Here is a 144179-nt window from a genome sequence, read left to right as displayed (position 1 = left end):
GGCCTTAATATACTAAGGCCATCTGAGCATGTGTGGTGGCCATTTTGTTTTCAGCAGCCATTAAAAAATAATTAATTTTAAAAAATGGCTTTCCCCGGGGCACATGCCCTGCCTGCCCCACCCTAGATATGCCCCTGCTAATTGGAATTGTTTGTTTTTCCTGGCTGTCTGCACTAAACAGCCTACCAGTTCTCCATCTCTCTCTCTCTCTAGGTAGGGTGTTGTGACATCTAAGGGATACAGAGTACTCAAGAATTGAATCAAAGGTGCAGTTTTAACTTGAAAGGAGGGGGGGCAGTTCAAACAATAGCATTTGTAGTGTTTTAAGAACAATAACCATAAGAGCAAGGAGAAAAATGAAATGGGATAAGCACACGCTGTGATTATCTTCTATTCTATGCTGGCCCAAATAGAATCTCACCAGCGGCTCTTAGTCAGCCTGTCTCTCTGCTCGGCACTGCTTTGTCTGATCTTGCTGTTGTCTTTTCCTCTGGTTGTTCTGAGTGATCCAATTCTTCTGTGCGATGTTCAGCTCTCTTCTTTAGGCCCATTCACATGTGATGTTCAGCACTGGTACGATGAGTGTACAGTATACACAAGTACAGATCTGTACACAGGCACTGTCATTCACATGTTACATTGAATGCAGGTACAAAATTACACTTCCTTTCTGTACCAAGGGCCTGTATCCAGGTTCACTATATCCAGGAACTCAGTCACATCTGTACCACACATCTGTATACTCATACAGCATAACATCTGAATTGGGCTTTTGTGAATCAACTGCTCTTACTGCTTCCTAGCTGTAGCTGTTCCAGTTCTCCTTTTTTATCCCTGAAACTTTGCCCACCTCCTCTGGATTAGCCAATCATGGCAAATACAAACCAGATGGAACATAATGACCTCCAGACAGAAAAAACAAACCTGAGATGGATAAAAGGCCAAGTTTGCTTAAACTTTTGTATAAGGAACTCTAACACAAGATGTGGGTCAGGCCGCCATTTTAAAAATATCACAATGAAGAACAAGCACACGTACAACAAAATGGAGGTTTGGGCCACATCCTCCTCCACAGAAATAAAAAAAAGGATATTGTGGGGGTTGTGTCAAAGGCTTTGTAGAAGAAATCAAGACACACAACAATGGCTGCAGCATCTCCATGCTCTACTAAACTAGGAACTCCGTTGAAAAAGGAGGGGAGATTACTCTGGCATGACTTGTTCTTGACACGTTCATGCTGACTCCTATTAATAATCACCAGATTCTTTCTTTCTGCAGTGCTCACAGTCTTCTGATAATATTTGCCCATTTAAACATTCAGCAAAACCAGGCAGTTACGTTTTAGAAGACTGTGTCACTTCAAGCTGCAGGTGTGTGATTTGTGTGATCCTCCCCACGAAAGGTCACCACACAGAGAAAGATCACAATTTAGGAAAATGATTACATTGAACCAAGGGTGCATATCACCCCAGCCAATTGAGGAGTTTCCCCCACAATTTACTGTCCTCTCACCGCCAGACTTAACAACCCATATCTACTCACAAAATGAATGCATTGCTCATCAAGCTTTCCCTCTGTCTGCACACCTGTGTTGGATCCTTCTCCCCAACATGCTAGGTTTCCACACCCAGAAAGTTCCCTTAAAATTATTATTTTAAAATCCCATCTTCAACCTGCAGCCTGGATGCAGAGCTTTGCCACTGAATTGTGTGAGTGTATGAACCAGCCTCTCCTCTGGAGGATTTGGAGGGCAGGGCTGGCTCCCAGAGTGCTGCTAGGGCAGAATGAGCAATCCTGCTTCTCATGGATTTGTGGATCCTGCCTCTTTGCAAAGCTTATCTTTGTGGCTCTAGAGATCCTGCTCAGGCCTACTTGAGAACATCTTGCAAGAGGTCTGTCATGAGGTTCCTTTGCACCCAAACCCCCAAATAAATGACACGACACAGGAAATGGATTAAAACTAGGGCGATAACTTTATTAACCTAGTTTCAACAGAGCTGCATTGTAGCCAAGCCACAGTGGAGCTGCCACCCCTAGGGTGCAGCACCGTATCCCCTCCTCTGACCTGCCATCATGGTGCTGGTGACCAAGGGGCTACTCTATTTAAAGGCACCGCTCCTAACATGGGCCAGATCAAAAACCCCTACCAGTGCAACAGTGTAGAGTAGGCAAAAAAAACCAGCCACCTCCAGGCCAATCTGGGTGGATGGGGAAAATTCCTACTCTGCCCCAAAAGGCGGCCAGCTAATCCCACACTGTTACCCAGTGGGGTGAGCGGATGCCAAGGTGTTCCTGCAGAAAGCCAGCAGAGGTTGGGGACTGCTTTCATTAGCATGTCCTCATCCCTCTGGATGGCCCTATGGACCGAGGATAAGGGATGTGCTCACATCATTTTGGCACCTCATTAGAGAGGTACCGAAATGATTCGCCTGGTTCAGATGTGCCGATTCAGGAACATCCCTACCAAGGATGCGGTCACAGCATGGTCCACTGTGTTCCCCAGGCTTGTTTCTTATACACTGTTGGGAATGGATGCAAAAAACCAGCACCCCACACTGCATGCAGTGCTAGGAGAAGATGTGGTCTTGCACCCAGGCTCCGAATCAAGAGATGGGGCAGAGAGAAGAGTTGCAAACTCAGGCCACAACTATAGAAACTAGTTTGAAAGGAGTTCTGTAAACTAAGGTATGGCTTCCACTCCTGGGGTGAAGCATTGCGGTGCAACCATGCCTCCCTGTTAAGGGGGTGGTTTTTGCCTCAGAGGTGAAGGCAAAAACCCTCTGAATGGAGAAGTATCCTCCCTTCCACACAGAAGGATCCTTTGGTCTTCTCCCAACACCTTGAATAGACTTGAGGCTTTGGGGAACCTAGCCAGAAAGGGAATGGGAATCTGGTGCGGGCTTGATCTCCTCAACCTCTTCCAGCCCACAATTCCTTTCACCCATGAGGGGAGATTTGTCAGTGTTGATGTGTACTGACCTGGCTGAGGTCGCCCTCTGCACTTCCCTTGATAACAATGCCAAGTGGGATTCTGGGAAGTGCTCCTTTGCTGGTAGGATGGAGAGAGAAGGCAAAGATAACAAGTGTGAGCTTCAGACTGGCGGATCTGCTATGACTTAAATGTCATTTTTTCAATGACCCTCAGTTTCAACTACCTTGATTTCATGTTGATGTCTTTATCCAGTCCCCTGCCAAAGAGCTTCTGCCCAAAATGTGTTGGGTTTTCTTCATAAACACATGGGGTTCTGCACGAGCGGACTATATTAATTATTGCAAGGATGGCCAACCTTAGGCTCTCTAGCTGTCATTGGACTACAATTCCCATCACCCCCGCTGCTGTTGTAGGGACTACAGTTCCAATAACCTCCTACCACAATACGTGGTGGCTGGAGATGATTGGACTACTGCTTCTATCATCCCCGGCTCCCATTTCTTATGATGGGGTGATGGGAACTGTAGTCCCTCCACCAGCAGCTATGGATGATGAGAATTGTAGTCCAACAACAGCTGGAGAGTCTCAGGTGGGCCATCACTAGCTCCTTGGATCCTCTGTGGCTTTTCTCCTGGCTTTGGCTGTCTGCTGTGCTTACTGGGGGCTGCTGAGTAAGGGCATGGAGGCTGTGTGTCCCCCTTCCCCCCGCAAACTAACGCTCTTGTTAGGAAGGGAAACTTATAGCTTAACCAGAAGAGAGCGAAAGTGCCATTTTCTCTGAAGAGAAGGGAACTTGCTTAGCCCCTTCTCCCTGCGGCTGTAGCTGCTTCTCTTCCATGGTTGGCCAGAAGAGGTGCCAGTCAAGCTATCCTGTCTGATTGTTTCGGTACTCCCCTAAGCATTGCCCACCCCCTCACCCCAGGAGAAACAACTACCAGGCTGATTGCCACAGCCTTTATTTGATTGATTGATTGATTGATTGACTTTTACATTTTTCCTCTGGGAGGTGGGCAATGCTTGGGTAGACAGGATAGCTTGATGTTTGGGGTAGGGGGGATGCCCACCTGCCCTCCCGCCAGCTGTCTGCTCCGGAGTGTCTGCTCCGCCCAAGTGCTGCCTGGAGCTCCTGGTCAGACTCCCCCAAATAATCAGAAGATGACTTCCAATCTTCCCTGGCCAATCGGGGAAGACAGGAGGCTGCAGTAGGAGGAAGGAGGGGTTGAAGCAAGCTCCCTTCTTCTCAGAGAAAATGGCTGTCTGTGGTTCTTCTGAGGAAGCTGTACAGATTGCTTCTTAGCAAGTGTCTGCATGGGCTTGGTTGCTCCCCTCAAGCCCCTTCTGACTGTTCCTGCCCAGTGAGGTTCTCTTTTTCATGTACCCTCCCCCCCCACCCACAAGACACTTGCCCCCCTTCTTTCCTTCCCCTCCCTCACCACCCCTTTCCCCTTCTTTTGCCTGGCCAGTAGTATTTCTGTTTAGAGATTTAGCCATGTGCTTCCTATAAGAAAACACTCAGGCTCAAGCTTGTTCAGCTGCCAGGAGTTAGTTGCGCAGGTCAGCCTGGGCGCTTTCCAGATTAACCCTTATCACAGTGCCACTACGTAGGGATGTGCACGGTCCGGAGAAGTCCGGACCGGCACCGAAGGGGGGCCTTGTTTTTAGGGCGGGGAGGGCTTGCTTAGCCCTCCCGCCTCCTTGCCCCCGCCAGCGCCCGTATTTAACATTATAGGGGCGCTGGAAACCAGCTGCCCCCCCCCCGCCGCCGCCACCGCCGCCGCCGCGAAATCACTCTTAAAAACATCCAGCCCTCCCTCCCTCCCAGCTAGCTGCCCGCCCGCCCGCCCCCCCACCCACCCACCCAGTCGCTCACCCGGTCGGTAGATACTAAGCGAGAGGAGCTCCGGCACAGAGCTCCTCTCGCTAGGAAGGCCTCCGGGAGAATGGTGGCTTGCGCGCGCGCGCATGCGCGCGCCGCAAACCACGCCGTTCTCCGGAGGCCCGGTCTACCCGCCGGGAAAGGGCCGGGTAGACCGGGCCTCCGATCGCTGGGTAGACCGGGCCTCCGGCGATCGGAGGCCCGGTCTACCCAGCGATCGGAGGCCCGGTCTACCCGGCCCTTTCCCGGCGGGTAGACCGGGCCTCCGGAGAACGGCGTGGTTTGCGGCGCGCGCATGCGCGCGCGCGCAAGCCACCATTCTCCCGGAGGCCTTCCTAGCGAGAGGAGCTCTGTGCCGGAGCTCCTCTCGCTTAGTATCTACCGACCGGGTGAGCGACTGGGTGGGTGGGTGGGGGGGCGGGCGGGCAGCTAGCTGGGAGGGAGGGAGGGCTGGATGTTTTTAAGAGTGATTTCGCGGCGGCGGCGGTGGTGGCGGCGGGGGGGGCGGCTGGTTTCCAGCGCCCCTATAATGTTAAATACGGGCGCTGGCGGGGGCAAGGAGGCGGGAGGGCTAAGCAAGCCCTCCCCGCCCTTAAAGATATACCCCCCACCTGGACCCGAACCAGCCCAGTCCGAACCGGTCCGGCAGTTCGGCCATTCTTTGGAATGGCCGCCGGACCGGTTCGGGCACACCACTACCACTACGGATCTGCAAAGTGTGCTTCTGTATTGCCTGTGCATTGACATCACAGTCCCTGTGCTATCAGCAAGGTGTCATTCACATTTCCAATGCCTTCTTTCGGATTTTATTGCTTTATTACAGTCCTGCAACATGGTAAAAAGATTGCAGTATTTTTCCATTATAGGGAGTTTGGGGCAAACTAGAAAAGACTGCTGCCCCTGCTGGTGGACTTGAGCAACACCCTTTCATTACGTTGTCAATTCGATCCCAAGCTGAAGCATTTTACAGAGGTTGTAACTGTAATCTGGAAAGCGCCCAGCAGTGGAAAGGTGCTTGCACTGGCCCTGAATGGGGTGCTTTATCTTCCCAGAAACTGGGGGAAGTCCCACTTTGGAATTAATAACTGGGATCTACTGAAATGAATTACAAGAATGCGCCACACCCTGCAAGGGGTCCGATGGGCTGCACACCACCCGAGAGTGTCCTAACAAAGTGCAGTTTGAATATAAAAGATAGAAACATTTTAAATATATATGAAATGAAAGGCTTACCATCAACTTAAGACCCCCCCACCTTATATATAAATGGAAGCAGTGGAGGGCAGCACACCAGTCTCCCATGGAGTCCAGTAGGGCTGCCCCACCTCCACTGGCACTCTCCCCTCCCAAGCTCCCCATCCATCCTGGCTTGGTCCAGCTCTTGTCTTCTCCAGCCCTCCACAGAATTAGAGCTGGGATGCAGCCAATCCCTTCTGCATAGCCCCTTTGTTCCCTAGACACACCCACATCCAAGACTTCTTAGGATCCATCCCCAAATCAGGTTCCCCATGAATTTGCACCCAAATTGGGGGAAACGGGGAAAGGAACCGAGCAATTCAAAAACAAAAGTACAAAACCAGTAACTGATACTGACTTTAACCATGGTTCAGGCTTGAGGCAAGTCCTTGGGTAAAACAGTGTTGATCTCAACAGCATTTTCCACTCTTGGGATGCTCCATCTAGAGCTGCCCCATCCTCCTGGCATTCTGCATTTCCCTTGCATTCACTGGCTGTAGTTACTTCTACAGGAGTTCAGGGGGTACGGGACTGTCCCGGGGCCGGCTGCAGAAGGGGGGTGTGGGACAGGCCCGGTTCCGGCTGCAGAATGGGGGTGCGGGACTGTCCCGGGGCCGGCTGCAGAAGTGGGAGCGGGACCGTCCCGGGGATAGCTGCAGAAGGAGGTCAGGACTGAAGTTGGTCCGGCTGCAGAAGGGGGTGGGTGGGACTGTCCTGGTTCTGGCTGCAGAAGTGGGGAGGTCTTCCTGAAATGCCAGCCTGTCATCATTATCTCCTGAAATACCAAAGTTAATATATAGACTGTTCTTATTTCTGAACTAGTGCTATTCAATGGTGTCAAATTTCATTTTGAAGTGGATAATGGGATTTTCCTCAGGGCAGGGAAGTAGTATATGGGCAGCCTGGTCCTTCTGGCATATATGTAGGAAAATGACAAAACAGAGAAAGCTTTTGATTACATCTAGGTACTATCCATTATTACAATCTAAGCAGTTTCTCAAATAAAACCAAAACCAAATACCAAAATAAAACAGCAACCAATTAGGGACAGACTTACACAATTTAACATATCAGCTGAAATGATGAAGGAGAAAAGGTCTACAGTACTTAGACACTGGGGAAACTGTCCCTCTTTCTAGGACTCTCACTCACCACTTTCAGCATTACATCTGTGGACCTGCTACTTAAATGACTTATTTTCTTAATGACTTTTAGTTTTAACTAGGGATGTGCAGAATGCCCAGGAAAAGGTTCGCTGTGAAACAGGGCATTTCAAGCAGTTCATTCTCACCAGAGAACACCCGACAAAAAGGGGTCTTCGAGATCAACCCAGAACCAACCAGTTTTGCGGCAAGTGGGTTTGCTGTTTCGAGCAGCGATTGTGGGTGCCATTTTGGAGGGCTGTTTTAGTGTTTTCCCCTTTCTTGTTGGTTTTCTGGCATTGCCTTCCAATTGGCTTGTGATCTCCTTGTTCCTTGGTTGGCTTGTCATCATACAAAATCAAGTGTCGTGTCGTCAGGGGCCACTGTGCTCCCACTGGCTGGGGGGAGGGAGGAGGAGCCAAAAGGAGGGAGTTTCAAAGTGTATTTAAGGGGCTGCTCGACAGAGAGAGCCACACTCTTAGAGGATATCAGAGGAGGAAGACTGCAGCAGAGCAGAGAGTGGTGGCAGAGAGACTGTGCCAGTGTCTGGCTTGCTCTCTTTTTATTTTCCTTACCAACTGCTTATTTTACTATTATTTTAAAAATTGTACCAGCAGCCCTAGTGGTAGTGGGTTTAACTGGGTGCTGCTGTGGGTTTAAATTCTGTTTCCTTGTGGCTCCCCACCCCCTTCTGACATGTAACAGCCCTCAGTGCCTTTGATAACAAGGACGCTGAGAGTTCTCCCCACCTTCCCCTTTGGCAGCCCCTTGCTGTCTGCTGCTGTGTGCCTGGGCAATTTTTGTTTTTGTAAGCTGTGGTTGCCCAACCTGCCTGGCTCTCTCTTTTCCCCAAGTGTCTCCAGGATTTATTTATGTTATTTTGCAAGCCTTTTCTTTTCGTCTTTGGGTGGATGGGTGCCCAACTGCCCACCCCTCTAGCTGTTAAGTGCCAGTTTCTGCTCGGCCCAAGTGCTGCCTGGAGCTCCTGGACAAGAAGAAGACGCCGAGTCATGTAGCCCCCCAACAACCAGAAGACAGAATATCTTATCTGGCACCTTTTCTGACCTATCAGGGAAGACAGGAGCCTACAGCAGGAGGAAGGAGAGGTTCTTCTCAGAGAAAATGGCTGTTTGTGGTTCTTCTAAGGAAGCTGTAAAGATCCCTCCTAAGCAAGTATCTGCGTTGGCTTGGTTGCTCCCAAGCCCTCACTGACTGTTCCTGCCCAGTGGGCTTTTCTTCTCTTGTCATCCACCCCACAACCCAGCTATGTCTTTTCCCTTCTGTTACCCAGTTAGGGTCTCTTTTTCTTGTACCGGCTCCCCTCCCCGGATACACCTCTTCTCTTCTTGACTACTACACCTTCTTTCAAAGTCCGCTCTTTCCTTGTCGGATCCTGCTTTTTCTTTACGCATCTTGACCTTACACCAGATTGATCAAAGGAAACACCTCTTGTCCCCCAAATCTTTCATGGTCCTGTTTTGGTGCCTCTTTTTCTATAGATAGAAGGAAAAAACAGATACATCCAGTTGTGTAAGCAGTTAACTCACAGTTCCCGGGAATGGGTGATGTGCAGCCTGGCACACAAGCAGGGAGGAGGGACTGTGTGACTTTGTAACTCTTTCCAGTCACACTCGTGATCCACAAATATTACAAATGTTGATAGGCTATTTTCAACCAAAAAGGATTCTCAATGTGATTTACATTGCCAAAGGAATGAGAAGAGAGTTCCCTCTCCCAAAGGAAACTGGGACACAATCTCTGCAGCAGCACAGCAGAGAGACCAGCAATAGCCCCAGAAGGATGCTATGTTGGGGTTGGGTTGATTAGGGGACAGTTGCTCCCCATCCTGCTTATTAGAAGAGAGTCACCACTTTACAAAGTGGTGCTTTGCTCAGTGGGCAGGGGTGAAGTCCAAACTGTGTGCCACAAGAAGGACTCACAGTAGCCACTCAATGGGGCAGCGGGAAAATGACTTGACTAGCAAGCCAGAGGTTGCCGGATCGAATCTCCGCTGGTATATTCCCCAGACTATGAGAAACACCTAGATAGGGCAGCAGTGATATAGGAAGATGCTGAAAGGCATCATCTCACACTAGACGGAGGATGGCAATGATAAACACCTCCTGTATTCTACCAAAGACAACCACAAAGACACCAACTCGACGGCACACTTTACACCCCCACACATGATACCATCAACAGCCAAGGTGTTGAATCGGGACAGTTGCTTTCCCCCCAACCTGCCCCACCACTAAATATGAAAACTACCCACAAAGGTACCTCTTTGAACAGTCAGCAGGGCTGATTTTGACATAAGGGAGACCCTGGAAGGGAGACTGTGCTGGACTGAATAGAGACAATTGCTCTCCGTGTGCCCAATAGAAGAGTCTTAACATTAAAAGGCAACTCTAGGCCCAGTTAACCGGGGTCCTGCTATCAGCAGATAAAGCACATTTTATAGAAACCCCCTTAGTCTCCTGCAAAGGGAATAGAGGGAGGGCAGGGCTCCCTTGAAACTCACCACTTGATGAAGTGGGCCACAGCACAGAAGAGAAGCCCCTTCCATCATGATGAGCACGACTCCCCTGGCAGGATGCTGAAAGTGCCCAGGAGTTGCCTGTTGGGGTCCTGGAAGCCTTTAACTGCATCTGGAGAATAAACGTTCTGCTAACCCTGTCAGAGGAAAGCAGAGAAGAGAGGAAGCAGCTACTCTCCCAGATCCCAGAAACTGCTTCAGAAAGAGCAGAAACTGACTCCCAAGAAACCTCTGAGCAGTTGACAGTTAAGAGGACAGTTAGGTGATGTCATAAAGAGGGTGATGTCAGAAAGAGAAAAAATGGTTTGAAAAAGACCAGTGAGGCTTGCTTAGAAAGCAGGTAGTTTCCCCAAAGCATTGAGAACCACAAGTATATAATACAAATTTTAAAATATTGTATTTATTTATCATATCTTTATACCATCTGGGGCAGTTCATAAGTTAGCCCACTTGCACCCCAAACATATATGCATCTGCCATCTTGAATTGGGGTGGTTGATATCACAAATTACGCTGGCGAGGTGTCCCCCTATGGGTCCCTACACAGGGGCGTAACTACCATTAGGCAAGGGGAGGCGGCTGCCTGGGGGCCCCCACGCCTCAAGAGGCCTCCCAGAGGCAAGTCACATGACGTGTGTGTGTGTGAGCGAGGGGCCCATTTTAAAATTTTGTCTCTGGGCCCACTCCAGCCTTGTTATGCCCCTGTGGCCAAAGCTTCACACAGGCCAAATAAACACTAGTCAGGGGCTGCACTTAGGGTTGATGAGGGCTGCCAGTCTTACAATGAAGAACACTTTTCTAGGATCTTGTCAGATATGGACATCAAGCCAACAGGTGTATAGTTTGTCTCCTCCTTCCCCCAGTTTTTGAAGATAGATAGGAATAATGTTTGTTCAGCTCCAGTCTTCTGGCACCTCACATGTTCTAAGAACATAACAACAATCTTGCTAGATATGACTCAAGGTCTATTTAGTCCAGAATCCTGTTTCTCACAATAGCTCATCAGATGCCTCTGGGAAGCCCACAGGCAAGAGATGAAGGCATGCCCTCCCTCCTGCTGTTGATCCCCTAAAACTGGTATTCACAGGCATTCTGCATGTGAGCTTGGAGGTAGTCTATAGACTTTTGAATGTTTTTTGCACTCATGTCCACTGCCATCTGAAGGCTCTCTCTGCATTTTCCTCTCCCCTGAAAACCTGTCCCTAGTCATAGCATTGCCTCCAGTGTCTAAACTGCCTTATCATAATCATTCCTTCCCTGCCCAAACAGAATTTTCAGTATCCCAATTGGAATTTCCCTTTTCTGTTCCAACGCTTCAGGCCAATAGGAGACAGGCACAGAGGAAGTAGAACCAATCAGAGTGCCATTAGTGCAACTTGTTCCTGTATGCAACTAGGCAGAAGCCAGCTTGCAGCACCTATAATAATCAAATTTATAATCACTAAGCTTCCATTTGCTAGCAATAACAAACACAAACAAAAACAAAAGAATATTGAGTTGCAGAAGCACAACAGTAGGGTTTGGGGCCAGAATGTTGCCATTTCAGACTGGGATGGGGTTCAATGTTTTAATATTTCTTCTCACACAACCCCAATACAAATACTACCCAATAATAATACCATACAAATAGTACAAAAGAATTGGTTTTACTTCTGCGCTTAAAGAACCAAAACATTTATATCCCGCTCTTATTCCAAGGATCCCAGAGCGGTGAGTGGTTGTGTGTGAACAGAAGAACTGGATAGAAATTTTCTGAATGAGTGAATGCTGGAGAAATTACTGCCAAAAAGTAAATTTAAAATCAAGAAGCAGGAGTCTTAAGAATTTAGCACCTAGATAGCAGACTGAATGAATGCACAGGTCACCTGGTTACAGGACTACCCACTATGGTAGGTTGCATTTATAATTATCTTATTTCTTAATTTATATTTCTAGATGCAAATTAACATACATAAATTTTATGTGCCCTCTTTTGTCTTTTTTGGTGCAGAATGTCCTTTATGTCTTCTCTTTTTTGGTGATCTGTGTCCTCTTTTCCTGTGATCTGAAACTGCTCATCCTAGCTGGTCCTGATCATATGTGTTTACTCACAAGTAAGCCCCAGTGCAATTAATGGACATACTCCCAGTAACTTTTCTCACTTTTAAAAATTTTATTGGTTTTTACAATATCTTAACAATCCGATTACATCTAATTAAGTAAATATTGACTTCCCGCTCACCAATCTGTGCGATTCATTAACTATACAAATCAACCTTTGCTATAATAATTCAAAGCATATATCCTACACATTACAAACTCAATTTTACTCTACCCAACCTGCTATTATTACTAAATTTCAAACCCTGCTGAAAAGTCGATATTAGAAAAGTAGTTCTTTAAGTACAGTAAGAATGGTTTCCAATCTTCTTTAAAACATTCCAAGTTTTCATCCCTTATCAGTACTGTAAGTTTTGCCATCTCAGCATATTCCAAAATTTTTATCAGCCAATCTTCTTTTGAGGGCATTTCATTGTTCTTCCATTTCTGCGCATATACTATTCTGGCCGCTGTGGTTGCGTACATAAAAAATGTTAAGTTTCTTCTGGAAAACACTCCTTGCGTTATTCCCAGCAGGAAGGATTCTGGTTTCTTAGGAAATGTCATTTTAAAAATTTTCTTCAACTCATTATATATCATATCCCAAAAGGCCTTTGCCTTCCCGCAAGACCACCACATATGAAAAAAAGTTCCTTCACAGTGTCCACATTTCCAACATTTGTTTGGAACATTTTTATACATTAATGCTAATTTTTTGGGTGTTAAATACCACCTATACATCATCTTATAATAATTTTCTTTTAAAGTATAACATGCAGTGAACTTTAAATCCATTTTCCATAATTTTCCCCAAGATGTGATATCTATATTATGACCCACATCTTGAGCCCATTTTATCATAATCGTTTTAACCACTTCATCTCTTGTCTCCTCCAGAAGGAGCAGCTTATACATCTTAGAAACTAATTTTTCATCATTTTCACACAGCTCCTTCTCAAATCTCGACATTTGATCCTCAAATCCAACTTTAAGATCCTTCTTATAGATTTCATTTAACTGATGATACTGAAACCAGTTACTAACCAAATTTTGTACTTCTATTAGGTTTGTTAACTTACAGCCCTTTTCTTGGAAACATAACAAATCCCTATAGGTACCCCATTCAGGTTGCATATTTATCTCTTTACATGCTAAAGCTTCAATCAGGGATAGCCATAATGGAGTTTTAAATTCCAACCATTTTTTATATTTTACCCACACTCTCATTAGACTCCTTCTTACATAGTGATTAAGAAAATCTTTATGCACTTTACTTTTATCATACCACAGATATGAATGCCATCCAAACCTTCTATCAAATCCTTCCAGATCAAGTATTCTGGGATTTCTTAATGTTATCCATTCTTTTAACCACGTCAAACGAACAGCATCAAAATACAACCTTAAATCGGGCAGGGTAAGACCACCTCTTTCTTTAGCATCTGTTAAATTTTTAAATTTAATTCTTGGTCTTTTCCCTTGCCAAACAAATTTGGTTATGTCCTTTTGCCATTGCTTGAAACAAGTTAAGGTGTTAATTATAGGAATAGTCTGAAAAAGAAAGAGCATTTTAGGTAAAACATTTAACTTCACAAGTGAAATTCTTCCCATTAAAGATAAGTTCATTCTAGTCCATCTTTGCAAGTCAGTTTTTACTATATTCCATATTTTGATATAATTATTTGAAAACAACAAAGAGTTTTTGTTTGTCAACCAGACGCCCAAGTATTTAATTTTCTTCTCTACTTTCAGTTCACTTATTTCAAAAAATCTATCGTTAGATTTCTGGTCCATATTTTTTGTCAACACCTTCATTTTGATCTTATTCATATAAAACCCGGCCAGTTGGCCAAGTTGTTGTATTTTTTCCAAGAGTCTTCCGATCTTCTCTAATGGATTTTCTAGAAAAAACACTACATCATCCGCAAAGGCTCTAAGTTTACACTCCTGTTTCCCAACTTTCGGGCCTTGTATTTGATCATCTTCTCTAATATTTCTACAAAGCACTTCCAGTACTAATATAAAAAGTAATGGGGAAAGTGGACAGCCTTGTCTAGTTCCTTTTTGTATTTTACAATTATCTAATAGTTCCCTATTTATAATAATTTTAGCATATTGCTCCGAATATATTGTCTTAATAGCCCTAATAAAATTATTTCCAGCTCCCATTACCTCCAGTAGCCTCCACATAAACTGCCAGGAGACATTATCAAATGCTTTCTCTGCATCCAGAAAGATCATAGCTATCTGTTTATCATTATGTTTTTCGTAATACACCAATACATTCAAGACTGTTCTCACATTATCTCTTAATTGCCGTTTTGGCAAAAAGCCTGCTTGATCTTCATGAATAAAAAGTCTTAATACAACCTTCATTCTCCTTGCCAAAATGGCAGCAAAAAGTTTATAATCATTATTTAAGAGTGAGATTGGCCTGTAGTTCTTAACTTGCGTTAAATCTTGATCCGGTTTTGGAATTACTGCAATATTAGCATACTTCCAAGACTCCAGCATAATTACTCTTTGCAAAATATCATTCATCGTCATTGTAAAGGACGTAATTTGATCTTTAAAAGATTTGTAGTACGAAGCTGGTAACCCATCGGGCCCTGGCGCCTTATTAGCTTTGCTTTGATTTATTACTTCTGTTATTTCCTTTATTGATATCGGTGCATTCATAATTTCTATATGATCCTTAGAAAGTTTTGGAATATTTTGTGTCTTGAGAAATTTGTCGATTTTTATATCTTCTGCTTTGTTTCCTTTATATAATTCAGAATAGTATCTAAAGAATTCCCTTTATTTTTCTCAGGTTTTGCTAGGGGGCTTTGCTTCCTTCTTGCCAGGGTGAGAGAAAGCAGGCGGTGGAGGGGGGGGGACTACATAAAAGGACAAGGAGCGAGAATGATTGTTTAACTGTAGAAGTGCCAGAGTGCTTGTAAGGTAAAGGTAAAGTGTGCCGTCAAGTTGATTTTGACTCCTGGTGCCCACAAAGCCCTGTGGTTTTCTTTGGTAGAATACAGGAGGGGTTTACCATTGCCTCCTCCCGCACATTATGAGATGATGCCTTTCAGCATCTTCCGATAACGCTGCTGCCTGATATAGTACCAGTGCTTGTAGACGCTCCTTATCAGGTAGCTAGGAAGTAACTCTGTAGAACTTGCTAGGACTTCCCCCTCTCAACTTTGGCTTCAGAACCTTAATTGATGTTATCGTGTTGTTGTGGAGACTTCAAGGCTATAGAAATACTTGAGAAAATATTGGCTTGATCCCCACCTCCCCACGCCCAAACAACAAAGGATTATACTTTAGTATATATCTGAATTCTAAAACATATTTAGAGAGACATTTTTAAAAATTCATGACAAAAAAGTAGCAAAAAATGGAGCAAGCAGTTTTTTTCTAGAGTTTGGTGGTCAGTTTTTGAACTGCTGTTTCTCATCAATTTTACATCAGATCTGAGGTGTGGTGTCATTTTTTGATATCTATCTAGTCAAGCAGAATGAACAGGTTTTGATTTTATGGCCAATAGAATTTCAGGGCTTATAATGGTAGAGTATTGAAACAACTCTTCATCCTAACTATACTGTGACGGTATAATTATCTTTTCTATATCAGCCCTGTTAAAGTGATGCTTGCTTTTCAGTTTGGCTTTTAAATAGCTTTAACTGTTTCAAATGGTTACTTCAATCGGTATTTTAATGGTTTATATTGTAGACTGCCTAGAGCAGTGTTCTTCATTACAAGAACACTGGGAGTCAGTGGCAGCTCCCAACGACCCCAAGTGTGGCACCCTGATTAATTGTTTGCTAGGTTTGTGCAATGTTTCAGCCAGAGCTGAATATTCTGTGCCCTTGGCACCATGCAGAAGCAACTGTTCCCGCCATGAAGTGGTGCACTTTCCCCAATCCTGGTAGGGCCTTCTCAACAACCAGTGTTATCTTGGAAAGCATGCACAGAGAGCTAGGAAATATAGACCTTTCCAGTGCTTTCTCCATAGAGGTCTACAGAGAAAGCTCTGGGATGGACTACACTTCCTAGCACTCCATGAAGTCCTTCCAAGATGGCAATGCCAGTGGACCTCAAAAGGGTACCATTTCACTTAAAGCACCCACCCCCAGAAATGAACCATACTATCAGCATAGTGGGAAATGGTTCTGACATTGAAAGCTTTTTGCCAAAGTTGCCTTGAAAAACACTGAAAATCATTGGCCTAAAGCAGGGGTGGGGAACCTTGGCCCTCCAGCTGTTTCTGAACTACAACTCTCACCATCCCCAATGGCTGGGGATGATGGGAGTTGTAGTTCAAAAGCAGCTGGAGGGCCAAGGTTCCCCACCCATGGCCTAAAGGAATAAAATAATTAGGTGGTATAAACACGCTGCTGATGATATATGCAATTTCCTCCTGTCAAATAATGATGGGGTAACCCTACAGTAATACAGGCGTTCTCAGAGTTGGATCCCAAGATGTTGTTGATCAACAACTCCCATCATCCACAGCCACAATGGGCTTTGACCTGAAACTGAGTGGTCACTGGGTCAATAAGTAAACATAAGATGGAGTTATGGTCCAGTCACCAGCTGAATTCATGGCTGTAACAACTACTTAGCTGCTGTGGAGTCGGGGTGGGGAGAGGGAGAAGAGAGAATTTGTGATGAAAAACTAGAGAGAGAAGGAAGACATTTGAAGATATTGTTTTCCTTATGGTGGACGAAGGTCATCAGCTTAGTATGGGTTTATCAGTCATCACATGGCTCAAGACAGGATAAGGGTAAATTTTTTATGCAGGCTAGCTTCCTGTTAAGCAGTAGGTGGCACCAGAAACCCAGTTCCTGCCCTGTCTGGCTCGAAATACAATGATTTTGAAGAGCTCCTACTCAACTTCTTAAAAATCAGGCTAGTTTGTTCTCTTTTCCCCTGCTTTATTTCTTCTCATGTGCCAGGGTGGGAAGGGAGTTGCTTCATTTTGTTTAAAATATAAAGCATTGATGTTTGTTAAAACTGCCTAATTACTTTCAAGTTTTGCCTTGGTTAGCTTTTTTATGCTCCCCCCCCACACCCAGTTAGCTTTCTCACACTCCCTTCCCCCCATTTCAAGCCTATGGAGATGTCTTAGTTGGGAGAGATGTTAGTGGGTTCCCTCTTGGATGGTCCCCACTCAGACCCAAAGGAGGAAAAAGCATGTTTTTTTAAAAAAAGCCCTTTTAGGAGCTGAATGATGCCTCTCTCCCCTCAAGCTGATTGAACCCCTGCTGAGCCCTAAGCAACATAGAAGGGCTGCAAAGAAAAGCAAACACTTAGGAAAGGAACGCTGTTTTAAAAAACAAACAAAAGGAACCTTCACCACTACTTGATGAATATTATGTGCAATGGCACAAGAATTAGCAACACAAGAGGTAACATATATAGTCTTATCTGCAAGAAGGTAAGTTACATACAAATACATTGGTCTTCCCTGCAAGTTCTCTAAAAGGGGTAACATCAATTTGTTACGTGGAATGCTATAAAATTTACAATATAGTAGAATGGGGGCAAATTTTCAACTTCACCTGATCCACAAGAACACTTACCAGAGGCGTAACTAGGGAAAATGGCGCTCGGGGCAAGCACTGAAATGGCGCCCCCCCGCGCCCCCAACATACTACATTATACTTAGGTTTTTCCTCACAAGCGCCCGCCGCCGCCGGCAAGCCAGGCCACTGACTGGCCGCTAGGCACCAGCAAAGCAATGGGGGGGGCGCGGGCGGCGCGGAAGGGACCGCTCGTGGGGGAGGGGGTGCCGATGTGCTCCCTTGACTGCTGCAGCGCTGCTGCACTGAGCAGGAAACATTTGTATTAACAAAAAATTAAAAAAAAATTTTGTCATGGCGGCGCCCCCCACGTGACCAGAAAAGATGGCGCCCGGGGCACGTGCCCCCCCTGCCCCCCCTATAGTTATGCCTCTGACACTTACATAGGTGATAGGGTATCACCCACTCTTAGAAATCTGGCTTGAACAACTTCCATGAGGGTAAAGTTCAAATACAGGCCCAGTTGGGCTCCAAAGAGCAACTGGACCATTGACTTGGCTTTAAACAGTTTAATAGCTGCTGGGAAAAATTGTCCCCCTTTGGAGCAATAGAACCTTGAGAGTAGAGTAGCACTTTGCTGCGCTGTTCGTGTTATATATTCTAAGTGTGCTTTCCTCCTCCCGGGAGTGTGAAACACCTCCCCTAAGTACTTGAAACACTTAACCAGTTAGATCGTTAATTTTCCATCTGTGAGATTTGGGTCTTTTGGCAAAGACCATTACTTTAGGGGTTTTTTAAATAGTTAATTAGCAGGTGGTCTTCTAAACAGAACTGGGAAAGTGCTTTTAGTGCTCTCCTAAGGCCAATGGCTAACAGATAGAATCACTGCATCGTCCGCATAAAGGATAGAAACCTGCCTACTTGCCATCTTGGGGGGTCTACCCTATTCAGATATGTAACGAGTGAGTTAATATAGAAGTTCAATAACAAGGGGGGCAAAACACATCCTTACTTAACACCAGTGCCTGTAGGAATTACCGTGTTTCCCTGAAAATAAGACAGTGTCTTATATTAATTTTAACCCCCCAAAATGCACTAGGGCAATTAGCGGTACATCAGAAATTACTGCTAGGTCTTACTTTCGGGGTAGGTCTTACTTTCGGGGAAACAGGGTATGTTAGATAAATCACCATTGGGATTATATCTTACACAAAGAGATGCATTGCTGTATAATAGGCGTGAGCACAAAACTGGTCGGCCTGGTTCAGTTCAAGTCCGGGCTGGACCCGAACTGGGCCAGTTCAGTTTTGCACCCCCTCAACCCCCCACCCTCACCCCTTGGTTCAGTTTTTGTGTGTGAGTGTTCCCAGTTGTTTAAAAGAATTTTTTAAAATTAACTTACCACATCCGAGGGCACTGCTGCGAAGATGCAAACTTTTTTAAATCTAAATGTAACCATGACAACTGACAGACTGTACCAATTGCATTGAATGTAAATTCTGTATTATAATGCTGAAATTTGGTCAAGTACTGCAATAAAGATATTCAATTCAGTTCTACCAATCACTGGTATTGTTGTCTTTTTTCATGCCAGGATACTCCCTGCTACAAACACAAATCTGGAGTCATCCGCTGAGGAATTTTGAGAGCAGCAAAAGGAATTTAGATAAGACAACTGCTATTTCTTCTTTGGAGGTGTGTTCTCTGCTTCCCTAGCTGTGAAATGAGAGGGCGTGGGGGGGAGCATTCTTGGACTGTCCAGATATTTCAGGGAGCAAGGGCTAGGCTAACCTTCTGCACACTTAGTGTGCCTTCTAAACACTTAGCATGAAATTGGCAGCTGGGACATTTTGATCTAGGCCAGTGTGAGATCAGTTTTATATGTTAAAGTGCCTTGAGATCAAGCTGTCTTCTAAGTGGGACTGAAGTTTTAGAAATCCTGCTCTAGGCATACAACTGACATGAGGATGTGGGTAGCAGCAAGTCTACAGCAGCTTTAGAAAAGACTTGAAGGAAGATCTTTAAGTCTTAGCCTCAAAGGCAGGATGCCTCTGAGTACCAGTTGCAGGGGAGTAACAGCAGGAGAGAGGGCATGGCCTCAACTCCTGCCTGTGGCTTCCAGCGGCATCTGATGGGCCACTGTGTGAAACAGGATGCTGGACTAGATGGGCCTTGGGCCTGATCCAGCAGGGCTGTTCTTTTGTTAAGATGAGACACAGTTGAAATAAGTAAGGAACTGAATGAGAGAGAGCTTGAAAATGTAACCAGATACAGAAAAACACAGCTGGCAGCTATGGGCATCCCCAACCACATTAGTTCCTTAGCAATGGTATTCTGTAGCATCCAGGTAGGAATGCTGAACTCTCACCTGGGAGCCCTAGCTGGGTTTACATACTGGGTAGCTAACATACTTGGCAGCTTTAGAGAAGTCACTCTGGATGGGGCTATGGCTCAGTGGAAGAGCATCAGCTTTGTATGCAGAAGGTCCCAGGATAAATCCATGTCATCTCCAGGGAGGGCTGGGAAGATGTCCGAAACACATTTCAATCAATATGGTTTTTGTAATCAATCCATGATGTGCTGGTTATGTGGACAAGACTGCAAGGCCCCAGACCTCCCCCCCAAGCCTTAATCTGGCCCTGGGGACACCCCAGGCAAAGTGGGTGCCCCACACCTCCTTCACGTGCATAAGCAGGCATGCAATGGATTGAATGGGCATTCCCCATCCCCATCCTTCACCCGCTTGCTCTCCATCCCACCATGGTAAAAAGAAGGAGTGGCATATTCTGTCCTTATCCACCACGGTGAGAAGTGACGGGGAGCACCAGTTTGCTCACTGCCTGCTCTTCTTGCTGCAACAGGTAGCCTGCTTATAATGGGCAAGGACAGATTATGTGACAGGAAACACATTTTGTTCAGTGTGTATCAGATATTTTAATGCTAGTTCTGTAAGACTGATCTTGTTTGTGCTTGGGTAAGTCTGTGTTTGTAGCTCTTTTTACCTGAAAAGGAAGTTCTAAAATTAAACTCCCAGGATATTAAGATCTTCAAATTCACAAGCAAGTATTGTTCCTGCTGAAGTATGAAAAAACAGAAGTGGCATTTCTGCAAGAAATAGGCAAAGACAGAGAGCACCTGAGCAAAAAATTATAACCAGGGGGTTCTATCAGGGGGTTACACTCCCCCGAAAGATCAGGTACGCAGCTTGGGAGTGCTCCTGGACCCAAAGCTCTCCCTGGTTTCTCAGTTTGAGGCAGTGGCCAGGAGCACTTTTTATCAGCTTCAGCTGATACGTCAGCTATATCCATTTCTGGAGGTAAATGACCTTAAAACAGTACTAGCAGACCCAGAGCATAACATCTGCGCCGCTAGTTTGTCTCTGCCCAGCAGGACTCTGCTGCTTTCTCTCCCCGCCGCTCCCCCCACTTCCGCCCCGGTCCATTCCCCATAGTTCCAGAACTCCCCGTCCTCCTCCCACCACTGGCAGCTTCCCTCCCCGCTAGCACTTTCTCTCCCCGCCGGGCTCCCTCCCACCCTCCTCTGGCAGGGCATGCCGCCGGGCTCCCTCATGCGGCTGGCTCCCGCCGCCACCATTATTTTCCCCTGCCGCCTCCCCCCTCCTCCCGCCTCATTGCCGCTGCCTCCCACCTCCTCCTTCCGGCTGGTGGACTCCCCCTCTGGGCCCGCAATTGGTCGCTGCTTCAGCGGGGGCATGGTCATTGCATTACCACATCCCCCTGTTCCATCTACAGGAATTAATTATATAGATGCTGGTAATTTCCAGGCTCAGCTACCGTAATGCACTCAACGTAGGGATGCCTTTGTACGTAGTCCGGAAACTACAATTGGTACAGAATGCGGCAGCCAGACTGGTCTCCAGGACAACACAAAGGTACCACATAACACCGATTTTAAACTAACTGCACTGGCTGTCGATAAGTTTCCGGGGGAAATACAAAGTGTTGGTTATCACCTATAAAGCCCTTAACAGCTTGGGCCCAGGGTTGTCATGAACCCTGCCACCTGTTAAGATCTTGAGAGGTCCGGTTACGGTTGCTGCCAGCCCATCTAGTGGCGATCCAGGACCATGCTTTTTCTGTGGCTGCACCAGGGCTTTGGAATATGTTCCCCACTGAAATAAGAGCATCATCTTCTCTGTTTGTTTTCAGGAAGACCCTCAAGACTCACCTATTTTTGCAGACTTTTATTATAAATTATTTTAATAATTTGTTTTAATTTTTATACTATTGTCCTCATTGTGTTTTGTGGATTTTAATCTGAAACTTTTATATTGTTTTAAATTTTGTACACTGCCTAGATGTATATATCATTATAAAAACATGATAGACAAATAGATATATAAATAAATAAATAGATAACTGCAAGTACATTTCTCAAACGTTAGAGATATGGCTATTTTCCACAAATATCTCAGTGTTATTATGCACCTGGAGTTAGAAAAAGAAGACTAGTACAAAGGCTTCCTTTGCTGACAACAAATTCACATTAGTAGTTTCAGTTTGAAGACAGCGCGAGCGAGAGAGGCACGGTGGGGTTGAGAGAGGGCAAGAAAGGCACGGTGGGGGGAGAGAGGGCAAGAGAGGCACGGTGGGGGGAGAGAGGGCAAGAGAGGCGCGCGGGGGGAGAGACGGCAAGAGAGGCACGGTGGGGGGAGAGAGGGCAAGAGAGGCGCGGCGGGGAGAGAGACAGAGCGAGTGAGAGAGGCGGTGTGGGGGGGACAGAGCGAGTGAGAGAGCTGTGGGAGGACCAGCCAAACAAATTATCCCAACTAACCCCAAAAACGAAGTGAACTACCGCACAGATGCTCTGTGTGGGTTCAGCTAGTTGTTAAAAATGTTGTTAAAAGCATAATAAAACAGACGTTTCCCCTCAGACGTCAGCCTCAGTGTTCCTATTTCTTCTGTGGATTACCTGCTTATATAGTTCACAGTTTTAACTACACTCTGGCAGTAATTACAATCAACATATGAGGTTAAGGGGGGGGGGGGGAGAAAAGTGATAAAGAGAGCCAAGTTCACACAGCTGTGTGTCTGTGTTCCTACACCACATACTCATTAGTAGCCTCTATATTGGTTACTAATAAACTACTAGTAAGTAGTTTCTCTTTTAACAATGTTTTTTTAAGGTTATATCATCTGTTTTTATACAATAAATTTTAAGGTCTTAAAGAAACTTATTTTTCTATGTAAACCACTTTGAGAACTTTGGTTGAAGAGCAGTATATAAATATCCATAGTAGTAGGTGTTGGCCTTTGATAAAGGTGGATATTGTATCCAGGAGGCGGTCCAAAATTGTACAAAACCATTCTTGAATAGAAGGAACCCTGGGGCATTTCCAATCCCTGACTATGACTTGTTTTGCAGCTAATAAAAACATCGATATTAAATCCATTTTAACTGAGGCGTTCTTCAGGGTAAATCTCCAGCAGAATGGATCCATCCATTGGATCAAAGCCAATATCAAACTCCATTAACTTGCTTGATGTAAATTTTTTATTTTCTCTCTGTCCACTCTCTCTACTCCAGGCATAATTTTATACACCTCTATCATGTTTCCCCATAGTTACTTCTTTTACTAACTAAAAAGCTCCAGATGCTGTAGCCTTCCCTCATAACGAAGGTGCTCCAGGCTCCTGATTAGGGATGTGAGGGTTTGGTCCGGAGGTTTGGAATCGAAACAAACCCCACCCCGGTTCTATGTGGACTGGAACTGAGCCTCCAGAAAAGTCCGTGGACCATTTGGATTTATTTTTTAAAATTTAAATTAAAAAAACCCACTCCTGTAGCCCCTTCGGGGGGCTTCCTGTAGGCCACGGGGGTGTGTGTCCATGAAGGTTCCCCCTCCCCCTGCTGGCCTCTGAAATCACTGCCACGGCTGGGTAAAATGACTCTTTTCGGCCCGTTTGGGCCTCCGTAACTGTGTGCAGTGGCCATTTTGGCTGCCGCTGCACATGCATAAATGGCCTCTGTGAGGCCTGGCGGCTGGCCACCACACATGCACAAATGACCTCTGTGAGGCCGTGGGCCAGGGGAACCTTTGTGGACACACACACACACACCCGTGGCCTACAGAAACCCCCCTGTAAAAAAAAAAAAAATCACAAATACTCCTCCCTGGACCAGGGGGATGGTGGTTTGATGGGGGCCGGACCGAACTTGGCCGGTCTGGTTCGAGTAGAGTCCAGACTCGAACCAAACCTGGCCAGCCAGTTCCGTGCACACCCCTACCCACGATCATCTTGGTTGCCCTCTCTGCAGCCTTTCCAGTTCTATAATGTTCTTAAGATGTGGTGACCAGAACTGCACAGAGTACAATGTGGCCACACCATAGATTCCATTCCCATTCCTAATGATCCCTAACATGGAATTTGCCATTTTCATAGCTGCTGCACAAGTTGACACTTTCAACGAGCTGTCTACCATGATCCCAGGATCTTCTTCTAGTCAGTCATTGAGGCTGTTTATATGACACGGGTTGCCTCGGTTACCCCAGGCAGCTTGTGTCTGGAGCACCGGGAGCAAAGGCTCCTGACTGTTCCAGAAGAAGGTAGACTGACTTTTTGACCTGGTGGTTTATACCAAGGTAAAATGAACCTGTGGTTTGTTTAACCCCAGCAGGCAATTGTGTGAACGACCACTGTTGGGTCAAAACACTTCCGCCCAGCCCACCTGAACTGGGCCAATTGGAGACTGGGGCAAGGCCGGCGGGTGGAGAGGGAATTGTTGGAGGACCTCCCACTGCAGCTGCACCCCCAGAGGCAGTGAGTAAATGTTATTGTTAGAACTCCTGGACTGGCCAGGGTGGGGTGGGTTCAGCTCAAAGGCAAGCCCTCAAGCCGGTCAAGTTCAATGTTGGACCGGCTTGAATTTGAGTCTGTTTACACATCCCTAATGCTGTGTGTTTCCTTTATTATAAAGGGGGACTGCTTGAGTGCCACCCGGCACACCTCCCCATTAAACCCCTTAAAAGATTTTAAAACTCCTATTCACAAAGCTCTGGGGAGCAAATCTCCCTGTTCTGAGCCTTGCCTTCTCAAGAGCTGCTTCAAAACTGAGTAACCTCCAGGAATGTGGCTCTGCTCACAAGCTGTGTGAATCACCTGCACCTAATCCACACCTATTGCCTCTAGACACAACTGAAACTGAATCTGCCCTGTCAAAAACAAGCCCCTAGCCAGCCAAAAATCAAACCCTAGGAAAGACTAGCCCTAAAAAACTCACCTAGTCCTTTCCCCATTGCTTTCTTGTTGATTTATTTATTTACTTGGTTGCTTGCTTCTTTAAGAAAACAAGTTTGCTGCCTCCCCTGGTCTGAGCCTTTTCTTCCCAAGAGCTGCTTCCAAACCCCATATGTTCTGCTACAACCCTGGTTGACCACTTTTGTGTTTTATTCCCCAAATCAATGTTTCATTATCTGCACCAAATTCCTTGCTCCTGCCTTTGTTTTGGCATGCACTTTACAATGTCTGATACTGTATCAGACCAATGTCTGAGACCATCATGTGTCTCTTTCAGGTTAACAAGGACATAACTTTTCTGATGATAGTTTTGCTAAAAAAATTGCCATTGAAGGACTAGCTCCTTCAGGTAAAGTTATTGGCAAACTCTGAAACAGAAATAATGGCCGCACTATTATGGTGGGCCATTATTAGAAATAATGATCCACCATAGGTCTTCTGCATAGAGGGCCTATGCAGCAATAAGGCCTTCTCCTACAACTGAGTATGCATGGAGGGAGAAGCATTTTTTAATTCTCTCCCCTCACTGCAAATACCTTTCTGCTTGCAGGAATAGGTCTCTGAGGGTTGCGCAGAATGTGGGCCAATATCTTTAGTATTATCACCTTAACTGCCAATATTCTCTGAATCCAGGTGAACACCTTAAGCCATTTTATCCATGATAAAGAGCTAAATGGAAGGATATCAGGATGTAGAACTGGACAATTCCAAGGATAAGAAAGTTAGGCACGTTACAACTTTTTTAATTACAGTAGGCATAAGCAAATTTTCAAGTGCACACACGAGAACATCCTAGGGTCTGAAATGTGCAAAATAGGCCTGTAATGTAATCAGAATTTTGGGACATCACTTTCTATACTTGGTGCAATTAGCCCAGTGCACAATCCTGGACAATCTTGGAAAATTAACCAATGAATGAAGTTGAACCTCCATGGAAGCAGGCAGCTGAAAAGAACCAATTCAGGTCAGCAAGGACATAATTTGCCCGATACTGAATTTGTTCTCATTGAGCAAAATCACTGATTTTGAACCCCTGCTAACTGGGCAAAGAGGCACCTTTTACCATGGTGATTCTCTTTATTTAGCAGGGGGAGAGTAACTGGCCCTATCCACCGCCAGCATAGTACTTCCAGTGACAGTTGCTGGTGTTTATCTTATATTTCTTTTTAGAATGTGAGTCCTTTGGGGACAGGGTTCCATCTTATTTGTTTGTTATTTTTCTGTGTAAATCACCCTGAGCCAATTTTGGAAGGGTGGTATAGAAATCAAATTAATAATAATAATAATAATAATTATTATTATTATTATTTTCCACATGGACCTGGATGTTGTAAAGGAAAGGTCTTGGTCAGAGAACGATCTGTGATGAACACACAGTTACTAGCACCAAGTACAAATACAGACAAGCACAATTACTTTATTTTCACCTTTAAAAAGGCATCTCATGGAATTCTTCCAACAATACTGATGGTTAGATGTGTGGCTCAGTCACTGTTATTTTAGCTAGTTTCATTTCGCAAAAGGGGCAGTTTGGCTGCGGCCTTCACTGAAGCAAGGCAGGGTCCCATTTTAAGCACCACTAACATTTCCCAAATACACCCCAGAGGGAAATTCTGAGATCTGGCCAAAGGTTGTGCTTCAGTGCTGATCCCTTTGTAAAACACAGATGTTACAGCTGCCCTTAGCCATCCAGGTATAATGTTTAGAAAGCCTTTTGTAGAACTGGAACTTCTTGCAAACCAGGCAGGACATTTTTCCATCAGCGGGATATATCAAATTATATCTCCAGTTTCAAGAGAATTTCCCAGCTTGAGGTGGTGGGCCGAGGAATCCTCCTGCTTGTTTGGTGGCAGCTCGGGAAGGAGCTAGGCCCAGCAGCTTCTGAATATTCTGAAAAGGCAAGAAGACAGGAACAGAGCTGCAGTTGAAGTAAGGACAATTTACTTGAGGTAAAACTGAAAGTGACACCAGATGAGTCTGAAGTATTTATTTATCTTATTTAAAATATTTATACCCCACCCCTCCAGTACACTATTGCTCGTGGTGTCTCATAACAATAAAATAGATACAAGATAAAATAAAGGTGATAAAATTAACCAGAATTAAGTTAACAAGTTAAGTCAGGCTAAAACCTGCCTTTTTCAAGCTTGGAACAGTAGCTGCCATTTTTTGGTTCACAACTACTAAATCAGACTACTAAAAAGCAGGGCAATCTAACAGTGAGGAAATCTCCTGTCAGTCTATATTTCCATTTTTGTTTGCTTGTTTAGCACAGCACTAAAAAAATGGGCTTGTGCTGGTATTTTCAAAAATGGGATAGAGACAACAATGCTACTCCCTTCTATGTTCTTTTGCAAGGGAAGTTGCTTGCTTACGATTAACTTGGTTATGGGAGAGGGAATGGGAACAACCAGCTTGAAGAATAATTTAAAACATGCAGGTTGCAGCATGTATGGGCATACAGAAAGAGAGAGGGAGAGAGAAGCAAGAAGGAAGCACATGCATATATTTGCACCAACCCAGATGCTGGACAACTTTCCTTTGCAACACTTCACACCCTCAACAGGAAGAGCTCCAAGACAGGACTGACGTGCCAAGGGGAGATGGAAACAGCACAGAGGAAGTTACTTATTGTAGAGAAATATTTTAGGCAACACTGGCCTCAGGTCAGAAGTGAGTAATGTGCCTGCCAAGGCTCAAAGCATTTCCTCAACATCAAAATATCCAAGGCCAAATCAACCAAGAGTTGAACTGCTCATTTCTTGGAGAGATCACCAAGGCCCTGGCCTTGAACATCCCTTCTCATGAAGTGTGAAGTAGTCAGATGCCTGCTGCCCTCTCCCAGTAGGGATGTGCACAAAACGGATTTTGCATTTTGTTTCGAGCTCGAAATAAAACACAGATGGCCAACACGTTTAGTCAAAACAGTAGTTGACCTGGCTGTTTCAACGGAACAAACCTTGAAACTTTTCAAGTGTTTTGGCCATAAGGAACAATGGGGGGAACGAGACACATTGTTCCCCATGGGTAGCTCCTAGGGACACCAAAGTGGTTTGGGGGGTAGGGGTGCTACCCAGGGGTGCACCTAGGCAATTTTGGCGCCTGGTCTGCCCCGGCGCAAGGCCCTGCCAAAACCTACTTTTGGGGGGCCTCCTGCCATGCCGAACCTCCATTTGTTTTGTTTTGTTTTAGCCAGCGCTCAGCCGAGGGGTGGCTCAGGGGGTGAGCCCTTCTCCCCCTTTCCGGCAGTGGTGGCCGGAGTGATGCTGGGCCTGTCCGTTTGGCCCATAGCCTCTTTCTAACCGCGAGGTGTGCCTGCACAGTTGAGAGATCATCACAGGCTTGCGACAATCTCTCGAAACTGCACAGGCACGCCTCACAGTTAGAAAGACATGCTGGGCTAAACGGAGAGACTCAGTGTCACTCAGGACACCGCTGCTGCCGCGGGGCAGGGGGAGAAGGACTGCTGGGCTCATACCCTGGCAGCGCGGCGGCTGAAAACAACAACAACAACAGAGGTTTGGCGGGGTGGCTGCCAGAGCCCCCACCCCAGCTATTTAGAGGCCCTCCCAGACCTTGGAGGCCATGGACCGGGGTCTCAGAGTCCGGGGGTTAGAGCACCTCTGGTGCTACCTTCCACCCAATCCACAAAAGAAATGGGCAAACGAGTGATTTTTTTAAAAAAATTGTAGCCTTTCCCCAAACTCCACCTAGGATACTCCTAGTTCCTTTAAATATATTTTGAAACTCCCTCCTCCCCAGACAATGGGGGCACAGTTGCCAATGACAACACTTGATTTGTATGGTAACAAGCTAACCAAGAAGGAAGGAGACTGCAATTAGAAATGAGCGCTAGAAAACCAGTCAGCGAGGGAAAAACAGGCCTCCAAAATAACACTAGAAACATCTGAAATCGAAACGGTATTGTTTTGTTCCGACGTCTAAACAGGCCCTTTAAAAGGCATCTGTTTTGAGCTTGAGGAACGTGAAATGTTTTGCACACCCCTATCTCCCAATCAACATAAACTTCAACAAAAGCAGTTCTGTCATATTGTCCCTCCTATATGTTCCCACTAACTTTCTACCCGAGTCTGTTCAAAGTATACATCACAAGGCAGTTTACTTTCCTGTATGCAGCCTCCCAGTTGAATTGTTTCCCATCTTCAGATAAGCTAACACTACCTTGCTTATGACTAAGTGTGTGGGGGGAGGGGAGGGGAGACACTAAGTTACAATCATTTGGAAACTCTTGACATGGAGCACCTTGTCTCCAAAATGGTTATTTACAAACATGATAGAAATTGGTGACAAATGGTTGGCAGAATGACTGAATCAAGATAGTACCATGAGGAAAGATAGTAGCAAAAATCTGAATATCATACAGGTATACTGGAGAGAAAAGAGTGAGAGATAGGGATGGATATTTACATCTAACATCTTCAGCCATCTTCTCTTTATATATAATTTTCTTAAGTGAACCCGTCGCTAATCCCATGTATGGCAACTCTCGTGAGAGTTTGCGAGCCGCTGCGGGGGGGGGGGGGAGTTAGCGACGGGCAGGGGAGAAAACAGTGATGACAGCCGGTGGCGGGCTGGAGGAGCCGACAAGAAAAAGCACGGCCAGCCAGCAGGAGGAAGCAGTGGACCGCCTGGCTGGAGGAAATGCGGCCGGTCGGCGGCAGGAAGCAGCGGGCCCACCAACCGACCGGTGAGAGGAAGTGCAGCCGGGTGGGTGAGAAGATGCGGCTGCCTGCGGGAGTGGACAGGTGGTGCCAGGCCGGTGGGCTGAGGTGGCCGGTGGGAGGGTGGGTGGCCGGGTAGCTGGCTGGCCAGCCAGCCATGGAAAATAAGCAGGGGCAGGGAAGAGAAAATGGCTGTGGTAACTAGAGATGCAGATGCTCTGTGCCCAGCCCAGCTAGTATGCTTCTATTACACCAAACTATATGAAACAACAAACAGTTGTTTCAAGCTATCATAACACTTGTGACAACCTCCATTCTGACCTGGATAATCCCAGCCCTTTTAGCATTTCTTTATATGCACATTTCCTATCCTATGCAGTTCTGCATGTTATCTTATCCCAGTTTAGAACCTCTGAAATAGCATTGCTAGTCACACACACACACACACACAATTTTAGGCATGAAGAAATCATTGATCTCTCTCTCCTAATATTTCCAAGGGCTGATTGTTTTTTAGATGACCACTGTAGGATGCTTGGAGAGTCTGCCAATGTAGAACACCAACATTTTTTTTCCTACCAGCTTTTAGCAGGTGGACCATAAAAGTTTAGTTAGCAAAGACAACTCTGAGTAGGAGCTACATGGATGCACAATTCCTTCTCTTTTGACTTTGTGTTATTCATGTGCAGAGACATTCTGCTAAATACCCCACTACCCATTGCAACTTGAACTGAGCTGCTAATAAAACACCATGGAGTTTGCAAACATTCACTAGAAAAACACACAGGAGGGACAAAAGATGACTAGTCTTGGCAAGAGAGATCTCACAGACGACTGGCTCTTAGTACCTTGCAGAAGCTGTGTACAACTTATGGCTTTACAAAAGCAGAAGCAAGCAGAGATAAAGCAACCCTTCATAATGCAACACTCACCTGCCGAATAGACATAGTGCAGAGAATGTAGAGGAAGATGAAGGAACAATCTGTATAATCCTCACCCAACAGATTACGATGGGACAAACCCTGGATGTAGGAAAGGGGCACAAAGGGGAGCTTTGCAACTACCCGGCCATCAAATCTGGGAAAGGCAAATGGAAACATTTGGTTATTTGTACAGCTCAAGCCAGCTACTCAGCCCACACCAGCCAGAGCCTTTTGCTTCATATGACTGAGAAGGCATTCAACTCAAGGCAAAGCATGAAGCAGAGAGAATCTATTTTACCCCTGAGGTATATTCTGGGTCCCATAAGAGCCCCCTCCTTGCTGTTGAACTGACCAGGTTGACCTTAAAGATACTGATGCTGAATAAAAAGTAAATGAAGACATCAGGGAGAGGAAATGTCCATAAGCTGGTACTCAAAAGCAAAGTTATAAGAAAATAATGAGATTGTGAACATGGTTATACAAGCAGAAAATTGCTCAGGTTGCAGCAAAACCAGCAACAAGTACTGAGCAGCATTCAGGACAAATAATAACTAGTCTGGGTGTTGCTCATTATGATCCCTACATGATAAAATTCACACCCTTCTCCTCTGGCATCAGAAATTCATGTTTAATATTCAGTTCATTCCTGTGTACAGAGAACAACTATACTGGCTCCATTTCAGGGTATTATTCAAAGTGTTAGTGTTAAACTTTAAAACGCTAAATGAATAAGGGCCCCAGTGCTTATTGGGCATCCCCTTGCCACACACACATCAAACCTGTCCCATGTTAAGATTTTCCTCTCTTCAGGTTCCACAGCCATCAGAGACAAGGTAAGTGCTGACTGGAGATGAGGAGGTCTTTTCAATTATTGTACCTTGTTCTCCCCAGGAATGTTCCTCTGGCAGAGTTTGATATCTTTTCCATGTCAAAGAAAATCCTTTTCATTTCCCCAAGCCTTTTAAAGTTGAGGTGTCACTATGTGTCCATACAACTGTACCCAATTTGGTTCATATTGGTCCAGGCACTGGGAAGTTGCTGTGGGGGGGTGGGGTGGGGGACACACACACACAGAATGCAGGGTGATCACATAAGCCTGGAAAGTAGGCTAAAAGTTATGGTGAACCTGACTCGGAACAGAGCACAAATTTCTAATGCTTTGACTTCCTGCTGCTGATCCAGGTCTGTGCTAACCAGAGTTTCCAAATGCATCTCCTGAATTCCAGGGCTGTGTGAACTACATCACATCTCATCTCGCTCCATTTTAGCAGGTGTTTCTGGTACTCAATTCTTAAATGAGTACTCCTTCCTATAGACACACAAATACAAAGAACTGCATTCCCAACAAGTACCAACATTGCTGACAGCAAAGGCACTTGGCAGAATGGCCAGGAACAGATGTTTGTCTCCCTTTGATGGCCCCCTAGTTTTGCAGTATTCTACGTAGTTACTGACTTCTCTTTTGGATGCAATGAAAAGGAAAAGTGCTTTCAGGAAATACTAGGGAGCATGTGCTCCATCACTCTAACACTGTTAGGGACAGAAGCTTAAAGCAGGAATGTTGATAGCCAAGAGAATCTGTGGAGCATCTGTGTTAATTTCACTTTCTTGACACCAGTAAATATCTAATCATCAAAATGAAAGTGACTGGGTGACTCAGAGAACTGTTGTAGTAAAGCAAAGATTCTCTTGGATAGACCCAGAATTAGACTGAAGCAGTGTATGAGTAGGAGTTCTAACAACGCAGCCTGTTTCTGTTGCAACTGAGACTAACAAGTCAGTTTCTGATCATAACACAAGGGCAGCCATTTACTACAAAAAGCCAAGGCTGTATCCCTTTCTCAGGACTGGCTGGAGATAATCTACACTCAACTGAGTTGTGTATGTCATGAAGCTCATGGCAAACAGTTTGCTACTCTGCTCACCTGAAGCAGTAAGAGCTACAAAGGCAGGTGCTAAGCCCCTTCTCACAGGCACCACAATCCCAGAAAAGATGTGGTCTGAGTTCTTCCCAAGCATTTCCTTAAACTCAAGACCTAAATAATGGAAAGCCCCTACTGGGGTATCCCAAGCCAAGAGCTGCAATCCACATGCAGAGCAGACATAATTAAGCCTATGTAACCTAATGGAAGATCACAGTGGCTACTCCTGCATTTTTTCTCGTAACGGATGTAGCCGCAATGGCCCCTACATTACTCTGCTCACCTGAAACTGACCACTTGCGCAAGTCATTATCTGCACAGCTGCAGAAATATCTACACCAGCACTACTTGCTTTATACAGCTTCCACATGGTTCTCATTGTGAACTGTCAAAAACATTATGAAAGATAGTTCTTAAAAGAAAAGCTGAGTGAAGGCCACTTACATGGAATTGAACATACCCATCAGAGCAGTGAAACAAAAACCAATTGCAAACATGGACTTCATGCGAACCTGCAATCAAAAAGACAATGGGGACCCTTATTAGTAGCGGACAAGTAGAGGGGCCTCAAGACCATTCATGGGAAAAGAAAGAGCAAGACAGTGAGGAAGAAGCCTCCGTTCTTAGCACATTCCCTTTCAGTCCCTAAATCTATTAGGTTATATAGATCACACCTTCTGGAGCTGATGGATCTTGCTATAGAGCAAATTTGAGCTTAAAAATGACATTCATGGAATCTTCAGGCAGAATTTGCTACTGGCTCCAGAAGGCTGGGCCAGGAACATACTAGCTCCCAACTTCCATGTGCTAATTCCCTTCCAAAGGCAATTGGGAGGGCTTTATTTAGATTGGGAAGCCAAAGACAGTACCAACACTTGGCAAACACTGTCTATCTGGAGCCTTGGCTGCAATAAGAACAGCGGCCCCAATACCTCAAGCAAATTGCAGACATTTCAGCTGAGCAGGAAATGTTCAAAGGATGGCTGACAGCTCACTTCCCTTCTTAGTCTATTTGTGATGCTGATGAAATCTGCAAATAATGATCTTGCAATACTGGTTTGTATTGAGAATTGGGGACCTGTACCCTAAATCTTACTCCATTTGTAATTAACAATTAAACCTATTTCAAGCAGATGTCTTACTTCTCCATCCATGCGGTTAGCATTCATTAAGCTAGGCTGGACAGCCACTGTTGGCACATGCTCAGAACTTCATTATCTTAGCTACAGTACATATTAGATCAAGGAGAAATTGTCGTTCCTTTGATAGACACATCTTAGTCCAAATCCCAATTATTGGGATGTGTGCATTGCCAGTTAACAAAATTAGGTTCCATCTGCACATGGGGAAAATTGATGGTGTGGGGGGGAGGAGAATAAAGGATACACATTTCTAGAACAGGTGCATACAGCAGCTGCCCAGTATCTGATCTGCAAGACTGCTAAAACTTCTTCCTCCCATTCATTTTCCAGCAACCACTCAGGGACCAGAGTGTTAGGATAAAACTGAACCAATTAAGACTATAAAGATGTTATTACCTACAGAACTGTTTGAAATAGTAACCTTATATGAATGAGGGAAGGCTCCTCCCTCCACCCACTACTAAGGTAGGTAAAGTGAACAACTTGAGGATACATTTAAGAAATTGATACTAGATGTACATACATAATGCTTAAGACATTTATAAAACAATAGCTGGTTTTATCTGACATTTTATCCAATAGATATATATCTTTGTAATGTAAATATTGTTAAAATATGTTGTAGAATCTCATAAAGGCAAAGCACACAGCCAGAAGCTGCAAATTCTCCCTCTTAGTAGCCTTTTTTCACTAATATCTGCAACAAAGCAGTCATCTGAGATGATAGGCCTGTATATTACAGAGCACATATCACAAAGTGATGGCAAAGGTTGCAATAGAGCTAAGCTGAAAATGCAGGCATGGCAAGGACCTTTGTGTGATGGGTGGGAGAGGGAGACAAAGCACTGGCTGTAATACTGCTCAAGAGAATGCCAAGCATGTGGAGCTGACTGAAAGGAGACACTCAGCTGGCATTAACAATGGAAATATGAAATGCAGTGTGCCCACAATCCTGGGCAACTATTACTAGTGGTTTATAGAGATATGAGGCAGTAGATAGATCGGGCACTCTTTCATTGCAATTCTACAGGCCAGATAAGAGTACTGCTGTGTCCCATAGAGATGCTGGAATACAAACATTTCCAGTTAGTCGTGAGGAGTACAAGTTCAGTATAAGCAGGCTACTTAAAATGACTCTGATTCAGGAGCTATCTTAGTGCTGTGCCTCCTCACCATTGACAGATCCCTGTTGTTGTTCTTCAGTTTCTCCTCTTGCCTCTCTGAAAAAACAGTGAAGAATAGATTACTACTACTACGATGAATATTTCTATACCACTCTTCAACCAAAGTTCACAGAGCAGTTTACAAAGAAAAATACATAAATGGTCCCCTGTCCCCAAAGGGCTCACAATCTAAAAGAAACATAAGGCAGATACCAGCAACAGTTGTTGCCTGTGAGGAACGAGATATTGATGACAGACAGTCTGGCAGGAAAAGCAGCCTTTAAAAAGCATTGCCTTGGGGTAACAGCAAGGCATTTTGGAAAGGTGAGGCATTCAGTCCAATACAACCATGCCAAGATCACCAGGAAACATAGCCAAGCTCTCTTCTCTTAAAACACTCAGTATAGGTAGTGCTCAGTTCCTTCTGCTGCAAAGCAGCTCAAAACTGATTCTGAATAAATCATGCTAATAGTGCACTTTACATAAACATACTTAATTATGATTGCAATATTATTTCAATGTAACCACAAGTGTTAGAAACTTATTTCTGTAAAAATGAAAGAAAAGCTTTCAGACAGCTAAACTGATTTCACACAGTATGCTTTTAGAGCACAAACTTAAACTCACAACAGATTGGGGAGAAGACCCGCCCCCTTATGAAATTGTTCAGTTTATGGGACAGAGCCCCAGAGGGGTTTTTTTTGTTTTGTTTTTTAAGAGAGTGCTGGGTAGTACCATACCAAGTGAATAAATGAGAAAGTATTTTTTGGTTAGCCTACAACTCTAGTAAGTTTCTAGCCTTTGACAATGAGTAGTTTTCACCAAAAACAAAACATGGGATGCCAGCATGGTGTAGTGGTTAGAGTGCTGGACTAGAACTGGGGAGACCCGAGTTCAAATCCCCATCCAGCCATGAAACTAGCTGGGTGACTCTGGGCCAGTCACTTCTCTCTCAGCCTAACCTACTTTACAGGGTTGTTGTGAGGAGAAACATAAGCATGTAGTACACTGCTTTGGGCTCCTTGGAGGAAGAGAGAGATATAAAATAAAAAATAAATGAATCCTCTACCTTTTGGCTAAACAACTTCACTTGACACAACATATTTGTTGTGTCTCAGCTTTTTAAAACTTGTTTTTAAATTCTTCTGATTATTTGTTTTATGATGTTTTTAATTGTTAATTATTTTTTATGCTTTATAATTTTTGTTTTAATTATTAATTGATTTTAATGGTGTTTTAATGTAAACCGCCCTGAGCCTTTTGGAAGGGCGGTATAAAAGTTTTAATAATAAGTAAATAATAAATAATAAATAAATAATATTGTGTGAAATGACAAACAGCTGAAAATGAAAAAGTTATTCCATAATAATACTTATTATGTTTGTTGGCATCATAAATCCAAAAACTTTCAAAACTGTTTTCAACCATTTTTATTCGTTCTAAATGGTTTAAATTGTTTTGACCGTATGTATGTATGTAGTGAAACACCATGAGATTTTATAAGTTGGTGGTATAACTATTTAGGGTTTGGAGCTCCACACAAATCTCTCCAGCCTGGGTGGCAAATGCGGTTCATAGAAGTGTTAAGTGATGCACACTGGGGCAAAAATTCCTAACTTCACATATACATGGATGGGATTTGAGCTCTTGGTGACTGACCAAGAGAGGAATCTTGGGGTCATGGTGGACAGTTCACTGAAAGTGTTGACTAAGTGCAAGGCAGCTGTGAAAGAGGCAAATGCCAAGCTAGGGATTCATTAGCAAGGGGACTGAAAATAAAACTGCTAATGTTAAATCCCATTATACAAACCTATGGTGTGGCTTTGTAGCTACAGTCTGGTGCATGATGTTTTTTGACTTTTTTGGTGGATTCATGATATCAACATACAAACATAAGTATTATCATGGATTAACTTTCGCTTTCATTTTCATCTGTTTGTCATTTCACACAGAATACGCTGCATTAGTAAAGTTGATTGGCCACCACATGTCCATTGGTCACTATTGCTAAGCATTTTTAGCTATTTATTTTACACAATAAGCTGGATGCAGGTGGGTTGAAATCTACTCATTATTAAAGGCCATCATGGCCTTTACTTGGTTCATAGGCTATCCAAAAAACACACTGCCTTACTTACTCACTACGATGGTACCAAACAATGCTTCTGACTCACAGACTATGTCTGAACGTGAAAGATGGCAAGCAGGTTCCCCACCCCACCCACAAAGCTACACACACCAGTCCTCAGCATTACCTATTTTCTTTTTCTGCTGTCGACCAGCTGATTCAGTGATTGTTTCTTTCTTTTTTTCCACTGCAAAGATCAGAGAACACAGTTGAGTTTCCCACGCACACAGAATCAATCCAGGTTGCAGCTCATGGAATTACCGGTTAACACACTTATGGCACCTCAACCTTTAGATAAACAACGCTGTAACTGTGTTCGCTGGGCAGGAGGAGGCAAGTGACAGCAGTGAGGTAGGACTTTCTCCCTGCTTTTCGTTGTGTGAGTGCCACTTGGGCTCATAACGTCTGAAGAGTGAACCTCGAGAGTATTTTGAGGTTGCCTCACTTAAGAACACATTGCTGTTCTTAAAAGTAGCACAGCAGGTTCCAGCCCAGCCCCGAAAGTGACTTCTGTCAGCAAAGTCCTAACTTTACAAAAATATAATTTAGTAATACCCCTAGATTTCTTATAACTTGTGGGATATAAACATGTACGTTTTCAGTCTGTTTTATCCTCCCAGACTCCATCAGTAGGAGCCCCTGGTGGCACAGTGGTAAAACTGCCGCCCTGTAACCAGAAGGTTACAAGTTCGATCCTGACCAGGGGCTCAAGGTTGACTCAGCCTTCCATCCTTCTGAGGTCGGTAAAATGAGTACCCGGAATGTTGGGGGCAATATGCTAAATCATTGAAAACCGCTTAGAGAGCTTCCAGCTATAGAGCGGTATATAAATGTAAGTGCTATTGCTACTGTCCAACAGGATTCTTATTACAAGCCACATAGGAGCAAGGGGAGCCTGCAAGTATAACATTTTCTATCTAATGTGGTTACAAGTTCGATCCTGACCAGGGGCTCAAGGTTGACTCAGCCTTCCATCCTTCTGAGGTCGGTAAAATGAGTACCCGGAATGTTGGGGGCAATATGCTAAATCATTGAAAACCGCTTAGAGAGCTCCGGCTATAAAGCGGTATATAAATGTTATTGCTATTGCTAGTTAATAAATCCTGCAGAATCTCAGGGCATATACTCCAGGTGCCAGTTAATCATTTCAGTGGCCCATCATATACTGAATACAGACATCTGAACGCTATGGGGAATCCACCTGCTCCAATGTAATTTCCAATACAGGACTGGATTTAGGTATTCCTTGTTTTATTTCAGTGATTTTCACTATTTTTTGAGCAGGGTTCACTTTGGCATAAACACTTCAATGTTAGAGCCATTTCCCACTGTGCTTGATCTCGGCACAGTGGGAAATGGCTCTAACATTGAAGTGCTTGATCTCAGCACAGTGATGAGAAGGGCCACTTTAAGATAAATAAGAGTCCTGTTAAGATCCAGCACCATCTTGGAAGGTGTGTATGGAGTGCTAGGCAGCGATGTGCGAATCATTTTGAGGTTGAATCGATTTGACTTGACTCTGGTCAATTTGAGTGATTCAACCTCAAAATGAATCTGCCCAGTCACCCCTGGCCAAATTTGAACTCGAATCGAATCTCCCCAGAATTGAGTCTAATCTATTCAAGTTTATTCATTGCCCTGATTCCCAGCTTCTTTCTTCTTCTTTTTTTAAAGCTAAACTCTAGCCCTTGTAAAAGTGGAGTTATGGAGCAAAATGTGTGGTCACTATTCTTGAACTGAATAGACTCTTTGGTATGTAATGACTTTTCCTCATAAAATGAAAGCTAGGGATCTGGGCTAGGGCTGCTTTGATATTATTCAAAGACTATTCCCTAAGGCAAAAGACTATTCCCACAATTCCCTATGGCAGAAAATCACTAAAAACTAGCATATTCATTAAAAAAATCAACTGAGTGCCCCACCACCTTGAAATTTGGGTGGTAGGTGGCACCCATGGGGACCTACGCACTACACCACTTTGGTGCCCCCTGGAACTTTAAAAGTGGGTCAAATTGATTCAAATCCAAATCAAATCTGATCAGATTTGAGTTTAGATCAAATCTGTCTGATTTGATCTGAACTCAACTCAAATCAAATCACAAAAAACTATTTGTGCACATCGTTACCTAGTGCTGGTAACTGTTCTTCTCAAGGCTACCCCCTCCCCCCGGAAAGCAATAGGCAATGCTATGCTTCCCAAGTGTTACCCTTAAAGGAGTCCCACTGGCAGTGGGCAAAGTGCAGCACTGGGCAGTGGGAATGGTTGCCTCCACATGGTGCTGGGGAGGTTTGCATTTAGCCTAATTATAAACAATTAGAAATCCACACTTAGGGTCAATGGCTTCCAGGCCTTGCAATGAAGAACATATCTTTCTTTCTCTACAGGCTCCCCTTCCTCTTTTATCTCCCCTATACTGGTGTTATAATTCAATGGCCTATCTTCTATTGTAGCAGTCTCATGCCACTTATCCAAAACAATTAAATTGGAATCTGAGAATGTTAAATCTAAACTTATGTTATTTAGAGCAGCTGCCACCTCCTCAAACAGTATCCCCCTCCCACAGCCTGTTCCTCCCTGTCCAATAAAACTGCTGCCCTTTAGTCCAGTAAATTGAGAAATTGGCCATCTTTAATATGCACCTGTCTAGGGTAAACTGTGCTATAAATTTGTTCTTGATTTTGTACCTTTGTAATTCACAATGGTAATATGTCTCACTATGCTTGGGTTTTTCTTTTTCTTTTAAGAGCTATTGCCAATATGCATGCAATTAGGTTCTGTTAAAAGGCCAATAATCCAATATGGATTTCTGAATCAAAGAGGTGGAAGATTCATTTTTCTTATCCACCTTTCTGGGACCTTGTTATTACCATATTTATGAGGGGGAAAGCACCATTTCTTCTTATAGTACCCAACCATTTCATAAACTGAGAAAAATAACTCTTATTATGTTAAATAATAAATTCTTCTTATAAATTCCATAAAACTATAATAAAACAAACATTTTAAGAATTATCAATTTTATAGCCCTCTATTGCTGAAGAGAATAAAGACACCCTGCAGAGACTGCAAAGCCCAGGAAGATGTCTACATGGATTACTTATCTGTGCATGCTAGTGCATGGGCATGGCCACAGTGGTGTCATCAAGACTACCTCCAACAAGCATAGCTATAGTAGGTGTGTACTTGCATATGTATATGTATATATCCCTTAATATGCAATACGCCAGCAAACATTTTTTAAAATTTGCCATTTGCAACAGTGTTCCCATGCATGCATACTGTAATATCTGAAGATATTAGAACACATTTTAAATTTTGTAGTACAGCCATTTAAACTTGTAGACTGAGGGGTTTTTTTTGGAAGGGAGTGGGAAAGATAATTATCTGTTTATAGGGAGTAAATGCCAGTATTTACTGTTAAAAATACACCCCTCTTGCCATCCTGTAAGTATTCTTAGTTAATGTGGATCCATCTCACCCTGCTCCAAATAAAAAATATAACCTGCTTCCATGGAGGGGGTTCCACTAGAATACAATCCCCGAAGCTACTGGGATCTATTGTTTGAGTGAAGTTCACATGGAAAAAAATTACAAAAATCTGGCTGAGATACAGAACCCAGAATCTGAGTGTCTATGGGACAAAACTAGCCTTCTTGTCAATTTGCAATCAGGGTCAACACTTACGTTTTTTACTCTGCTTCTCCACTTCTGCTTTCAGTCGTTTGTACTTATCAGTTCTATAAACCAGCACCCATGTTATGCCTGAAACAAAAAGCACATGTAAGCAGGAGACAGAATAATGCTACATACCTTAAACCGAGCGAGAAACTTGGCAGCCTAACTTGACCAAAGTGTTCTAGAATTCACTCATTTGCTCTGGAAGGGTGGCAGTTTATGGAGCCCTCACCATGCAACTACTTGGAATGAATTGCACCCCTTCTACACCAGATGTCATATGCTCAATGTCAATATGTCCCAGCTATTGCATGCAAAACAGGTCATCTTCAAGTGATATTTGAGCTCTTTACTCACATATCACTTAAAATCCTCTCTTCCAGATTGTATGTTCCTATTCAACCAAGTTTCCTATCCTGTTCACATACTATCGTATTTTTAAAATAATGAGATCATAATAATCTGATTTCTTAAGTATCCGTACTCTATCTAAGAGGAAATTATTTTATTTATTTATTTATTTTATTGTTAAATTTATATGCCGCCTTTCATTAAAGCAATCCCAAGGCGGTTTACAGCAAAAAACACAAGATGGTAAAAAAGACAAATAAAATATTAAGTGGGGGGAAATATGAAACAAATCTGATTAAAAATTTTAAAACAAAAGCATAAAAGCAATAAAAACTATAAAGAGCAGCAGCAGAGAATCAAATAAATGCCTGGGCAAAAAGCCAAGATTTTACACTTTTTCTAAAAGCTGTGATGGAGAAATGAGGATGAGAGAAGTGTGGCCCCATCATGGAGATATCGAAGATTAGCCAAAGACTGCCTGTGCATCAATTGTTCACCATAGTGTGTGTGGGGATATTTACTTCCTTCTCAGTGCTTTAAAACAGATTTAGGAAGCAGCCCCTGCAATTTGGCATTTAGCTTTGTGTCAACATCACTCCTCCTCTCAAAAGTGAACTGTGGTGCCTACATGCAGCCTTTAATTCTCTGCACCTGCCTTGCAGTTTGGTAAAAAGATTCCATTATGCCAGAAAACTCACAAGCAGGGCACCAAGGCAGAAGCCTTCCTCTACTGTTTGTTCCCTTCCCCAGAAGCTGGCATTCAATAGTATACTGCCACTCAACAGAGTTTCCATTTAGTTATGACTTACAACCACTACTGGGATCAAATGGAGCAACTCTTCCCTGCCCTCAGAGGATTTTTGACTTCCTTCAAGTAGATTCTTCAGGGATTTCAAAGCATTCTGTGGGCCTCTGCAGTTGTGATGCTCCTTTTTAGAGCCACTGATAGCAAAGAAGATCCCCCTTTAATGTTCACAGTTGCACAGAAGAGCACACCACCCAACATTTCACAGGTAAATATAGGGATACACATGTATAGGGACACAATTCTCATACCAAGGATCATGGCCCAAGCCTCTCAACCACAAATGCACATTAGCAAAGACTGTTTTCCAACCACCATATGCTGTGCACTGCAAATTGCCTTCATGTTGTACACATGCAGAGATGCATTAGAAACACAATGCACTAACTCACTCGGAGATTTTGTTTCTAGATACTGGGATCTGAGTTCTGAAGAATGACAACCCAAGCCACACATTTGGGGGGCGAAATTGAACGAGGCAAGTTATGAAAATGGGGACAGCGATTTATTAAGATACAGAATCCGTTAATTAGGGGAAGTTGACTCTATGGAAGGAGGACTTTTGGCAGATGCTGCTTTCCAACTATGAGATATGCAGCTCATGACAGGGCGCCCTGGCTTTTATTGTGCATTAAGTCATCTCACTTCCCTTTTTTATGTGCAAGAAACGATCAGGCTCGAACACTGCAGGGTAACTGCTCCCCACCCTACCGGAACCCCGAAGTGATCTCTTTTTTGCGCCCGTCAGAATCCCCCGCCTCACATGTATTTATATTTACACAGGCAACTTTAACAAAAAGCACATTGCCTTAGACTGAGAATGAATGAGCTCAAGAACGGAGGCGGGAGCTCATGACGATACCCGCCAACCAGTTCCGATAACAATAGGTGGACGCGCAGTAACACCCCCCCCCCCTCTCTCTCTCGCCACGCAGCCTGCCTTCAGCAGGGCAAGCCCCTCGCTCTGGGAGAGTCCGCTGCTTATCCCCCGCTCTACACTCACCCTCGGCTAACAGCGCGGTGCACACAGATATGAAAACAATGAGGACGGTGTCAGCAAACATAGTACTCATCTCGAAGGCTCGAGGGACGCAGGTTTTTATCCGGAAACTAGGCCTATCCGGAAATGAGAGAGCGCCAATCACCAGAGAGAGAGAGACACACACAACAGTACCCAGCTTCCGGGTTAACGCTGAATTAGGGGCTTCGGGGCTGGCAATAGTCTGTATGCAAATCAATAGCGCCCAAGGCGAAATTCTACCACGCTACTCCGCTTCGGGGGGGGGGGGGGATTTGATTGGGACGGGCTCTAACAAGGCAGCTCAACAAAACTGAGTTTTGTTGTAACCGAAGTGTGTTTTATGTGGTTGGGGTTTTTTTTGCTGGAAACCTAAACCAGCCGCTGGCAAAAAGTGATGGAGAGAGGATAACTGCAGCATTTTAAAATCCTCTTTTCAACCACTGAGTCTCAATTTATAACAACAACAACAACAACTTGAAGAACACCTCAACACCATAGGGGGCACAGAAATCACCATCAGCCAGTTACAAAAAGCAACATTACTGGGGACAGCCTATATTCTGTGACGATATTATAATAATAACAGCAACAACATTGATAATAAAATTCAGCCATCCCAGGTCCTTGGAAAGGACTCGATGTCTGGTTAAAACAAACCAGTCAATAACACCTGTCTGATTGTGTGAACAACAACAACAACAACGTCAATAATAAATAAATAAATAAATAAATAAATAAATAAATAAATAAGCTATTTACACACAGTCTACCACATGCTATTGACTGGATTTGGTACTTTAATTATTGGGCCTTTCCAAGGGTCTAGGATAACTAAAGAAGAATTAAAGATATCGTTGTAGTATTCATGTTGTCCAGAATAGTGTGGCCTTCTGTATTTGATGTGTTGTAATTTTATTGATGTCCAAGTGTCGAGATGGTGTTCAAGTTCTTTTGGTACTACACCAAGGGCACCAACAACTGTCGGCACCACTATTGTTTTCTTTTTCCAGAGCCGCTCAATTTCAATCTGAAGGTCCTTGTATTTGTTAGAGGTTGTTGATTTTTACCCACAATAGGTAAAACAGCAGAGCACTAAGGAATGAGCACACACTCCAGTTACAGAGTAGGTAGCAGAGGATGGTTGGGATATTGCAGCTATTTAGAGAAAACACACGGAAATCTTGTATGACTAAACACTAAATATTTATTGGTTAAATACACTTAGATAGGAAAGACCTATATCGAATCTAAAGGACTACATAACGGATAGGTAAGGAGAGAGAGATGTTTCCATCTGCTCTCTAGGAGGAAAGGGAGGATTGTGACTCAGCACAGGAAGTGCTGCAGCATCAGTTCAGGGGTCATAGAGTAGGGACAGATAGGGAGACCCTTACTCACTGTCTCTACTCCCAATGCCCCTAGTGGTCATTAGGGCAGTTGGTGCAAAAGGTCGATGCACTGGAAGTTCATCCCCAACAGTATTTACTTTTCTCCCAATTGTTTTTCGTTGACTTTTCAACAGTCCTGGCTGATTCACTTCCTGTTGCATTTCTTCTTGGCTTTCATTGATGTATTCCGCCAATGCTCATTTTTCTTCTTCAACAGACTGTCTGACTTGCAACATTCTACTTCCACCTTCATTTCTTGGCAAGTACAGCCTATCAACATCACTTCTTGGGTGCAGGGCATGATTGATGGTCATTATTTTCCTGGTTTTCTGATCCAATTTTTTCTGATCCAATTTTTGCATCCAATTTTTTTGTGTGTTCTATCAAGAATACCTGCTGTATAGCAGATTAAAAGAATTGCCCATGTGTTGATTGCTTTGATAGTGTTACCACCATTGAGTTTGGATTTCAGTGTATTGTTGTTGTTGTTATTGTTGTATTATTTATTATAATATTTATTACGGAAACGTAGTGTGGGGGAGGGGGCTGTGGAGTTGATTGCAGCAAAGGTGATGATGAAGGGGAGTATTCTGATTTTTTGCTATTGCTCCCACTGTCCCTTTCCCCGAGACTTCAATACCTGCAAGCAAGCAAGCAGAAACCATCACAGAGACTAAATAATGGAACCAGTCTATGTTACAGACTGAGTTGTTTTAAAGCACTGCCTCAGCCTAAGTCCCACATCTTTGTGCAATATTGAACAGAATATTATATTGTAGGGCTATCAGGTCACATTGACAGCCACAGTTCCCCATCCTCAAAGCTGCTCTATGAGTATAATAGTATAAAAATGATAGATTGTAATTGACTTGGAGAGATCAATTTTGAAAAATGCGTAAACAGTTGTTTATAAACAACCAAATCTTTCACATGAAAATCAGAGACAATTAACTCCTGTTTTTGCTACCATGTTTTGTTTGGGGGAGGAATATACTGATTTGATTGATTAAGTGCTGTCAAGTCGGTGTTGACTCTTAGTGACAACATAGATAGATTCTTTTCAGGATGATCTGTCTTCAGTTTGGCTTTTAAGGTCTCTCAGTGGTGCATTCATTGTTGTCGCAATCAAGTCCATCCACCTTACTGCTGGTTGTCCTCTTCTTCTCTTTCCTTCAACTTTCCCCAGCATTATGGACTTCTCAAGGGAGCTGGGTTTTCACATAATGTTCTGAAGCATGATAGTTTGAGCCTGGTCATTTGTGCCTCGAGTGAAAATTCTGGATTGATTTGTTCTATGATCCATTTGTTTGTTTTCCTGGCTGTCCATGGTATCCTCAAAAGACTTCTCCAGCACCAAAGTTCAAAAGTGTCAATACTTTTCTATCTTGCTTCTTCAAAGTCCAGCTCCCGCTTCCATAGAGTATCACGGGAAAAACCATTGTCTGAATTATTCTAATCTTTGTAGGTGTAGACATGTCACGGCATCTAAATATCCTTTCCAAGGCCTTCATTGCAACCCTACCAAGTGCTAGTCTGTGGTGTATTTCTTGACTGCTGGATCCTTTACTGTTTATGGTCGATCCTAAAAAGGAGGAAGCTATCCACCACTTCAATGTCTTCATTATCAATTTTGAGGTTTGTTGCTGTACCTGTTGTCATTAGTTTAGTCTTCTTTACATTTAGCTGAAGTCCCATTTTTTCACTGTGCTGCTTGCCTTTCATTGCTAGAGCTTGCGGATCATCCGCATTCTCAGATATCAGAGTGGTGTCATCAGCGCAGCACAAGTTATTGATGTTTCTTCCTCCAGCTTTAAAATCATGCTCATCTTCTTCCAATCCAGCTTCCCTCAGTATATCTTCAACATATAAATTGAATAAATAAGGAGAAAGTATACAGCCTTGTCTTACTCCTTTGCCAATCTGGAACCAGGCAGTTTCACCATGTTCCTTCTGGACTGTGGCTTCCTGTCTTGTGTATAAGTTTCTCATGAGAATCCCCACAACCTTGTTTGTGTATGATGGTTGAGGAAAGACTCCGGAAGATGGGCTTCTGCCCAGCACAATTGTTAGAACAGGGCGAGTCAACAGCAAGATCCCTAGTTAAACAAAGGCTTAGGGACATAAATTTCTAGGAGGCAAGGGCCTCTATAAATAGGCCGCTACAATTCCTAAGCACCAAGAAAGACTGGGTCACAGCCTCTTATTTCTATACAATCTATTCACCAAAGCTGTGCTGGGCGTTTACAAGAGCTCACTTGAATGCTCTACCCTCAGCGATGCTAGCAGGGAAATTTGAGAAAAAACCCTATGAGGAGAGACTATGCCTTTGCGGAGCTGCTCCCGAAACATTGTCGCATTCACTGTTACATTGTCCACTTTATACTGATGAAAGAGATTTATTTTTATCTCAGTATCTGAAAGATCTCCAAAGCCACTCAGTGGAGACAATTCTTATATGCTTATTAGAAGACAGGGACCCAACAATATCCCTGGCGGTTGCTAAATTCTGTTACACATTGACCAAACTAAGAGAAGCTAGAGCACAGCAATCGGTTACTGTCAAAGGTTCCTGATTTTATGTATTTGATGACATTTTAGACTTTGTTTCCATTTTTGTTTTCTCTTTTTACTGTGTATATTCTGTGTATATTGATGTTTGATCTAAGATCGTAAATAAACAACAACAACATGTTTCTCATGAGAACCATGAGATGTTCTGGGATGCCCATTTTCCAAAGGATATTCCACAATTTGACATGGGTGACACAATCGAAGGCTGTTCTGTAGTCAATAAAGCACATATTGACTTCTTTTTGGCATTCTTTGGCTTTCTCAATTATCTAGCGTGTATCAGCAATGATGTCTCTTGTTCCTCGGCCTTTTCTGAAACCAGCTTGAACATCCAGCATTTCCCTTTCCACGTAGGGCTCTAATCTGCGTTGGATGATCCTGAGCATTATTTTGCTAGCATGTGAAATTAAGAATATTGTGTGATGGTTTGCGCAATCTGTAAAGTCTCCTTTCTTTGGTATGGGTATGTAGACTGACCTCTTCCAATCTGTTGGCCATTGTGTTGTTCTCCAAATTTGCTGGCATAGTTTGGTTAGAGCCTTGAATGATTCTTCTGTTGCCTGCCATATTTCTGTAGCTATTCCATCAGTTCCTGTAGCCTTCCAACTTGGTAATGACCAGAGTGCTGATCTAACTTCATCGTCCCATACTAGAGGTTATTGCAAGTAGGGAATATCTTCTAGGGTCTCTTGGATGTTGACGTCCCTGCTGTACAAATTTTCAGTATACTCCTTCCATCTCTGTTTGATCTTCTGTGAATCAGTTACTATCTGTCCTTTGGCATCCCTTAACATACCAATTTGAGGTTGGAACCTCCTTCTGTGTTCAGAGATCTTTTGGAAAACTTTCCTTGTTTTTCTGTGTCTATTTCCATTCTCAAGGTCTTTACAGATGTCTTTGTAATACTGTTCCTTGTCTCTTCTAACAGCTTTCTGAAATTCCCCATTAAGTTCCTTCCTGAGGTATTTATCTTTCTTGACTTTGGCTTCTTTCCTTCTTGGCAATTTCCACCGTCTGTTCTGACATCCATTTTGCTTTCTTCTGTTTCTTGGTCTTTGGCAGTCTCTTTTTACATTTGTCCTTAACAACTTCTTTTATTTCATTCAACAGTTCCTCTGGCTCCCTATAAATGAGGTTCAGAACTTCCAAGCAGTTCCTGATGTTTTCCTTGAAAATGGTGGGTACATTCTCAAGATCATATCATGGAAGCTGGATAGCTTTGTTTTTTTGCTTTAGCTTGACTTGGAACTTGCATATGAGCAGTTCATTATCTCCTGGCCAGCTCCTTGCACCAATAATGTAATCAATTTGATATCTGTGTACTCCATCTGGTGAAGTCCATGTGTATAGGCACCACTTTGGTTGTATGAAGAATGTGTTAGCAATGAAGAGATCATTGGCTTGACAAAAACTAAGAAGTCGTTCTCCTGCTTCATTTCTGTTTCCTAGGCCATACAGTCCGACTGTGTTTTCCTCTTTACCATTTCCAACTTTGGCATTCCAGTCTCCAACCACCAGCATCTCATCTTGCTTGCATGTTCTGTCAATTTCAGACTGAATTTAAGCATAAAACTCATCAACTTCCTCTTCTTCTGCATCAGTCATTGTGGCATAGACTTGAAGAACTGTCATGTTAAAAGGTTGTCCATGAAATCTAATTGATATTAGTCGGTCACTGACCGCATTGTGCCCAAGTACGTCCTGACTATGAAAGCAACACTGTTCCTTCTTTGTTTCTCATGTCCTGAGTAGTAAACAGTATGCTTTTCTGACTGAAAGTGTCCTATTCCAGTCCACTTTAATTCACTGATGCCCAAGATGTCAATCTGTAGTTTATTCATTTCATCTTTCACTGTATCGAGCTTTCACATATTCATGCTTCTTATGTTCCACATTTCCATTGTAATTCTGTCTTTGTAGCTCTGGATTTTCTTTTCCTGCATGGCAGCATCAGCCACTAGACGTTCATATGGCTTTAATTTAACTGCATCATAAACACCATTGGTACTCTGAGAGATCCTCAGCTCTTCCTCAGTAGCATGTTGAGTGCCATCCGACCTGAGGGGCCCATCGACAATCATTCTATTTTGTCTATCCATGTGGTTTTCTTGGTAAAATACAGGAGTGGTTTACCATTGCCTCTTCCCATGCAGTATGAAATTATGCCTTTGTCGTTGTCACTGAAGTGATCATCTGCCTCCAGCACCTTCCTATATTACTGGCTGCCCAATATAGGTGCCTTCTTGCTTTAGCTGGGCATCTGGGAAGACCTTTGCACTTTGGGTGACCCTACTGGGAGTATACCTCCCAGTGTACTTTGCTCATCCCTCCCAGGAATAACCCCCCCCCGCTGCCACGATAAGGTAGCATAGCAGGACTTGTTGGGGACACTGATTACAGGTACAGTAAATCCTGGAAGTCTTATGGATAGCTTCCACTCTGAGAGAGATGACAACAAACAAACAAAACCAGCATCAAATCAGGGAGCTCAGTTGTAGAGCATGGGGACCCTGGTTTAAGTTCTTGCTCCACTATGGTGCTGGTTGGATGACCTTGGGTCAGTCATTATCTCTCAGCCTAGCTTATCTTACTGGATTGTTGTTAAGAAAACATATATAGGGGGTGAACCTTGTACAGCTGCTCTGAGCTCCTTGGAGGAAGATGATGATAGAAACAAAACCATTTTTCTATCTCTCTGTCCTCAGACAGACAGAACATAATGTTTAGCCAATTGACAGCTGCATTTGCAAGTATGTGAGTGGTTGAGAGGTGCTGATTAGACTTTCTTACCAAATCACTGGCCTGTCTGGTCCTACCTTTGATGCTTACCTTTGAGGCCACTTTTGGGCCCCATTTTAGAATTTTCCCCACAGGTGCTCTTTCTCTTACATGTCTTGCTGTCTGCTTTTCTGCTTCACTTTCTCTTACTCCCCCCATTTCCATTTTCATAAAATTGTAGAGTTGGAGGAGGTTTGTGTAGGCCATCTAGTCCACTCCCTTCTCAAGACAGGAAAACCAGAACTAGATGGTTGTCCAGTGAGGGAGGGCCCATCACCCCCTAAGCAATTGGTTCCATTGTCAAATTGATCTTACTGTTAAGAAGTTTCTTCTAATGTTCTTATAATATTCCCTCCTGTCAGGGGTGCCTCTATCATGAGGCAATGGCCTCAGGTGGCAAGTGCAGGCCCTCACCTTGCACCAGCATCACCCCACCTGTCTGCTGCTGGCTCCTACTGCTGTGCCTCTTTCTCCTCAATGCTGCTGTCTCTCTTCCCAGCTCCTTTGCTTTGCCACCCAAGTCCCCACCTCATTGGCCTCACTCCACTGGTCTATGCTGGAGCCTACTGACACACAACCCCTTTCCTTGCCTGCTTCCTCCCAGAGGTGCACCTAAATAATTTTGGAACCTGGACCTTAAAGGCCTTTGAAGGGCCCCCCTCCCTGCTGCAAGCATCATCCCCCTACACACACACACACACACACACACACACACACACACACACACACACACACAGACGTCTGCAGTATTTTTAACACATGGGTTCTTGAGCACATGGACAGCAACTGAACCTACAAGAATGTAAGAAAATGAAACAGATATATTTACGCAAAAATGCATTAGCAGAAACATTTCAACACACAACTTAACATATCCCCATCCAGTGTTCCCTCTAATTTTTTTTCATCTGTGTGCGGAATGAGTTTTGTTCTGGGTGGCAGTATCAAGGTATCAAGTGTGTGCACATGTGCATTCAGATGGGGCCTTCCTTGAGCGGGATCTAAAATTAACTGAATGGACATCAAAACACTTGTGAGCTTGCGCATGTGCGCACGCCTTAGAGGGAACACTGTTCCCATCCCACATATTTCTTTCCCCACTCCCCCCTGTCTCTAAAGCAGAGGTCTTGCTTGGCCACCCAGCGCAGATCACAGACATGCTCGGCCACCCAGCACAGCATGGGCTGGTGATGCGGCACAGCGACCACACCACCTGGGACAGACTAAAGAGGATTTGGGGGACCCCAGGGGGTGTGGAGGCCCTGAAACTTGGCCTGGGAGTCCAGGGGTAAGAGTATATCTGCCTCCTCCCTCCAAAGCACACTGCTGGCACAACCCTTTCCTTTTGCTTGCAGACCACACTCTGCCTGCTTGTTTTATCTGGTTTTGCCAGATATCTGGTTTTGCCCTCTGTTTGAGTTCAGGAACGGGCTCGCTCACTCATGTGCTCCTTTCCCCCGGCACTGCACTTGTTCACTGCCTTCATCTCCTCCATTTCCTGTTCTAGGAAAAGAGCTCTAAGGAAAATACTCTTCTGTGGGAAGATTAAATGGAGGAGACAAAGCAAACAACTGCAGTACTGGAAACAGCAAGTGATGGGTGGGCAGATGGGTCAGTGAGCCTATTCCTGCTGCTGGTGGAGGTGCCAACAGGGAGACCGGAGAGTGAAGCTGAATGCTGCAGGCAGGCAGAGCATGGCCTGGGAGGTGGGCATCAGCAAGGGGGAAATGAGGGGTGGTGCCAGGGGGCAAGGCCAGCACAGTACGCTCTGGGAAAGAGAAGCAGCCCAGGGAAAGAGAGAAGAGGGGTACTGTCCATTAACAACAGCCCTGGGGGCCAGAGTCAGGCTAGCACTTTGTGTCTTGCCTCAAGTAGTGAAAGGCATGGAGCCACCCCTGCCTTCTATAATTTAAGCCAATTAGATCTGGTTCTACCCTCCATCTCCTCTGAATATTTATATAACACTTTTCAAAAAACGTTCTCAAACTGGTTTGCATAGAAAAACTACAACTAAAGATGGCTCACTGTCCCCAAAGGGCTCACAGTCTAAAAAGAGACACCAGCAATAACCACTGGAGGGATGCTGAGCTGGGGCTGGATAGGAGCAGTTTATCTCCCCCTGCTAAATATAGGAGAATCATCACTTTAAAAGGTGCCTATTTTCTCAGTTAGCAGGGGTTAACTGCCCCTCCAAGGCAGCAGAGAATGCCTTCTTCTGTGTGACCATCCTTCAGGTAATTGAAGAGCAGTATAATGATCTTCACTCAGTCCTCTTTTTTTCAGGCTAAACATACCCAGGATTTCAACCTTTCCTCACAGAGCTTGTTTCCAGACACCTGACCATCTTTAACTGCCCTCCTCTGAAACCATTCTAATTTGTCTACATCCTTCTTAAAGTGAGGCATTCAGAACTGGTCACAGAACTGGTCACAACTAGTGCAGAAAAAATTTGAATATAAAGTGCAGAATAAAGTGATTTGGAAACTATGCTCTGTGAATGCAGTCTAAAAATTGCATTAACGTTTTTGTAGCTGTATCACATTGCTGACTCATGTTTAGTTAGCGATAGACTGCAATGCAAATACCTTTTTCCCATGTGTTACTGCCAGACTACATATCCATCAACCTCTACCTATGCATTTGATTGTTTTTAAGTCCAGAATTTCACATTTGTTTCAGTTGCATTTCATTTTGATAGTTCCAGCCCAGATTTCTATTCTATTAATGTCATTTTGCATTTTATTCCTCTCTTCTGAGATGTTAGCTGTCTCTCCCAGTTTTTAGTCATCTGCACATTCAGTGAATATTTGCTCCATATCTTCCTCTAAAGTAATGGATAAATATGTTGAAGAGTACCAGACTTCTTATACTGCCACACTGATGTCAGTACAGTAAATATGAGAAGTTGTTTGAACATTCTACCATCATGAGCCTTGAACCTACCATTCAATAGGGGTGTGCATGACTCGATTTTTTTCATTTTGATTTGTACCCCAATCATAACACCCCTGATTTGTTTTGGGTCCAAATCTGACCCCCCTTAATCACCCCTGATTCAATTTGGACCCAAATTTTCCAAATCCAAATTGATTTGGATTTTTTTTTTAGAGGTCCCAGGGCCAAAAGAGTTGGGTGGTGGTGGTAGTGCCCAATGGATGGAAGCTACCACCCAAATTTCAAAGAAATTGGGCAAAGGGATGATTTTTTTTAATGAATTTTTGAGTTCATGCCTCATTAAGATTTTTCCCATAGGGAATAATGGGGATTCCAGCAAATGTATAGCTTCACGTTGGGGGCACCGGGGTGGCCCAGAGTGGGGTGTGGTGAGTGGTAGTGCCCAATGGGAGCAAGGAAGCTACCACCCATACTTCAAAGGAACTTGGCACAGGGCTGAGCCAGCATGGTGTAGTGGTTAGAGTGCTGGACTAGGACTGGGGAGACCCAAGTTCAAATTCCCATTCAGCCATGAAACTAGCTGGGTGACTCTGGGCCAGTCACTTCTCTCAGCCTAACCTACTTCACAGGGTTGTTGTGAGGAGAAACCTAAGTATGTAGTACACTGCTCTGGGCTCCTTGGAGGAAGAGCGGGATATAAAATGTAAAAAAAAAAAAAAAGATTTTTGAAGTTTACGTGTCTTTAAGATTTTTTCCCCATAGGGAATAATGGGGATTTCAGCAAAACTCCCGGGGGGGGTGGCACCAGGGTGGCTTAGGGTGGATTGTGGTGGGTGGTAGTGTCCAATGGGTGCAAGGAAGCTACCACCCAGATTTCAGAGTGATTGGGCAAAGGGCTGATTTTTAAAGAATGTTTGAAGTTTGTGCGTCTTTGGGGCAGATTCGGGGCAGAAAGGGGGTTTCGGTGGCAGAAGACTGTGTTGGGTGGTAGTGCCCCAGTGGCCTGCCACTACCCAAATTTGAAAGGAATTGGGCAAAGGGGTGATTTTTAAAGAATTAATGAAGTTTGCGCGTCTTTAAGCTCCCCCCCATAGGGAATAATGGGGGCTTCAGCAGGCCCATAACTCCGCTCGGTGAGGTACCGGGGTGGCCCACAGCAAGTGGTGGTGTAGTGCAAATAGGGTGCCAAACATGCCCATACCCACAAGGGTACTGGGTTTTGTCGTTTCTGAGGTGTTTTGAGTGTAGATCCTCTGGTAGCAAATGAGAGTGGATTCATTTTCAATGAGAAACCATGAATCCATGATTAGTGTTTGCCTATCACCCCGGAGCAGTTCCATTAACAGCGGGGTGAGCTTGCAAGGGAATACAAGGTAGTGGTGGACTGTCTTTGAACATGGAGGTTCTGCAACAGAAACATACTGCTTCTTATTAGCTAGAATTCTGCCTTTGAACATTCTGTACTGGAGGTATACTACCTCTGAGTATGGAGACTCCACTTACCCAGCAAGAGTAAGGGCTGTTGTTACATTTCTCTTTCCCACACTGCTCTTTTTATTTGTTAAAAACCTGGAAATTCAGCAATCCAAAAAAATTCAGCAATCCAAACAGCTTTAGTTTAAGATGAGAGTTAAGATGCTTTCGATTTTCACATGTGCTCTGAAAAGCATGAAAATTGCAAGTTAAGGTGCTCATCTTAACTTATCCTGGCTTTAGAAATGAGTTTCCCTTGGTATTTCAGGTCAAGATTGGACTGATGAGCAGGGGTGTATCTACCATTAGGCAAGGGGAGGCGGCTGCCTGGGGGCCCTTACGCCTCGAGGGGCCCCCAAGAGGCAAGTCACATGTGAAGTGAATGTGTATGTATCAGCAAGGGGCCCATTTTAAAATTTTGTCTCTGGGCCCACTCCAGCCTCGTTACGCCCCTGCTGATGAGGGCTGCATTCAAGCATAAATTCAATAGGTGCGCCTTCCTCAGTCACTGGCTAGAGATGCCCCAGACAATTTCTGCCTCATGCGTCTCTGCAAGGCAATGTAATATGTATAGTCTTTACAGCTTATATGGCATACAATATATAAAACAAGATATTTGTTTATATATTGTTTTAATCAATTTTTTTGGATTAAATATTTCATTATTTCATTTTTATATACACCACTGTGGGCATTTATATTGAAAGGTGGTATAAGCATGTCATGAGTAAATAAAAATATATCTGTTGGAGATCATATGCCATTACAAAGATGGCCAGCAATTCTGCTCTCGTTGAAGTCAACTGCAAAACTCCCACAAATTTTAAGGGAGCAGGAAAGCAGCTGCGGTATTACACAAATATTGAACTTTAATATTAATATAGTAGACATTAAAATTAAAGGCGAATCTCCCCAGGCGACTGGGGGGGGGGGACGAACAGAGAATTCCAGTACTTTCCATACTTTCTCGATAGGGGATCAATCAATCCAGCGAGAGTGGGCGTCAGTCCAAAAAAGGCTCCAGGCTGTGTGGGTGACCAACACCGGCTGCTGTAGCACTACTGGAATGACGCGGCTCCTAACCCCTAGTGCAAGGCGGCCTGGGCAGAGGCGGAAATTGGAGGCGGCACCTGGAAAGGAACCACGTTGTACGCGCCACAGTGTGGCTGGGACGTGAAGCCGGCGGTCAGTAAGGCACCTGAATCAATCAGGCAGGCGGGCAGCAGCAATAGCAGCAACACATAAATCTTGGGCCGACAGCTACTAGGAGTGGTCGTGGAAACAGCAGCATGGCTGGTGACAGTGAGCAGAGGCTCCAGGGAGATGGGCAGTCTGGAGGCGGAGGCAACGAGCCTTTTCTCATCGGGGTTAGCGGGGGAACGGCGAGCGGAAAGGTGAGCGCCTGCGTTTCCAAGCTGTGGGAGTGTAGCCAACGTGGCAATGTTATGGGCTTTTTTTAGTGGGTGTCGCACGCTCGCGCGCCCAGCTTGCCTGAGAAGCCCACCCCCCGCCTTTCAGGAGAACGGGCGCTTTGTGCATGCTTGGAGATGGCTCGTAATTTTCCCTTGGCTCCGCCTGACAGTGAAAAACTGGTGGGCTGAGCTTCCCATTCCCCTTCAGTATCTGAGTCTAGCCTTGGGATCTGCTTTTCAATAGCCGACTCCGTGAACAGCACCTTTGTTGCCCGCACTTTCCAGGATGTGTGCAGAGTTTTCCCTCTCCTCCCAGTCCCATGCACGTGGTGGGAGCTCAGTCAGATGAGGAGGGCTGAGGCTTCTTGGCTTGAAGAGCCGGAGGAGCGAGACTGCGAAAGAGGCTGGAGTCCTGGCTGTCGGGTCCCTAGTCTCGGTGTAAGGTGCGCGTCCTTGAGAGAGCGCAGCATCTGCGGCGAGCCCTTCAGGAAGAATGGGGTTGCAAGACCGTGCGCCACATGGCAGCCACATGGCAGCAGCACTTTTGTGTCTTTCGCCATCTGGCCGGCCGGCCTCTGTTACTGCCCTGCGGGAGCGGCACCGGGTGTACTACGGGCAGGAGAGCAGAAGGTTCTCTGGGTTCTATTGTGTATGAGCCGAGATGAGGGGCCGAGAAGGCATTTGTGTGTTCTGTCTCTCTCCTTCCTGCGGCCATGTGCTCACTCGTCTGTCTACTCGGGGATTCCCGGGGCTGACTGCAGGGCTTGGTTTTCTTGCCTTTCGTACTGTTACTCTGGAACCTTTTTTCGGTGTCCAGGGTCAGCACTGTGATATAAGAAGTAATCGGAAATAAATTCCTGACACGTGCAAAGTTTCTCTCTCTTGCGACTGAGTAACCGCCGCCTATCCTAAATATTCGTAAGGAAAGTTCAATGCTTTTATGGCTGAAAGTTTTGACTCAAGAGTAAACTTAAACCAAGACTCAAGAGTAAACTTAACAGTTATGGGATAAGAGGATAAATAACTGGTTAAAAATAGGGAAGTGGAGAATAGAAAAAAGTGGATTCCTCTAAGGATCAGGACTGGGACTGATATTTTTCAACTGAATGAATGATGTGGCATTCAGGCTGGACAGTGAGGTGGCCATGTTTGCGGATGATGCTAAATTATTCAGTATGTTGAAAACCAAAGCAGATTGTGAAGAACTCCAAAAGGATATGGCAAATGAGGTTGAATGTAAGTGTAAAGTGATGCACATTAGGACAGAAAGAATTCACATATACACACATATGGTTTGAATTGGTGGTGACTATCTAGGAAAAAGATAGTTGTTGTGGGGTGCTGGTGGCTGTTTCAGTGAAAATATCAACTCAATATATAGCAGCTGTGAATATGGTAAATTCCACAGTAGGGATTGGGAAAGGGGTTGAAAATAAAACTAGGAGTATTGTGATGCCCTTATAAAAATCTGTGATATGGCTGCACTTGAATAATACAGTTCTTGTTGCCTCATCCCGAAAAAGTCATCATAGAATTGGAAAAGGTGCAGAAAACTACAATGATGATTATTGGGGGCCTTGAGAACCTTCCCTGAAAGGATAACCTAACACTTTAGGGCTTTTTAGTTGAGAAAAGAGGGGATTAATAGGGCACATGATCAAGGCTTATAAAACTATGCATGGTGTAGGCAACGTAGATAGGAATAAAACTTATTTCTCATATTGCTAGAATCACTCACTGAAACTGATTCTCAGGAAATAGGTGCTGCTTCATACAACACACCATTAATTAATGGCATTTCCTGCTACAGGATAGGGTGATGGTCATTCGCTTAGATGGCCTTAACAGAAGGTTGGACAAATTCAAGGAGGATAGATCTCAGTGACTATAGTCATTATGGCTATGTACAACTTCCTTGTTTCAAGGATAGTCTACCTCTGAATGCCTGTAGCTGGGGTGTCGGAATGCAACAGCACAGGAGGGCTGTTGCCCTCATCTCCTGCTTGTGGGCATCCCAGAGGCATCTGGTTGGCCACTGGGGAAAACTGATTGCTTTGAGGGGCTAAAGCAGGGCCGCACAACTCAAATGCCCTGGTGGGCCGGAACCATCCACAACTTGGTGTGCAGGAGCTGAGGTCAATTTTTAGCACATTATTACATTAAAATTAAAGATATTCTTAGTTACTTGTGGATCTATTCCCCCCTGTCAATGGACCTATAGTTTCAACCAAGAATAGTGGCCAGAGAATAGGTCCTGTTCCTGCTCAATCAGTGGGGGCCCTAGAGTACATGCCAAGTCCTCTCCTCTCCCTAAATTATTGTTGCTTTCAAACTGCAATGCTAGGCATGCTTACATGGGAGTAAATCTCACTGGCCACACCATGGAGCATATTTCTGAGAAAGCATGCACAGGATGGCGCTATAAGGCAGTTTCCAGCTCCAGTGTTGCTGCAGGATACCCAGGGGCCAGCAAAATAGTCACTGTGGGCTGATTCAGTCCCCTGGGCCTTATGTTGTGCAGGCCTGGGCGAAACTATCATAGATCTTTTGCTAAGCACACATAAGTAATTTCCAGACAACCTGGGAAATTTGACAGCAGTGTTTCAATTTTTCTGTGTTTGGATTTTTCTAATGTACTGTGCATTTTCTAGAAAAGTTTGGATTGGAATTTTTCCCCTATGCAAAGTCTCCCCCCTCTTTTTAAATAAAACTTGCATTTTTGTTATGTGTGTGTGTGTGTGTACACACACACACACACACACACACACACACACACACACACACTAATTTTCCCGATGCTCTAAACAGATTGTGATTTGAACATTATTTGACCTATTTATACAACAAAAAACCCCTCTCCACCCTATTAATTTTCTACACTGAATCTCAGAGGTTTTTCAAGAAGCCTTGAAAAGGCTTTAAACCTAAAATACTTTAGTTAAACTAAAGTATTTGGAAGGGAGGAACCACAGAAACAGGAGACTGTATGAGGAGCAGGCATCCTATAATTAGTTAAGATATTGGTTCTTTTGCTTGCTTGCTTTTCCCCCACGGGGGAAGAATGGAAGTGGTGATGACTTCTGCTTCTTCTTTCATCCTCACAGTTGTCTCTTGCTTCCAGGTGGCAGATGCACTTACTGTATGTATGTGGGAGCAGATTTCTGTACAGCCCCTCCCCCTGCAATTGAATTACTTTCAGAGCCACTTTGAATAAACTCTCATTTGCAGAATGTGAGTTCTTCTCTTCATTCTGACATAGCATTGTTGACTTCTTAGTTGCCTCTTTTCTGCCACTTGTGTGTGTGGGTGGGGTGGGGATTGAGCTGCTGCTCTATTTTATTATCAAAGAGCAAATGGTAGGGGTGGATGGACAGTATTTCTGAAGGGAAGAGATGACTTTATCAGTCTCCCTGTTGGGATCTGCTTCTTTAATGATGATGATTAGTGTTCATCTATTGCAAAGATCTTCATTATTTTGAAGTGGGAGCCACTATGGCCACTCACATACACATGCACACTAAACACCTTCAGTGTGAGAGCCAGTACTGTGTGTCCTGACCTCTGCACAGTTCTGAGCTTTAAGAGAGACAGAGCCGTCTCTTAGGAGCTTTATGGGGAAAATGCTGGGAAGGACTACACTTCCCAGCACTCTGTGCAGGCCTTCAAAGATGGTGCAAGGAAGCCCTTTGGCACTGGGCAAAGTGTAGCACTGCATGGTGAGAATGATTGTCTCCGCATTGTGCCAAGGAAACTGTGCAGAGTATTCAGCTCTGGCCAAAGCTTTGCACGGTTCCTATAAATAATTAGGGGACTGTACTTAGGATTGATGGGGGCCATCACTGGCTCCTGGGCCTTACACTGAAGAACACTGAACTAGCACATCATCATAGGACATGGGGACATAGGGACATAGGAAGCTGCCATATATTGAGTCAGACCATTGGTCAGGTCTGTCTAGCTCAGTATGGTCTACCCAGACTGGCAGTGGTTTCTCCAAGGTTGCAGGCAGGAATCCCTCTCAGCCCTATCTTGGAGAAGACAGGGAGGGAACTTGGAACTTTCTGCTCTTCCCAGAACAGCTCCATCCCCTGAGGGGAATCTCTTGCAGTGCTCACACATCAAGTCTCCCATTCATATGCAACCAGGGCAGAACCTGCTTAGCTAAGGGGACAAGTCATGCTTGCTACCACAAGACCAGCTCTCCATTACATGCTGTCTTAGACATTCATAAAGAAAGAGCCCTGTCGGGTCAGTATTATTGTTTCCACATTGCAAATGAGGGCCTGTGACAGAGGAGACAGTGACTCTGCCTAAGAACATCTAATGAGTTTGTGATTGAGGTGAGACTTCACAACTCATGCTTTTAGCCATTGTATTATGCAAGAGTATGAACTAGAAACATTTGTGCTTAATTCCATGTGGAACCTTGAAATCTGTTTTGCCCAAAAGTTTTTATATTTTAAAAATTTCACTTTTAAAATACTGCCATGAAGGCAGGAGACTAAAATTCCTAAGCTCCAGCCCTGGTGAAGCTTTTGGACTGTGATGTGCTGCTGTACATGCTCTGTGTGGCTTGCTCCTGTATCTGTTAATGTTTGCATATAACATGCTTGCTTACAGTCTGCTGACACATGTTGCTGTGTATGGTTGCATATGGTGCGATAGAATAATATAATTTTAGAGTTGGGAGTTTGCAGGTCTTCTAGTCCAGTGTTTCTCAACCTTTTTGGAGTCAAGGACCGCTAAATTCTTCGTGCAGAGTTTCAAGGACCGCTACATTCTTCATGCGCAGTTTCCCGGACCGGCAGTTAGTAAAGGGGTTTCAAATCTATCTATCTATCTATCTATCTATCTATCTATCTATCTATCTATCAGACTTCTATACTGCCCAAAACTTGCATCTCTGGGCAGTTTACAATTAAAATAATATAAGCATTAAAATAATTAAATTTGGAATCTTTTGCAAACATGGAATATTAGGGGTTCTCAACCTTGGGTCCCTCAGTTAAACTCCCATAACCCCCAACCACAATGGCATTTGGCCATTATGGCTGGGGATTACGGGAGTAGAAGTCCACCAACGTCTGGATACCCAAGGTTGAGAACCCCTGAATCTAAAAGCCTGGGTGAACAAATTTGTCACCAGTATGTCTTCAGTATGTGTGGGGTGGGGGTGGAGGTGCTTGTGATTACTCAATGGAGAGGGGATGTTGGGCCATTAGAAAAATTCAAAAGCTACATGGGGGCAATGAAAACAACACACAAGCAAGCTTTTGAATCCCCCAAAATGCTTCATCAGGCTGGATGTCAAGCAAAGCAAAAAGGAGGTGAGGAGAGGAGAGCAAGGAGGGCAAGGAGGGCAAGCTCAGTAGAGCCGGAAATCTACAGTTTAACCCTCTCATGATGGAGGTGGAGTTTTAGCAGGAGTTGTGTAGTCGCAGGGCAGGATCCAGACAACGTTAGTCACGCCCACCCACTGAAATTAATTTAATCATCTCTCATTTGTGTCAATGCTGCTTGGTCATGATCACCTGACTTGATCTGGATCCTGCTCTTAGATGTGCACTTTGTGAGGTGGACCTAATGAAACCCGTGCAGCTCCTCCAAAACTCGTTAAATTCGTTACATGGCAGGTGCTGGGAATTGGGTTTTTTTTAATGGTGAAAGAAAATGTGAAAAAGAGCGGTGGAGACCTGGCATTAAAAGAAAGGGGGTGATTCTGAGATGGCGGAGGGTGTGGGGCGTTGTAGTGGTAGATGCCTCATTTTCCTCGCTGGGGAGACGAGGCACTGTTCAGGGTGGGTGAGGCAATGGTGCACCGGACTGCACTCGGAAGGTCGCCTGGGTCCAAGAGCTGCCGCCACTGTGCTTGCGCACCAGAGTGTAGCAAGTGTTCCCCATCCTCTCTCACAATGTGCACTTCTGTGCTCCCCTCCCAACTCCCCTGCGGGAGCCAATCACACCAGCCTGCCTTTGGGGCCACGCAGCTCACGTGGTCCCACATGCTGCCCGCGCATACCTGTGAGGTGAGCCAGGGCGGCCCTCCTCCCTCCCTCCTCTGCTTAGCCCTCACCGCGGCATGATCCCGGCCAGAGATTGTCCCCCGCACCCGGCGAGGTCATAAAGGGGACCGCCGTCCTCCACCGGCGGTGCAGACCAGGGGGTTACAGGGGGCAGAGGGACCACAACACCCCACCGATGCAAGAGGGAAACAGCGTTCCCTCTCAAGGCGCCTCGACCACAATAGGCAGCTGGGTTTCAATCAATCAACCTTTGGCTGCAAACAATGAGCATGCAAGAACCAGCAGCCCTTCAAGTGGCAGCCCTTCAGGTGGCATACCTTTTCATGCCCCCACACCGCATACAGTTTGAAGCTGTAAAGATAGGGAATAAAATAGCTGTAGGAAGATCACAGCAGCACGTGGAGGCAAGGGACAAGAAGGTGATACTCTTCCTCTTCCATACCATGTGCAAAATTGAGGAAGTGAGTGCCTTGATTGCAGTTGTTGGGGTGGGGTTGACTCCCAGTCAGGGACCGGCGCTCAACCCTTCGGGGACCGGCAGCGGTCCCCGGACCGGTGGTTGAGAAACTCTGTTCTAGTCCAATCTCCTGCTCAGTACATGAAGCTGCATCCCTGACAGATGACTGTTTGAAGATTTCTTCAGAAGGAGAGCCCATCACTACACAACTGCAACCGTTCTTGCAGTCAGGAAATTCTTCTCATGTCTAGCCTGGATCTGCTTCCTTATCATTCCAACACTGGTTCTAGTTCTGCCTTCGGTAGCAACAGTGAACAAATTTGCTCCATCTGTGTGACCTTTCAGACAGTTGAAGATGGCAATCCTGTCTCTTTGTCAGCCTAAACATACCCAGGTCCTTCAGTAATTTCTCGTAGGATCTGCTTTCCAGAACCCTCACCATCTTTGTTGCCCCGCTCTGATCCTGTTCCAGTTTTTGAGACACTGAGGCTGTTCTCACGGGCAGCCAAGCCTGGTCTTGGCTGCTCATAAGAACCACCAGCAGCCATGTGGCTGCCAGCAGTGCCTCAGCAGCAAACCCCCAAAGAGGCCCACCCATTAACTGAAGTTAAGGGTGTGGGGAAAGCTGGTGACTGACAGACTGTCTGCGGGAAGGTAAGTTTGAGCAACCTTCCTCGCCACCACCCGGGAGACCTTTCACGTAATCTTGAGGAAGGGCTCACTGGAACATTAAAATTATGACTTTCCAGGTAAAGTCTGAAAAAGACTTCAGATGCCTGATCATCTGTGCTTTTACACATTTGCTAGGAATATGATTTTGTAATACACAAGTTTTGGGCGGTATAGAAATATTTTTCGATATATATTTTACGACAGCTTCCTTGCTTCAGAATCTTGGATTTTGATATTTATCAAAGCAGTTCAGGCCATAAGCCTTCTGACCTATTCAATAACCAAATCTGATCTGGGTTTATGTGAACTCTTGTGTGGACATAGGTGTCTTTTCCCCCTGCCTTCCCCTCTCTTAAAGCTTTCCCAGTAATATTATGACTGTCTGAAATGTTATGTCTGAGCAGTAGACGCTTCTGGATTTAGAAGCATTCCAGTAGCCACAGTTTTCTTTCTTTCTTTTTTTCTTCTGAGAGACAGCTGGCAGCCCCATGGTGAAAAACATTCACTTCTAGAACAGCAGCTATTTGTGGGAATGCCCTGGAAAATGGGGAATAATCCTTTATTAACTGAAAGACAATGTGTTTTGTTTTGCTTAATTCTTGGATAGTCTCCTCCACCCTCATGCTACCATTCTTAATTTAAAAATCAGAAGAGCCTTGTAGTGGATTAAAGCTTTTGTCTCAGAGCAAGCTCACGTGAGGGGGAAAAATGCTGAATCATCGCTGCTGAGCTGCATGACTAGGCTTCTCCTAAAACTTTTCTGTAATTTTTGGTAGGTTCAAAAGGCTGCTGCCGCCGCCAACCCACTTTTTGACAGAGCTTAACCCCTCCCCTCTGGGCTTGGGTTGGTATCCCTGGGAGATGCTTTCTTTTGCTATTGGAAAAGTACAAAAATTTTCCACGTGGAAGCCTACATGTGGTGAGAAAACTGATAGCTGTTGACTGCCTGAGGTGTGCATGTCCTTAAGTATGCTTTCCGTCAATTTACCTGGCACCGAAGTTAAGCTGATCAGCCTGTAATTTCCCAGATCCCTTCTTGAAAATTGGAGTCACATTGGCTACTTTCCAGTACTCTGGTATGGAGCCTGATTGTAGGGACAAGTTATATATTTTTTTGCTAGGAGATTGGCAATTTCACATTTGAGTTCCTTCAGAACTCTTGGGTGCATGCCCTCTGGCCCTGGCAATTTGTTCATTTTTAGCTTTTTCAAGACAGTTTAGAACATTTTTTATTGTCACCTCAAATTCACCCAGTTCCTCAGCTGCTAAACCGGAAAAACTCAATTCTGGAGACGGTATATGGTCAGTATCCTCCGCCGTGAAGACAGATGCAGAGAACTCATTCAGCTTCTCTGCAATCTCCTTATCCTCGATAATCCCTTTCATACCCTCATAATCTAAGGATCCAACTGCCTCACTGGCAGGTTTTCTACTTCTGATATATTTAAAGAAGTTTTTGATAAGTCAGTCTGCTGGAGGGAGAAACCCAGCTGTAATCACTAAGAAGAAAAAGAAGAGCCAGGCTGGATTGAGCCCCAGACCTGTGCTGTAATCAGAACCACCCAGAAAACCAGAAGCTCACAAGAGGACTCTGAGTAGGGACCAGTATAGAGTCAAGTAGTAGATGTGTTTTTCCAGTTTTCATTTTCCCTGACCTGCTCTGTTAATAGCTGTTTTGAAATTTTTTTTTGCTGCAAAAGTAATGTTTTAATTGAACCAATTTTTCTAAAAGTAATTTTTTTAAAAAATTAGAAGCTTGTTGATTGTCTCCACCCCACGCCTATAAGCCTTTCCACACTACTGAGAGTTTTTTGGAAGGGCTGTTGTAGTGGACCCAGCCATACCAAAAGTCCACTTGGTGGCAGCAGTAAAAAGGTTAGGAGGAATAGAGGGCTGTTCTGCCACATGTGATGGGATCTGTCACCTGTGGTAGTGTGGTGGGATAGCTCTTCCTCCACAGTAGGCAACTAGAGTGCAAGTGGAGAAGGTCTTGGCTCAAATCTGACAGATCACAGCACAGAGCACAATTGAAGACCTATGCTCTGGTAAAATGTATGGCAAAGAAGTGATTCTTTGCTACTCATATTACTTCCACAGGTTCACATCCAGCAGAATTGTCGAGGGTGGTATACTTATACAGGCCCCTTCCACTCCAGCTTTGGAACCATCAGTTAGCTGCTGTGAAGCTTTTAATGAGTGTTTTGTGGACAAAATCTCTTGTATTTGAGCTGACCTGGATTCCATTGTTGGTGCAGAGTCTTTAGCAGGGGTATCCAGTAACGCCTCTTGTGTGGTTATATTGGATCAGTTTCAGTTTGTGGCTGCTGAGGACGTGAACAAGCTGCTTGGAACTGTGCGTCCTACCACCTGTTCTCTTGACCCTTGGCTGACATGGCTTATATTATTGAGCAGGGAGATTGTTGGAGAAGGCCAGGCTGAGATCATAAATGCTTCTCTGAGAGAAGGTAGGATGCCTCCTTGTTTAAAGGATGCAATTATTAGACATTCTATTAAAGAAGCCTACACTGTTTCCCTCAGAGTTAGGCAATTATAGGCCTGTCTCCAATCTCCCATGGTTGGCCAAAGTGATTGAGAAGGTGGTGGCCTCTCAACTCCAGGCAGTCTAGGGTGAAACAGATTATCTTCTAGATCTTCTGGTGTTCGGGCAGGTTATGGGGTGGAGACTGCTTTGGTCAGCCTGATGGATGATCTCCAAAGGGCGTGGGCTCTGGGTGTGTGACTCTGTTGGTCCTTTCTGATCTCTCGGTGGCTTGTTTCAATACCATTGACCATGGTATCTTTCTGGATTGCCTGTGGGGACTGGGTGTAGGGGGCACTGCTTTGCAGTGGTTCCACTCGTACACCTCAGACAGATTTCAGAAGGTATTACTTGGAGATTGCTGCTCTACGAAGCAAGAGCTTTTGTATGGTGTCAGGGCTCCACTCTGTCTCAAATGCTTTTAAACATCTACATGAAACTGCTAGAGAGATCCTCCTAGGTTAGGCACTGGGATACATTTTGGGGCAAGCAAGGCCTGTACAAAAGGGATGGGCTGCACTTGCACCAAGATGGAACCAGATTGCTGGTGCTTAAAAGCAAAAAGGTTGCAGAGCAGCTTTTAAAATGACACCTGGGGAATAGCTGACAGGAGCTGGACAGTATCCAGTTGGGCAAATGCCATCCTTTAAAGTGTGAGGGTGCAAAGGATTCAGAGAAGACGGAAGGGGACAGAGCAGAACCACATAAAGAGCAGACAGAAGGCTGTGCCAGCTGGTCAAAGAGTCAAAAGAAAGATAGCAGATACTAGGGAAGAGATTCAGTGTATAGGTGCTTATATGCCAATTCCAGACGCCTCCGAGCCAAGATGGGTGAGGTGGAGTGCTTGGTTGATAACACAGGAATAGATATACCGTAGGGGGCATAACTGAAACATGGTGGAACAGTGAGAAGCAGTGGGACACTGTTATCCCTGGATATAAACTCTATGGAAAGGACAGGGAGGGGTGCCTTGGAGGTGGAGAGGCAGGTTAAAGAAGGGATTGAAACTACTAAGGTTTAGGAGGACTGGAGTCCTCCACAGGAACCCTGTGGGTGACAATACAAGGCCCAAAAGGAAACGTGCACTGGGGATGTGCTATCGCTTTCCGTATCAAAACGCTGAGAGTGACTTGGAGTTGCAGCAGGAAATCAGGGAGACATCAAGGAGAGGCAGGGCTGTAATAATGGGTGACTTCAATCACCCACACGTAGATTGGGGAACTTCACAGTCAGGTAATGGCAATGAGGTCAAATATCTAGATAAGCTGAATGACTGTGCCCTAGAACAGTTGGTTTTGGAACCAACCAGAGAGAAGATGACCTTGGACTTAATCCTGAGTGGCACCCAGGACCTGGTGCATGATGTCAGTGCCATTGACCCTTTAGGGAACAGTGACCATAGTGCGATCAAATTCAGTGTACATGTGGGGAGAGAATCACCAAACAAGTCTAACACAGGCACTTTGAATTTTGAACACTTTGAAACTAACTTGCCAACAATACTCTGTTTGTTTATTTTTAAATCCCTCTGAGTTGGTTTGATAACTGAAATTTGAAAATTTAGTTTAAGCTTACATTGATGTGATATATCATTGGTTCGGTCCAGTCACAGCTTTCATTCTCATGCACCAGTTGTCCTAATGAGACAGACCAAGCAAAAAGTGCTGTACATGCGCTTTTATTTTTGCATTTAGGGTGGGCAAGTAAAAGAGTCCCCATAGAGGGAGCAAGACTCTCCAAAATGTGATAGTGGTGAAGTTGCTTTTGCAGAAAGGCATATGCTGCTTTTCATTCCGAAGATGGGTGCTTAAGAGTCAAAGGCACATATAACACAGTTTGTGAACTGATGCTAGTTACAACACTCGGGTACCATGTTAGTGGTACTGCTCCTGGGGAATTGGCAAACACTCCTGACTTCTTTTGGGGCTTGTGTGGGGAATTAGCAAGCATGAATGGAGCAGCCTACTTCAGAATCAATTTGTGCAAAGCTTTGATCTAGGAAAGAACTGACAGATTGTGAAGTTCAAAAATAGAATCAGGTTTATTTTAGGGTTTAGGGGTCCAGGAAATATGATTAATAGGCAACACAATATTTAACTAGCAAAACTAACAAGACTAACAAATCACTAGGACTAAGTTACCCCTCACAAAGAGGCAATTTGGCTTGAGATTGAAATTCAAGTCCATTCAAGGCTGACCAGAGAAACAGACTTGGAGAACAGCTTTGGGTTTTAGAGGGAGAGCAAAAGAGGTGGGGAGCAGGGGGGTTTGGAGCAGAGATTACTCTTGGAGAACAGCTTTGGGTTTTAGAGTAATCTCTGCTCCAACCCCCCCTGCTCCCCTCCTCTTTTGCTCTCCCTATAAAACCCAAAGCTGTTCTCCAAGTCTGTATCTCTGTTCAGCCTTGAATGGACTTGAATTTCAATCTCAAGCCAATCTCTAAGTCCATCCAGTCAGGCATATAGACCCTTGTAACTTGACCGATGTTGAGGGACCTCTCTCCTCTGAGACAGGCAGGAAGCTAAAAGGCTAGAGTGGGGACCCAAGTGCCAAATGATGGTCTTGGAGCCAGGCAAAATCCAAAGTGGGTCTGATCTTTGGAGACCAGTATCTGGCAACCAAGTGTGCTGCGCAGATCAGGCTTGGGGAAAGGGCCGATCTGGAGGCGACAAGCGGAATGGGAGCAAATGTCCAGGCAAGGCAAGATGGAGTGGTCAGTGCCCAAATGTACAAACATGCAACTGGTGAATCCAAGGAAAAGACACAGTGATAGTGTTTTGACTGGAAATAGCCAGCATCTTGCTCTGCGGCGGCATGCTGACCACACCTTTCTGTTGACAGAGAGATAAACAAAGGAGTTCATCCTTGTCCTGTTCACCTTAGCTAGATGTGCCTTTCATCCCAATAGGTAAATAGGATAGGGTTGAGAACCTTGTGTGGGGTGGAATGAAATGGGTGCATCAGAGCTTATATCATGTTTTCAGAAGACCTTGGGGGTGTCTAGGAATGTTTTAGCAAGCTTGCTTTCTGTGACTGAGCCAGCATGTTGTTAGAGAAGAAGATGAAGCATTACACCTTTTGCTGTATTAGGCACCATAAACCTATTAAGAAACACTGTGCAGCCTGCAAGTTTATAGCTATGCTAGCCAAAGGCCCATCAAAATGACAGATGGCATGGCAGGACAGTGCTTGATGTATCCCTTCCCTCTGATATTTCTATATCTCTTTTCAACAAAAAAGTTCTCAATGCATTTTATATAGAAAAAGGAATAAGATTATTCTCCCTCGAAGTAGGAGGTCACGGCTTGCACAGGGTTATCTTCCACTCCTTTGCTCCCAATAGACAGGAAGTCTCAGGTCTTTCAGGTGTCACAGGTCTGTCCCCTTCTCCCAGCATGCTCAGGTGTGTTCCCCCAGTTCCTTCCTGGCTACGCTTCTGATCAGACATACACCTGGGCTCCTGCCCCACTCTGTCTAGATACATCCATCTTTGGTGAGCCTTTTTTCTCCTTTCTTGTCCCTGGGGATGGACCTTTCTCAGGCTGGGGACACCCTAGCTGGTTCCTTGTCCAAGAGCACGGGGGTGGAGGAGAAGTAAGGTGGCAAAGAAAAAGACTGCTAAGCAGCACTGCCATCATTCACCTGACCCACATGGCACAGGGAAAAGAAAGAAGCCCCCTCAACAAAAAGGGGACAAGGGAAAGCAAGACACATCAACCCCTGCTCCGAGGCAAAGCGAAAGGATTCTCATCCAGGCTGTCTGCAGCGATTCTCTGCAGCAGCCTGGGAGTCCCAGCAAAGCTTCGTTCCTCCTGCCCCCCCGATTCCGCCCACTCTGGAGATGGGGGCACATGTGGCCAGCGGATCACCTGGGGAAGGCGGGGACCTAGTAACTCCAGATCCCCCAACCTTGCCCCTCTCAAGGGAGGCAGTTGCCCGGCTGCGCGGGCTCTTGGCTGGCGGAGACACCGCTGCCCCTGCGGGCTTGGCTCCTGCTGCGGTGGCGGCTGCAGCAACGACCAGAGAGAAGACTCTGGTGCAGCCCTTTGCGCCACAGCAGCTCGTTCCTCCCCGACCCTCGGGGGTGCGCCAATCAGTTGGGTGGCGGGGAGCAGCCACTTAGAAGCGCGCCCGGAGCACAGCGTGCTGTTTTCCGCCCCGGCCCTCAGCTCTGCGCCGGGGACCAGCGATAGGGCAGTGCGTGCCTGGCCTAACACGGAGGTGGATGTAATTCACCCTACTCTGACCAGTGGCCCTGCGGGCACCTCAGTTCAGAAAGCCGTGGGTCCTGTAAACCCGCCGCCTCTCCCCACAAGCGCAATGCTGCCAAGACCGCAGGCGGCTAACCCCCCCCCCCCCGCGGGCAATGAGCATGGCACCAATGGGGATGGCACCAATGGGGATGGCTCCAGGTGCCACTGGGGGGGCTGGCAACCTCCCCCCTAAGCAATGTGACCAGAGGGTTGGGCGAAGCCGCTGCGCCTCTCACCCACGCAAACCTCTCACTGGAGCATGCCAGGCTGGGCGAAGCCGCTGCGCCTCTCACCCATGCCTCTACTGTCCTAGCACCTGACAGAATGGGCGAAGCCTCGGGGCCCCTCGCCCTCTCCCTGGGAGGCCTGGCGCACAATAGAACCCGCAAGGAGACAAGGCAAGAGTTGGCATGGCGCCTTCTCAATGACCGTTTGGACACACTGCCTTGCTCGGCGGCCGAGGAGCGGGCGGCCAGGCTGTGCCCACAAAGGGAGACGCTAGAGACCATAGATGGCAATCCACGCGCTGTACACGGAATGGAGGCCACTGGGAGAATGCAGCAGCATGTAGACAGCACCCCGGATTGACACCAGGTGAGTGGCATGCGCGGGGACCCTGAGTTTCAGCAAGATATGTCCCTCTGGGTGCGGGACATGATGGCCAGAGAACTGAGCGTGAGCGCCAGGGGCCTCTCACGCTCTGTCAAAGAGATGGTGGCCCTGGAAATGAGAAAGTTCACAGGGACCACTCAAAGCATGTCACCTCAGCCTTCAACTAGACGCTCACGCACCAGGTCCTCCTCCTCACCCTCCGATAGCAGCCCTGACGGGGCAGCCCCCCCAGAGCCCAGTCCAGGAGGAGGCGTCACCAATCATCAGTTGATGCAGGCATAGATGCCCAGGGTACCAGCCTCCCCAGTACCAGTAGTGGGAGAGGAGTGGTGATCCCCACATCAGTTCATGGTAGGTCCATTGGAAGCGCCATGGTAAGGGTTGCTCCAAATCTGGGACCCAACCCCAGTGAGCATAGTGGGGATGCCTTATCTGATGAGGAAGGGGAGCTCTCCGAAGAAGAGGTCCCTCAGAGGCCCAGCTCCATTCTGAGGCTTTTCTCCTAGGAGGCTTATGAGGTTCTCCTTTCAAAGGCCATGAGGGTCATTAACGCAGCGTCCTCCTCGCCTGAAACACAGGAGGCTGCCAGGCAACTATCACAGGAAGTTTTCCCCTCCACTAGTCAGCATCAGCCGATGGTCCCGTTCCCGCCCATTTTCCGTAACACTATGATGGCTGAATGGGAAAACCCTGCCTCCACTAAACATTCAGGCTCCTTCCCTAAGAGATTCTATATACTACCCGAGGAGACGATGGCAGAGATCTCGGTACCAAAGGTGGACACACCGGTGGTGGCCCTGGTCTCTTGGGCCATTATGAACAAGGAGGGGGATGAACAACTTAAAGGACCAGAAGACAGGAAAGCAGATGCTCTCCTGCACAAGGCTCATGAGGCGTCAGCCTCCGCCATTCGGGCCTCTGCCTCAACATCCATAATGGCCCGGGCCTCGGTATTGTGGATCAAGGACCTCCTCACCAAAATCAAACCCGGCACATAGGCTAGGTCTGAATAAGCTGGCAAAGGCCGCCGCCTTCATGGTGGAAGCAAGTCTGGATTCCATTCAGTCGTCTTCCAGAGCTATGGCAGCCAATGTGGTCCTGCACACGTCACTTTGGCTGAAAAATTGGCGAGTGGACGACAAGTCCAAATCCAGTTTGGCTTCCACCCCCTTCAAAGGGGGCATCCTCTTTGGGGAAGTTCTGGACGAGGTATTAGTGGAGACACAGGATAAGAAAAAGGTAATGTCTGCAGTGCACAGGGATGGCCGTAGCCGCTTCCGCAATAACAGACAGCCTTTTTGTTCCTCTAAGCAGGCCTTTCGTTTTTTAGACCAATGTCCCAACAGATCCCAGGGACGACCTCAGTGGGGAACCAACAACCGCGGGAACCAGAAGAACAAATCAGGGTTCTGACAATACACGGCTCCCCAGTCCGGAGGGCGACAGAACCGAAAACAAAATTGACTATCTGCTGATAGGGGCCAGGCTGCAGCACTTCACTTCCAGGTGGGCGAGGGCGACACAGGACAAAAGGGTTCTAGACACTCTCAGGTTAGTCTATTGCCTGAAGTTCACTACACTACCAAGTCGTCATCTCTCCAAAGTCAAGGGACCAAAACAAGCAACGTCTGATGGAGCAGGCTATCCTCCACCTGCTCCATATCCAGGCAATAGAGCCAGTGCCATCGACCGAATTATGTCATGGCGTCAACTCCGTTTTGTTCTTGGTGCTCAAGAGAGATGGTTCATGGCGCGCGGTCTTAAATCTCAGACGGTTGAACCGCTTCATTCAGAAGCAGCGCTTCCGCATGGAGTCCCTCCATTCCATCAGGGAGACGGTCTGGGAGTGTCTCATTTGTGCATTTGTAATAACGTGGTGCCTGCAATAAGCTCTTCAAGAATGTTGACTATTGAGCTTCAAGTTTTTCAGGGTTTGTATACATACCAACTTGTGGTGTTGGAGTTGCGTATGGGACTTGGCTAAGCATAATTTAACTGTAGCGGGAACAAATTGAGCATCCTCGGATCAATAAAACAGCCCATATAGACTTCTGGACATTTTGAAGAATATAATTTAAATGTGCTGTTCTACTGCCAGATGCTTCCACAACAGCACCAAGATATTTAAAGCAGGTAAGCTGCTCCAATTTATGATCATTCAAGTCATTTTCTTATTTTAGGTATTTATCGTAATTTATTTCTGGTGCCTGCTGATCACAATACAACGAAAGGGCCAACAAGACTTGCCTTAATCCAATCGATGTCTGGGAAAGCAGAATGGCATCATTCACATAACCAGAATCAGTAAATGCTTATCAGCCAACTTTGGTGGATTGTATCTTAAATCCTTCAGGTGGGAAATGAGTTAATATGAAAGTTAAATAATATCAGCGCCAAGTTACAACCTTGTCTGACTCCTCTCTTAACTGAAATATTATCTAGAGAATTACACCATAACTTCAAAGAAGAATCTTCATATATTTTATAGATTAATAGAAAAAGATGACTGTCAGTTGTGGAGTCCAGCAGCTTGTGCCATAATTTCCCCCTGGAGACTGAGTCAGAAGCACTCTTAAAGTCCACAAAAGCAACATACAATCTCCCACCAGTCCAATTTGTTCACACCAGTCCAAATTATCTCTAATCATCTCAACTATTACTGAATCTTTTCCAGGAACGTTGCTTGCTTTAAACAGCTGCACCAGGGGAACTACTTCAGATGTTGTTACTAGTGGCCATTTTGGAATAGTGTGCTGTCTAATGCCTCAAAGTGAGGTTTTGGAGTGTGAGCAACCAACCCACAGCACATGCTTGGATATTACATATGCCCTTCCTTTCTTCTTACCCTCTGGTTATGTGCCATTGAAAAAGAATATTGAAGGTGCTTGGCTTATGTTCTATGTTTGTTTGTTCCCACCAGGGTGCCTGTCCTGATAACTGCCTAGAAAAGAACCCATTGATCGCATGATGATGAGGAAGGGATGTTGCCACAACCTGAGTAATGCCACTTTTGTCATGCTTTTTAGAAGATAAGGTCTCACGATCTTAGAAGACAGGTCTCACGATCTGTGAGATCTGGTTTGGGGCGGTGAGTGGGAAGAGCGGGCTAAGCCCGCTCTCCCTGCTCATGAGCAGGGAGGGAGCCCTGGGCGGCCAGATCGGCCGCCCGCACAATTGCCAGCTCTGAGATGGAGCCGCCGGGGGCTGGGGAGTTCGGGGGCCACACAGCCCCCGGAAGCCCCAGTATGCCTTGCGTGAGCGTGCAGGGCATACTGAAGAGACCCTCAGAGCTGGGAGGCGGCTTTTCGCCTCCCCTCTGGAGGTCTACTTGTGAGTAGGCACGGCACGAAGCCGTGCCGCGGCTACTCATGATTCTAAAAACCAGATTTGCGGAGTACTTGCTCCGCAAACCTGGTTTTGGGGCAGGGGTTCTTGAGTGGGTTACCTGCTCCAGAACCACCGGGCTCGCAGTCAAGCCCGGTGGTTCTGACGACTGGCAAAAATCGGGCTAGCAGAGGCTAGCCTGATTTTTGATGATCGTCAGAATAGCCCCCCAAATTTGCAATTTTTCTCATAAGGAACCCTTGTATGACTTTTTAGCCTACTTTCCAGTAGGCTTATGAGATCACCCGGCATTCTGTGTGTGTGTCCGTGTGTCATCCCCCCGCCATATCAACTTAGCAATTCCTGGACCAATATGAATCATATCGGGTACAGTTGTAGAGACACATAGGGACACGGGTGTAGTTTGTGATGATGTCATCCACACCGATTCAAGATGGTTGATGTGTAAACTTCGGAGGCGCAAGTGGGCTAACTTGTGAACTGCTTAACTGATTTGAACCAAAATTGCTGCAGCTGTAGGGAAACAAAGGGCACCTCAAATGATGTAGTTTGTGATGTCCACCATCTTGAATTGGGGTGGATGACACTTTTGAGGCATAAGTGGGCTAACCTGTGAACCACCTAACCAATATGAACCAAATTTGCTACAACATAGAGATGCCCTAATGGTGTGGTGTGTGGTGATGTCATTCACTCCAATTCAAAATTGCAGCCATGAGAACATCTGAGGTTCAAGATGGTTAATTTGTGGACTGCCTAACCCATTTGAACCAAATTGGGTACTGTTGCAGTGAGTGGCACACAGGGACACCTCAGTGGTGTAGTTTGTGACGATGTCATCCACCCTGATTCAAGATGGCTGTAACGAGCTCACTCTCCTGAAGAAGCTTTCCAGAGATTTGACACAATAGCCAGTTATAACTGCAGCTCAAGTTCCAGCTTTACTTATAAATGGTAAGTTTTAATGGTCTCACCAGAAACGAGGAGTGAAAGCACCATAGTCCCAGTACATATCCGATAACCCAGGCTTTCCAGTAAAACTCCAGAAGTCCAAATTCTAGAGTCACGAACTAACCCACAAAAGCTCAAGGCAGATTAGACGTGTTGTTTCCAGCAGTTTGTTCAAGGCACAGGCTGCCAAATTTATAGGCAGCAGCCATGTTCACTTAATCAACACTCCACCCTGCCAGCTGCCATAAATTCAATCCAGCTTCTGCTGTCATCTTGTCAGTCTACTACTTCTTCATAATTCCCTCACCTGCTGTTGACGTCTTTCCTGCCTGCATCCTCTAGGAGATAGTGGCTCAGATCCTCAGATCCATTCAGTCTTTGGCTCAGATCCTGATTCTTCAAAGATCATCTGGCCCCGCTGGCCCCTCCTGCAACAAACACTTGCCCTGGTCAGTTACCTCCCAATTCAAATCACAGAGTTGATCCTGCTCAGGCACCTCCCCACTTCCTGGTAAGTTCCCTGCCCCCCACTCATCACTGTCCTCAAGTGGAGGCATGACAATGGCAGACATGTAAACCTTTGAGATGCAAGTGCACTAACTTGCGGACAGTCTAACCATTTTGAACCAAGTTTGCTGCAGCTGAATGGACACACAGGGATGCCCCAGTGGCGTATTTTGTGATGTCACCCACCCCGATCCAAGTTGGCAGATGCATAAACTTTTGAGGCTTAACTTGAGGACTGTCTGATTTGAAGCAAATTTGGAACAGCTGTAGTGAGTGACACACAGGGATACCTCAGTGGTGCAGTTTGTAATGATGACATCCACCCTGATCCAAGATGGCGGACACATGAACATTTGAGGTGCAAGAGATCTAACTTGTGGATCTCGATTTGCACCAAACTTAGTCCAGATGTAGAGAAAGTGAAAGGAAAGTAGGCTGATTAGTTCTTACTAGAACAACTTGGTTTTTGTGTGTGTGTGTGTGTGATATGAATATGAAGGCAAAGCCTCATAGCAAATGAATTGACCCTCTTGAGTACCTGGGCAGTAGTAGTATGGATGGGAGGCTTGGGTGTCTATTCTTGTTGGCTCCTGGTAGGCCAAGGCATAGATTTCTTTGACCCTAGAGAAGTTACTTGATAAACAGTGACATACATGTGTTGGGAAAACCATTCTTACAATCCTTAATCCAAAGAGCCTTGCTTCCCTACCCAGAAGACAATGTTAATTACATAACTGTTAATTCTAAACTGTTAGCATATTTATAATATTTATACCCTTGTTTAAAACAACAAATTAAGACTGACATTGGCTGGTCCAGATGGCATCCATGTTAAAGAAAAAGTCACCAGTATTTGTGAGGCAGTGGCCTCACAAATTTCTGTTTTGGGAAGTTAAGGACAAAACATGTTTATTGCCTTAATTGCGTGGTGGACATAGCTGGCCTAAGAACAGTGGAGTAAATGAGTTCCCTTTTGTTTAAATCTCCTTCATATTCTGAATCCTACTCTGCAGCAAAAGATTGCAAGTCAAGAAGAGCAAAGGGCTTGGGAAGTGTGTGTTTGGGGAAAGGGACACAAGGCAGCCTGTTTATCTGCTGAGAGAAGTCCCTTCTCACAGCTGGAATGTCAATACTGAGAGGTAGCAATCTCAGGCTGATAAAGGCAGAGAGACAATGTGGAATGAGAGATGAAAATATACCAGTACATAAAACAAGGCAAAGCAAAAGAGTGGGAAGGAAGTGGCTTCCAAGAGTGAAAGCATGTTAGTTGTATTCTGACAGTCAAGAATTATAGGGCTCTAATAGCACCCATATGGTAAAGGAGAAGCAGACAGATAATATACTGACATTATAGCCAGAAATCAGGAGGCAATAGGTGCTATGGCTTGCAGTTAGAAAACAGCTTGATGGATTTTGAAACTTGGCAGTGTAGGATAGGTGGGTTTGAACCATGCTGATATTGAGGTAGAAAGGATAAGGATAGGAAATGGATTGTTGGAGTGTAAAGTTTGAGTGACTCCAGCAGTTTGAAGATCTTTGTCATTTTTCTCATAGGCTTTGCTGGGGTTGGACTTTATTAAGTGATTTCTTCATTTGTTCTGTGTCTTTTGGTAAACAGTTTTTTGTGTGTTGGATCAAAGGGAATGTCTGGTATGTGCTTTGCCATAGTAGTAATGTAAACTGTCCTTAGTTTTTGTTAAAAATGTGATTAATCTGCCACTTTCAGCCTGCACTTGTGATAAGGTTGGTCATGACACATGCTCAGTAGGAAACTGTGTTGCCCAGAAGCAGCTTCAGCTGGGTGGGAAATGGTGACTCCATTGCAGCTGCCTGGGACACTGTTAGTCTTGAAAATGCGCCATAAGCAGGTTTAGTACTGGAGTCTGAGTTAGGGATGTGTGGGTGTGGTTGGAGGAAGCATTGGTTCTCAACAACGCTACATTTGATAGATATATCCACTCTTTCAGTAGACTCCCAAATTTCAAGGACTATCATGGGGGGAGGTGCTATGCTATTTACCAAATATTTTCTCATACTTTCCCCATCTTGAGTCTCAACTAAAATTACTGTTTTGGGTACCCCTTTCAGCAAAACTTCTCTTGACTGTGTCAAGTTTGGACTTCTCTGCCTGCCTGTCATAGAGATACCTGTATATTTTACCCCACAGGACAATTTCAGAGGAGTAATATTAATCAGGAGAATTAAGAGCAGGGTAGGCTCCCCCCCTGCCCACATTTTCCACGGTGACAGATCTCATCCTAGACAATAGGTTAATATCCACTTCATGCTCAGAGAGAGGACAGGGTTAAAACTTTAAACCAGATAGCATGTAATAGCTAGGTGGCACCCATTCCCCAGTTCCGGTCCTGTCTGCTTCGAGAGACATTGCATTTCCAGAGCTCCTTCTCCTTCAGCGTATTTTCATTAAATAATGGGCTAGAAAATTCTTTTCTTTCTTCCTCCCTGCTATTCTGTATCAGGGTAGGCAAGGAGTCACTGTTTGAATTTTTACAAACATTCCAAACCTTTTCTGAGTTTCCAATTCAGCCATTGGAGGTTTTTCTGTTTAGTTTTTGTGTTTATTCCTTTGGGGGTCAGCTCTTTCCCACACCCTTCTCCTAATGGAGGTTGCTCACACAGGGGACATGTTGGGGGGGAATCCCTCTCAGAAGGTCTCCATTGAGGAGGCAGGGGCAGACAGAAAGCAAAACTGATCCCCTCGGGATCAAAATGCCAACTCTCTGTGTCTCCCCAACAAGCAGGTGATCCCTCCCGTCCTCCTCCCAATCAGGCTTTTTCTGATCAGCTACCTAAATGACATGGAAAGGCTAAGGGGAAAACCAAACACATTACAGCTTTCGGATATCGATACACGTGGCCATCGTTATCCACCAACTTGTGGATTGCAGTTTCATGTAACTGCAGTTGGGTCTTTATCCATGGCTAGAAAAATAGCTGAAATTCGCCTATCCATGGTTTTGAGTGGCCGGAAATGATCTGGAAGTGAATTCCAATGTCACTTCCTGCCACCATTTTACAGCAAAGAGCAATTTTGTGGCTCACATATAGTGAATACTTGTATAAAATTTGTCTGGTTTGGGGGTCATTGCTGGCAGAGGCGTATCTAGGGAAAATAGCGCCTAGGGCAAACACTGAAATTGTGCCCCCTGTCCAAGCATCTGACACCCATCTTTCAGATAACTTTACCATAATATCAGCTGAAAAATACAAGAAGCTCGTTAATCTTTTAATATTTCAAAAACTATTTAGCAGTGGACTTAGCCAGACCAAAAAATGCTGGAAAACTACAAATTTCAGTATGTGGGGGCTCATGAAATACCCAAATACTATGTGGAGATGTACTTGGAAAACTAAACAGAAGTGCCTGTCTAATTCTCTACTATGCATTGTAGCATCACCATTACATAAGTTTTAAAAATCAATGGAGAATTTGACTTTTCCCAGATACTCTGTAAATAATTAAAGGATATGCAGAGTAAACAGTGTCACTGCTTGGAATATATTCTAGTCTTTCAGAAAGACAGTTAAAATGAGAGAAAGAAAGCAAGAAACTCCCAGTGGGCCTTAATATTAAGGGTTTCACACTGATTCAAAGACAAACTCACCATTAATAGCCATATTAGCAAGACATCACATTTAAGTCACTTATCACAAGAAGCAAAGTAAGAGCAAATGAATACAATCCTAGGTCATAAGCATCAGCTCAGTATTCACAAGTCCTGATTCTCTGTACATAGTGCCAATCTGAATATGTGTACAGTGTCTTATATTATATATTTTTTATTATTATTTTTACCCGTAGCCCCTTTGGGGGGCTTCCTAAAGGCTGGGTTTTTTTGCAAAGATTCCCCCTCACCCCGCTGGCCTCTAGGGCCTCGCAGGGACCATTTGAGCATGTGCAGTGGCCATTTTTAAAAATAATCTTTTTTTTTAAAGGCTACTGAAAACAAAATGGCCACCACGCATGCTCAAATGGCCTCTGCAAAGCCTGGCATGACCTAGAGCCTCACAGAGGCCATTTGAGCATGCACGGTGGCCATTTTGTTTTTGGCAGCCATTTTTTTTAAAAAAATAATAATTTTACAAAATGGCTCCCCCCTTCAAGTGGTGCCCGGGGCACGTGCCCTGCCTGCCCTACCCCTAGATACGCCCCTGATTGCTGGAGACCTGGAGAATAAGGTGCTGTGTTTTTCTCTTGTTGTTTCTGCCCCACCTTGATTTTTTTGGCCTGTTGCTGGGAACCTTACCCTAGATTCCCATAGAGGTAAGGTTTCATTATTTGCGGTTTCCATATTCATGCCTGTAGGCAAGAACGGAACCCCCATGAATAACAAGGACCACCTGGTGCTTCACAAAGGTGATCAAAGATGAAGATGCTTGATTACCCAAGAAACTCTGCTGGTGAGTTAACAAATGTGATTGCCATCCTAAGGGGTACAAAGTTGCTACTAAAAGAACAAATGAGGTTGCCAGATTTTTTCCTGTCAGAGTTCCAGTGCCTTTAACAGCAATGGAAAAAGCAATGGGCTACATTTCTGCCTCCCAGACAAGCTGTTAAAGACATTGGAGTCTTGCCAGGCAATGTGGGGGTGGGGAGTGGCAGTCCAGAACAAAAGCTTGGTGTGCTCTTTTCTATCTCTATGGGCTTCAGAAGGAGGGAGAAAAAGCAGAGTGAGGAGGGAAGGAAAATAGAGATGGAGTGCATGAGCAAAACCAGAAAGGATTATAGCCAAGGGTTTGTGATAGCTAGGAGTTTGTGCTGAGGCCTCAGTACTGTCCTTTAATTTAAGTAGTCAGAGGGGAAAATATAACTAACAATACTGTTCAGTATTGTGGAGAAAGCACTCTGCACATGATCGGGGGTGCTTGTCTCTTTTCTGTTTAACATCTTCCAGGACTGAACATAAACAGGTGCCAGGTCTTATGGAGTCTTTGGGAGAAAATTTCATAGAGCTCAGTGGGATTTACATAGATTTCCATCTTGCCTCAATAATATAATCTACTCCATCCTGAGTGCTCTGAATGTTGGGATATGCCTTCCTTTTGTTACTGAATGAAGACAAGCCTTGCTTTTTGTCTTTGAAGGGACAGAACAATTAAGTGATAGCCTTAAAACCATCTTTCACCATAGGTGACCAGCTCAAACAAGAGACCTTCCTTTACACATATAAGTTCAGACCCTTTGAGGAGGAGCCTCCAGTCCGAAGGGAAAACCTCAAACCTGCATTAGCCTAAGACCAGCAGCATTACAAAAGAGAAATGCTGGCTCTTTCAGTTGGGTTCCAGAGCTCTCTATAGAAGAATGGGAAAGCTTTCCACCCTTTAATCACTATAAAATAGTAGGGATGTGCATGGAACCGTTCCATGCACTCCTGGGAGGGTGAGTGGCGGCGGGAGTCACTTTAAGGGACAGAGAAGGTGCTTTCTACCTGCCCCACCACTCCCCTTCCATTGGTGCTCTCCTAAACAGTGTGGGCACGGGGCTGCAGTGTTCTTGCTTGCAGCTCCATTCAGCATCGTCACACCCATGGCCCATGCACATGGCACACATGTGTCCCTTAAAGTGACCACTCTGAACCAGCTCAGACGTTGGACCTTCGAACCGGCTTGGCATTCCAGAAAAGGGGTGCTGAACTGGTTCCATGCACATCGCTATAAAATAGGGGTCAAGACTCCTCAGCCACTTTGTCACCAGGCCAGTCATGCATTGTACCATGTCTCAGGCACCATGTCCTCAGCTCCTACTGGTGTTGTAAGGGAGACACTGTAAAGATTAATGCTCTCTCAGCCAAGGACCTGCCTACTGCTAGACTACGGTAAAACTCAGTGCTAGTTAATTAGGGGTGGTTTTTTTGTAGTTTCTTTTGAATTCTAATTTCACCTATTTTCCCAGTTCCTTATTCTGTGTGCAACCTTTGTTTCTTAAAAAATTTCATATAATTAGAAGTGGCTTTAGTCTGGTTTTCGAAAGTTCTGGAGGTTTAATTGCAAAACTCTTCCCCATGTTCAACTGATGGCTTGTTTTTAGTCTAATATACTGGGTTTTTTTAGAGCCAGGCTGTGTGGATTCTGGCTGTACAGTGTCTGTAAGTCTCAGCTAGACAGTTCTGGATTGTTGAAGCTGTGTCTGAGCCTGGTCAGTGGCTTTAGTTCAGTTTTCAAGTGGTGGCAACCTACCTTGCAGGAGTGGCATTCTCCTAAATTGTGAGGGAGATGATTAATTCTACACACATATAAATCTGTATTCCACATGGTTGCAAACCCCCCAGATATAAACAATCACACATTGAAAAGTATTGTATGAACCTGCCCAGAATATTTATGGTGGTAGTCCCTGGTATAGGCAATAAGTGTGCAATTTGAATTGGACTGGTCTACTGATCTATTTTTGCACTTACTAAATAAACTTTATATAGCTGTCCCATAACAAGTGTTCTCTGGCGGCTCATAGACATAAGTTATATATGAATTCTTAACCTTATAAATGGTGTTTTGTTTCTTTTTCCTCCATTGAGTTTCTCAATTTTGAGTTTTCCTGATCAGAGTTGTAGGCATAGCCTTTTCACAATGTAACTAAATTCCATAAACAAAAAAACCCCAACCCCTTTTGGTTTAATATTGTTGTGATAAGGGCCCTCCATGTTAACTTGAGCTCCAAAATGCTGGAGAACTGCAGAAGTTAAGGGTCATACCCTTAACAGATGTATTGTTGAGGCTGTGATGTGCTTTCATCTCAAGTTACCAATAGTCTAGTAATTTAGGGGTAAATAGTGGGGGGAAATCCAGAAGTTCTGAAAATTAGTACAAATGCCAAGGACATCTTGCCATGTTATAAGTAACCTACAAAAAGTCTCAAACACTTTGTGTTGAGCTCTGGCCACCGTCTTGGGGAAATGGCGACCAAAACTAGTTTCCTCCCCATGCATCTCTCAAACAGACATCTGTTCAAAATACTCATCACCTTAACTTAATTGGAATGTTGTAGGCCACTGACAGTACTGGACTTATTTATTTGAAGAAGTGTTTGAAGATACAGATGATCTGGTCAATATAATTCTTCTGATGATTTTGAAATGCTACATCTAAGCAGAAAAAATGGGCCATTGGGAACCTACATATTCATTGTGCGCAAGAAATGCTTCCATGTTTTCACACCAATGGACACTTCCCGTACGCAAAAGCATGTTAACGGTGTTTGCAAGACATGTTAAATCTTGAAACTATAATTGTCAGCAACAAGACTATCAGAAGGAGACAGGTTTTGGGGAGGAATTTGGTCTGACATGGTGAGGAAACAAATATTGATATGTTCCATGAAGAAAATATCTTACTTATGGAAGATAATGACAGAAAACATATGTGACAGCTTAGAGCCAACATGGTATAGTGGTTAGAGTGTTGGACTAGGACTGGGGAGACCCGAGTTCAAATCCCCATTCAGCCATGATACTAGCTGGGTGACTCTGGGCCAGTCACGTCTCTCTCAGCCTAACCTACTTCACAGGGTTGTTGTGAGGAGAAACTCAAGTATGTAGTACACCGCTCTGGGCTCCTTGGAGGAAAAAGTGGGATATAAATGTGATGATGATGATGTAGCATAAACCTTTGGTATTACAAAACAGCATGATATGAGGGAACTGCAATAGTCAAAGATGATGCAGATATTCAGAAACTTGTTAGTGGTTTTGGGCTTATCCTCCTTCCCAGTTTTGAACAAGATTGTGTCTATAGTAACAGGAGTGGCGGTTGGAAATTTCAGGCTAAAGTGATACCTCAGCTGCTATATGGGATTCAGGTTAGACCGCCAAAAGACTTACAAGCTTTAGAAAAAGTACAATCGGGCTTTCTGAGATCACTATTGGGGGTACCAAAATGCGTCCCAAACTCCTTAATACGGCTGGAAACTGGGCTATGGAAATTGGAGACCAGGGCCTGGCTGCTCATTATCCTGTATTGGATTAAGACTTATCTTTACCTTGCAGGACTTATACCTCATCTCCTTGCCGCTACCCCACAACCCCGTTGGTGTATGACAGTTGAGGAAAGACTCCGGAAGATGGGCTTCTGCCCAGCACAATTGTTAGAACAGGGAGAGTCAACGGCAAGATCCCTAGTTAAACAAAGGCTTAGGGACATAAATTTCCAGGAGGCAAGGGCCTCTATAAATAGGCCGCTACAATTCCTAAGCACCAAGAAAGATTGGGTCACAGCCTCTTATTTCTATACAATCTATTCACCAAAGCTGCGCTGGGCGTTTACAAGAACTCACTTGAATGCTTTACCCTCGGCGATGCTAGTAGGGAAATTTGAGAAAAAACCCTATGAGGAGAGACTATGCCTTTGCGGAGCTGCTCCCGAAACATTGTCGCATTCACTGTTACATTGTCCACTTTATACTGATGAAAGAGATTTATTTTTATCTCAGTATCTGAAAGATCTCCAAAGCCACTCAGTGGAGACAATTCTTATATGCTTATTAGAAGACAGGGACCCAACAATATCCCTGGCGGTTGCTAAATTTTGTTATACATTGACCAAACTAAGAGAAGCTAGAGCACAGCAATCGGTTACTGTCAAAGGTTCCTGATTTTATATATTTGATGACATTTTAGACTTTGTTTCCATTATTGTTTTCTCTTTTTATTGTGTATATTCTGTGTATATTGATGTTTGATCTAAGATCGTAAATAAACAACTAAACTAAACTATAGACTCATGATGCATTTGAAAAAGGTAAAGCGACCATGAGTCAAATTATCAGCCAAAACTTTGCAAATTTTCAGCTGAAACATTGTAACAGTGTACTTCCACTATTAGAATCAATACTTCCACTATTAGAATCAGTATAATAATCTGTGGCACAGTTGTCCAGTTGATCCATTACTGCTTTTTCAAAGAATATGTGCTGCAGGAACGACTAAACCATTTCCAGTATGAAATTAGTCCTTTCCCACTTTCTCTTTTCAATGAAGCTGCCATGCATAAAATGAAGTGATATTAATTTGACTATAATAGCGATCAATTATCATGATGCATTCTATGATGCAGGAGTGTGCTTCCTTCTGGCCTTGTATGTGCACCAGGAAAGGAAACGTCTGTTAACATTCATTGATACAACTGCTTTACAGTGGTTTACCACAAGAAATAAGCTTCAGCTTGCGGCATTGCTGTGTCCTGCCAGCATGTATTCTGAATGTACCAAGTAGTAGTATGTTTATTGTAGTCACAGATCAGATTAACAAATGATAACAATTAATAGCATTAATAAGAAAATTAAAGAATTTCGAAAGTTTACAAATTGAATGTACCAACAAGTCCAGCAGTGGTGGGGCAAGTTTGAAACCATCAGCCACCAGGTTGCTTCCGTTCCAAAACTCAAACCACCTGCTGAAAATACTCTCCTGCATATTTGTTGCATGTAGTTGTTCAAAAGAATGTGGGCCAGGATGTGGCTGTAGAAAGTTAGGTTGAAATGTTCCACATCTTGTGGCCAACACCATGGAGAGTAATGCCTTAATGCAAACCCACCAGATTTGTCTGAATATATTGACCTGAATGACATGTCTCCACTTCTTCAAATAAAGAAGCCCAGCATTGCCAGTGGCCTCCAACGTTCCAATTAAGATAAATGTAATGAGCATATTGAACAGATAGGTGTCCTTGAGCAAAGTTACTACTAGCGCAAGCCAAATTGTGAAGAAAATAAGATTCTTCTAAATTACAAGTTGTGGATTCGATCTAACGGGGATACCATTTTTTGTTTTTTAAAGCCATTACTCTACCTCTTGGGTGGTGTGGAAATGATTACATGGGAAGTACATTTTCACTGTTTGCATACACCCTCTCCCTGTGTTCCTGAACTTGTTTGACAAAAAAGAAGGGCATAAAGCCTCCGCCTCTTATGACTGACCATAAATTATGGAGTTGCCATAATTTACCATTTCACAAAACTTTCATTTGCAGCAAAACTCTTGGTTCAGTTCTACATATTTATAGAGATTTTGACTACAATTTTCACATTAAATAGTTCCCCATCAGAGCAAGGGTTTGAGATATTTATGAAAAATTATTTATGGCTGCCATTTTTTCCAAGGTGGCAGCTGGAGCTCAACTCAACATGTTCAGACTTTTAGTATGTTACTTACAACACTGTCCTTGCATCTGTACCATTTTCCAAATCATTTGGAATTTTCCTGTTTTCTTAAAAATGAACCTGTAGTGAGTAGCCTATAATGTGCTATCAGAATTTCTTGTCCTTGCTGGATGGCATTTAGGATGTCTTCCTTCCAGTAGCTTCTTCCATACAGAAATGGGGTTGTGACCATAGCCTGGTGGATTATTCACTCAAATCGGCACTATTGTGGCTTCTAGCACCCAATATGAGGTTATCCAATATGGTAGTGGATCATCCCAGAAGCAAGGCAGACTGGCCCTGGGGTACTGTGGTGTGACAAAGAAAATAATGGGTTGCTGACCTGAGAGGGCAGCAAAATGCATAAAATCCATCTGGGAAAGAGGCAGCTGGTCAGAGACAGGCTGGATCCATGAAGCCAGGGCCCCTGGAAGAAGATGAGGGGATTGCCACTAGGCCCCCAACCTTGGAGTTGAGACTGTCCTTCTCTCCCCTAGATGGGAACAGAAACAGTAACAATAAACCGAAAAGGAGGGAAACTGGAATGATGTAATTGTCTGTTAATGAAAGGGAAATGTGCCTGGAACATTTGGGGCTGAGGATTTGTTTTTTAAAAGTGTGCCATGTTTGATTCCTCTCTCATGGATGTTTCCCTGTCAGACCAGCTGTTCACAGAGCCTTGTTCATTAAATATCCAGAGGAGCTCTTTAAAAAAAAAAAAAAAAAGTCAGGTGAAGTGGAATGTATACAGCTGGAGGGACACCTTTTTGCCCTGCAGTTCTTCAAATTCAAATTTCTTTTCTGCCAGTGACAGGATCTCAACTCATTCTCTTTTTGCATATTCTGCAGTCCTCTGTCTGTGCCAAAATTGTCCAGTTGCTGGGACAGAATGAGGTGGACCATCGCCAGAAACAGGTTGTCATTCTGAGTCAGGACAGCTTCTACCGTGTACTCACCATGGAGCAGAAAGCCAAAGCCCTCAAGGGCCAGTTCAACTTTGACCACCCAGGTGACTTGCCATGGGAGGCTGGGAAGGGCATGGAGAGGCAAAACCACCCCTGAGTAGTGGTAGAAACCTATTCTTTAGTCTCTGCCCTTGACTTTCCAAAGGCAATCTTGGGAGACTGGAAAATCATTGTAATGCAGTAACCTGCCCTGTTCAAGATGGAAGCTTTGGGAACTGCTTAGAGCTCAAGCAGCTACCTTATCTGCTAGATTACGGGTGCCATCAAAGATGCTGAAATGGGAGACATGGGTCTAATCCATTTCTAACAAAACTTGAATAAAAACATGCAATATTGGGAAAACTAAAACACCAATACAAAAGGGAAACCCCATTTATAATCAAATTTCCACCTCCCCAAGGGCCTTCCTTTAAAGAATCATGTTTCCATTAACAGGAGAAAACTAAGCAATAAAGAAGCCAGGCAGGCCCCACTAGGGCATTCCACAGCAGAAGTGTTGCAACCAAGAAGGCCCCATCTCTCCACCCCCTCCCCCACACCAATCCTCCAGTTGAGTGGGAAGCTCCTCCATCTAAACCTCATTAAACTGAGTAGGAGCTGTGTAAGAACACAGTAGCATGGGCTGATCCAAGTGACTGCATAGTTTGAGGCTCATACTAGGAAGGATCAGTAAGAAGGTCTGCCCCATAGTGAGAGCTATGCCCACTTAACACTTTGTCTCTTATTTTTTCTACAGATGCTTTTGACAATGAGTTGATTCTTAAAACACTCAGGGAAATCACAGAGGGGAAAACAGTTCAGATACCAGTTTATGACTTTGTTTCCCATTCTCGGTAAGTCTGCTTCTCCCCATCCTTGCTCTGTTCTTGGAATGTAATGCTGTCTGTCTGTGATGGCTTCTCCTTAGTGGAAACCACCAGTGAGCCCTTGCCACAGGATACCTGTGGTAACATAAACAATGCATCTCCACTCACTTGCTGTTGGAATAACCTCCCTCCCCCCCTTTTTTTTGGAGGAGTTGGGAAGATATGGAATTGTACTGCAAAGCCTGGAATAAACCAATATGGAATTGGTTAGCTTGAGCAAAATAGTAGGCTTGTTCTAATGACCAGAAGCTGGGTAGGAGGAGTGTCCCACCAGGCTCTAAACCCTGTGCGTGCTTCTGAGAAATGGTCATGTGTTGGTAAACACTGAGGTAGGAGGAGGGTGAAGTGATTGTGTGCAAGTCACAATCTAGGTAGCACAGCAGCAGCCAACCCATATCGAGGGTGGAGGAAAGCATGTCTCACCCTGTCCTAGGCAGATCATGGCTAGCATACAACTGCTTTCCCCCCTTCTCCTACATCAGTTTTTGCTGACACACAAGCTCTGGTCAGACAATATGAGGGCTCATGCTTAAGAGGGTAAAAGCAGCGAGAAGGTCCTGCCGCTCTGGTGTCAATTACACCTTCATGCCTGACAAACACGCTTACACCACTGTTTGTCTGAAGGGGGAGGCACCATAAGCGTGTTGTACAGGAATTCTGTGAGCTGCCACCTTGATTGAGGTGGCAGCTCACAGAATTGCTGTGGAACACACTTACAGTGCCTCCTCCTTCATACAAACAGTGGTGTAAGCGTGTTTGTCAGGCATGAAGGTGTGATTAACAGCAGAACTTACAGTGTGTTCCCCTTCAGATAAACAGTGTCATGAACATAAGAACAGCCCTGCTGGATCAGGCCCAAGGCCCATCTAGTCCAGCATCCTGTTTCACACTGTGGCCCACCAGATGCCGCTGGAAGCCACAGGCAGGAGTTGAGGGCATGCCTTCTCTCCTGCTGTTACTCCCCTGCAACTGCTACTCAGAGGCATCCTGCCTTTGAGGCTGGAGCTGGCCTATAGCCCTCCAACTAGTAGCCGATGATAGATCTCTCCTCCATGAAATTATCGAAACCTCTCTTGAAACCATCCAGGTTGTTGACATCTTGTGGCAGAGAATTCCACAGGTTAACTATGCATTGTGTGAAAAAGTACTTGCGTTTGTTGGTCCTAGATTTCCTGGCAATCAATTTCATGGAATGACCCCTGGTTCTATTGTTATGTGAGAGGGAGAAGAATTTCTCTCTATCCACTTTCTCCACACCATGCATGATTTTATAGATCTCTATCATGACTCCCTGCAATCCTCTTTTTTCTAAGCTAAATAGCCCCAGGTGTTGTAGCCTAGCCTCATAAGAAAGGTGCTCTAGCCCCCTGATCATCTTGGTTGCTCTCTTCTACACCTTTTCCAGTTCTACAATGTCCTTTTTTAGATGTGGTGACCAGAATTGTACACAGACTCCAAGTGTGGCCGCACCATAGTTTTGTATAAGGGCGTTATAGTATTAGCCGTTTTATTTTCAATCCCCTTCCTAATGATCCATAGCATGGAATAGGCCTTTTTCACAGCTGCCGTACATTGAGGCGACACTTTCAACGAGCTGTCCACCACGACCCCAAGATCCCTCTCCTGGTCAGTCACCGACAGCTCAGATCCCATCAGCGTATACTTGAAGTTAGGGTTTTTCATCCCAATGTGCATCGCTTTACACTTGCCAACATTGAACTGGATTTGCCACTTTGTTGCCCACACACCCAATTTAGAGAGATCATTTTGAAGCTCCTTACAATCAGTTTTGAATTTCACTACCCGAAAGAGTTTGGTATCATCTGCAAATTTGTCCACCTCGCTGCTTACCCCCGCTTCTAGATAATTTATGGATAAATTTAAAAGCACCATTCCCAGTACAGATCTCTGAGGGACCCCACTTCTTACTTCCCTCATTGTGAAAACTCTCCATTTATCCCTACCCTCTGTTTCCTGTCTTTCAACCAGTTAGCAATCCACACATGTACTTGTCCCCTTATCCCATGTCTAAGTTTCCTCAGGAGTCTTTGATGAGGAACCTTGTCAAAAGCTTTTTGGAAGTCCAGGTATACTATGTCAACTGGATCATCTTGATCCACACACTTGTTGACACTCTCAAAGAAATCCAAAAGGTTTGTGAAGCAAGATTTACCTTTGCAGAAGCCATGCTGGTTCTCTCCCAGCTGGGCCTGTTCTTCTATGTGCTTTACAATTTTATCCTTGAGGATGCTTTCCATCAATTTGCCTGGAACGGACATTAAGCTAACTGGCCTTTAATTTCCCAGATCACCCCTGGATCCCTTTTTGAAAATTGGTGTTACATTTGCTACTTTCCAGTCCTCCAGTACAGAGCCTGATTGCAAGGAAAAGTTATATTTTAGCAAGGAGGCCAGCAATTTCACATTGGAGCTCTTTGAGGACTCTTGGATGGCTGCCATCCATGAGAACATGTTTCTCAGGTACAAGGCTGTAACTTCCTCCTCACTTTTGCCCTTGTAAGTATGGCACTCATAATGTCTGAAGAAGGCTGCAGCCCTTTCTTAGGAGCTTGCATGGGGCTTGGTGCCTTGCTAGACGCTCCTCCTACCTAGCTTTCATCATGAGACTATGCATTAGCTATTTCCCCGCACAACCCCGCCATACTCAGAGATAACCTCTAGCCATTGCTTTTATGGAGGAATGCAGAGAAGAACTGCATGCAGTACATGTTGTGTGTGTGTGTGGGGGGGGCTTTTCTGGCCCTTCTGCTCTATACTTGCAGTGAACTATGGAGGAAGGTGTCTTTACTTCGTTCAACTTTGCTATCAGATTTCCACTCTGGAGCTAGCAGCCAGGGTATGCTGCGAGGATCCATCTTGTCCCCTATGCTTCTTAACATTTACATGATGCTGCCCGAAGATCTAGAGATTTGGACTGAAGAACCATTGTTGTACTGATGACATTTCCGTCCAAATCTCTAGATCTTTAGGTGGTGCTGATGGCACGCTGCCCTACCTCATTTTAATCTGACCCTAAAGAACAATAAATATTTCAACAAAAGTTTCCAAAGTGGTTTATATAGAAAAGTAATAAATAAGATGGACCCCTGTCCCCAAAGGGCTCACAATCTAAAAAGGAACATTAGACTCCAGCAATAGTTACAGGAAGGGTCCTGTGCTGGGGGTTGATAGGGCCAGTTGCTCTTCCCCCCGCTAAATAAAGAGAATCACAAGGTTAAAAAGGTGCCTTTGCCCAATTAGCAGAGGTTAAGAGACTGTTCTGAATTGGTGTCTTGGTTGCAACTTAATCTAGATAAAATGGAGGTACTGTATGGTTGGGAGAACAATTAGGTATAGGCATGCAGTTTGTTTGTTTTTGATTTGCACTCCCTCTGAAGAATCAAGTTCGTAGATCACATGTACTCCTTGATCTGGCACTGCTCCAGGCAGTGACTAGGAGTGCTTTTTGTTGATTTTAAGCTGATATGCTAGTTCCATCCTTTCCTGAAGGAAAAGCCTAATCCAAAGCCCTGAACAGCATACCTGAAGGACCGTTGCCCCGCCTCCCACATGGAGGTCTTGCTCTGTTGTTCCCCCGCCCCATGTCTGCAGTCTATGCTTTGGGTGGGTACAAGATATGAAGCCTTCTTGGTTGTGGCATCTTTGCTATGTGGAATGCCCTTGTCAGGGAGGCCTGCCTGGCTTGTAGTTTTAGCTTTCACTGTTTAGTGAAAACATGGCTCATTGGAGAGAGCCTCTGGGGACCTGGCAATTGATTGGTGGACAGTATTGCTATTTTCCCCCTGCTGTTTTGATTTTATTTTTCCAATATTATATATTTTTACATTTTCATCCCACCCTTCTTCCAAGGAATGCAGGGTGGCATATATACTTCCCTCTCTTATCCTCACAACAACCCTACAAGGTAGGTTAGGCTGAGTGAATGGTTCTAGGTCATCCAGTGAGTTTCATGACTGTAGGAATTTAAACCTGGGTCTGACACTTTAACCTAGTGTCAGGTTAAAAAGTGTCCTAGTCTGATACTATAACCACTATATCACACTGCTTCTCTTAGAAAGAAAGAAATCTTTCAATAAAATAATCCTGCTTTTCAGTGGTCTCCAGCCCGTTTTCTTTTCCCTCTCCCACTCTTCCTTCAAGGAGCCCAGAGCGGTGTACTACATACTTGTTTCTCCTCACAACAACTACCCTGTGGAGTAGGTTAGACTGAGAGAGAAGTGACTGGCCCAGAGTCACCCAGGAAGTATCATGGCTGAATGGGGATTTGAACTCGGGTCTCCCTGGTCCTAGTCTAGCACTCTAGCCACTATACCACGCTGGCTCCTAAAATTTAAGATTGTATACTTCTTTCAGGCAGGAGACTGTCTCATGAAGCTGTTAAGTGTTGGGTAAACTGCACACTTATTGCTGGAGAGAGATCCAAGAATCAGCTGGGTGGTTGTTGTTGTTGTTGTTTTAAAACCATTTTCAAAGGTGGAGGGGTAGCCTTTTTGTCCTATGGTCCTTGATGCAACCTGAAATCTCTGTTATACTTAAGTCTAATCATAACACTGCCTACACTCCATCTAAAGACTATTGGACTCTTCCATGTTCAGCTTTCTTGCTTTCCCTCTTGTGGCATTTTGTTCAATGTCTAGCTTGGAAAAAAGAGTTATAGAAAACTCTAAAGTTTGCTCATTGTTTTTTACCCTTAGTTGGTGCAAATAAAGGTATTGTGGATTTTGGATAGAAACTGATGCTTAACTTGCCCTTTTTAATTTCAGTGGGGCAACTTAAGAGTAATTTTCTTCATATCAGTTGGTGTTTGAGGCTTTAACCCTGTGCCCATGCTACAGCCCCAATCGAGTTTCACCCCCTACCCATGGTGGCTATGTGCCCTGGCTGGAAAGCTCCCACTCGTGCCAAGCGGGGCTTCTCTACTGGGCCAAACAGTAGCCATATGGGGCGTGACTGGGACTATGGCAGGACAAAAGTTTAAAACCTCCTTCATGCTGCTGTCTTGATCTGGATGGGAGGCCTCCATGGCTGCTGTCAGGTGAAGTATAATTACGCATGTTATTAATGCAACAGGTAACTTGGCCTCTTCCCTAGAACAACTCAATTCTAGGCTTTTTCACTAGGCTTCCTCCTCTGGCTGACTGGGATACCCAGAGAACTGTGATAGTGTGACATGGAGAAAATTATCTAAGCCATCTTAATCTTTTCCATCAGAACCCTTTTCTTGATTCTGCACTAGAATCTTTCTTGCATATGTTAACAGCAAAGAAGAAACAGTAACCGTGTACCCTGCAGATGTGGTGCTGTTTGAGGGCATCCTGGCCTTCTACAACCAAGAGGTCCGGGACCTATTCCAGATGAAGCTCTTTGTAGACACAGATGCAGACACTCGGCTCTCCCGCAGGGGTAAGTTTGGCAGCTGTCTCCTCCCTACTGCATGTGTGTGGGTGATCGAAATGTGTTCTGGGCATGTGTGCTGACTGTTCTCATGTGGTGCATGGGAGCGTTGCAGTGCATTTGGTGTGTCTTGGCAAGGGCTTTGATATTGCTGCTGTAGAGGGGTGTGGACGTCTGCTGTAGGCACTAGGCTTGCCGATGTACTTATTCCCATAGTATTTGGATCAAAGCTGTGGGGCACTGACTGCCAAGAGAAGAACTTTAGCAAATGACTAGCTGGCAGCTTTCCTGTACACATGATGCAGCAACCTTGCTGGATCTAGCCAGGGTTGGTTCTGATCAGTGCTAGATCTCTTTACCACCTCTCCTTATGAAAGCTACCTTGGGTTCCACTGAAAAAAGGCAGGATTGACTGATTAGAATTCTATCTACACAACCCAGGATAGCTATGCAGATAGGAACAGGTTTGAGTCTCAAAAAGTGGAATCCCTAAAGACAGAAGGCAGGTTTAGCCACCACTTGAATGCTTTCTTCCAAGTGCATCCCTTTATTTTCTGCCACTGTCTGTGGTTAGTTGCCATTCACTTCTATGGGGGAAAGTAGAGTACTACACCTGACCCACATTTACAGGGATCCCACAGCTGCCTCTGAGTTCAAGGTTTTTGTTTTATTCTCTCTGTGGGTAGAGTCTTGCTTTTTCCAAGAAGGTGTTGGGGGATGGGGAACACCACTCAGGAGCCCATAATCTACTTAGCTGTGCAAGCCTTGCTATTGTCACTCACTACTTCCTTTCCTCCTCTGCAGTTCTCCGAGACATCAGTGAGCGAGGCAGGGACCTTGAGCAGATCTTATCTCAGTATATTACCTTTGTCAAACCAGCCTTTGAAGAATTCTGTTTGCCTGTGAGTAAAGGAAATGGCAGTCTCCACATCCTCACTCCTGCATCATCCCTGGGAGTGTTTGGGTGGCTTTGGGTGAGGTTCAGAAGGGGAGGGAAATTTGGCTGGTGCTCCCTGTTCCCAGCTATGCAGCTATTCCTACAACTGTGAGAGACCAACAATTGAGAGGACAGGGGCCAGCATGGTGTAGTGGTTAGAGTGCTGGACTAGGACCGGGGAGATCCGAGTTCAAATCCCCATTCAGCCATGAAACTAGCTGGGTGACTCTGGGCCAGTCACTTCTCTCTCAGCCTAACCTACTTCACAGGGTTGCTGTGAAAGAACAGCTCAGGTATGTAGTACACCGCTCTGGGCTCCTTGGAGGAAGAGCGGGATATAAATGTAGTAATAGTAATAGTAATAGTAATATTGTTGGCCCCTTGCTGAGCTGGCTTCTGCATTAGCATGTGGTGGGAGGAGCATGCCTTTGGTGCTTAAAGCAATCCAAATTCTGCATGAAACAGCAGGCAAATCAATGCCCCAAATAAATGGTGCCACTTGGTTTGCTTTGCAAACTTGTTTTGTTAGGGCCTCAGCAACTGAAATTCTTATTGAAAATCTCCTCCTCTGACAACTGTTGCATTTGTTCGTACTTTTATCTGTCATCAGCGGGTGAGCTGGGAGTACACAAGAAAATTGCATGAATTTACCCACTGTTGGGAATCCCAAGAACTACTTCAGCAGAGCTTCTTCAAACTCTGCAATATTTCTGCAACAGCTGTCAAATTCTTGTGGCTGTTGGTAAAGTAAGAGACAGTTCTTCAATTTCCTGGCTTAGGGATATGAATCCCATCAAGAGGAGAGAAGAACAAGAAAAGGAATTTACAGTTCACCCTCCACCAGTAGTAGTTGGAGAGAAGAGTCGCAACAAACCCTCTTGTGGGTAGGGTGGGGGGGGGTGTAGGGAAAACTGCTTATGGTGGTCGGTAATGTGCCTTTCTTCTTCCTGGCAGACCAAGAAATACGCCGACGTGATTATCCCAAGAGGGGTAGATAATCTCGGTGAGTAGGGGACAAGGTGGTGAAGGGTTGGATGATCCAATTATCTCTGCATGTGGAGTCTTGACTGTCAACTTCAGATAATAAAGGGGCATTGTCCAGGGAGAGCACCTAGCAAACAAGGTCTCTGTGTCTAGTGTTCTGGGCTAGTAGCGTCTCCAGATCTTTTATGGAGAAGAAAGGACTAACCAGAGTAATGTGATATCTTGACCCTGTGTATATGAAGAGTGCAGATTTGTTTAAAGGAGATCAATACCACCTCTTCGGGTGTTAACTCTCCTTGCCTCCAAAAAAGCTTGACTTGACAAAGGAAACACTCTGCTCAGCAACTTTACCACCTTGCCTCCCTCCTACCAGTCCCGTTGGAGGCAAACACTACTTGCTCACCAACTTAACCAAGAGCCAGAGGTCTGGATCTGGACTTGGTTGGAAAAACATGCCCCTTTAAGGTGATAGTTCCTCCTATGGGGGCCTTTTGAGGTTAGTCTGACCCTCTGTTGGGAAAGAGGAGTGTAGCTACTGCCTTAGTTGTTGCTCTTCAGTCTAGTGTGTTAAGAGGTCTAGACTGTTAAGAGGTCATCTCATTTTGCTGTTTCCAGCTGGCCTCCCAGTGCAAGGCTTGTAGTTCCTGAAGCATGTGTTTCTGGGAAGGGGGAGAGCAGGGATCCAGCTTTCTACAGCCTTGTAAACACTGCAGTGGGGTAGGGATGGAGACTGTCTGACTTTTGAATAGGCACAAGGAGCTCCGCACATCTTGTTGGATAAAAGTTTCCAGATTTGTAGGTGTGGCTTCAGGCAAGTTTGATCTCTAGCCTCTCTCATTCTAGAACAGGCCTGCTCAACTTAGGCCCCCTGGCTGTTTTGGGACTACAACTCACATAATCCCCAGCCACAGTGACCAACAGAGATAATGGGAGTTGTTGATCAACGTCTGCAGGATGGCCGAAGTATAGCAGCCCTGTTCTAGAAGTTAATAACCCATTAAATAAACCATGATGATCTGCCCTTTTGTAACAGTGAGGAGATCTGGACAGGTGTACCAGAATTAATAAGGGTTGGTAGGACAAAAAGGTTCACCAGAATTAATAAGCAAGGTATTAGTGAACTAAGAAAAGAGGTAGGGGGCACAGTAGTGTAGTGCAGAGCTACTGAGCATTTGAATGTGTATGGAGGGGGATGTTCCTGCTAGTTGTGGCACTTTAGGAGTATGCGCTGTTGTATGACATTTCACTGCTGATATTTGGATTCTGTGTGAACTGTCTTAACCCCCTTTCCCTTTCTGCTACCCAGTGGCCATCAATCTGATTGTGCAGCATATCCAGGACATCCTTAGTGGAGGCCTTGGCAAGCGCCAGCCCAATGGGTACCTGAATGGCTATACCCCTCCCCGTCAGCGACAGCACTCGGAATCCAGCAGTCGACCGCACTGACCTCAAGGCTGCAGTGCCCTGCATTGCTGCCCTTCTTATGCACTGCACTCACTTGGCTCATCCTGTATTTAAGAACCCCTCCTCCCCCTTGCAGGGCTTGATGGCTTTTCTTATCTCTGCTGGAGAGACTGATGCATCTGCACAGATGACTCTTGCTCCCAGAGCCAGATCTCACCTGCCGGTAATGGCTTTGCTCCGAACTCCACCATGGAGGAAAGAGGATTGATGATCCTTACTAATAAAGTAAGGATACAGATTACTTGAATTCTGTGCAGTGGCAAGATGGCATCATGCTTTTTGTGGCAATGCCATGCTATTCTTGAGGGACACATGAATATCCCCAACTGATGGGGAAGGCAGAGAATTGAACGAGAACTGGGTGGCCAAACGGCCCTGTCACTATCATCAAACAGCATCTGAACCTCAATTTGGTATTAATGGTTGGAGCATACAAGAGTGAGGGTAGGGGTTAGCAAAGTAGTCATTTCTCTCAGTAATCAGAAATTTTGCTTGGTTTTTGACTTGCTGGAGTTCCAGGCTAGGGCAGAGATGGTGGAGGTGAAAGAGGAGGTTGCACCCGATGTTCTGAAGTCTAATCTTTTGGACTGGGCAAGCAACACTTTCTCTGTAGCTTTGCAACTTTCCAGCTAACTCTGATGTGATGCAGTGAGGCTGAAATATGCCAGGGTGCTGCTTGGTCTTAAGCATTCAGCTAAGCTAAAGTTAGTATGAGTGACACATACTTCCCACGAGTTCCTGGTCAAGCCTGGGAACTAGCATCCAGTTGATCTCTCAGAACAAGACTGCTGCATTTCAATTCAGCTGATGCAGAGGACAGGATTGCCCAGTTTCCATAACAGCTGGGTATGTAACTTTGACCTGGGTGGATGGGGTTGCTACTGAGCACTTTTGGATCCTAGGAATGCAGGAGAGGACCAGTGCAGCGGCAAAGGGGTGCACCATGGTGCTTACTTATAGGGCTTGTGCTGATGCATACTGAATTGCTGCCTGTCAGCAGGATATTCATGCCAAGGCTTTTCTCATGGCTGACAAGACAAAGCCAAATGGTAAGAGCCGTGTACTACCTACTCCAGGCTTCTCCTTGCAGAACTCTCTCTCTCTCTCTCTCTCTCTCTCCACACACACACACACACACACACACACACACACACACACACACACACTCTTACTTACTTACTTCCCTCTGCCATGGAAGGAGAGGAAAGAAGGTTTCAAGCCATCCTCTTTGCCTGCAAGGCTAGGAAGCCAGGGAGGCTTGGATGGAGATCCTGCATGGTGGTGTGGGATGGGAAAATTCCTAGGGCGTTGTGCTCTGTCAGTGGTGGCTGTCTTTGCAATATGATGTCCTTCCCTTCACCCTCAATAAAGATGTCATGCAGTATGTGTTGTGGCTTTTGTGTAAAACTTAATGCATTAAGTGTATGATGGTATTAGATTTTACCAAGCATAATGTCAAAGGCTTTAGAATTCTGCACTTAAAAATATGCCCTGGATAAAACATACAAGGTTGTAGAAATACACTCTATTGACATACTTGATACATGTAAAATTGAATGATTTTTTGCCTTACAAAACTTAAGGTGTACTCTCTGTGAAGAGCTGTGAATGAAGGATTAAGTGTGGGAGAAATGTTACGGAAGGCATAAAACTAAGAAAGGTGATGTAAGGGAAGGGAGACCCAGATCTGGAGTCAATCTGGTATTTGTGTTCATTCAAGCCACTGAGCATGGGAATCCCAAATCCAGGTTTTTCTCTCTAATCTTGAGTGACACAAACTTGCTCTTATTTTTTTTTTAAAAGCTTTGGTGGATTCTCTATTAGATGATATATCTACAGTAGAGGTGCTCTTACCACTGGACCATGGGGCCTCCGGGCTGGGGGAGCTTCCGTGGCTGCAGGCCCACCCACCCCACTACAAGGTTGAACTGCCATTCTTTGCAAGTATTCTAGTCGCCATGTGCATGGCTGGGGGGTGGGCCCGAGCAGGCCTCCCCTCTGTGGCAGTGGAGGGCAGAGTGGGAGTGGCTACTGGGCTGACCATTGGCTCAAGGGTTGCTGAGGTGGGCGGTCAGTCCAGTGGCTGCTCCTACTCTGCCCTCCACTGCCACCGAGGGGAGGCCTGCTCAGGCCCACCCCCCAGCAATAATAATAATAATTATTATTATTATTATTATTATTACATTTATATCCCACTCTTCCTCCAAGGAGCCCAGAGCGGTGTACTACATACTTGAGTTTCTCTTTCACAACAATCCTGTGAAGTAGGTTAGGCTGAGAGAGAAGTGACTGACCCAGAGTCACCCAGCAAGTTTCATGGCTGAATGGGGATTTGAACTTGGGTCTCCCCAGTCCTAGTCCAGCACTCTAACCACTACACCACGCTGGCGACTAGAATACTTGCAAAGAATGGCAGTTCAACCTTGTGGTGGGGTGGGTGAGCGTGCCTTGCGGAAGAAGCACATTAATAATTACATCAAAAATAATTATTAAATAGAAATGAAAGCAATTATTAGTTACTCATTAAAATATTAATGAAAACAGTTATTGGTTACCTGTTGCATAAGGAGCGAAGAGGATGCTGCTAGAACCTTTCCTCCTCCCTGCTCCCTGGTGCACTTTCAAAGTGTGCAAAGATTAATTTTGAAAGGGGGGTGACCCCCACCAGGGCCATGGGGCAAAACTATCATATTTTGCACCTCACCTTAGGCACCACAAAGCTTTGGGTGGTCCCTGTGGTCCACATCTGGCCCCCGAGCCTTATGTTGTGCAGGCCTGGTTTAGAGGGAGATCATGTTTCCTTTTTCTAAGAGAAGAGAGAAAAACCCTAAGTGGGTATGTTGCTTTATTCCTACCCACCGGCCTATGTAAACACACCTATGGTAGACAGGGTGGATAAAAATCAATAAGCTTAAAAAATCAACTTTTTATTTTAAAATCAAATTGGATTTTAAAGTTTTTTTGCAACAATTTGTAAAAAAACAACCCAACAGATCAAAAATATTATCATGAACAGCACTAATAAATTGTAATTATATTCTATAAACATACTTTGTTAGCAGTATATGAAGATGAAGGATAACAGACGTGATCAGCCCTGTTCCGCAAGTGGTGTGCATAAATGCACACAGACAAGCCCCTACCTACCTCTAAAACAGCAAAGGCAAATAAGGTCAATGAATTTGGGAGGCTGGAGTAGATCTGAATGAGGGAATCTGGATAGAAAATCTCTATAACTATACAAGGGAGAAGAACAGGAAAAAATATGAGCAGAACACATTTATACAGTCTGGAAGAAACGTATTCAGAGTGTAAATTGCAGGGCTAAGGGTGGCCAGTTCAAGAAATATAGGTTTGTTGATGAAGTCACAGCTGGTGGGAGTGGCTTAAACATTTGGATTTGGAGACCACTGAAATGGTAATCCAGCTTTTAACAGCAGTATTCTCTTCTACAGGTGTAGAGATAATAATTTGGAAACAAAGTCTTGTTGACTTGGCTGAAATTTGCCTGTTTAATTTTTATTTAAAACTTTAACTGAAATAGTTAGCAGTACACAAATACATGTGCTTGTTAATTTTTTGTTGGTGGTTTGAAGAAAACTAACCAGAATAAGCTAATTAGTAGAATTAAAAAACCTCAGTAGTGGTTCTCCTAGCACATTATGACAAATATCCTCCAAGCATCTACACAGGAACCAGTGTAGTGTAGTGGTTAGAGTCCTGCAATAGGACTGGGGAGACCCGAGTTCAAATCCCCGTTCAGCCATGAGACTTGCTGGGTGACTCTGGGCCAGTCACTTCTCTCTCAGCCTGACCTACTTCACAGGGTTGTTGTGAGGAGAAACTTAAGTATATAGTACACCGCTCTGGGCTCCTTGGAGGAAGAGTGGGATATAAAATGTAAATAATAATTGAACAGGAGTTGATTCACCTCTGAATGACTTCCCAATTATGTGTCTGCTAAGGTACCATAATCCCACTGTTTGAAAATTAATCTGAAAAATATATAGAATAATTGCTTTATAATGTATAATGGGTACTTATGTTCTAAAAATGAAACCTGCATCTGTATTTGAGTAGTGATAAATATATATTAAGGTTATATGAGACAAAAATACACTTCTGCTAGGAAATGATTAACTAGTATCTTCCTCACTAATTTGTGATTTAAATAATTAAATGTAATCTAATTTAAATCAATTTAATTTAAATCAGATCTACCCTGTTGGCAGATCAAGATAATGGGAATATTAATCCAGTCAACCCCACCCACCCCGAAAGGTTGGGAAGAGAAGTTTTCATTGTTTCTGGTGGTGGGGGTGGCTCTCATCATGACCACAGCATGAGGGGAAAGGGGTAAATGCTCCCTGCATGTGCAATCTTGATCTACCCCTAGAGATCCTATTTACATTTTTGAAGGGGTGGATGGGACAAACAGTCAAACTGCACATTTAATGTTAATATGTTGTTTGGCCCTCTGAAAAATATATTTATTGGCTTATACCAATAGGTCATGATATGATAAAACACAAAATGAATTGAAGCAGAGATTAAAGGTAGTTGCTAGGTCTGGATATTAAACCTTGGGTTTACACACCCTCCATCACACATATAACCTGTTACTATAATCGGTTCGTCTGCCTGAATAAGACCCCTTTACAACTGTGCACATAAGCTCCAGTTATTACATTTTATGTAGATAGGGGTTGTGTGCATGAAGCTCGCTTCTGTGCTTTCCATAAAAACTCATATGCCCAAATATTCTGTCCTGGGTGTACCCTCTGTGTTTTCCACAGGGAGAACTAGTGAAGAAAGTCTCGGCATGGGAACCGGACTAGCCCCAACTCACTGGGGAGCTCGGTTAACTTAGGCTTGGCCGAGACACCCAAGAGCAGCAAGTTAGGGTGTTGTTTCATACCAACAATCTCAAGCCAATTGAGAATCTAAAGAATACTGCCATGTCTTGGGTATTGGCTTCAGCAGAGCTGGGGAGCTTGCTGGATTGGTGGGAGTTCTGAGAGGAGCAGCCCCATGATATAGGAGGCAAAAATTTGATAACTGCTGCAAGGATAGCCCTGCCCAAAACCTGGGGGAGGAGGGGCCTTTCTTGTCTCAAATAAAGCGGAACATATTTCTGTGCATATCCAGAAGGTCTGTGTTGCATTCCCCTGTTAACAGCCAGGAGGTGGCATCAGTGTGTGTGGATAGATAGTCTGCAAATTTCCCGGGTGAAGAAAAAGCTCAGCAAAATGAATTTCATGCCATTGGTATCTTACAAAAATAGGTTTCCTTTTCAGATAAAGGTCTGGGAGTTTCTAAGGTTTGTAAGAGTTTTCAGACCGGAAGGGGTTTGCTAAAATGATTTTATATGATTCATCAGAGGCCTGTTGTTATGATGGTTACCCTCTTTTCTTGGAGAAAACGTCTGGTGCCACACCCAATTTGGAGAGAAACACAAAGGATACTTATGGACTTCATTAGTTAGCCTATGCTATGTGTCAGCTGCTTTCCCTGAAGCTGCCTTGTGCCCTTTCGCAGCTCGCACCATCTTCCTTTCCCTCTACACTACCTGCTGGCCCGTTGTTTGAATTCACTGGAGAAAGGTCTTTCATTGCAGCTCAAGCTCAGAATTCCCAGTGCAGTGATGCTACCTACAATTCCAGGCAGATAGTATTTATTCTGAAAGTGGCAGTGGTGACTGCCACTGTTATCCTGTACTTGCTATTGTCAAATGCCACAGAGGAAACATACATAACATTAAAGAATTAGGCTTCTGTTTCCTTCCATTCCCTTGGGTCTTTCCACAGGCTTTGAGCCCTTTCTCATTATCGGCAAGAAAAGGTTTGAGGGAGATCGGAGAGCAAGGCTGCTTGTATGTACCTCCCTGCAGACAATTTCTCTTGGCTCCCCGGACAGGCAGACTGTCCCTGTCCATATGATTGCTGGCAGCGCAGAGGGTTTGGACTGGGACCCTTCCAGCCCTCAGAACTCCCATAATGCACTGCACAAGTGTGCAGTGCATTATGGAGATTTCCCCAATGCTGGCTGAGAGCCCTCTCCCTGAGAGCAGTCTCCCAGCCCCAGTTGCAAGCAGCCAGTGCTGGCAGATGAAGAAAAAAATGGGGCTAGAGAGCGCCTCTTGACCCCAATTAAAAGGGTGGCTGGCTTGGTGGGTCTGCTGCTGAGGCACTGCCAGGATCGGGTGTGATCCCAGCAGTTCTCATGCATGGGCATTACGAGGCTTGGCTTCATTAGCCCAGTTATGCCTGCACATGAGAACAACCTCTTTGTCTTATCAGTGTGTTCCTCAGAGCTTCTGGAACTCTTATCTATATACTGTGTTTTTAATTAGCAGTAGTTATTTTGAGTGTAGCCTGTAACAGTGTTGTCAAGCCGTGTTAACTGTTAATTTGTATTTGCAAGTATGTATAGTGGAGAAGAATCTCATTAGAATTAAATCTGAGGTGAGAAAAAGTATTTTTGATTCCTGGACAGATATCAAGAGTAAGAATATCTGTTTCATGTATCTTCAGTAAAGTCTGGTGTAACACAATGCTTGCACTCACTGAGTGTAAAGCCCTTTCCCTTGTTCGTGTTTAGCAAAAAGTTGCAAGCAAAATCTTGAATGCTCTGAAGAGCAGACCACTTCCCGGTGACTGGCTGGCCCTGCCACCAGGAGTGCCTGCTGTGTCCCAGGGAAGTTGAGCTCAAGAGAAGGAATCGATCTGCCTGGTGGAACTTGGGATACTCCCAATATTAAATAATCTTTTACTCCTAGAGTAGACCTCAAAGATCTGCTAAATATTCATAGGAGTTAGTAGTTCCATTATTTCCATAATTATTAGTTAGGTTTAATGTGTGTGTGGTGTAACTTCTCTTCCCCTGAAAACCCACACTCCTGTTTCAACTCAGGCCCTTACCCCTTTGATACAAAATTTAACTGCTGGTCTGCATTTGGTGTTGTTGAACCCCAAGGTTCCCCATGGCTTAGCTGTTTGTTCGGAGCACACTGTTGTAAAAATGGGGTAGCTCTGGAGCTAGCCATCCTCCCTGTCAGGAGAGCCGTTACACCTGGGCAGCTCATGAGAAATTGATGTGCTAGTAATACCTTTAGATGGAACCTGGAAAAATTCTCATATAGGCACTAGGAATGTTTGATACTAGAAAAGTAGTTTGAAGCAGATAAAAATTAGTCAAGGATGTATGGAATTGTCATCAAGTGAAAACTGGGAGTTGCTAAGCAGAGTTCATTTTGGATGTACAGGTGACACAGAATGTTTAATGATAAAGATACCATGGCATAGAACCAGGAACACATGTTCCTACAAACACATTGTGGTAACACAGCAGATCTGGCCAGGTTCTTCAAACTATAAATGTAACTCAGAAATAGATGGGGCAGCGGGGGGGGGGGGGGGAGGGAAGCAGCCACTTTGTATAGAGCAATAGCACTTACATTTATATACCGCTTTATAGCTGGAGCTCTCTAAGCGGTTTACAATGATTTAGCATATTGCCCCCAACATTCTGGGTACTCATTTTACTGACCTCGGAAGGATGGAAGGCTGAGTCAACCTTGAGCCCCTGGTCAGGATCAAACTTGTAACCTTCTGGTTACAGGGTGGCAGTTTTACCACTGCGCCACCAAGGGCTCTTTCACAAGGAAATGGAGCATGTGAGAGAAAGTGGACTATTTAGTCTGCTCCTCCATCTGTGAGCTAAAGTGTGAAGGTGCTTACTACTGTTTTCAGTGTGCACGCACCAGAGCAGATTCTTGCTCCTGAGTTGGATGGAAGAGTGTGTGTGTGTGAGGTGGGAAAAGATTCTGTCCCATTCCACCCCCTGGTACCAATTTAGTCACAATGGTAAATAGTCATTCTTGATTGGACTGGAACATGTCCCAGAAAGTGCCTTGAAAATTATTATCCCATTCACTTTCTCTTCTGGAAACAACTCTCATGTACACAGTAACAGGTACATGTGGGATATCCATTGCTCATTGGAATGAAAAGCAGGTGCAATTTCTCAGTTCTCTTTTAGAAGTATATATTACTGGCCCTTGCTTTTCAAATGGTTTCTCTACTAACCAGAGCTAAATCAACTGTGAGGTTTACGGCAGGGCAAACTTGGGTTCCATTAAGGACAGCAGAGTTGAAGACAGATTTGGCACATGGGGTACAACCCAATGGGATGTTCTCTTGTTCAAGCCCCATTGAGATGTGTCCGTGTACTCCACATGTACTCCAAGTGCTCTTGTGCATTTCAAAGAATCCTGGGGGCAAGAGAACTTCCCAAATAATGTGTCTGTATCCACTAGTGGAAGGAGGTTGCCGTTTAGTTTTTCCATCTCAGGCACCAAAATGGCTTGATCCAACTCTTGCCTGCATTTGACTTTTTCCATGTAACCTGCTGCTTTTATTTGGAGACCACCCAGTGCTATTCACACCACATCAAATATGCCATCTCTATTAACCCTTTCCGGGTTTGTTTCTACAGTATACTGTATTGCTATAAACATATGCATAACAGTGCTCTTGCCCATCTTCTTAATGATCACAGTGTCACTGGATAGCTTAAGGACTGGTTTCTCCTCCCCATTTGTTCACTGGCGGCCTCCTCCTCCTCCTCTACTTGTATTTAATATTCCTAGAGGTCATTCACACAATCAAAAACTGTTCTACTCAGGTTTGGGAGCTGTGTGTATGTGTTCCCAGTTTTCAGTTGTGTTTAGGCAAGGTAGGAGGAAAAAGTAGCCAGGTTTTCATCTTACCTTACCTCCACACAACCAAAAATTGGGAGCTAACACAGCTTTTGATTGTGTGAATGACTCCTAGTATTTGTAGAATTTTGACCTCATTCCACTCCCTGTTTATAAACATACTTGGACTATTCTTGTATAAAAGTAGTATTCCCTCTCAGTACCCAAATAATGGAGTATGACTGAAGGTCCCTCTGCATTATGAGATCATCCAGAATTGGACCAAAAAAGTGGTGTAATGTATTACCTGTTAACAGATACTTTGAGACATTTAACAGAAGCCAGAAAGAAAATCGTGCACTCATGTCTTAAGATGTATGAAATGCCAACAGTATGCTAGGCACTGCACTGAACATAGATGTGAAGTCCCTGACTAAAGGAGTTCCAATTTACATTAGATGGACATGTCAGTAGTGGAGAGAAAGCTGGCAAATGAGTATTGAGGATTGACTGGGAGTGTGAAGAGTCACAGGGTGGAGAGATAGGGGTGCTTCAAGAAGCTTGCTGAAGAAATGCCGCTCCCCACCCCCACGCAGTGAGGCGGGGTTGTGCCTCCGGCCTCTGAGGCAGGCATGGTGGCCACCATCTTGGTCCCCCTCCACGTGGCCAGGGTTGGCCAATCAGGAGAGGGGACGAGGAGAAGCCTGCCCGGCAGCCACCATCTTCCTCAGTCTCTCAGCTGCCGGGCAAGGGGAGGGAGTGCTTTTTGGTCACTCCTCAGCAACCATATGCGGGGTTCCTGGCCAGCACAGAAAGCGCAGGTCACCAGCACTGGTTGGCTGCACCTCGGGAGGCTGGGAGGAAGAGCAGCGATCAGCCACGTGGGGCAGGCTGATTGCGAGCGGGGGCTTTCCTCCCGGCCAGCTGGGAGCCGGACAGAGCACTCGGGATCGACCACGTGGGGCAGGCCAATCGTGAGAGGGAACGTGGGATCTGAGCAGGGCGATCAGCCGCATGGGCAGAACAATTGCAAGCAGAAGGGAACCAACACTTCCAGGCTGACCGGGGATTGGCGCGGGGGCCAGGGAGACGAGCGGCGAGGGATCAAACAACTAATGGCCTTTCTGGACCCAGGTGATATCAATATTGATTGACTGGGGAACACTGGCAGATTGGGGAGCATTAGTTTATGTGATTGGGGGGCATTGATTGATTGGGGAACACTGATTTCATTGACTAAATTCATTGGGGAGCATTTTTACTGGGGGACATTTGTTAAATTCACTGGGGGGGGCATCCAATAAGTAATTTGGGCATTTTTTAAAAGTCTTTTTAAAAGCACGGTGGGCATTCAATGAATTCATGAAGGGGCATTTCATTGTGGGCAAATTTAGAGTCATAATATTGTTGTGAATAGCAGCCGCAAATCCTGTGACATCTAAAAGGCAAGCTGAAGTTCTGTTGCTTAAGCCTTTGTAAGCAAGAGCCTCTCTGATTCTGCTAGTCAGTGTTAGTTTACAGAAGTTCTGGCTACAATAAGTCTCTAAATTTTTCTTGTATTGTTGCTCTTTAAAATGTCTGAAAGCTCTTTATTCACTTGTCTCCCAGCTCTGGTGCTCGATCTAATTTTGGTGGCCACGGTGAAAGGACTGGTAAAAAGAAGGCGCCCAACGCACAACAAGATGGACATGTTTGCCACTGTCTCCGTGGACAAATACTCTTTCCCTTCAGGCCATGCTACTAGAGCCGCCATGGTTTGCAGATTTGTACTACATCATCTCATACTGGCTGTCCCATTGCGTGTGCTGGTGGTGCTTTGGGCTTTTGTTGTAGGAATTTCCCGAGTCATGCTGGGAAGACACAATGTGACAGATGTGATCTTTGGGCTAATTATGGGCATTCCTTAAATTCATTGGGGGGGCAGATATTAAATTTATTGCAGCTTTTGATAAACTAGTGGGGTGGCATTGGGTCAGCTCACTGGGGGCGGGGCATTTATCCCATTGGGGGATAGCTGCATTACTGGAGCATTTACTGACTTTTCTTGACTTACTTAGTCATGCCATCAAGGAAAGGCCCTGGCAAGGGGAAGGCCCCCACCCCTAAGCAGCCTCCAACATGGCCCAGAGATCCCGACCCCCTTCTCTGGTTCAGAGGATGATGGGCAGCTGGTAATGGCAAGGATCTTGTCCTGCTTGGAAGCTTTGGAGTCCAAGAGGAAGACTCCTTGGGGTGAGGGATCCAAGATGGTCAGCATTGAGGCAAGGCTGCATGCGCTGGAGAAAGACGAGAGGGAGGTGACTGGGTCAATAGATGCTGCCAGGCCTGTGGGGTCGCCCAATCAGAACTTGGATGCAGACGTAGGATCTTTCAATGAGTCTGACTGGGATTGGTGCTATCCCCCTTGGGTTGGGCATCTGGCCAGCTTCTGGGGGGGAATGCCGGCATGGCTGGTGGGGCCAGGTTACTCGGCCCCCAGCGTTACAAGGACAGTGTTACCAGGGTGACAGATAAGAAGGCAGAACCAGCTGCCCAGCAGCAGCGGCTTACACCTTGGGAGCTGAAGTGCGGGGGGCAATAATGCAGCTAGCGCAGATCCAGGACAGGCGGCCGAAGGCAAGGGAGCAGTAGAAACAAATGATAAGATTGAGCACTACGCCCAGGGGGAGGTGTCTATGCCCCTGGGCAATGACTTGCTACTAGCCACTAAGGAAAAAATTTGGAGGAATGAATATGTGGATATGTTTTCATCATTGCTCCAGGAAATGGAACCCGGGGATGGGGACAAGGGAGAGCTGAAGGACACAGAGAGGCTCAGGTACACTTATTGCAGAAACAGCCAGAGTGGGGAGCATCGATGGTGAAGTATCTGGACATTATATATCATGCCTTCTCAGAGTTCAGCAGGCCCGCTTGAGCCTGTTATGATGAAGTGTTTAGAAGGCTTTCGGTCATGAAGCCGGCTTTCCCTTGGGATTGTCACTACCAACAACTCTGGTTGAGGATCATGGGCCCCGACCGGCCGGTGAATGGGGAGTACTCTGACAGCAGACACTTAATAGTGAAATCCGCTGCAGCACCTACTAGGGGCAAGATGCCCAGGTCAGCAGGCCAATTTTGCAAGCTTTGCTGGGAATTTGCATCTTCAGTATCGTGCTCACACTGCCTGTGTCACTTTTGGCATGCCTACCCCTTCAACTCCTGTATGAACTGTATTCAACTCCTGGCCCTGTATTCAACTCCTGGCCCTGCACCGACCCCCAAGACAGGCCTGCTGCCAGGAAAGGTGGACCCCCCTCTCTGGCAAAGGGGACCTAGTACAATAAGGTTGGAGCCCCTGCTGCAGCTACCCGGTAGTGCAGGATAGGGGTTATCCAGTGGGGGTTCTGGATCTCTTATCAGGGTCCTAGGGTAGGTTGTTGGACAGAGAATCTGCGATCAGTGAAGAGGTTAGCACAACTCTAAAGGGTCAAAATAGATAAGGAAGTACGGACCCTTCCCTGAGCCGCCCTTACCCAACTTTAGGGTATCCCCCCTGGGGGTGGTGCCTAAGAAGCCCAAAGGAGGAATACCGCTTGATACATCACCTCTCCTTCCCTGTGGGAGGATCAGTAAATGATGCTATACCCCACCAGCTATGTTCTGTGAAGTACATGACTTTTGAAGCTGTAGTGGAGATGGTCCAGGCACAGGGGAGGGGCATGTTGATGGGAAAGTGTGACATCATCAGCCTTCAGGCTTCTGTCAGTTCACCCGGATGACTTTGATCTCCTGGGTTTTGCATTTGAGGGTGGTTACTACATGGATAGGGCCCTGCCCATGGGGTGTTCCATCTCCTGTTCTGCCTTTTGAGCATTTCAGTTACTTCCTGGAATATGTGCTGCGGGAAAGGTCAGGCTTAGTTTCAGTGGTGCATAAACTAGATTACTTCATCTTTTCCGGCCCAGGCTCATCATCGGCCTGCAACTACCTTATGCACACGTCCCATCATCTGGTGGAAGAGCTGGGCATACCATTCGTGTCGGAAAGAATTGAGGGCCTAACCACTCAGCTGGCCTTCCTTGGAATTGAAATAGATACAGTGGCCCAATGCTGCTGGTTGCCAGGAGCAGTACCCAGGGCAGCTGCTGTATGCTAGGAAGGTCACCATGAGGAAGCTTCAACTCATAGTGGGACACTTGAACTTCACGTGCAGGGTGATTGCTCCCAGGTGTGCCTTTCTCAGGAGGCTCTGTGAAGCTACTAGAGGGCTTAGAGCCCCTTATCACCAGGTGCAGGTGACCCTGCAGCTTAGGGAGGATGCCAGGATGTGGGTGGAATTCCTAGAGGACTTAAGTGGCATCCCTTTCTGGCACACAAAATTCTTGCTGGAGGTTGAGCTGCAGGTTCACTCTGATGCAGTGGGTGGGCACAGTTTTGGGTTCTTCTTCCGGGGGAGGTACCAGGTGGCCCCAGGGTTGGGATAGAATGGGAGTGACCCAGAATATCATGTTCCTCGAGTTCTTCCCAGTAGTTGTTGCAATGCACATCTGAGCCAGGGATTTCAAAGATCAGGCCTTTCAGTTCTAGTGTGATAACATGGCCACAGTGCAGGTGATCAACTCGGGGACCACTAGGAGTCCCTGGGTGATGTACCTTGTGTGTTGCTTCACACTGCAGTGCCTACGCCACAACATTCTTTTTGCTACATGACATGTGCCCGGGCTGGATAACAGCATCACAGACATGCTGTCTCGGATGCAGCAGAAGTGCTTTCGAACCCTCGCCCCAGCAGCCAGAGAGCTCCCTGAAGTCTTTCCTGCCCACCGATGGAGCCTTGGATTCTAGAGGTCGAGGCGGCCATTCACCTATCCTTGGCACCTAGCACAAGAATGCACTATGCGGCACCAGTTTGTGAGTTCCACGCATTCAGGGCTGGATGACCTATGGCCTCTCTCGGTGAAGCATGTGCTGCGCTATAGCATCCACCTACATGGACAGGGCTTGGCGCCGGGGTCCATCAGGGGCAAGCTGGCAGCCCTTGTCTTCTAGGCGAAACTGGGAGAGTACATGGACTCCACTGACAATTTCCGGGTGCGCAAAATGCTGGAGGCATGGGCATGGGCCTCCTCTTCACGCCAAGATCCAAGGGTCCCTCTGGCTCCAGCAACCCTGCAACCACACTTTAATGATATTTGTTTTTCCAACTTTGAGGTCCTGCTGCTTAAGGCCTCCTGCCTAGTTGCCTTCTTTGGTGCATTGCGAATCAGCGAGCTGGTCGCTGCTTCCAGGTTTGATGTGTTGGCCCGGGCCCTGCAGTACGAGGACACCCGATTGGAAAGGGACAGGGTGGTGTTGTGCCTGTGTCTGGCAAAGAATGACCAGAAGGGCAGGGGTGCTACCATCACCCTGGCCGAGGGGTCTAATGCGGGCCTTTGCCCAGTACAGGCTGTGCAAGCTTACCTGGCCATGCATGGGGAGGGTGTCAGCCAGCTGTTCTGTCATGCGGACACGATACCCCTGACACGCTTCCAATTCTGGGCTCTGGTGAAGGAGGCTTTGAGGATGGCGGGCCTCGACCAGAGAGCATATGGCACCCACTCCTTCCGGATTAGGGCGGCATCTTCGGAGGTGGTGGGGCTGCCTGAGAGCCGTATCCGGAAGTTGGAGAGGTGGTGTTCATCTGCCTGCCACTGCTACATAAGCCCGCTGCAGCAGTGAGAGTGGGCAGAAGTAAAACCCTGTTTTGTCTTGCAGATAGTCTGTGGCTCCCTTTCCCCCTAGTGGGTAGTCATCTACGGGCACAGCTATGTGTTTTGGGCCAGTCGATGAGCTCGGCAGACCAGCATGGGTACCCAGTTGGGCCTTGCAGGTGCGGCAGAAGTGGATTGGATGTGGAACCTTTGCCTCCCACTTCTAGATGAGTATGTGGTCACAAGGGGGACACCAGATGTCATGGTAATTCTCCTGGGAGGCAATGACCTGGGTTTGCTACAGGGCAAGGCCCTGATTCTGCAGACATTAAAGATTTACGGGGCCTAGCCGCCTGATAGCCGGATATATGGTTGGTTTGGTCTAACTTGCTTCCAAGGATGAGTTGGAGGGGCCAGGGGGCCCCTCTGTGCTTCAATAGGGCATAAATAGGGAGGTTGGGAGAGTGGTCACTGCCATGGGCGGGGCAGTTATACAGCATCCTGACATAAGGGTGCAGGGCATGGCACAGTACAGGGGGGATGGAGTGCATGTCTCCAACCGGGGGAATGAATTGTTCCTCTGGGACTCGCAACATTGTCTTCAGGAAATCCTAGCTGGATGGGGGAAGCGGGGCTAAACAGAGGTTTGCCCCACTTTTTTGGCAGGAGAATGCGGGTGTTGGGTAGGCAGATTCAGGATCGGTGTTTGGCTGGAGGGCCAGCTGGGTGTGTGTGTCAAGGAACAGCCGTTTGGGGTTTTGGTGGCCCGGAGGCCTGGGAATGGCTCCCACTCGGGGTGGGTGGGGATGGCACAACTCACCAGCTCAGAGCTTTGGTGGCTTGGGTTTGGGGTGGGTCGGGCCACCACCGTCTCAGCGAGGGAAGCCTCGCGGTGAGAGGAGGTCAGGACATAGAGCCTGGCCAAATAGGACCTGGCCCTTCACCCTAGTGTGGGATGCCCATCACTAGGAGGGGCCACCACACGGGAGGAGTACCTGCACTCTGATTAGTTAGGGACCTCGGTGCAAGTTTGTTATCACTGTACAATAATAAAGTGGCCCTTATTTACTCCAACTAAGCGTGTCCTGTTTTCATTGGGGCCTGGGGGTGCAATGGATTCTAACCAGAATTTATGAGCTGAAAACTATTCTCAGTGGAAGCTCTCCTAGAAACTATGCTAATGAAAGTGAATGTGGATGGCAGGCAACTGTCCAAGGTGCTGAAAAAGCAACATCCTGGTTCACTTGGGACAAATCTGCAGCCAAATCTGCATTGCTATCAATGTGATAGTTGTGCATTGGTTCAGCAAATCTGCATAAATCTAATGCATGGAATGTTTCATAAATGCCCTTTTATGTAAATAAAATAATATTTAAATAGATTGTTTGAATGTATATTGTGCCTTCATTATGCAAAGAAGAAGTGTATTTGATAATCTAATACTTCTGGAAATCAATATTTTGATCAATGCTTTGGCAAAACTACTTAAAATGTAGCAATAGGAACTCTTTCATTATTTGATATCCCAAAACACAAACTCCTCTCAAAAACAGCAAGCTTTTACTTTAAAAAAAAACCCCACCCTAAACTATAATTTATTTCATGGACAGCTAGTTCATTTCAAACAGCCATTTCTACCACACTAATGCTCTTGTACAAGAAAGAATATATATATAATCTTGAAACCTAAGTTTTCTGGAGAGCAAGAATTCTCATTTCGAAGCCACACATGGGGCTTCACTAACCAGAGTTGCACAGAAAGCTGTCTCATAACCCTACCAGTCAGTCCATCAATTCATCTAGCTCAGTATTTTCGATACTGGCTGGTATATTGTGCAAGACTTCGTCAGTCTAGGAACAGAGTGTTTGTACAGTTGCACAAGAGTACGCTTGCTAAGATGGAACAATTGCACAAACATAGAGGGTCATTATTTCTAATGGCCCCCTGTCATGTAACCATATTTGTGTAATGGGTATTTTCCCTAAATTTCAGAATTCATGGTGCTGTCAACTGTTACCCAAACAATATCTATGGAGGGGAGGAAATCATTGCTCTAGCTGTTATAGTTTTACTTAAAAAGTACTTTAAAGTTAGCGAAAATCTGCAATCCTGGAGAGAGGCTGGCTAATGTTATTATGACATCAACCTGCTTCCCCAGTTTCTGTGATGAGGTTAACTTTGCAGCTTATTCTGTTAGGTCTCACTCTCTCTTTTTCTGATAACTCTGCTACTGACAAGTTAGAGGGAAAGGAGAGGCAATGGAGGCTGTGATTCCCGATTGTCTCCCATATTGCTAAAGAAAAAAGCCCCTTGAGTTGGGAGGGCCAAGAACAGTCATACTGGGGTGCAAACTGCTGCCCCTTCATTCTTTCCACTGCCCCTTCACTCCCATGGCAGAGGCACACTTGCACTTCAGCCAACTCCAGCCCCTGAGCTCCAGCCATGTGAGTGCTGGGCCTGGGAAGTGGCAGCAGGTGACAGGAGGGCCATGCAGAATGCTGTGGGTGGGCAGTTTCCCTTTGCTGGCTGCTTTGCTCCCCCTCTGCGACAGTGGAGGCAAGGCTATGCTCCAGGTGCAGGTGGGGCTGAGAAGCAGCAGGCAGCGTACTGCACTAGAAACGGGCACCAATGCCACCACCCCTGGCCAAGAAGATGAAAATATGAGCAAAGCATGAGGGGGATGGCTAAAAGAGTGTGGGGTTAAGCATATTCTGCTTGGTCTGTGGGTGACCCTTATCTTATGGCACTTCAATGGGGGCTCAAAAGTGTTATCAGAAAGACCCGGGGCACTACTTAAATTTAGGTAGTGATTCTTCCTCCTGCCCTACCCCTACCAAGGAAGATTCCATCTGCCCTAGAGTCCCTGCTCTTTCATCCTGAGGTGTTGGTTTTTTGTGGGGGAGGGGCTCTGAAGTTGAAAAAACTGACGCAATCCATTACTGGCACAAAATCATCTAGGCAAGGATTTGGCAGTACCAGGAATGATGGCAGAAACTGAATGGCAGGACTGGCTTCCTTCTTCTTGAAGAGGAGACAAGTCTCCCAGGTTCTGGAAGAGGAGAAAAGTCTCCTAGAATTTCTCTTCTTGCCTCTGAGTAAATCTGTTGAATGAACTGAGCACTCTTAGTTGCACATATTTCCAAGGTAACTTGTGAATCATGGAAATTCTTAGTTTCCTTTCTGGTGAGATGCACAAGCTGTCCCCATAGCTGGAGCTCATGCATATCACCACACTGAGAAGGTGGGTGAGCCCCCCACCCCCTTTCATGCTACTCCATAGTCACTCTTGATTCCTCTTTGGCATCTATGAAGCCACCCCCCAATCTACTTTTAGGGAGAAGGAGGCAATGGACAGAGATCTTGGAACACTTATTAGGTAGAAAGAAGATGAGGGCAGTGTCTTTTCAAGATACCTAGCATACAGTAGCTAATTTCCCTTCATGAGCTTTGAGCTGGATTAGCAGTGCCATCAAGCCAGCCATCTGGCTTCCCTCCCCTCCCCTCCGCTACTTGCAGAAGCAATGGAGCTAGTCACTAAATGAGAGAGAGGCCTTTTCCTGTTTCAAATTGAGATGACCTCTCAAACCATGGCAATGCCTGTAATTGTACTGTGTGAACTGGACTGCTCAGGTTTCTCCTGGGCCTAGTACACAATCTCCTAACAGGCAGGCACTGACTGCATTTCTGCACAATGTGCTTACCAGATCCTTTCAGGTCATACGAGTCAATAAATGTATTGTCCTTGCAGATCCAGAGAATAGTCTGTAAGCACATGAAGATGTCACATAGTTAAAACAAAACAGATCTTAGCCTGGTTATCACATGGAAGACTAGTAAGAGAGTCCGCAAGCCCTTCATCTGCCAAGGACAAGTCTGTGGGTGAATGTGCTGGGGACCGGAAATGAGCACAAGGCAAAGAGCAGATGTAGGTGATTGTCCTTCACTTGAAGCAATATTTTAGCTTATACCCGGCATGCAGTTTTTAGAGTCTGCTTGAGTATACCATTATATTCTAACTTGCATAACGCAAGCAGTGGAAACTTCTGTTTTGTGTAGGAATTATACCACTGATAGACTGGAAGGAGAAGGAATGGTCGAGTCTAGGGCACAGGTCATGAAGAAAAATGCTGATACCCTAAGAGAAGCCAGCCCCAGCGAGGAGTAGGGTAGTAGACTTTTCTCATGTATCTAATGTTGCAAGAAAGCCACCTCCATTTTGGCACTGAGCATTTACCTTAAGCAAGACGTGCCATGATCATTTGGCAAGCCAAACAAGTTTTGCCAAGCATTTGGGAAAGCCTTTATTTGGACCAAAACAGCTTAGTGATGCAGCCTGAACCTGGGCACATAGCCCAGCAAGGCAGAACATGCACCCCAAATCCTTAAATTCTTCATAAAACTGCATTTCCATATGAAATAAACAGGAGTCTTTAGGACAAAAACTGTGTCTTGAGAGACTGAGTAACCGCACCTACAAATGCAATCAAAGCACTCTGGAGTCACTTATTAAATTTTGGCAAACTGAGACATATACCATGGATTTTAGGAAAGCTGACTTTAGGATTTCTAGGCATGGGATCCTATTTAGGTTTTCTCTGAACTCATAAAGGTGGGGGGAGTCCCAGAGGGATGAGAGATTCTGAAAAGTGAAATACTGAAGGAACTCAGTAGATTATTCTTACTTGGAAAGAAAAGGGTTAGTCATTATATTTGCATTTAACTAACTCCTAGAGGAAAGGGAAAAGTTGCCTAGCAACCAAGGAAATTAATCAGTTTTTCCAGCTTCCAGACTTCCTCTTTACCCTCAGTTCTCTCATTTAACATGTTTAGCTTCTGCCAAGTTTTTTCTTATTTTATGTAAGTTTAAAGTAAAATTTAGCTACAGTTTTCTCACTTGTGACTCAGTCTGACTTATTCAAAAGCTAGCTCTGCTAACAGGAACAATGGCAAACAATTCCAGTGAGAACAAAACATGGGAAACATCTCAAGAAACCAGTGTGGATGCAGAGAGAGAGAGAGAGAGAGAGAGAGAGAGAGAGAGAGAGAGAGAGAGAGAGAGAGAGAGAGAACGAACTCTTCAAGTGGCTGAGAAGCAAAAAGGACACATAGAGGAAATGAAGGAGCAGTGTATTACCAATGAAGAATACAAAAGAGTGGTCTGAACCTGTATGATGATATCAGGAAAGTGAAGGCTCAGAAGGAACTGAGGATTGCAAGGGATGCAAAACAAAGAATTTTTTTTTTACAGATATGTTCAAACCAAGAGGAAGGTCATATAAGTGGTAGGTCTGTTGCCTGGAGCAGATGGTGAAATGGTAGCAAGTGACAGAGCTTGAAGCAGAGCTGCTTCAAGCTTATTTTGCATCTGTCTTCTCCCACAAACTAAATGTGGATAGCCAGGCAACAGATGCACGAATCCAAAGAAACAGAAAGGAAGAAAATCCACCTCAAGACAGGTAAATAGATGCTAAGAGAACTGGTTACTTTAAATGTATGTATTCAATTTATATACTACCCTTCCTAAAGTGGCTCAGGGCAGTTTACATTTTAATGTAAACAGTTTAAAGTGTAAGTCTCCAGGTCCAGATGCATTGATCTCCAGGTACTGAGGGATCTTAAAACCATTGTCTTTTGAGAATTCCTGGAGAACAGGTGAGGTGCCAGAAGCCTGGAGATAAGCAAATGTTGTCCCTAACTTCAAAAAGGGGAGAAGGGAGGAGCCAGGAAAGTACAGTTAGATTCTAGGATAGATTATTAAGCAGTGTGTGAACATTTAGAAAAGAATATGCATGGATTTGTCAAAAACAAGTCATGCTGGGTTGGTCTTATCTCCTTTTTGATAGCTTAGTAGATCAGAGGAATGCTATGGGTATAGTGTATTGATTTCAGCAAAGTATTTGACAGTCTCCCACAATATCCTTGTTGAGACATTTGTAAAGTGTATACTAGCTCATGCTACTGTTAGGCGGATTCATAGCTGGTTGAACTAATGTACCAAGTGAGCACTCATTAATGGCTCCACGTCATCCTGTAGGGAGATATTGATTGAATTGAGTCTTGCAGGGCTTTGTCCTGGGTCCTGTGCTCTTAAACATATTCATAAATGGCTTGGAGGAGGAATTCATGTATCAAATTTACAGAGGACACAAAGTTAGGTGGGACAGCTCAGAAGAGAGAATCAAGCTACAATTCAATCTGGTCAGCTGAAAAACCAACAATAAGAAGCTCAACAGAGACAAATGCAAAGTCCTGCATTTGGGCAAGAAAAATCCAATGCACAAGAACAGGATGGAAGAGTCCTAGCTTGGCAGCAGTACATATGAGAGGGATCTAGGTGTTTTAGTGGACAACAAGTTGAACACGAGCCATCAGTGGCATAGTGTCCAGATCATGAGAAGCTATTGTTCCACTCTATTCTGCATGGGTCAGACCCCACCTGTTTCCAGTTCTGGACCCTGCACTGATACATTGGAATAGGTTCAGAGGAGGACAACCAAGATGGTGAGGGTTCTGGAAACTGAGACCTCTGAGGAACAGTTGAAGGAGCTGGAAAGAGCCTTGATAAGAGAAAAGACTACGGTGGGGTATGATTCTCCACAAATTACTGCATGTGTGCCGATTTTTGTCTTTAATGTTCTTAGGATGCTTTCCCTTACATCCAAAGGTTAACTACAACAATTAGTTTCAATTCAATTCTTTTTAAATTGCCTTTCAGTTTAATTCACGGATTTAATAAAGCTACCTCAGTCACTGACCTTGAGGCAGAGAAGCCTGTTTTGCAGTTCCCAAATTTCCAGAATCTGCCCAAAGACTGTAGGGGGTGGGGCAACTCACAGGTTGTCCTAAGGAAAGGAACTTGATGTTAGACTCTGACTTCTTGAATGAGGTACCTGAATTCTCTTTCCCCTCCAGCTGTCCCAAATACCTTGCTCCCCTGGAAGCCACTCAGAGGAAAGCTTCAAGTCAGGACTAGACGGTATTTTTGGCTTACAGCTAAGATAGTGTCACAATCAAGCCCCCTTCAGATTATCCAGGGCTCACTTAAACTTAAGCAAAATGCTGAAGTTGACTCCTAGTTCCTTATTCATCACAGAGACAAAGAACTGCATGAGCAGCCTGGATAAGGAACAATGTTTTCATATCACTGCACTCCAAAATATCACATGCCTCCATTACTGGAAGACTGCCTTCTACAAGCAGGTATGTGGTTCTTGTAAACAACTACAGCCTTTTACCAACTGACTGCATGCCATTGCTCCAAAGCCCACTGGACTGGTACAGAACAGTGATAGCATTTTAAAGCTAATTTGGAATGCATCAGATAGACAAGATATTGAAACTGTTTTAGGTGTAATGCTGCAGCTCTGAAAGGCACACTGCACCAAAGATGGACAAGTCTGTAATAGTTTTCACTGAAAAACATCTTTGGATTGAACTTCCATCTTTCATCTAGTTGCATTTCTTTATAGTACAATTATGCAATTTCAGCCTCAACAATTGTTCAGTGCCAAAAAATAAACCTATAACCATAACAGACGCAAGAACAGCTATCACTGATCTTTTCTTCTTCCCCTGAGACTTTGTGCAATTATGGCTGAATTTGAACAATACAGGATACAAAAACAGAGGAAATTTGATACTCACCTAATTCTAGAAGTAGAATTAAGGGGCAGAGCTGGAACTATACACAAAAGCCATACTTGAGTAGGGGGCAGTTTGGGTCTAGTGGTTTAGAATAACCTGATTTTCTTTGAAAAGAATGCAAGTCTAATACTGGATCACTGGCTGACATCCTGATTAAATTACTCAATGGTATTCAGGAGTTCTTCTAAAGGACTACTAAACAGGACTTCAATAGGACTTCCTCTAGTAAATTAAGTCAGGATGTCAGCTACTCTTAAGAGCAGATAACCAAAGAGATATTGCCTCAGCACCAAATATAAGTAATGAGTCAACACTGCATCAAAAAGGATGGAGCTCATGTTTGGCGTTTGCAGCTGAAATCTTAACTCCTTGGATTCACATCCACTTGAACATCAGCTCTCTGTTGCTTCAAACAAGGCTTTTTGAATGCAAGTACTCTTTACAAACCAGAGTTTTTACAAAATAAATGTGCAGCTGTTACTTTCAAACATCTTTCTGGATTAACTACTGCTGTTACAAAGATGCTGCAGTTTCTGAACATTTAAAGCACACATTTCATACATGACATTATACAATCCTTCCCTAGGTATCCAGCCTTGGCTACTGAGACTAGTAGAAGGAAGTGGCTGTGTGAATGTCACATTTTCTTTAGGTTTTCCTTTCGGTTCCCTTTAGGTAGAGGGAACCGGACTGAAAGACTCCCCCTACCCAGTATGTGAGTTCATCTACCTTTAAAAAAAAAAAACCTAAACAAAAACACCCAACAAATTTTAATGACAAATCACTCTTCTCTTCTTATGTGTACACTGAATATCATAGTAGTGTATTTGAATCAGACCCTGGAGGAGGCTATTGCAAAAGATCAAATGGTGATGCTATGGAGTGCTACAACTGAATGAATCAAAAGGGTTTTCAGATGTAAGCCAGAAAAATGCCATAGAAGCTTCTCTAGTATGGCCAGTCTCTGTTACATCAAGAACTTAAATAGCAACCTCTCATTTCCTGTCTAAAATGTTTATTACCAGAGGCTCTACCAGCCAGAGCTTTAAACCCAGGGTTGCCCCCAAGGTATTGCAGTGCCTGAATTGAGGTGCCAAATATTGGCTTGCTTGATTCTCCTGGTGCGGGGTGGGGGGGAAGCTCCCTTTCAAAACCAACCCCTGCAACCCTGGAAAGTGGGGCAAGGAGGAGGGAAGGTTGTCAGCAGACTCCTTTTCTCTCCTTGTGTTTCTTGCAAGCTTTGGAAGGAGTATGAGGATGAGATTGGTCCCAAAGAGCTGCTCTGATGCCAGCAGGGAGGCATCTTGCTGCCCTGCTGGCATCTCAATAACCTGCCACCCTAGATGACCCATTTTGCCTCGTGAAAGGACTGCCCTGGCTTAAACCCAACTCCCCCCCCCACCCCATAAACAAAGAAAACAGTTTTCTGTTTGCAATACATAATGTATTTAACAAGTTCTTAAAATCCCAGAGAAGTGGAATGCAACATTAATTGAGCCTTTGTAATATCCAGAGAGAAATACCCCTCCCCACCTCAGATGTGTTGGTTTAAGGCACGCTGCAAAGCCAGCTTTCCTCTTCCTTTTCTCCAATCTTCTCCAAGGGGAAGAATGCCCAACTTCTGTCTCAAATGTGACTTCCACATGTGCCTGTTCCTATCAATATCTCGGAAAATGGAGATCATCAAATAGAGCAAGAGCCAACAGAAAAACAAAGGGGAAGAGGAGAAAAATGATGATGTGAGGGAGAAGTGTAGATGAAAGAAAGAGATCCATACACTGAGGAGGATAGCTGTGATTTCTTTCTCCTCCCCCTCCCCTGGTGTGATATCAGCCCATAGCTTCTAATCATGACACAAAGGGAGAATGAGAAATGAAGTGGAAGCTTCGGACAGTAAGCAGCATATGTATGAAAGCCATCTCTCACCATGTGTAGCTGTTCACTTCAATACAAGCACCACAAATTCACGGTAAAGCCTCGTTGTAGTCAGGAAATTGCCCTGGGGCTTTGCACATGGAGAAAATGGAATTAAAATAAATAGATTAAATAGATAAATAAATAAATAAAAATAGATAGAATAATGTAGCCTGAAGTTTAAAATGGTTCCTGTTGCAATCCAGAGCACAATGAGTGCCTGTTTCCCTGACATCGGACATATACACAAGCACAGAATTTGGTGTGGAGCTATACAGGGTGCAGTTTTTGAGGGCTGCTCCTTTAGGAGCAACACAGAAGTTGGCAGCAGCATTGCTTTCCTGCAAGGGGCTCTTCTACCACCAAACAGTTCTGGAATCAATGGCAGCCAAATGAGATGCTGATTCTACTCCAGAGGATCCACATGAGGCCTGGATAGTGTGTGCTTGATCTGAAAATCAGTCCATGGGAATCGGTGATCTGGCTCCAGTTGCGACATGAGGAGGAGGAGGAGGAGGAGGAGCCTTTTCCTGTTTTTTTTCTGTCACCACTCAGCCTGGCTTTCTGCAGGAGGAGTCTTTGGGAAGGGAATACCATACAGTCAGCTCAGTCGGAGGCTGGATCTCTGCAGAGGCACAGATGTGAAAATGGACAAGCACAAAAGGAAGTCAGACATTGGAGGAACTTTTAAGGCCAGTTCCAGAGGTGGACAAGCTTGTGAATTCCCATTTCTGTGACCTGGTCCCCTGTTCTTCCCTGAGAGTAAAGATGCTGGACAGAGGATGGAGGAACCATTTCAAACAGGATATGGTCAACTGATAAAATCACACATATTTGGTAGAGGCAATAGTTACAGTGTGGCAGGGCTGGAATGACCCACAAAGCACAATTCCCTGTCCCAAGGTAGGACAGGGATCAACCCACTGAGTCCAAACTACATCAGGTCACAAACAAAGTGGGAGCCAAGAAAACATGCAAGTCAGAAGGAGCCTGAAAAACACTGAGAAGCAGAACTTTCTAGGGGCATTAGTTTCTCTAGCTTCAGAGAAGAGAGTTAAAACGGGTAAATCAGTTTTGGGCCAATTTCTGCTACTGAATGAGCTGCACACTCATCAGGCAGAATAGAAAAGAAGTCCATTCTCAGTTATACTTTTGGTGTCTCGAGATAGATGGCAGATAGTGGCCTAATTTTTTTTTTAAACCCCTCTCAAAACTACAAATCATTATATTCAAGTTTAAGCAAGGAAGGATTAAAATCAGACTGATATGAATTGCACTAAGCTCCTTATTTCCTTTCAGTCTAGCTACAGCCACCAAAACCAATTCTTAAAAAAGGTTTTAATGGTGCTTTCCAAAAGATATTTAGGGCCTGGTTTGGCGGCAGCCATCAAGAATGCAAAAAGTGCCCTTCACCTTTAATGCAAGAATAATTTAATCAAGACAGAAACCTCAGCAGCTCTATCTGAGAGAATGGAATGCCCTTTGCACAACTGAGAATATGATGAGGCACCATTTAATTAAAAAGGTTGCATAGTCTTTACACTAGCAGCCATTCATCCAGTACAAGATACCGAAGGCCTGCAGCCAAAGATGTGTCTCATTATTTCAAAGCAGTATGTCGATTTCAGCTCTCTTCAACCCTACAACTGCTGGCCTTATCTTACTTCTCTCTTCTTGTGGGTTTCCTTCCCTTCCCAGGCTCCTGCCTCTTGCCTTCTCATTCATCCAAGCTTGCTTTCCTAGGCCTCTGCTTCTTTTAACTCTTTCCTAGGATCTTTCACCCACTCTGCTCAGAATCAGCTCACTCAGTGACAGACAGAGGCCTTTCTGATTTTCTAGCACTTGTAACGGGCAGGCAACTGAGCCAGTAACTGTCTTAGGTTTCATCAATATTATCAAGCACATTATAATATAGGCTGCTTTATGATTGATTTCACATCAATAATGACATGGGGGAAACCACCCAGTTCAGCGAGCAGGATATTCAATCATGGTTTTCACGGGATGGAGGGTCTGGTGTAGACTGGGGGACCACAATGACATGGGCCAGTGGATTGCTCTCAAGAATACCTGTGCAAGCACACTCCTTCACAGACATACAGTATAGTGTACACAGATTCAAAACTACTGATGGGCCTGTTGGATCTTAAGAGCTACATTTCATATCCACAAGGTTCTTCCCTGCAACATACTTGAATACCTTGGGCTCATTCTTCTTTGGCTTGTCCTGACCAATGAGTCCTTATACTGTACTTGATCATATACTTGCAGAATATCAGGGTGCTCCCTCATACCAAACAGCAACAAGACCATGCAATGAACACAAGAGGACATTCCTAATCACTACTCCTGATTAAACTCCACTTGAGCAACATGGAGGATTTTTAAAAAGTGCATTTAAATAATGCTTTTTAAAAGATATTTAAATTAAATGCACAAAATAAATTTAAATTAAACATTACAGTAGCTTTAACTGAAGTGAAAGTGGCAGCAGAAATGGATATCAGTAATGCCCAATATATACAAGCATGTTTTGTCATTCTGTTCGGATTTGGGCTCAAACCTTTCCATAAATGCTCCCAAGTCTCACGTAAAGGGGCATGTCAGCTCCAGTCCTCAGCCAGATCTGTATTCTGCTGCCATGAAGACATGTCTGCTAGTTTGTAATACTGGCCTGGAGACTGGTTGTCTAGCTCTGTGGAGAATCTGCAATGGGGACAGCTTTGCCTTTCCCACATACTGTAGGCTTTATGGCAGCAGATGATACTGCTTGTTTTTTTAAGAGGGGACTAATAATCAGGAAGTAGCCACGCTTTTCAGGTTGTTAAACACCACACAACCAAATGGACTTTATCAACATTATACTTAGAAAGTGGAACCTAGATGCTTGTATACCACCATTCAACTCAGTTTCTATACGTTTCTCAGTTTTGATGCTTCCTGTTAAAGGGGCCTGTCAACTTTAGGCTAAGATGTTCAAATACCAATGTTAACGAGTACATTGGAGTGGGAGAAGTTCCATGCTTGCACATTTTGAACCATCCTAGTTCAAAATTGACTTATTTTCCTCTTTTCATAAATTGATTCAATTATTTTAACCTACATTTATGACCACTTATTTCAGATGAGTGGCTACAATATTTTACCAGTAAAATACCCTATGAGAATTTTCAATAGAACGATTCATTTTTTCTTTCTTTAAGAAGTTCCCCTATTTTCCTTGCAGAAAATAGGGAAACTTCCCCATCAATCTCTTAAGAGGCTATTTTGCAATTACTATAATTGTTATGCAGAACATTCCAAGGAAGAGTTTGTGCCAGTTTTCAAGAGCAGTAGGGCTCCTAAATTAGCCAGTGGTTTGCCAAGGTAGTGGAAAACAGCCATTAATCCCAGCTAGGGCCAAGTAAAAGGCACAGTCTTTGGAATGTGGGCAAACTAGGCATGAAGACTTTGGTCTAGGTTCCAATGTTCAACACCATTCAAGCGTAAACAGTTAAGAAATCCACCAATAAAGTGGTAGGTGATATCAAGCCATTTTCCTTGTCTCCCTCTCCCTGTGGGGAGAAAGGAAAAGAAAGAATGGCTTTAAGAGTACCATTGTGGATGTGGCCCAGTAAGAAAAGATCTCAAAAACGTTGTGTTAAGAATAGCTTAAATGATATTTTGAAGGCACAGGCTGTGATGTCCCTCATCCTCCAAGACAATCCCAATTTTTTCAGGAGTCTTGAAGGTAAAATATACAGTCAAAATATCGTTGGAGCAAAATTCACCACACTGCACATTAGGACAACATAGTCCTGACAAACCAGTGATGTGTAAGTGGCCAGTTCTCAAGTCTCCTATGGAAGTCAAGTAGCGTTGCTGTGTTTTCAAAAGAAAATTCAAAGAAAACCAAAAAGGCTGGCCTGATTGGTATAGGCATAATACTGAATCAGTGTATGTATGTCCCTGCAGACCTCAAATTTAATTGCTGATATCCTGACTAAATTACTCAATAGAAGTCCTATTGGAATTAATAGGACATGTTAGTCATGACAAACTTGTGCTATGAATTTCAATGGCACTTTTATTAAGTAATTTTCTCAGGATGTCAGTCAATAGTAATACTTAGTGGCTTATGTGTCCTACAGTGTAATGAAGGTGTTGCAGAATCACCCACATCACTGCAGAGTAGGGATGTGCTTGAAACAATATTCGGCGTCCGAGTCACAGCACAATCCCTTTAAAACTGAGGGCTTCTACAGCCCCTTTAACACAAAGGAGAGCACCTCCTCTGCTCTCCGCCATTATCATATTCATGGCATTCCCTCCCAGCTATCTGCTTGTGCTGGCAGCACTCTCCCCTAGTTTCCCCTGCACAGCGCCAGCATGCAAATTGCCTCCGTACATGCACGGTGGTCATTTGTGTGCTGGCAGCTGGGGGACAGCGCCATGAGTACGGTAATGGCAATGAGCGGAGGTAGAGCAGGGATAGACCTACTTTCCTCTGTGTTGAAGGAGCTGTGGAAGCCCTCAGTTAAAAAGGGATTGTGCTGCGATTCAGATGCCAAATTGCATTTTGAACATATCCCTATTGATATCTCGGATGCTTGGACGCTCTCACACATGTGGCAATGGCAATAATCTATGTCAGCTAAGAGAGAGCATGTTCTGCAGTGGACTGTAAAAAAGGGAAGTGCAGTAACAAGATGAAGCCCAGAAGTGAGTGCTAATGCTATAATGAGGACTTGCTGTTTAAACCTTCTGCCATGACAACCAAGAAACAACTCCAAAGGCAGAAAGGTACTTGTGGGGAGATTGCAAAGTTATTTTCCTTTCAGAAGACTGAATTCCAGAGAATTTGCAGCAGAGAATTTTCACTGCCAAGAGAATGGCGGACGTTGGAGAACAGTAATTAAAGAAATGACTGATATTAGAACACTTTCCTCACTGGAAAGTGCATCACTCTCTTTGGATGTTTTCTTTGCTAACTCAAGAATGACAATAGTAAGTATTACTAGTTAACTACTTATAGAATTCTTATGGGCATAGTAGGATGCCACATATGCTCTGCCAGTATGGATTGCACAACTAACAGTTCCTGAACGTGGCAAGTAGCACCACGAGCTTCCATCTACTCTGCAGCTCTAATCTATGAATTCATACAGCAGCTTCTATCCAAAACATTATGTCCCTCATGTCATTCTGCAACTGATGGCAGTCTTTTCTACCCTCTGCAGAATTTTCTACAACACCTTTGCTCACAGGGCTGCTAAAATTCCATTCACACTGGTGGAGGACCAAAAAACAAACAAACCCAGAACTTGAACATAATCTGCATTACTGTTCTCTTCCAAGCTTCCTATAAAATTTATTGCTTGGAGGTAAACAACAGTGTAGAAAAAGAAAACTGAAACTAGTTGCTGGAGATTTCATGAGCTAACATCCACACAATCTCTTTCATTTTCTATCATAGCATTATTACCATAACAAACAGAAGCAAGACCAATTTGTAGCTCTGACTACAAGTGCTCAAGAACATGAGAAAGTAAATTCCCATTATATGCCAATTTTCATTGCCCAACAAAAGTTCATGTATTCCTCCTCAATTATATAGTGAGGTCTAAAAATATTATTTTGGCTACATGCAAAATGGGGTGGGGTGGAGATCAGGAAACTTCTCCTCTGGAACATGGGTGGCATCTAGCCCGGTTAAGATTATTATGGACAGCTCTGACTTTCCACTTAACAAGGCAATATTCTTGCTCTACAAGGGCTGTACAGCTACACCACCTCTCTGTGTGTCCTCCTTTCCCCATTAATGAGTAATGATGTCACAGCCTGGGAGGGGTTGGAGATGTGCCGGGATTCTAATGAAGTGTTTCCCATTCCCATGTTTAATGGCAATCTGGATCCTCCAACCTCTACCAAGGTGATTAGAAATGTTTTTTTTCAGCATTGATAATGAGCATCATGGTGCCAAAACTATCTATAAAATTGCGAGTCTCCCTCCCATGCTAAATACAACTAATGATCCCTTTGCCCTTAGCTGGAAAAACATACTGTATGCAGACCACCTTTTGGACTATAGATTAATTCTGCTCATATAAAAAGCAGAGTTGGGGATGTTTGGAAACAATAGTGTATTTTAAATACTCGGGTGTAGCTAGTTCATTTACCTTGGATTTCACCGAGCATTGGAAACTATGGCAGAGTTCCTACATTTACAACTACTTGAAACACACTGAGAAACATGCAAGAAGTCTTAACTCCATTAGTTCCAATAAATTATCTTCAGGGATGGTAGATGAGATTATTGGTAGTTCAAGTTGTGCTTCAGTTCAGCACCATGGATAGCTCCTGTAGAGACAGCCACTCTTTCTACAAAAGCAAAGCTGTAGATGGCACAAGTAGTTTTTCCTCTTTGTAAACATTCTCTTCATTCCAATGAATAGGGTGATAATTTTGATTATCAATCAAAAATGCATAGGTATAATGTTATGGTAATATGCCATCCCATCCTGTCCTATCCCATGAGGTCAGAGACTAGGCAACATACTGGAAGCCCATGAATGTCTGGTAAAAACGGCCTCCGTAACTACATCTAATTGGCTGGGAAGCAGCATTAGCCATAGGCACTGGAAATCACTCTTTTGATCCTTGTGTTTCACCAATAAAATAAGCCTGTTTTCCTATGAGAATACCGTTGAAGTGTGGACTTGTACAGACTCTTCTTCCAAAGTCAGAGGCCCAGCTATTCTCCTGTGGCACAGTGTTGGCCATCGCCATGTTATATTATCTTGAAGAAGCCCTCTTCCCACTTGCAGTTACAAAAGGCAGGTGAACTTGAGAGGTCTTCTTTGGCTCAGATATCCACACCACTGGTGGCAAAAGCCCTCATTTGTACAGTAAAGGTCATCCTCTATTTGGGTGGTATCACCACCAAAGGCGGGCCTCGCTTAGGCCTCCACATGAGGACCTGGGCATCATTGGCATTGGGTTTCACTAGTGCATTTGGTGGGATGGGTTCCATTCTACTCAGAATTTTGGGCTGCTCCTGTTGAGTCCTCCCCACCAACCGAGCTCGCTTGCCCAAAAGCTGCATTGGATCAACTTCAATGTCTACTCTCATTCTCCATTTTATTGTCTGTAGGATAATTTTTTCTTTTGTAGTTATATTCATGGCTACGAGCCATGTAGTAAAGCTTTGATCCCGTTTGATCCTGGTTAGCAGTGGCACATTGCTGTCACTCACGGGGACAGCCCATGTCACACTGGGGTAGAAATTATCATTCATACTGACTGAAAACCTGGAGACCTTGTTGGTGGGGCCAATCAAGGTCACTGTTTCTGTGGTGTTCCCATACCATGGGTAGCTCACTCCATCAGAGTCACTGATGGCTTTTACACGCCCTTCTCTCAAATCTGGAAGTTCCCAGCTTGACCTAGAGGGGGAAAGCAGAAAAATAGGTTAAGAAAGCTGTAATCAGTTACTAAGCAACCCCTGTAAATAATGGCTTTTCACAAGTGGGTCATAACAGGCGCATCATTGCCAATCTAGAGTTTTTAAGAGGAAGGGAAAGAGAAGAGAAAAACAAAGGAGTGAGAGAGAATGAATATATATATATAGAGAGAGAGAGAGAGAGAGAGAGAGAGAGGGCCTTCCAGCTATTTTTGGACTACAACTCCCATCATCCTCAGCCACAGAGGCCAATTGTCAGGGATTATGGGAGGTGTAGTCCAACTTCTTCAGCAGGGCTGAAATTGTGCAGCCCTGCTCTAGGAACCCCTTACTAGATACATACATTTGGGCAAGAAGCCCATTTTCCTCCACTTTCTATAAATTTATCACACAACCCTCTATTGACAGCTTTTCCAGTACTCTCACTCCAGTAGCACAGTATGCTGATGCTCTGGACTTTCAAGAGCACAAGCACATTAAAACTTGCTCCCAGGGTCATATTAGGAATTATTCCAGAATAGGACCCCTCTTACACCAAGAAACCCAACCTAATTAAGAATGGGACACACATTTTGCCTCACACAGATAAAGGGGCAGAGAGTGGTTTCAGTACTCCCAGCAGTTTGCACCTTTTAACATGTAGGTGAATTGACATGTTGCCAATCAGTCCTCTAGGGAAAAATAAAATGTTGTACAGTTGCATCATCCAAAACCTGCTATCTACCTGACACTGGAAGGCCTCCCCGCTCCCACTGACAGTGATCCCACAAAGCTATGCTATGCCAAGAGCAAGAGTCCACAGGAGTTCCGATTCTCTTCAGCTGCCACTTCTCCTCTTCCAAGCTAGATGTCCTGGAAGCAAGTCTCTCTGCAGGCAAACTGGGGCTCTGGTCTTTCAGAAGTGCTAGAAACAAGAGGAGTTTTGAAAAGAATCCTCACGCCCCCACATGGGCTGCATTGTATATGCTACTAGGCAATCATGGATATCAATAAATCCATCCTGGTTTGATGCAGCCATCCAGATTCAGAGTCAGAGAAACATGCTGGTGTGATTCTGTAGTTTGAGCTTTCATTCTTTCAGAGTGGTGGGGACATAGGAGGTGACCAATACATTTGTCTTCTGTTTGTGCAACAACTGCTGACTGAAGTGACATTTGCAATCATTTATCCCACAGCAGCTAACAGCTGCTCCTAGGCAGGTCCATCTGGGTTAAATCATCTTCCAGTGAAATGACATCTATTCTCTCAGACATTCTTCAGCACTCTGAAATTGCTTCAAAAACAATCCAATCTGCTCTCTGAAAGCAAGGAATTGTATCAGGCACTCACTCCCCATGGCAGCAGCCTCTGGTTCACAGGCGACAAGTGACTGCTAATGCAGCTGCCTGTCACTGTAGAGCTCTTTTGAGAGAAAATCAAAACCAGGAGAGGCATCAGAGAGTAAGAGTCCTTTCTCCAGAAAAGATATCCTTGATAATCTACCACATGGTTCACATAAAGAATATTTGGCCACATGTGATATCTTTTAAAAGGCACATCACTCAGTTATATACACTATATATACAGTTAAATACACTAGCACTGTCTGCATGATTGGGACAAACTTACTCTCTCATTACATAGGCCTCAACAAATCTAGTCGCCAACTCACCATGAAGCCTAAGAATTTAATCATGGAACCTGGCTCAATCCCCAGCATGCAGCCCTGCTCTGACCCACCAAACGGCTGCTAGCATCAAGCTCTGCTATGGTCCCTCTTTCTCCCATGCTTAAGAGGGGAAATAACGGCCATCTTCAAATATCTGAAGGCCTATCACATAGATGGAGGAGGAGGAGCCTTGTTCTTTGTTGTTCCTGAGGGCAGAATAGAAGCAATGTTAGTAGACAGCCTGCTTCTGCCCCCTCCCCTTTTCTTTTGTCCATATCGGTGACTGGAGGCTTGCCACAGGAGCACAGTCAGCAGTGTAACTATGCATCTGGTGGCTTAGAAGGAGGAGGAAACCTGGTCTCTTTATAGGGTCAGAGAATGGGTAGTAAGAGCTTGACTGGTGGAAAACCCACATGGAAAAACTCCCCCATTGCTATGCAGGTGAAAAGAAGGCCAAGTTCCAATGGACAAAGAAAAATCAATGCACTGGAGAGCATGCAAGGCTTTGAGGAGTACCCATCTATTTAAACTACTTTGAGATGCGGTCAGCTTTGAGAACTCTCTTTAAAGACTGGGAACAAAAACACTCTTTTGTCCTGACCATCACCTGAACAGGCACTAAAGTTTACACCTTTTCCAAGCCCATTTCACAGTGGTGGCTAGTAGTCCCTGGGAATGGTGGGGCAGAGGACAGGGCAGGTAATGATGGGCAGAGCCAGTGGTAACAAAAGGCAGAGATAATTGTGAGTAGAGCCAAGAGTAAGCAGATCAGTTAGCAATATCAGGCGAAGCCAACTAATTCTTGTTTTCTTCCCATCATTAGTCTACCTGCAGAGCACTCTGGTAGCAACATGAACACACACTACAAAATACCTGTAATTTTGTCCTTTTGTATAGTAAAGTATTTACTTAAGTATTTTTCAGGTTTTCATATGCAAAGCATTTTAGGTTGCGTGCTCTTTTGAGACAAGGAACCATCTTATTTATTATTATTATTATTATTATTATTATTATTATTATTATTATTTTCTATATAACCAGCTTTGAGAACTTTTTTTTAAAAAGTAGTATATACATATTTGTAGTAGCAGTAGTTTCCACCAGGGGCGTGGGGGCCCCCAGGCAGCCGCCTCCCCTTGCCTAATAGTAGTTACGCCCCTGGTTTCCACAACTTAGAGACCACCACTTAGCAAGCCAGCGTGGTGTAGTGGTTAGAGTGGTGGACTAGGACTGGGGAGACCCGAGTTCAAATTCCCATTCAGCCATGATACTTGCTGGGTGACTCTGGGCCAGTCACTTCTCTCTCAGCCTAACCTACATCACAGGGTTGTTGTGAAAGAGAAACTCAAGTATGTAGTACACCGCTCTGGGCTCCTTGGAGGAAGAGCGGGATATAAATGTAATCATCATCATCATCTCATATTAAAACATTAAGTCAGTTTTCAGTTGTTGCAGCGTACCCTAACTGAATTAAGTAGTCCTTTATACCTTCAGTTATTGATTTGTCTCAAACACATTTTTGATGCAATAACTAAGTTTTTTATTTGAAAATGGGACAATAATTGAAATATAATAAACTGGATACCTCTGGAGTATCCAGTAAATTATTACTATTTGTAATACTATAGTAATATAATATAGTTCATATTAACATAGATTTCAAAACTGAGATTGAAAATTCGCATCACGTTCAGCAAAGGAATTTTAAGCAAAGGTAGCTTAACACAACTTGTTGCATACAGTTGTACATGTTCAGGAATTATTTGCTTCTATTGCTCATGAAACGTGCAAATGTAATTTTTTTGCATTTATTTAGGAATAGTTTTATACCAATTTCAACAACAAAAATCTCAAAGCAGAAATGTACATTTTATGCATTAATAACATGCATTTAAAAACATCATTTCTCAAGGCAGCTTTAAAAAAAACCACACCAAAAAACAAAAACCCTAAACTAAGATCCGGTTCATACGTAACGCCAAACTGGAGTTAAATGGGGCAGAAGTTGTAACTCCAGTACGTTTCATGGCAAAAGTGACCTTTGGTTTGCCTTGGCAAACCAATTTGAACCTTCAGTTTGCACAAAGGTTCGCCACGGAGACCTGAACTTTGGCCACCGAGGCATTACATCCGACTCCAGGAGCTACAATAACCGTGGTTCCATACCAATTCCAAACCGCAATCATAGAGGAGGAGGGGCAGACCTTCCCAGGGACATGGTTCCTCTATGCACGCTGCAGCTTCTGCTGGCCACCTCTCGGAGAAGCAGCTCCACCCCCTGCCATCCTCCTCTTTCATCTGCATTCTGCCTGGCAACTGTGAAACAAGCGGGGAACTTTAAAGAGACACAACCTTCCTCCTCTTCCTCCCCCCCCCCGATTATTGGGTGTTTTTTGTTTGTTTGTTTTTAAGTGGGGAGGTTCACAGTTGGGAGACTGTAGCACTCAGGGCTGCACATGTTCCACCGCTGCAGCCAAGCAGATGGCCATGCATGCAGAAACATGGGTGGGTGGGCAGCACACAGTGCAGTGCTGCTGCTGCACACCCCAGCAGGGCCCCTTCAAACAGGCAGCAGCAGTACACATTTTGTACCAAAGTAGTTTCATTTCATCACACTTGCTCCTCACCTCACAGGCAAATGCAACAAAGCAGTTAATTTCTTCCAAAGAAGTAGGGAGCATTTCATAAGTGGGGGCCAGACACTGGGCATCCCCTGGAGCTCCACTGGCATCAAGCCATAGGGTGGGGGCTGATCGGCTGAGAGCTAGCTGTCCCAAACTGTGCACTTTGTGGGCAACTCAGGACTGACAACCCCCCTCCCTGGAGCAACACCCCTCTGTTGGTGGTGAGAACTAGGTTGTCGGGCACTCCCGACCACCACCACCACCTGATGCCCAGAGTGCACAATTCAAGCTCCCATGAGGGCGTACACCATCACACGACATGCCTCATGGCAACAGAGGAAATGTTTTGCTATGGCAGGGCAGGCACAGGATGGTCCTCAGCACCATGGAGGAGGAAGTGACACAAACAGCATGGAAAAGGAAACGTTTTCTGCTGGCCCTGCAGAGCTTAGGTCCCCATGGTGGTGCTGCTGCCTGTAAGGAGGCTGCAAGGTTCTTTGAGGTCTCCATAAGATGCAAGTGGCTTATTGTGTGCTCAAGAGCGGCTGCTGAAGCTGGCCAGAGTCACCTGGGGCCCCTCTCCTCTGCCATCTAGGCCCTAGAAGATGAGTGGTCTGAGGGAGGGAGGTGGGAGTTGTCCGTGTACATGGAGGTCCATGGAGAACGCCGATGAGTGGGATGATGAGTACTTTCATCAAAAGCTTCAGGAAGTTTAGGGCAACCTTCAACTACCTGGCAAGCAAGATGGAGTCCATTCTCCACCAGCAGGACGTGGTGATGCACCACACGCTCTCTGTGTGGAGGAAGGTTGCCATAACTGCTTACAAGCTGGTCTCCAACTCCAACTACCTGACCCTGAGCAACTTGTTTATGGTTGGCAATCCAACCATCTGTGGGATAGTCAGGGAAGTAGTGGACCTGCTGGTGGAAATGTTCAGGGAGAACATGGTCTTCCTCACTGAAGGTGATGGCAGGCTTTGCGGAGCAGGGGTTCCTGGGTGTCCTGGGCTGTATGGACAGGACACACATTGAGATTTGGGGAGGGGGGGAATGGCACAATGAGTACTTTGGGTGGAAGCACTACTATACCACGGTCGTGCAAGGTGTGGTGGACTCCACGGGCCACTTCATGGAAGTCTATACTGGGATGTCTGGCAGGACCCATGACACAGCCATTTCCTGGACCATCCCTCTCACCTCCAAGCTCTGCACAGGAATCTGGGTGGGTGAGAGAATGGCGAAGCTGGTGATATTTGGGGACCAGGGGTACAGCCTGCAGGAGTGGTTGGTCACACACTATCGTGCACACAGAAAAGGCCCTGGAGAGGAACTTCAACCACAGGCACAGCAGTGTCAGGATGGTGGTGGAGCAGGCATTTGGGAGGCTGAAGGCCTGCTGCTGAGCACTCTACACCTTGCTCGACATGGAGGAGGATCTTGTGCCCAAAGTGCTTGTGGCCTGCTGCATCCTCCATAATATCTGTGAGATGAGGGGAGACATCCTGCTGGAGGAGCCTGTGGACCCGGCCGCACATCCAAAGGGTAAAGAAGGTGGTGGAGGAGAAAGGGATGATGCTCAGCAGCACAGTCCCTGAGGATCACTGGCAGCACAAGGGCTGTGCAGGCTGTGCGAATGGCCTCCGTGAGACATGCCTGGGTGCATCTCCCTCTGAGCCACTGCCAGGATGGACAGGTTTGTGATACTGGAAGCGCTCGCCGGCCTTTTAACCACTGATGGATGCACAGGGCCAATGCGCACACCTGCAGCATCAGGGCAACAGGCGATTGCAAGCACCTGCCCCCGCCTTGCTAGTGAAAGGGCTGCAATTGTGTTGTTTGCCAAATAAAGTTAAGCCTTTCCTTGTCAAACCACTGTGTTCCTTTCAAATGAAAGTGTGGAACTGACCCACTCACACCTGGACAGTGGCAGGGAAAGTGGTGGGGAGAGCGATGAGCCGCTTTGGGGTGTTGGACGGGCAAGGAAAGGACATGGGATTCCCCTTGCATGTAGCTTTGGGGGTCAATGAGAAGTTTGGGGAGTTGCATGTTGCAGGAACACAATCAGATGCCCCTTGGGGGTGGTAGGGAGGGCAGAGGGCAGTTTTGGAGTGCCAGATAGCTGAGAGACGGTGTCATACATCTGTTGGCATGGCTGACCCAACAAGATTTACGATCCCTCCAGCTCCACTTCTGTGAGTCAAGATCAAAATTCTGTAGATAAGAACAGCAGCTTAGCTGCACAGACGAAAGCGAAGAATGACTGTCAAAGGTAAAGTAGTATAAGCAAAATAAAGTCCCTTGAAACTAAACTAGGTACCCCCCTCTACGATATCTGAGCAATAACTGAAACAAAGGAGCAAGGAAGGAACAGAACAAGGACAGGCTGAAACAAGAAAGGGTGTACTATTCTAAGTACGAGGGACACTGTCTGCGGAAGGCAACGTTGCTGACAGTACCATTTCAGGAACAGCGTCCGCTTGATGTAGGGCTCGAGAGCCAATCAGGCTTTCCTGACTCAGCATTTCTATTTCCTCTCCTGTGAGATCTTGCACCTGCTTGTCTCCCACTGAGCCTTTCTCTTGAGACGTCTTCTTAACACAGGTGAAATTCCAGTTTCTTCCTGATCAGTCTCCTCAGTCCTCATCTCTGCCAGCTATTCAGATTCCTGTCTTCTGCCACCTCACCTCAGCTCTAGAGTCTGTTCTCACAGCCAGATCCTCCTGCTGTGCTTCTGAGCCTGCTCTCCCAACCAAGCCCTCCCGCTCCTCCTCTGACTCTTCTGACTCAGAGGTCTGGGCCATGACAGACAGTCACAAACAGCTTGCTGGATCATGTATGGTGTAGGCTTGGCTTTCAACAACCCAGCCTAGTTGCATATGAAAAAAATTACATTATGAAAGCATGGAATATTCACTTCTAACTCATGTAACAGGAGTTAGAAACCTGAGAAGTACAATGTAGAAACAGAAGCTGGGTCTTGGAATACAGCAGTGACAAAAATGGCCCTGCAGGCTTTGAGTAAACAACAAAGATTATCAAATGCCAAGACAGAATATATGTCACATGAAGGAGAAATAAGATGGTGATGGAGAATCAATCCTGTGGCAATGAACTTAAGTGCACAACAATTTATGAAAATGAGAAGGACAGATGTTGCAAAGAGGCAGACAAAGATTGTAAAAGATGGATGTAATTCAAAGATCATCCAGCCCACCCTCCATGGAGGTAGAATCTCCCACACTAAGCCACATCTAGACCTTATATGACCTGTACATGGGCATCAACAAACTGATTTGTAGCCTTCAGATTAGTGTGCCAAAGGCCAAAAGCATTGGTGAGCAAGGCCATCAATGGTGGCCAAAGTGCACTGAGATTTAAGGGCACCAAAAAACCAAAGAGCCACCAGTGGCTGCACCGCTGACCCGCACTATGCTGGTGGCTTGTGCTGCCAGCCCACGCAGTGGGTAGTCAAGTTCATGACCGATAGTGCGGGCAGTCAAGTGCACATCTCTTCTTGCAGCATGAGTGGCGGGGTGGAGGGAGCGCGGTCAGAGATGAGTGTGGGGCAGCCAGTCTACGGCTGCCTGCAACCAGTCACTTCCAGCTTCTCTGCGTGGACACGTGATCCAATGCACGGCACAGGCCCATGCCGCAGGGCGGGGGAGCAGCACCAGAGTGAGGGGAAGCAGAAGCTCAGGTGAGGAACTTGCCCAACAGAAGGGAGCAGGTTCAGTGTTTTTAAGAGGTTCGTCATTTGTAGGGTACATCCACTTCCAAACCATCCAACTAACCATGCAGCATGGGGAGGCTACACCAGCATGCAAAGCATGGAACACTCAGAGAACGTTGTGCCATGCAATCGGGGAAGGGGATGCATGCAGCAACAAACTGCTGGAGGGGGATGCGCAGCACCAGGGAGTGAGGCCAGTGCAATCAGAGGGGAGGCTGGATGCAGCCCGGGGAGCTGTGCAGTGTGGCCAGCGTTGGAGTCATGTATAAAGAGAGGGGGGACCAGGGGAAGAAGGGGCAAGAAGGAGAGGGGGCAGCCAAAAGAATGCAGGTAGGGTCTGTTCCGCTGTCATGGGAGCCGCTGCTGCGCAAGAAAGTATGTGCCTGAGGGGCTGTGTGCCCTCTGCCTGCGTGTGAGTGTGGGGGCGCCAGAGCAAAATTGGCCACCATAACACCTTGAGCCAGCATTGGATGATGCCTTATTCAAGTTCTTGCACAATTCAGGAATAGCCCAGTAAAACAAAGCCGGTAGCTCAACCCAGTGAGCCAACTAGAGGCCAAAGTGCAGAGAGAGAAGAGCAAAACCCAGACCAACAATAGTGATACTAGACATCTAGCTCCAGAAACACCGTGCTAGCGGTGTTTATTATTTATTTATTTATTCAGTCATTTCATTAGGACAGAAATATCAGGTAGTGCCATAGCAGGCCCAGGGGTTGGGGGGACCCTTGTCCAGCTTATTTTAGAACAAGGATCTATGGAATCCTTGGAAAGGTTTACCACTGTAAACCTTAAGCCAGTTGCATGCACTTTTTTTGTTTCTGCTTTCAATGGAAGGAGTGCCTTAAGGGAACTCCCAAACCATGTGATCTTTGGTGCAGACCCCTGCATCATCACTGCTAGTGCCTTTGAACTCTTCAAAATGATTCCTGTCCCCTTTGGGAAACAAAATAAACAGGGAGCATAATACTCCCTGTCAATACTTACATCCTGATACTTAGAAGAACACAAAACAGGGGACCAGTTGCCTTGAAGGTGATCACTGCCATGAAAACACATCCATGTGCTATGGCACAGCAAACATTCAAAACAGGACATAATACTACTGAGACAATATGTATTCTGATGTCCAACAACAGGGCATCACCCAATATAAATGTGTTTAAATCTATTGATTTTGACTGTGCCCTTAGGAAGATAAAATTGGGTTCTTGTTGCTATGGTTACTAGGAACACCAGCACATCTTGATTACTGCTGTACAGGAAGAGTATCAAAGCCTTCAAGAAAGCAGGGGATGTGGACAGAATTCCAGAGCCCTGTTTCTTCAGATGGCTCAGTCAAGCACAGCAGGGCCTGGCAAGGAGAGCACTCCACTTGACCTTGCTGGCAATTGCCTGTTGAAAGAAACAAGTACATGCCTGTTTGGAGAGAGTAGTTCCAGACTTCTTAAAAAAGAAAAATACATGCACGTTTCTTTAGATACCTTCCTGAACGAGGATAATTACCAGCCAGCCTCTAATGTACAATTCTTGGGTAAGATGATCAAACAGGTGGTAGCAATAGTCATCAGGTACTTCTGAATAATAGGTTACCTAGATCTATGTCAGTAAGGCTTCAGGCCTGGTTTTGGGACTGAAACTGCTTTGGTTGCCCTGGTGGACAATCTATACCAAAAGGCAGGGATGTGCACAGAACTGGTTCCATGCACTTCCAGGAGGCCAGGGTGGGGGTGGGGTTACTTTAAGAGACAGGGAGGGTGTTTCCTACATGCCCATCTCTGCCTCACCACTTTCCCTCTGCCGGCACTTTCCCAAAAAGTGCCCACAGCTTTCCTTAAGCTGCTCAGAGATAGCTTAAGTGTCAGAAGGCATCCTGACATCCATGTGGAAGTTAACACTTTTATCATAAAATTTCTCATGGCCACAAAGAAAATGTTAACTAAAGGTTCAAGGTGAACCAGTTCAGGATTAAACAGTTTGTGCACACCCCTAGTTAAAGCCACTGGGGCTGCTGGTACAATTAAGGGGGCGGGGATCCAAAGAAGGAAAAATAATTCAAAGCAGCACCCAGTTAAAGCCACTGGGTTGCAAAAAATCCGCAGAAGGGGGAAAAACCCTTCAAAACACAGCATCACCCAGTTAAAGCCACTGGGCTTGCTGGTACAATAATAATAATAAAAAGAAATAAAAAAGGAGTTGGGTTGGCAAGGAAAGAAAAAGCAGTTAGGCCACAGGGCACCCAGCAACGCTGAGCTGATGTAGTCTCTGTCTCTCTCTGACTCTCTCTGATCCTTCTCCTCTCCGGAGGCACCAAAAATATGGCTCTCTCTGCCTCCAAGCAGTTCCTTAAATAGATTTTGAAAATCCCTCCTTTGGCTCCCCCCTCCCTCCTGACTCTCCCTACCAATGGGGGCACAGTTGCACATGACAATATTTGATCTGGATGATAACAAGCCAACCAAGAAGGAAGGAGATTGCAAGCCAACCAGAAGCCAGTGACAGAAAACCAATCAACAAGGCTACTGGAACACTCAGAGGCTATTCTCACAACCCACCAAAATCGGGCTAAGGGAGCCCAGCCTGGTTTCAGCAGGTCGTGTGCTGCAACAGGAGCCGCACGGCTCCCGGGAGCAAGCCCACTTAATTGCACCCCCCCCCCTGAGATTAACAGAGCATGTATTGTTTCACTGCTCACGTGTCACCATGGCGACTCACGAGTAGACCCCCAACAGGGAGACTACAAGCGTCTCGGTGTCGGAGGGCTTCCCAGAATGCCCTGCACACTTGCACAGGTCTTTCTGCTACTTCCAGGGGACAGGAGGCCCCGAATCCCTGCTGCTGCACCAACCAGCTCTGTGACAGAGCTGGTAATCGTGTGGGCAGCCGATCTGGCCGCCCAGGGTGAGCTGCCTGCTCATGTGTGGGGAGAGTGGGTCAAGCCAGCTCTCCCTGCAAAGCCCCTGCAGGCTCTCCACACTGCTCGTGTGGAGAATGTTCTGATCAGAATGTTCTGATCAGAACGGGGTTGTTCTATTCCAAGCTCAGAACAGCCCCTTTATTCAAAGGTCGCTCTGTTCTGGTCAAGCTTGGAACGTTCCGACTCAGAGCGTTCTGCACATCCCTAATAACAACTAGATAACAAATAAAAATTGAACTAGATCCTTGAAAAATGGTCTGACACCCTGACTAAATTACTCTACTGAGTCCCATTGAAATTAACAGGGCAAGTTAGTCATGATTAACTTGTCCTACTAATTTCAATGGGACTTCCATCAAGTAATTTAGTCAGGATGTTGGGCACTGAGTTTCACGTAAAAAGATTGCAGGTAAGAAGGTTATCAGTTTCTAGGCCAGAGTTGACTCAAATGACTGAAATAAATAAGGGGTGATTTTGTTCTTAATATTCATGACAATGTAACACCAGGCCTAAGAGACCTGTACTGGTTTTCAGAGTACAGTTCAAAGTGCTGGTCTTAACTTTTAAAGTCATAAACAATCTTTGTCCAGTGTATACAATCTTTGTCCAGTGTATAAATCAACACCTCCTACCCACTAATGACAAGGTACAGGGGTTTTGGGGTGTTTATTTTTTGTACTGTGGAACTTCCACAATGGAATATCCGGCTCACTCTTTACTTTCAGAAGGTTGGTGAAGACATTTTTGAATCAGCAGGCCTCTGTATCTATGTGGCCAGGAGGTAGGAGGGAAAGGCTGGCTGATTAACAAGTTGGTGTAGGCCTTGTTTTGTGGAATATCTTAGACAGGTTCTTTCTGTTTTGCTCTGCAGCTAATGACATGTTATACATTTGATTTTTATGTTTTAAATTTATATTATTTATTTTACTTTTTATAGTATATTATGGCTCCATGGAGGCATATTAGGGTTCCATGGAGGCATGTGCATTAAAAATACCATTGTATGTGGCTAAGGGCAGTTGTGTACTTTAAATACAAATACCTTTGCAGCATGTGCACCACTGCTGTTACAATGAAGTAAACACAAAATGATGGATCACACACACACACACACACACACACACCCATGCCCTGGACACTTATGCAGGTGTATGTTAACCACAGTTTAAATGTTTGCTACAGAAAACACTGGTCTAATACCATTATACACACATATTTTCCAGATAGCATAGATCTGTCTTAATTGGCATGGGTTTCCAGACTCATGTACATACATGTTTACAGACATGTGTATGATGACCACACTTCATGACTTTGATGTGGGAAATTATGTAAACCTAACTCCAAGCACCCTCTGATTAAATCAGTTAATTGTTTAATTGATTTAGTTTTGGATTTTAATGGTTAATGGATTGTAATTGTTTTTATTTTGATGCAAACTGCCCTGAGCCATTTTTGGAAGGGTGGTACATAAATCAAAGAAAGAAAGAAAGGAAGGAAGGAAGGAAAGACGGAAGGAAGAAAGAAAGAAAGAAAGAAAGAAAGAAAGAAAGAAAGAAAGAAAGAAAGAAAGAAAGAAAGAAAGAACTCTTTCCCAAGTGATGTCCAGAGCTGCACTGAGCTATGAATCAGGAAGTTCCTGGTGCAAATATGACCTCTATCATGGCATAACAGATCCACTCTATTTTGTGCTGGTCAGATCTCACTTTGAATACTGGCTGACAAGAGGAAAATTGCTCAAAATAGTCCCATTAAAATTAAAAATACAAGTTAAGGCACTTGTATTTTAATGTCAACTAGCTGAGCCAGTGGCATCCCCCCCTCTCCTCCCACAACTCACTCTCCCCCCCCACAACCCTCTCGCTCGCGTGCTCTGCCTCCCACAACCCTCTCGCTTGCACGCTCTGCCCCCCACAACCCCCTCGGCCCGCAGGGGGCACCAACCTCCCCCTTGGGCCGCTGGCTGGCCCAACAGCAGCCGCTTCTCCTTGGGCCGCCGGCTGACCTGGCAACAGCTGCTTCCTCAACCAGTGCCCTCTTCTCGGGCCACTGGCCGGCCTGGCAACAAGCGCCTCCTCAACCTGGGTCCACCGCCACCTCCTCCCTCCTGAGGCCGGTGGGGCTTTTCCTGCCAGCCAGGCTTCTCCTGAGGCTGGCGGGGCTTCTCCCCCCCCCACTGCCACCGTGCCTCCTCCTAAGCCCGCCGGTGGCCTCCTCTGAGCGGTGGGGCTTTGCCTGCCACGCAGCTCCCTCCCTGCTTGCCAGCCAGCCAGGCAGCCATTTTGGGGCAGCCATGCCACCGCCGTGTCCCCTCCTAAGCCCGTTGTCTGTCCTGGCACTAAGCAGCAGCTCCACCCCACCTTTTCATTGGTCGTGGCTGCATCGGGGGCAGGGCTTACCAAATATTCCCACACATCCCCACACAGTTCTCTCCTCAGTCGGCCATAAGAGAATAAAATATATAGATGAGGTTATTTTGAATAATTTTCTTCATCATGTCAGCCAATGTGTCTAATTCTGGGCACAGCATTTTAAGGAGAACATTAATACATTGGAGTGAGTTCAGAGAAGGGCAGCAAAAATGGTCTGGGATCTCAAAACCAGATCCTATGAGAAATGGTTGAAGGAACTTTGTTTAGCCAGGGCGCTTTTCCAGATTACACTCTAGAACAGCAGTAAAATGCTTCGGCTTGGCAGGATCCTATTGAAAACGACCCCCCAAATCTCAAACTCCTTCAAAGGGAAAATACAGCTATTTTTCTGCAATGGACTTGCAATGTTGTAGCACTTAATCACAAAGATAAAATTCGAAGTAAGGCATTGGAAATGTGAATGGCACCTTGCTGTCAGCGCAGGGACTGTGGTGTCACAACACAGGAAGTATGGAAGCACGCTTTGCAGATCCGTAGTGACACTGTGGTAAGGGTTAATCTGGAAAGTGTCCTGGAGAAGAGAAGATTAAAGGGGGGAAACAACAGAAGTCTTCAAATGCGATATTTACCTGAATAAGGACCCCCTTAAAAACACAAGATACAGGTATGTTGTACCTGTATTTACACAAAAGAAAGAGGATTCTACATTTTAAGGTGCCCCCCCCCAATTTCTAACATCAAAGAACTTAGGGGGGAAATAGTTTTGGATTCAGGTAAATATAGTATCTGAAGGAGAAGGAGTGGACTTGTTTTCTGTTGTATCTGAGGGCAGAACTAGAGCTAATGGGTTGAAATTACAAGGAAGCAGACTTAGGTTAGACATTAAGATGAATTTTCTAACTGTAAGAGCTGTTCAACATTTGAACACTCAGCCTCAGTGAGTGGTAGGTTCTCCTTCTCTAGAGTTTTTCAAACAGAGGCTGGTCAACTGTCAGGTATACTGTAAGCAGTTTCCTGCACTGAGTAGGGGTTAGAAGACCTTCAAGATCTATTCCAACTCTACAATGTTCTGATCCTGTGGCTTTACAGAGTTCTTGAAAGGATTATTGAAATAAAGTGCTATAGCTATTATGCCTATTATTATTGATACAGACTAGGAAGATAAGAGTAATATATGGTCATCCCAAATACTCAAGGGGCCCAAGGAGGATATATACCAATGGGGCCAAGGATGGTATATGTATTTTGATAAAAGAAGAGGGTACTTGTTGCCATGAGGACAGATTCATGCTTCCCTGGAATTACAGATGCAAGAGGAATATGCATGTTTGTAGCTGTTGCTATGGTACTGTGGTGCTGTCCAAGGTACTTTTTTTTTTTGGAGGGGAGGAATGGGATCCACTAACATAACAGCAAGTGGACTCAGCACCATATCATCGATCCACTGCACTCACATATCCAGGTTGTTGCAGATATTGGCAGATCAAAGAGGAGCAAAACACATTCACACACATAACATGCTAAGAACCAATCTACATACAGGAGATGTGGGAGAGCCTGACATTTCTATTTTTAGTTAAAACCCGCCACTGAGGGCTTTTAGTTTGATCAAACAACAGTACTGAGAGAAGAGTGAACTCTTTCCCCTTCTGCAGTTTCCCCAATCTAAACTGCTCACTGAAGTCACTATTTCAATGATGATCATGCATATTTCATGTTGTTTGGCTCTGAAAATGCTAGCAAAAACACAGAGGAAAGAGATTTGATGGGGCACATTTCCCATGATATTTTGAATGCTGATATTACTACTGGGAATGGATTAGACTACTTGTGGATATGGGGAGGAAAAGTTTTTTAAACAGAATATGGAGACAACACAATGCCCTTTTGCCAATGAATTGCCTACAACTCCTTGAAGCATCAACAGGGACCTGTTGCCATGATCATGGAGGGAGGGGGAATCAACCGCCTTTGCTGGAGGAACACAGGTATCCAGTGCTGTCTATTTAGGGGCCTCCTGTTGCCAGGGCGCCCTAGATGTCCTTCGCTATGGAGACCAAGCGGCTGTCTCTGCCTGAGGGGCAGTTTCTGTCAAATAGATCGTTCCTATGCCAGGGACACACGTGCACGTACATTCCTGACCCTTTGGAGACCAGATGGTACCCTCTGCCTTGGGGGTCAGGCAGCTTGCATCTCTGGCATGATGGCAGGCACCCGTTGCCAGGGCAACGCCCTCGGCCCCTCCCTTCCCTCGACAGGGGCCGCCGGACTTACATGCCCAGGTCGCTGTAGGTGTTGTAGAACTCCATGTGGTTGCAGGCCTGGATCCAGCCGACCACCCAGGTATGGTGGCGCGGGATGGGCGGCATAAGGACGCGGGCGGCGGCACGGAAGTAGGGCGTGCGGTAGCGCAGCACGATGGGCGATGTCTCCTCGATGGCAGTGGCGCCCGGTTCAATGGAGGCCGACACGTCGTACACGACGATGTTTTCCCTGCGCACCCGCGCCTTGCACGCCACGCTCTGCAGGCAGCCCATGGCCGGGCGGGGCCGGCCCCCCCTAGCCGCCCCGGCCGGGGCCCCTCATCCAGCCGGCCCCGGGGTCAGCCAGCGCTGCCGCACCGGCCCGGCCCCAGCTCCGACTCATGGCAGCATTCGGAGGCGATGGCGATGCCCAGCGAACTGCCGAAGGAAGACGGACGCTACCTGCTTTCTGTGCCTGCGCGGAGCCTCCTTCTCCTTCTCTCGCCCCCCGCCCCCGCTCCTTCCTTTCGTCATTCAGTTCGACCGACCTTCCCCAGCAGCGTCTGCACGAGAAATGCAGACTGAGGCGGCAGCAGGATCCCGGAGCTCGTGGGCACGTGCGTCTTTCTGCAAAGGCCAGGAGCTGGCTAACTCCTTGAATCCCCAGCAGGGTGGGTCTGGGCGGCAGGGCTGTAGGAGCACATTCACAAGTGCAGGCAAGCTCTCTCCATGACAGCCCCCATAGCCTTGTCGATTACAATAGCCACGCCCCACTTGGCCACACCGTATTTACTCGAAAGGACAGGCACCCTGAATTAAAATGGCCCCTCCACAGCCATAAAGAAGGCTATATCTGTATACAAAAACTGTGCCACATCAGACTGCAGGTAGGTCATCCTGTATTTGAATGCTCTCCTTTGTTGAAAAAGTATCTCTGCTGATAAAAAGCCAGCACAGCTGGTTAAGGTCTGGGACAGAATCTTTCCCTCCTGTCCTGTTATTATTTTTAATGTGCAGATAGTTTTTAATTCATGGGAGCATTCAAATCTGGATTCCCCCCACCTGAAATCCAAAGTGATACTATCCTTTTTACCACTTCCTTCACCTACAGATGCAAATCAGACCACAATAATTTTCTTTAAAGGGGTATACAGAGAATTCCACCGTTCCCAGCAACCAGGGCCTTTAGGGGGATGGTGCAGGGTTCAGGGCCTTGGAGAGAGGTCATGGAATCTCCCCCTTCTCACCACAGTCAGCTGAAGCAGGCCTGTGGTGTTTTTAGTTAATCCATTCCTTGATCCAGGCCAGCTTGTGAATGGTGCTTTAGTTACTTTTATTCCAGTCCTGGAGTAGAGTTGGGGCTAACGAACAGCCAGCAGCAAGAGCACTCCCTCTTTACAGACAATGCCTCTCTCTAAATACTATCTATCTAACTCATTAAACCATTTACAGGTGAAACTCGGAAAATTAGAATATCGTGCAAAAGTCCATTAATTTCAGTAATGCAAATTAAAAGGTGAAACTGATATATGAGACAGAAGCATTACATGCAAAGCGAGATAAGTCAAGCCTTAATTTGTTATAATTGTGATGATCATGACGTACAGCTCATGAAAACCCCAAATCCACAATCTCAGAAAATTAGAATATTACATGGAACCAATAAGACAAGGATTAAAGAATAGAACAATATCGGACCTCTGAAAAGTATAAGCATGCATATGTATTCAGTACTTGGTTTGGGCCCCTTTTGCAGCAATTACTGCTTCAATGCGGCGTGGCATGGATGCTATCAGCCTGTGGCACTGATGAGGTATTATGGAAGACCAGGATGCTTCATTAGCGGCCTTCAGCAATTCTGCATTGTTTGGTCTCATGTCTCTCATCCTTCTCTTGGCAATGCCCCATAGATTCTCTATGGGGTCAGGTCAGGCGAGTTTGCTGGCCAATCAAGCACAGTACACTGTATACTTTTCAGAGGTCCGATATTGTTCTATTCTTCAATCCTTGTCTTCTTGGTTCCATGTAATATTCTAATTTTCTGAGATTGTGGATTTGGGGTTTTCATGAGCTGTACGCCATGATCATCACAATTGTAACAAATTAAGGCTTGACTTATCTCGCTTTGCATGTAATGTGTCTGTCTCATATATCAGTTTCACCTTTTAATTTGCATTACTGAAATTAATGGACTTTTGCACGATATTCTAATTTTCCGAGTTTCACCTGTATG

The 144179-nt window shown here is 45.1% G+C and overlaps 3 protein-coding genes across 8 annotated transcripts; 1 reads left to right on the top strand and 2 right to left on the bottom strand.

Moving 5' to 3' along the window:
- Positions 1 to 25968: 25968 nt before the first annotated feature.
- TMCO1 (transmembrane and coiled-coil domains 1) lies at positions 25969 to 42521 on the bottom strand. The gene is made up of 7 exons (XM_053250574.1): positions 42367 to 42521; positions 40217 to 40294; positions 36659 to 36718; positions 34414 to 34460; positions 32543 to 32610; positions 30186 to 30330; positions 25969 to 26461 (listed from the first exon to the last, which is right to left on the bottom strand). Exons 1-7 carry the CDS (start codon positions 42434 to 42436, stop codon positions 26363 to 26365), a joined length of 567 nt encoding a protein of 188 aa, XP_053106549.1. The 5' UTR covers positions 42437 to 42521; the 3' UTR covers positions 25969 to 26362.
- Positions 42522 to 54639: 12118 nt separating this feature from the next.
- UCK2 (uridine-cytidine kinase 2) lies at positions 54640 to 96834 on the top strand. 2 transcript variants are annotated; one of them, XM_053245119.1, is made up of 7 exons: positions 54640 to 54883; positions 85263 to 85422; positions 86115 to 86211; positions 91525 to 91667; positions 92463 to 92560; positions 93550 to 93598; positions 94886 to 96834. In XM_053245119.1, exons 1-7 carry the CDS (start codon positions 54779 to 54781, stop codon positions 95023 to 95025), a joined length of 792 nt encoding a protein of 263 aa, XP_053101094.1. In that variant the 5' UTR covers positions 54640 to 54778; the 3' UTR covers positions 95026 to 96834. The 2 variants fall into 2 exon arrangements, with proteins under 2 accessions (XP_053101094.1, XP_053101095.1); XM_053245120.1 differs by lacking the exon at positions 54640 to 54883 and adding an exon at positions 78604 to 78682.
- A 1115-nt stretch (positions 96835 to 97949) lies between these two features.
- On the bottom strand, positions 97950 to 142681 carry FAM78B (family with sequence similarity 78 member B). Of its 5 annotated transcripts, XM_053245122.1 has the most exons (4): positions 141978 to 142681; positions 116170 to 126396; positions 113116 to 113176; positions 97950 to 98279 (listed from the first exon to the last, which is right to left on the bottom strand). In XM_053245122.1, the coding sequence occupies exons 1-2, from the start codon at positions 142238 to 142240 to the stop codon at positions 125874 to 125876; spliced, it is 786 nt and encodes a 261-aa protein (XP_053101097.1). In that variant the 5' UTR covers positions 142241 to 142681; the 3' UTR covers positions 97950 to 98279; positions 113116 to 113176; positions 116170 to 125873. The 5 variants fall into 5 exon arrangements, with proteins under 5 accessions (XP_053101097.1, XP_053101096.1, XP_053101101.1 ...); XM_053245121.1 differs by lacking the exons at positions 97950 to 98279; positions 113116 to 113176 and having other exon boundaries at positions 117377 to 119597; positions 125131 to 126396; XM_053245126.1 differs by lacking the exons at positions 97950 to 98279; positions 113116 to 113176 and adding an exon at positions 140171 to 140274 and having other exon boundaries at positions 117377 to 126396; positions 141978 to 142150.
- Between the last annotated feature and the right edge of the window lie 1498 nt (positions 142682 to 144179).

This window comes from Hemicordylus capensis, chromosome 4, assembly GCF_027244095.1.
Source record: "Hemicordylus capensis ecotype Gifberg chromosome 4, rHemCap1.1.pri, whole genome shotgun sequence".
NCBI classification, from domain to species: domain Eukaryota; kingdom Metazoa; phylum Chordata; class Lepidosauria; order Squamata; family Cordylidae; genus Hemicordylus; species Hemicordylus capensis.
The sequence above is the reverse complement of the archived record's forward strand: the minus strand, read 5'-3'. Positions and strand labels throughout refer to the sequence as shown.

What these genes read in the sequence shown, in the direction of transcription:
- UCK2 (XM_053245119.1), top strand. Translation starts at nt 54,779, where the DNA reads ATGGCTGGTGACAGTGAGCAGAGGCTCCAGGGAGATGGGCAGTCTGGA. An exon ending in GACTTTGTTTCCCATTCTCG is followed by an intron (nt 86,212 to 91,524) that starts GTAAGTCTGCTT and finishes ATATGTTAACAG; the next exon opens with CAAAGAAGAAACAGTAACCG. An exon ending in AAGAGGGGTAGATAATCTCG is followed by an intron (nt 93,599 to 94,885) that starts GTGAGTAGGGGA and finishes TCTGCTACCCAG; the next exon opens with TGGCCATCAATCTGATTGTG.
- TMCO1 (XM_053250574.1), bottom strand. Translation starts at nt 42,436, where the DNA reads ATGAGTACTATGTTTGCTGACACCGTCCTCATTGTTTTCATATCTGTG. An exon ending in GGAGAAGCAGAGTAAAAAAC is followed by an intron (nt 36,719 to 40,216) that starts GTAAGTGTTGAC and finishes TGATCTTTGCAG; the next exon opens with TGGAAAAAAAGAAAGAAACA. An exon ending in GCACTATGTCTATTCGGCAG is followed by an intron (nt 26,462 to 30,185) that starts GTGAGTGTTGCA and finishes TTGCCTTTTCAG; the next exon opens with AATATTCAGAAGCTGCTGGG.
- FAM78B (XM_053245122.1), bottom strand. Translation starts at nt 142,240, where the DNA reads ATGGGCTGCCTGCAGAGCGTGGCGTGCAAGGCGCGGGTGCGCAGGGAA. An exon ending in ACCTACAGCGACCTGGGCAT is followed by an intron (nt 126,397 to 141,977) that starts GTAAGTCCGGCG and finishes TTCCCCCTCTAG; the next exon opens with GTCAAGCTGGGAACTTCCAG.